This window comes from Talpa europaea (assembly GCF_964194135.1).
Source record: "Talpa europaea genome assembly, chromosome: 7".
In the NCBI taxonomy this organism is placed as follows: Eukaryota; Metazoa; Chordata; class Mammalia; order Eulipotyphla; family Talpidae; genus Talpa; species Talpa europaea.
The window spans coordinates 121,897,519-122,035,865 of NC_140074.1; the positions used below are offsets into that span (position 1 = coordinate 121,897,519).

General features: G+C 55.5%; 7 protein-coding genes across 11 annotated transcripts; 2 read left to right on the plus strand and 5 right to left on the minus strand.

The window, feature by feature from the left end:
* Positions 1-2,770: 2,770 nt before the first annotated feature.
* UBTF (upstream binding transcription factor) lies at positions 2,771-13,227 on the minus strand (the record flags this gene model as incomplete). Of its 3 annotated transcripts, XM_084238882.1 has the most annotated exons (20): positions 2,771-2,996; positions 3,076-3,219; positions 3,300-3,371; positions 3,473-3,520; positions 4,285-4,474; positions 4,578-4,666; positions 5,084-5,194; positions 5,296-5,451; positions 5,771-5,926; positions 6,011-6,124; positions 6,240-6,281; positions 6,596-6,737; positions 6,894-7,027; positions 7,358-7,468; positions 7,831-7,951; positions 8,235-8,299; positions 10,579-10,734; positions 10,826-10,909; positions 11,440-11,615; positions 13,170-13,227. In XM_084238882.1, the coding sequence occupies 20 exons, from the start codon at positions 13,225-13,227 to the stop codon at positions 2,874-2,876; spliced, it is 2,292 nt and encodes a 763-aa protein (XP_084095008.1). In that variant the 3' UTR covers positions 2,771-2,873. The 3 variants fall into 3 exon arrangements, with proteins under 3 accessions (XP_084095008.1, XP_084095009.1, XP_084095010.1); XM_084238883.1 differs by lacking the exon at positions 7,358-7,468; XM_084238884.1 differs by lacking the exons at positions 7,358-7,468; positions 7,831-7,951; positions 8,235-8,299.
* A 23,160-nt stretch (positions 13,228-36,387) lies between these two features.
* SLC4A1 (solute carrier family 4 member 1 (Diego blood group)) lies at positions 36,388-46,858 on the minus strand (the record flags this gene model as incomplete). Its single annotated transcript, XM_084236504.1, has 19 exons — positions 36,388-36,506; positions 37,076-37,252; positions 37,333-37,502; positions 38,327-38,580; positions 39,109-39,275; positions 39,741-39,830; positions 40,270-40,443; positions 41,376-41,570; positions 41,677-41,825; positions 41,975-42,187; positions 42,427-42,637; positions 43,099-43,280; positions 43,420-43,504; positions 43,642-43,765; positions 44,444-44,579; positions 44,679-44,859; positions 45,591-45,652; positions 46,633-46,723; positions 46,844-46,858. The coding sequence occupies 19 exons, from the start codon at positions 46,856-46,858 to the stop codon at positions 36,426-36,428; spliced, it is 2,757 nt and encodes a 918-aa protein (XP_084092630.1). The 3' UTR covers positions 36,388-36,425.
* Positions 46,859-72,917: 26,059 nt separating this feature from the next.
* Positions 72,918-82,068, plus strand: RUNDC3A (RUN domain containing 3A). Of its 2 annotated transcripts, none has more exons than XM_084237259.1 (11): positions 72,918-73,114; positions 76,743-76,858; positions 77,195-77,343; positions 77,508-77,593; positions 78,482-78,571; positions 78,663-78,743; positions 78,912-79,077; positions 79,194-79,351; positions 80,161-80,298; positions 80,411-80,517; positions 81,507-82,068. In XM_084237259.1, exons 1-11 carry the CDS (start codon positions 73,008-73,010, stop codon positions 81,647-81,649), a joined length of 1,341 nt encoding a protein of 446 aa, XP_084093385.1. In that variant the 5' UTR covers positions 72,918-73,007; the 3' UTR covers positions 81,650-82,068. The 2 variants fall into 2 exon arrangements, with proteins under 2 accessions (XP_084093385.1, XP_084093386.1); XM_084237260.1 differs by having other exon boundaries at positions 77,210-77,343.
* Positions 82,069-82,750: 682 nt separating this feature from the next.
* Positions 82,751-85,697, minus strand: SLC25A39 (solute carrier family 25 member 39; the record flags this gene model as incomplete). Its single annotated transcript, XM_084237741.1, is given in 12 exon segments — positions 82,751-83,215; positions 83,310-83,390; positions 83,469-83,556; positions 83,558-83,623; positions 83,684-83,793; positions 83,894-84,067; positions 84,261-84,385; positions 84,516-84,583; positions 84,911-85,044; positions 85,273-85,317; positions 85,441-85,500; positions 85,613-85,697. Coding segments are annotated over 12 exon segments (1,152 nt in total). The 3' UTR covers positions 82,751-83,099.
* A 17,197-nt stretch (positions 85,698-102,894) lies between these two features.
* Positions 102,895-106,727, plus strand: GRN (granulin precursor; the record flags this gene model as incomplete). The annotated part of the gene is made up of 12 exons (XM_084239114.1): positions 102,895-103,032; positions 103,119-103,244; positions 103,354-103,438; positions 103,865-103,977; positions 104,072-104,207; positions 104,326-104,420; positions 104,648-104,771; positions 105,048-105,145; positions 105,230-105,475; positions 105,651-105,884; positions 105,967-106,191; positions 106,273-106,727. 12 exons carry the CDS (start codon positions 102,895-102,897, stop codon positions 106,408-106,410), a joined length of 1,758 nt encoding a protein of 585 aa, XP_084095240.1. The 3' UTR covers positions 106,411-106,727.
* Positions 106,728-107,325: 598 nt separating this feature from the next.
* FAM171A2 (family with sequence similarity 171 member A2) lies at positions 107,326-116,327 on the minus strand (the record flags this gene model as incomplete). Its single annotated transcript, XM_084236215.1, has 8 exons — positions 107,326-108,781; positions 109,363-109,489; positions 109,613-109,729; positions 109,826-110,005; positions 110,082-110,240; positions 112,435-112,527; positions 112,750-112,977; positions 116,210-116,327. 8 exons carry the CDS (start codon positions 116,325-116,327, stop codon positions 107,326-107,328), a joined length of 2,478 nt encoding a protein of 825 aa, XP_084092341.1.
* A 3,183-nt stretch (positions 116,328-119,510) lies between these two features.
* On the minus strand, positions 119,511-132,610 carry ITGA2B (integrin subunit alpha 2b; the record flags this gene model as incomplete). Of its 2 annotated transcripts, XM_084237057.1 has the most annotated exons (30): positions 119,511-119,664; positions 120,505-120,621; positions 120,820-120,921; positions 121,145-121,258; positions 121,714-121,839; positions 121,958-122,110; positions 122,219-122,312; positions 122,433-122,513; positions 122,701-122,780; positions 123,008-123,100; positions 123,584-123,731; positions 123,886-123,953; positions 124,283-124,408; positions 124,569-124,720; positions 124,812-124,867; positions 124,952-125,056; positions 125,152-125,197; positions 125,447-125,629; positions 128,276-128,487; positions 128,673-128,725; positions 128,873-128,926; positions 129,098-129,141; positions 129,294-129,341; positions 129,641-129,769; positions 129,858-129,903; positions 129,982-130,031; positions 130,315-130,480; positions 130,588-130,685; positions 130,770-130,891; positions 132,423-132,610. In XM_084237057.1, 30 exons carry the CDS (start codon positions 132,608-132,610, stop codon positions 119,608-119,610), a joined length of 3,111 nt encoding a protein of 1,036 aa, XP_084093183.1. In that variant the 3' UTR covers positions 119,511-119,607. The 2 variants fall into 2 exon arrangements, with proteins under 2 accessions (XP_084093183.1, XP_084093182.1); XM_084237056.1 differs by lacking the exon at positions 119,511-119,664 and having other exon boundaries at positions 120,306-120,621.
* Positions 132,611-138,347: the final 5,737 nt, after the last annotated feature.

Genomic DNA, 138,347 nt, shown 5'->3' on the forward strand with positions numbered 1-138,347 from the left:
CTGTAGCTTGGAAGAGCGGTCGCTGTAGATACCACCTTTTGGAATGGTTTTGGGTAATATGGAGGTTCATAGAGCAAGAAGGGTAGAATTAAGGCTCTAATACCAGCAGATCTAATACTTAGATGGCAAGAGAGACAATGAACATGTTGGGGACTTTAAAGTCACCTGGAAGGAACCATTGAAGTGGGAGGTGAGGAAATGGGAGACCATAGGGGAACAATGAGGTTTTCAGAAGGTTGGCCAAGGAGAGCAATGTGACAGCAAGAGAAAACTCTTCGACAGGTCTGGATCTTCGGCCCTTAGTAGTCCAGGAAGCCAGGCAAGGCCTATGCAGGGAAGGCTGTCTTCCTTGACCACACAGAGCTAGTCATCTCGGCCCAGCCACGCTTCCTATCTGTAGTCTGGGTGGAGCTGAGAAAGTTGTTTCTAACCCTGGTTCACACTTAGGTTTAAAATTGCAAGGGTTACCCCAACTGTCTGGAGCAAACCCTACCTTAACAGTTCAAGACCCCCCGATTTCCCAGGCAAGAAATATATTTGTTCTTCAAGTTCAGAGTCTAGTGATCTGATAACCCAAGGTAAGCAAACTGAATTAAGAAAGTGCAAGAATAGTAGCACAAAACAATATGAATGTAGGTTACTGATGGAACCTTCAGGAAGGTTCTAGAAAGGGGTAAAACAGCTGGCTTTTTACATTGAACCTGTGGGGCCACCCCTGCCCTCAACCTTCATTGATTCCAGTGACCAGACAGTAGGCAAACCTTTGTTTTTCATTTTATTGTACAAAAAAAGGGGAAACAAAAACTTCCACAGTTGGCCTTAAGCTTAGGCAGACACCTCTAAGCCACTCCCTCCCACCTCCCATGATACAAATTCAAGTTGCTGTTGTTGAAACCTACAAAAACACTCCTTAAATATTAGAAAAAAAAAGGGGGGGAGTGGGGGCCCTCCCACCCCAGCCATCCCATCCCAGTGCCAAAATGCACTCAGAGTGACCTCTTACAGCACCAACACCCCCACTCCCACAGCCCAGTTTGTACTGTAAGAATTTTTCAATTTTCAAAACAGGAAAAAAAAAAAAAGTGCCCCAAAGTTGCTTTCAAATGAAAACACATTCCACTAAAACACAACAGTGCAGGGGCATTCAAACAGGGAGATGGGGTTCTTTGCAGGGGACCTGGGGAATAGAAGCTATGAGCCCCTGTACCTAATTCCAGGATCAGGACAAAGGAAGGGGAGTGGGAGCAGGGAGTGTACCTCCCCAGCTCCCCCACCCCCAGCACCATGTCCAAGGCAAGTTGTCTGCCTCCCTTTGGGAGCAGGGACCCACCGTTCCCATCCCACTTCCAAGGCAGTTCCCACTCTTCCCCACCCATGGCTTTCATTCAGAGGAGGAAGGTGGAAAAGCACAAAACCCTATTAAATAGGTCACTGACATGATTGGGGGTGGGGGGGAGAAGGCCAAAATTTAATTACGAACAAAAAAGTTAAATCCAGAGAAACAAGGTGGTTTGGCTTCTTATGAGTCTAGGAACCAGGGTTCCAAAAATTTGGGGATGGATGGAAAGGGTTAGAGGGACAGCTGCAAAAGCAGCTTTTGCAGACCTCTTCCCCAGCTGTGGGTTTAGGAGTGGGGAAGGGAGCAGACCTGAGAAATCAAAGGAAAGAGGGACGGGAGGTAAGGAGGAAAGGCAGGAGAGGTGTAGGGTAAGAGCTTCCACCACATTTCTTGAAGCCCAGGTTGCGCTTAGGGTGGCCAGGCGTGCCTGGGATGAGCTGCGAGGCATTGCCGACCAAGTAAGAGCTTTCGGGTTCACCCTGTCTGTCCCCTCCCCACCATCCTGCCGGACACGGCAGACCAGCAGCAGCTCACAGTCATGTGGCCCTGGCAGAGGGAAGCCGGGATAGGAAGCAGTGAGTGGCTTCAGTACACCCCCCAAAACCAGATATTAGGCAAAGCAGAGGATGCAGAGAAAGGGGCCACCCCAGCCTGTTCCCACCAGGACCAGTGTTTCCCTGGTCCACCAACCCCTTTACAGATTCAGACTGAGGTGGGTGCCCCCTTCTCTCTCTCACACACTCACACACATACATCCACAGGTGCACCCATGTTATGTACAGGACACACGCACACACGCACACACACATATACACTTGTCCATATGCATCAAGACCGTTTTAAAAAAGTCCCAGACCTACCCCCTAAACCCTCCCTCTCCCAGAAATGACAACAGAGACGGCAGCCGAGATCGGTAGGAAACGTCTCCTTGACAGCTCAGAGCTTAAAAAAAAAATATATATACACATATATAAAAAACACTTCTGCCCCCTCCCCCCAGGAGTGGGTCCAGGCAGCTCCTCCCTGCAGGGGGCAGGGGAGAGGGCTGTGGGGCAGCGCCCATTCTCTCACAGGCACCCGCCCTCCTCTCCCCACCTCTTCCCTGCCTCCAGTTCCAACGCAGGGGTCCAGGCAGCAAGCCCCTCTGGGGAGGGTCCTTCCCCCCCCCCCCACGTTCCACCCACCCAGGGGCTGGGCTGCAGGTGTGCAGGGCCTCACTAAACTCTTTGGGACCTCCCCACCCCACTCCTAGGTCCATTGTCCACGCCGGAGCCACAAGTGCAGAAGAGCGGTGGGCTGGGCCAGTCCAGTGGTGGCTCAGGCTGCCGGTTGTACCCCCCAGAGGCCCCCCAGAGCTGAAGTCTCTGAGGCTGCAGAGTCCCGGCCTGGGTTCCTCCAGCCCCTCCCCCCACCATATGTTGTTTAAAAAAAGAAAGAAAAGAAAGAAAGAAAGTGGGGGAGCCTAGGGGGCGGGGGACAGAACATGGGGGGGAAACAAAGGTGATCAGTGGGGGGAGCCCCGGTGGGGCGAGCCTCAGTTGGAGTCCGACTCCGAGGAGTCCGAGGAGGAGGAGCTGGAGCTGCTGCCCTCCGACTCGTTGTCCTCGTCGTCGTCGTCGTCGTCCTCCTCGTCATCGTCTTCGTCGTCCTCCTCGTTCTGGGGGGTGAGGGGGGCTTTACCAGGCGCTGTCCTTGCAGGTTTGCGCCCTCCCCCTCCCACCGGCCCCGCCACCCACCTCATCCCCGTCCTCGCTCTCGTCTTCGCTGCTGGACTCGGAGGAGTCCCCGCCGTCCTCGGAGGAGTCCCCATCCCCGTCCTCCTCCTCGTCCTCCTCCTCGTCGTCCTCCTCGTCGTCCTCCTCGTCATCCTCCTCGGACTCCTGGGATGGAGGCGATGGTGAGTGTGTCTGTCATGTCCCGCCCTATCCCCCCCCCCCAGCTGCCTGGAGGGGCTCCTCACCGACTTGGACTGTAAGGTAGTCCGGCTGGACTTGGGGTTCGGACCTCGAAGCTTGGTCAGACTCTTACGTTTCTGCAGTGGAGGATGGGGACACAAAGGGAACAATCGTGAGTCCCACAGTCCCCCCATCTCCCCATCACTCCCCCACCACCCTGTTCCCAGACCAGACTCACATTGGAGATGTACTCTTTATACGCTGCACGGTCCTGGGGAGACAGACTCTGGGGAAGACAGGAGGGGGTGATGGTTGGACTCCACACAAACACCGCAACCGAGTGCTATGCAGAGGGCTGAGCGACTCGTGATCACATCTTCACCCCTGCCTGCCCCCCACCATCCCCCATCCCCTGGGTCTCTGCGGAGAGCCCCTGGGATCTGAAAACACGACTCCAAGTATTTCTGCTTCAGATGCCCTGAGTCGTTCTCTAAGCTGCCCTGTCTCAAGGCTTCTGGCTCGCATGTCTCTCCTGCTGCTCTAACCACACACGGACTCGGAGTCGGGGTCTTCCTCCACTCGGGGGGAGCCCCGATATGGGCCTCCTAGCTTGGGAGCATCACTCCCACTCTAGCACCAGTCCAGAGCTATGGACCAGGCAAGCCTGGGGCTTGCCAGGCTTCTAGAACACCTGAACCCTGTTGTTTTCCTGGGTCCTCAGCCAACCTGTGAGGGTGGCAGCGAGGACATAGGTGGTTCTCCCCGTTTTACGGATCCAAACTCCTCAACGACGCAGGGGCTGGGAGCTCAGAGGCTGGAGGGTCAGCCAGAGCCTAGGAGGGGGTCTCTGGTCCCAGATGAAGGAGGAAAAAGCAGCTTGGTTTGGACTTTCCTACTTCCTGGGGACGTGACCTGGAGTAAGCTACCTAATGCCTGATCTTGGGCATTAAGGTCCCCTGCAGGATAGACGGGCGGCCTAGTGAGATCGTGAAGGTACCCCAGCCGGCACAGTGCCGCCCTCTCCTTGCCAAGGGTCCTGTGCCCTCTCACCTTGACCCAGATGTCCAGGTGCACCTTGTACTGCTTCTGCTGATCCTCGGCCAGCTTTTTGTAGTGATCCTTCTGGCTTTGGGAGATGCGCTGCCAGCGGCTGCCGATTTCTACCATGCGCTCCTTCAGTGGCAGGTGGTTTAGCTCACCGTTGGAAAGCAGCTCCTGAGAGAACTTCTGGTAACCATTCCTGGGAGGTGCAGGTGGTGCAGGGACAGTCAGGATACCAACCATACAACCTTCTAGCTCTGACTGTCCCCACCCCCAGGCTGGGGTCTAGCCCCCAGACTCACATGGGAGGCTTCTTGGGTTCTCCTTGGAACTTCATTTTCTTGGATGAGTTTGCAGCAGCAGGCGGTGCCCGCATCTCACTCAGCTCTCTCTGCAGGGAAACCCAGGAAGGTCACTCACCCCAGCCCAGCTCCCCAAACAGTCTGACCCATGCCATTAGTGCCGTTGCTGACTCTCCTTTCATAAGGAAGGAAGGGGGAGAAACTGAGGCATTGCCAGGGAGCCAATTCCTAACAACTCCCACCTGTGTTGGGCACTGCTGATGAAAAGTGCTTTCAAAATCGCACTCGTGATGAGTATCGTCACTCCAGTTTTACTGACGCCTGACTGAGCCTTGGAGAAGGAAGTGACTTGTTCAGGGTCAAATCACCAAGGCTGGGGATTCCGGCTCCAAGCTCCACACAGTGAGGAAAGCTGCCCACCCCAAACAGGGCTCTTGAGATTTTCTGTGGAGGCAGGTGGCCCCTCCATCCCGCCCCACTTTGCTAACCAGCAGCCCCCTTCTCACCTCATATCGCTTTTGGTCTTCAGCTGCCTTCTTAATCCACATCAGTTTCTCCTTCTTCTCCATGTTGTTCCATGTCATCTCCATGGCTTTCAAGGCCTTCACCCGGTCATTCTGGGGACAGACAGAGGCGTCAGCTGTGGGAGGGTCATCTGGGGCTGGAGCAGGCCTGCATGGGCAAGCTGTAGAACCACCCCTTTCCCACTCCCTGCCACCTTGAAGCGGGCCAGGTAGTCGCCAATGACGCTTTGTTGCCAGATCTCCTCGGCTCTCTTGGGTGACTCTGGCAGTTTGCCCCGGTCTTCACGCTCCCCACCTGGCTTCCTCTCTGACTGGGCCTTCAGTGCTGCTTCGCGGGCCTTGTACTTGGCCTGCCAAGGCGTGCAGAGGGTGTAAGTTTTCTGGCCACCCCCAGGGGGCGCGCGATCCCCATCCAGCTCTCCCCCACACTGCAAGAGGGAGGCAAGCAGAGGCCAGGGCTGCTGCACATGTCTCTAGCATCATCAACCAGCTCCCCAGAGACCCAACTGCCCTCAGCTGACAGCTTCCCGCCTTCCGGGTTTGCTGGCCTCCCAACCCCACCATCTGAGCCCAGACACACGTGTAGCCGGCTGAGGAAATGCAGCTCGCCCTTAGGGCAAAATGGCCCAGGCTGGAGCCCGGCAGGCCCTCTGGTCTGGCAAGTCTGACCTTCTTCTTCTCTGACAAGTCGTTCCACATGCGGGCCAGCAAGCGGGTCAGCTCGCTCTCTGAGAGTTCCGGCCGTTCCTCCTGCAGCTGCCGCCGCTTCTCTTCAGAGAAGATGAACATGGCTGATACGGGTCGCTTGGGCTTCTCTGAGCCACCCTGTAGACGTGCAAAGAGGGCTGGGGTCCACACAGTGCTGATGGAGCCTGGTCCTCTCCCCACCCAACTTGGCTCCCTGCCTACCTTGCCCCCTTCCTGGGAGGGCTTCTTGGAGGCAGGGCTGGTGGCTTGCTTCTTGTTGATGTTCAACATTTTCTCCTCCCCTAGGACGCGCTGCTGCTCCTCCTCGGGCAGGCTCTGGTCCAGGGAAAAGTGGTCGCACGGGCTGCATGCCTGTTCCCAGGGTGGCCCAAAGGCCTTGCCCACCAATCCCTAGGCTTCTCTGTCCACAGTCTCACCCACGGGGACTCACCTCTAGAAAACGGAGCAATTCCACCTCGTAATCTTTCTTTTTCTGGGAAATGAAGAGGATTTTGGGTCAGTGTGAGGGCAGCTTCACTGGAGGCCCTCTAGAGGGAACAGCAGCCCACAGCAAGCTGTCTAGGCCTCACCGAGGCTCTGGTCACCCTCCAACAGGTGTAAGCATGGAGCCCGAGACTGTCTGCCCTTGATCAGCCCAGACGCTGAACCTAGTTCCCTGCCTCCCCTTCCCAGAGCCCAAGGCACCTCTGACCAGGGTCTGACTGACCCTAGCTAGGTCAGACCTCAGGCCTCCATGCCCCAGTCAGGGGCCAGGAGTCTCCAGGAGTTCTCCCGGCCAGAGCTCACCTGGTCGCATTTCTTGTGATAGGCGTCCTTCTCCTTCTGAGAAAGCAGCTTCCACTGCTGACTGCATAGCACCATGCGCTCTGTGCTGGGCACATCCTTCATGTTGGCCATCAGCTCTGCGCAATACAGTGAGTAGCTGTTCCTGTCAACACCAGCAGGAAGGGAGGGGCGCCCCAGTGAGCAACCAGAGTAGTCCCAGACAGCAGGCCTCTTTACTCTCAAACATTGGGCCGAGGCCCTTTGCCAGTCCAGCTCCTAGCTGCCAGCTGCCCACCCACCCACCCAGGGCAGTGCTCACGGAGGTGGCTTGGTGGGTCGCCCATCAAACTTGTCCTTGAGCTGGCGTTCGGCCTTGGTGAGGGTGGACTTGGTGATGCCCTCCTCACTGATGTTCAGTTCGGGGTGCTTCTGGATATAGTCTCGCATAATCTCCTGCAGAGTGAGGTGGGGGGATGGAGGCCAACGGGGTGTGGGGTTAGCTGGGGCCGGGGAGGGGGGAGAGCCGCTGGGAGGGGGAGGCAGGGAGCAAAGCTGGGGGTGGCCGTGTGTCTGCTGCCACACGAGACATGGTACCCTGCCCTGCCCTAGCCTGCGATCTCATGGGTGGGTGGGGGGGAGTAGAGACAGAGGCGAGGGGCCCAGAAGGCCCCTCCCTCAATGGAGAGATGGGGAGTGACTGCCTCCCGCAGAGTGCGGAGGCCAGAGTCGGAGGGCAGAGGCTCGTGAAGAGCCGGATGGGGAGGAGCGCAGCGGAAGCCTAACCTCGTACTCCTTCCGCTGCTCCAGGGCCTTATGAATCCATTTCAGCCTCTTTTTGTCCGAGAGCTGAGACCACTGCTTCCCCAGGGAGTCCTTCACCTCCTTCGTAGTGGCCTGCAAACCAAAAGCCGTCAGACACGCACAGGCAGCCAGGGGCAGGGGCAGGGGCGGGGGGAGGGGGGCACAGAGGCCCCCGCCCCCTCAGGCCACAGGAGGTCACATGAGTGTCCCCCACAGGCCAGGAGGGGAAGGCGGAGAGGCGGGGGTCCCGCCTGGGTGCAAGGGAACAGGCTCACACACGCACGCACGCATACGCTCGCACGCCAGCTGGCCCAGGCCCTGTCCATGCAGCCCACCCCTGGGGAGGGGCCTCCTCTCCTGCTCCCCTGCACCGTGCGTGCCCAGCCGACCTGGCGCGGCTCCCCCCTTACCACCGCTGTACGCCCTCCACCCCCACCCCCTGGCCGGACACTCACATCTGGCCGAACTTTGAGATACACCTTCTTCTCATGGGTGTACCACAGCTGCTGGGGGGTTTTGGGTTTCTCGGGGATGTCCGACTTCTTGGCATTCTGGATTAGGTCTGGGTGATCCTCCCTATCCAGCGTGTGGGGAGCAATCATCAACGGGTGGAGGGGGGAATCCTGTCAGGGAGACCCAAGCTAGCTGCCCCACCCACCAGGTTCCTAGGCCTACTTGGGCTTTGTAAGACAGCAGCTGCCTGCCCATCCCTACCCTTGAGCTTGGCCCACTAGGGTCTTACACGTGACCCATCCACCTTCCACACCTCAGGGAAGGCAAGCTTGAGGTTCTGGTCAGTGCCAGCCTATCCTGCCACACCCAGCACCCTGTGGCCCACCTCTGGGCTCCACTGCCTTACCTGAAACGGGCCAGATTTCGCTCGAACTCCTGTTTCTCTCTCTGGAAGTCCTGAATATATTTCATCTGGGGGGAGGAGGTCACGGGGTCATCCACGACCCAAGGCCTGAGTTACAAAAGCCACCCAGAGTCCTCCTGGCTAGCTACTTGGCTGTCCACTTGGTGACGTGAGTGAACAGAGCATGGTGGGAGCTAGCAGGTAACGAGGGTCTGCCTCCTGGGGGGTTGGGGAGACTCAACCACAGCCCAGACTGTTGGCTTAGAACCACACACAAGGGGCCTCCCAGAACACATCTGAATCCCTTCCCTCTTTAAAAGAGGAACAGAGTCTCACAAGGGGGTTATGACCCTAACCAGTCATACCCCATGAGCTGCAACAGGGCTAGGATTCCCCTTGCCGGGATCCACCCCCCCCCCAATTCCCATAATGAGGAGTCAGGAGGTGTAGGTCTTGCCCATTGCTCCCTTTTCTCCTGTCTGGCAGCCCAGCTGGCACTGGCCTGCCCCTCAAGAGGTGTACACAGGGCTGGGCCACACCAAGTCCTGCCCTGCAAGGCACCAGGGGAGATTGTGTTGAAGAGAATCCAGGATGCACTCTTGCAACACAAACCATCCTAATGCACCTGTCTCCCGAATTTGAATTTTTTCCCCCATCCACGCTCTGGGTGTCTAGCTGTCCTTCACAGTCTGACACCACCTGCCTCCCCTCTTCAGCCATCATGTTCTTCCCTGCTTCTAACCCCCTCATCTAGGCTCCTTGCTACACGGCTCCTTGCGCCTCCTCCCCCCTTGCCCTGCTACCTGGCAGCCCTAACCACCTCGTCTACCCCTTTCTCTCCACCACCTTCCCGGCATCCTGCCTACCTCTCCACACTCCTCACTCTTTTCCCTCCTTTCCAGTCTTTTTTTTTTTTTTTTTGTTCCCCATCCATCCTGTCCTGGCTCCCAAGCAATGTCCACCTCTCCTTTCTCCATCACTTTCCCAGATCAACAAGAGCCAGGGGCTCACTGTGCACGAGCCGCACCCCTGCCTCTCACGGGCACCAGGGGCAGGCAGGATGGCAGTCTCACTTTCCTCGGGGCAGAGCCCAGTCTCCTCGGCCCGTCTCAGTCCTCCACAGATGAAATAGCAGCTTTTAGAGCCGGAAGGTACCACACAGCTGAGGCCCACCCTCCCTCCGTGCCTCAGATAAAGACTAGGCCTGGAGAAGCAGAGCGACTTACCTCAGGACACGCTACAGCAACTGGATGGGAGCCAGAACAGGCCCAAGTCATGTGTCCCCAGGCCAGCACCCTGTCCACCTTACCACGTAGCTTCTTCTGCCCTTCCCCGGAGCTGAGCCCTCTGCCTCTCCCCCCATCCTGTGAGTGTCTGGGTGGTGTGTGTCCAGCTCACGCTGGACATCCCCCATCTAAGGTGTCAAGGAGAGCTCCAGCGATTCCCACTCCTGCTCAGCTTGGTCCTCAGTTTTACCCAGCTGAGCTGGCTCTGAGCTTTTATGGGTACAGAACCCATGGCAGGTGAGCTGCAGTCGGGGACACACGACCAGGGAAAGGGCCATTCACAGAACAATGACCAGCGCCCCTACCAGAAAGCTTGCCACGCACACTTGTTTCCTTTCTTAGCAGATGTGCCTCCCATCTCACCAACATCTCTCCCCACCCAGTATCTCCTCTCTGTCCATCGCTGTCCCTACCTCACCTCACCCGAGTCCCATCTGCAGGCTCCAACGCTTTGCTGCTTATCTGTGTGAGAGACCACTCGCCCTCACAGGGATGGCTGTGTCCATCCCTGCCCCAAGTCAAGGGTCTCTGATGGTCTGGGACAGCACGAGGCCATAGGGACAAGTGTGTCTTTGTGTGAACAGGTGTGCCTGGGGAAGGAAGTCCATCTAACGCGTGGACATGACAGTGAGAAGAGCACTAGACAGGGGGTCCGGGGCACTCACCCCAAGTCCTGCTCTAGCATCATTAGCTGTGTGGCCTAGGACATGATACCCTCCTGCACTTCAGTGCTTCGCCCACCAAATCGGGATAACCCCTCCTCTGGGGTTACCTTTATGAGGATACTGTGAACATCAAACGTGACCATGTTGGGAGGGTGAAAAGCTGCTGTGGAGCCTAACGAGGACACGTGCGTAGGAGAAGAGCGCTATGAATTCTCCACGGGGCAAAAGGTGGGCCCGAGTGCCTGCCTCAGCCCAGTGTGATGGTGTGTGGGCCTGGGAGGGGGTGAGAGGTGTGGCTGCTCAAGACCCTACTCTGTGCTGCTGAATTGCCCATGTCCCATGTCTACACCCCGTTTCCGTCCCGCCAGCTGCTCCCAGTATTTCCACTCCTCCCACCTTCTTCTTCTCTGGCAGCTCCTTATATTTCTTGGATAGAATCTTGGTTAGGTCCAGGTTGCTCATCTCAGGATGGAGTTTAGCATACTTGGCCCGCTTCTCCATGAAAAAGCGGAAGTAGGGGGTCAAGGGCTTCTTTGGAAAGTCTGGGTGTTTCTAGAAGGAGGGACAAGGGAAGGGTGAAAGTTAGACACCATCCATTCTTTGGACCACTCTCTTACCCCTCAGATTCCTCCCCGACACTCACCTTGAGCTTTTTGCCCTTGTAAGGATTTTTGACATGTTCCTGAGCATCAAGAATTAGTTCTGTCAACGTGCGGAATTTTCTCACCTGGAGGAAAAAAGGAGATAAATGGAAGGGGAATTTCAGAAAACGGAAATACCACCCAGTACTGTACCATTTTCCAGTGGGTTCCCACTACTTTCCACTAGACCGAAGTTATCAAAGGAAGGGGGGCAGAGGCCAATGGCCGCACAATTCAAGCAGCCCCTGGCACCCAGGCAGACACCCAGGCACTGCCCCATGCCAGCTAGAGTCCCAGGCAGTCAGTACACACCACCAGAGGATACCAACAAGGTTGGGTTGTCCATGTCAGCACCTTACTCAAGCCCCCGAACAGCCCAGGTGACAGAAGGTCTGAGACGGTAAGTATTCAAGGCCACACAGCAAAGTGACAGAACTGAGAACAGTGGGCCAGTCCTGTCAACCGTTCCATCTCCCAAAATGCACGAAGGTGGCTGCATGAGCACCTCGCTTGATTTCTTTCCTTCCTCCTTACAGACTTCTGTTTCGTCTCCCCCACCAGGAAGCTTGAGGCAAGGGTCTGTGTGGATATCTATTAGGGAAGGGGGATTAATTACCTCATTAGAAATCTCCACCCACTTATGCTTGCACATGTCTCCAGAAAAGTCTTTAAATGCTACTTTTTCCCAGTCCATATGCGACTCGGTGGTTTTGAACTTGGAGCTATCATTCGATGGAAGGTTGTTCTTCATGCATTCCAGCAAAGTCAGCATGTCTTCCTGGGACCAGCGGTCTGGTGAGAGGTGACAAAGGCAATCATGCAAGGTTCATGTCATCCCCCCATCCATTCCCCGGTTCTTAGGCACTCAACCCTTCCTCCCCTGAAGATCCCAGGCACTAGTTACCTCCCATCTGAAGGCACAGACAAGACATGGTCTAGCCCTAAAGAAAAATTAGGGTCACAAGAATTAGAGCAGGGACCCCAGTCCAGACAGAGTCACACCTAGAAAGCTAGATTTGAACTCATGTCTGGCTTACTTCAAAGCTAACATTACTTCTGACATGCCAAGCTGCCAAGGGCCACTATTTATTGTAAGACAGGGAAGGAAGCTACTGTGATTTAGGGCACCCTGTGGCAAAACAGACAGCTTATCAAAGAGGGGAGAAAAGCAGAGAGCCAACACGTCTAAATGTCAAGTCCATTTCAAGTCCAACACATCTAAATGTCACCAATTTCAAGTCCAAGTCCTAGGTGGATACCTAAATGTGTAAGGATTGAGAATAGGGTGTGGGCAGTGTGGAGAAACCACATGTTTCTCGCCAACACAACTAAAAATTCGCTAGAAATTAACATTAGAGACCTGGATACTCCATCACCCGCCCCCTCGGGGTCCCCTCAAAGACCAAAGGAAAGTATTGGTCAACTAAGAGAAAAATTGAATGGAAATGAAAAAACCTTGCAGGGCAGCTGTGAGGCTGGGGGCTGGGGGGGTGGGGGGTGGTGGGCCAAGGTCCTACTCCAGGGAGAACCCTCAGAATTCTGAATTATATTCTTAGCCCATCTCCCTATGGAGGCAAAATAAAAGGGGTCTGGACTAGCTCTTTACATACAAATAAAACTATTTGTACAGAAATGCAGCCCCAGTGAAGCCTCTGCAGGGTGACGACACTGGAAGGTGAGCTGGGGGAAGACAGCCACGGGGCCAGGAGTCAAGAGGGCTCTTCATTTGCATGTGCATCTTATGACCGGGGGCAGAGTTTCCAAAGAGCAGGTCATATGGACCCATAATCCTCTCCCCTCCCAGTGTCCCATAGGCATTGCCAGATGCTCAGTGCATCCCACACCCTGGCCCTGTCCACACTGGATCTCTCTACTGGACACGGTAAGCAGTGTGGCCCATGGCTTGGGGCTTCAAACCACCAAACGCCCTTTACTTCCACCTGCCTCACCAAAAATCTTGTTCTCTGAACAATTATAAAAAGCCCACAAGTCTCCTGGGTCTGCGGCTTCTTGCCATGCCTTCCGCTCTAAGACACTGGGCCAGGCGTATACCCTGCTCTGGGAACCCCAGAAGGAAGGTGTAACTGGACTTCCCTCTCTCTAGCTAAATGGGGGGATGAGAATGTGAAAACACCATCTATAGGCTCAAGGCCAAATAATGTGGGCTGAGTCAAAACCCCTAGTGTGAAGGATGCTTGACTTTGGTAAATAATTTAGACCTTTCGCCCCAGCTCAGGTCAGAGAAGGCAGACTGGATGAACCCTTTAGAAAGGGAGTGGGGCCTGCAGACAGCCTGGTGGTAACAGGGGGCTGAAGTTAAAGAGGACTGAGGTTGGGGACTCCTACCTTGGCCTTTGGGGGCGGCCATTTCCAGGTCTGTGGGACAGTCGGCCTCTCCGTTCATTCTCCAGCCGTCCAGCCAGTCCAGCCACCTCCTCGGTCGTGCTGGCCGGGCACCCCGGGATCAAAGCCACCTCACCCTTTACAAAAGATACCAGGGCTCACTCACGCTGGCCTAGAGGTGAGGGACTTTCTACTCTCCCTCCCCCAGAAGGGAGGGGGCACAAGTCCACTCTGAGACCCTGCCGGGCCCGGGCAGAGTTTAATGGGTCGGTGGGGGTGCGCCCCTCCGCCGCCTCCTAACCCCCTCCCCCCGGCCCCTGCAGCCCGGCTCCGCGGCGTGCGCCCTCCCCTGCCCACGCGAGAGACTGCTCCCGGCTCCCGCGTGCCGCCAGCGCCCGCCCTCCGCCCTCCTTCCCCCACCCAGGGCCAAAAAAAAAAAAAAAAAAATCTCCTCCTCCTCCCTGCGCCCGCCCCGGGGAGGCCCCAGGCTGGAGGGCGGGGGAGGAGGAAGGGCGGGTAAAGGGCGCGCGCGGCCGTGGCCGCGGCCGCGCGCCGCAGTCTCCACCTCCCGCCTCCCCCCGCCGGTTCCCCCCGCCTCCGCAGCCCGGCGGGGACCCGGACGCAGCGCAGCCGCCGCCAGCCCCGGAGCGCAGCGGCCGCACCGCCCCCGGGGACCGGATCCGGATTCCCGCCGCCCCCCCTGCGGGCGCCCGCCGCCGTCTCCGCCCGCGCGGGCGGACGAGCCGCCGGAGAGGAGCGGCCGGCCCTGCCCCCCGCCCCCGCGCCACCCACCCCGGCCGGAGGCGCCGCCGCCGCCCAGCCGCCCCGACGCGCACGGAGGAGCCGGCGCAGAGGCGCGACCGCGGCGGGAACCGCCGCCTCCTCCCCCGAGCCTGCGGCCCAGCCCCGCCGGCGCCCCCGCCCCGGCCTCCGGGGAGCCGAGCCAAGGAGAGGGCGGGAGGACGGCGGCCGGGAGGCGGGGGCGCCGCGCTCCCCGGCCCCGCCGCCCCCTCCGGCGGCCGGCGAGAACTGCGCCGCCGGCGCCGCGGAGCGCGGGCTCCTCCGCCCGCGGCCGGGCCCGCTCGGGCCTCGCTTCCTGCCCGCCCTCCCCGCCCCGGCCCTCGGCGTCCTCCCCCGGGCCCGGCCCGGCTCTCGCCCGGCCCGGCCCGCGGTCAGCCCGGCGCCCTCCGGGCCCGCCGCGCCCCGGCTCGCGCCCGCCCGGCCCGGCCCGCGTCCTCCGCCGCCTCGGTTACCCGCGCCGCGCGGCCTCCGGGCTCCCCGCTCCGGCGCTCCCTCCCCGGCTCTGCGCGGCGGCGCCTCCCCCGCGCGGCCGGGCACAGCCGCAGCTCCCTCCCGCGGCGGCGGCTCCTCCTCCGGGCGCGGCGGCGGCGCTGGGGCGGCGGCTGCTGCTGCTGTGGCGGCGGCTGTGGCGGCTGCTGCTGCTCCTCGCGGCGAAAAGCACAAAGCACAGCGCCCTCCGCCTGCAGGCAGCCCGCCCGCCGCCGCCCGCCGGCCCCGGCCTCAGCTCGCACACCCCCCGCCGCCGCCGCAGCTCCGCCGCCGGAGCGGGGAGGAGGAGGGAGAAGGGAGGAGGAGGAGCGGGAGGGGGCGGGAGAAGCGGGGCAGCGAGCGCGTCCTTCCCCGTAGAGCGCACACCGACCCCCGGGGAGCGAGCGCCAGCCCGCCCGCCTCGCCGGCTCCGCTCCCTCCCACAGCCTGCCCGGGCGGGCTCCGCGGGGGGCAGCTGGGAGGAGGGGCGGGCGCTGGGGGACCCGGGCGGCCGAGGCGGAGGGAAGGAAGAGGGGAGGGGGTGCGGCGGCGGCCGCTGCTGCCGGGCGGGGGGGCCGGGGCTGGAGGCACGCAGCCGCCCGGATGGCGGCGGGGCGCGGAGCCGGGGCGGGCGGGCGCCGAGCGCGACCTCGCCAGCCCGCGGGGGAGCCAGCGGGCCCGGCCGCGCGGGAGGGAGGCGCCGGGCGCGGCCCGGGAGCGGGTGCCCGCGGGGCCCCGGGCGGCTGGGAGGCTCGGGGGCCGCCCGCGGCCCCGCTCCGGCCCGCTCCCCCGGGTCCCCCGGCCCGGCTCGGGCTCCCGCGCGCCGGCCCCGCTCCCGCCTCCCGCCTCCGAGCGGCCGCCCGCGCCCACCCTCCGCCCCGAGCGCGGCCGCCCGCCCGGGCGCACGCAGCCGGCCGGGGCGCCCACCTCGCGGCCGGCGCTGCCGCGCTGCCCAGACACGAAACCAAAAAAAAAAAAAAAAAAAGTCCCTACAAAATGCCCGCCCTGCAAATTGGAAAAAAAAAAAATTCAACCCCAAAAACAAGCCCCGGAACCCTTTCTTCTCCCACCCCGCGGCGGCGAGGCGCGGGCTCCGGCGGAGGCGCCTCCGGGAGCCGGTTCCATCCAGCCCGGCATGGCCCCCAGGCCCGCCCGGGCGCGTGCGGATCGGCGGCGCCGCCGCTCGCGAACCCCTGTCCCCCGAAATGCCCGCGCCGGGGCCCACTCACCGCGCGCGCGAAGGGGAGCGCGGCCGGGGGCGCCTGGGGGGCGGCGGGCCGAAGAGCCGGGCCGCAGCCGCCGCCGGGGCCGCGAGTCGCCAGACAAAGCCCGAGATGGCGAAGCGGAGCGACGGCTAATGGCGAGCCCCACGCGCCGCGCTCCGCCCGCCCCGCTCCGCCCGCCTCGGCGCAGCGCCGCTCCGAGCGCTCGCCCGTCAGAGCCGCCCCGGCGCCGCCGCCTCCCGGGCCGCCGGCCGCGCCTGCCCTCCGCCTCCTCGGCGGCTCGGCCTCACCCCTTCCCTCCCACCGCGCCGGGGGCTGCACGAAAATTAAAAAATGCTTTTCTTTCTCCCTCGCTCGCTCCCTCTTTTTTTTTTTTTTTTTTTTGGCAGGGCGGGCGTGTGGAGACTTTTGGGTCTTTGCGCCCCCAGCTCGCACTCACCTGCGGGGCCGCCGCGAGGCTGGGGGTGGGGGCGCGCGGGCTGGAGCCGGCGAGCACGGGTTGAAAGCCAGCCAAGCTCTGCAGCGCCCGACCCGGGCGTATACGCCGCCGCCAGTCCCCGCAGAGAAATCGTCCTCCTACCCCCGCCTCCATCGCTCTGCGTTTCTCTTCCAATCAGCCGGTAGCTCGGCGGCTCCTCCATTCTCTGGCCAAGCCCGCTGCCTAGAGCGAGCTCCACTCCTCCATCTGCTCGCCCGGCTCCTCGCTCCCCTGCCGGGGCCGGCGAGGCGACGTGAGGCCGGAGGGTGATTTGCGAGGAAACCTGCCCGCTCCCCGCGCCCAGGGCGCCCGCCCCGCGCCGCCTGCCTCCCGCTTCTCTCCTGCGTCTTTCCAACTCTCCCCTGTCGCCACTGGCGTGTGTCTGAGTGTGTGCGTGGTTTTTTTTTTTTTTTTTATTGCTCTTTGCTTTTGCAACCCTGAAGCCAAAGGGGGGGGGGAGCCCGAGGAGGGGGGTATTACACAAAAAAAAAAAAAAAAAAAGGCAAGAAAGCAGCTCTTAGGTTGGCAACACATTGCGGAGCCGGGGGCGCGCCCGCCTCGGCCGGCCTCAGCGCCCGGCGAGGCCCTTCCGGGTTCTGGACGGGCCTCCCCGGGGGTCCCTCACCTCTGCCGCGTTAGGATACGAGGAGTCCAAGCAAAAAGTTCTCCCCCGGGGCCGCAGCAAAGGGCGTGAGGGTGGGAGTTGGGGCGGGGGGTTCTCGAGGAGCAGCGGCCATTCCTCCCGCCCCGGCGGCGGCGGCCGGGCCGGAGCGCGTGTGGAGGGCGGAATCCGGGCGGGCTCGCGCCGAGGGGCTTCCGGGGCGAAGTCGGAGCCGGGAGGCCGCCTTCGCGCATCTCCCCTCGGTCTCAGCCGGCTCCCTTTAATTTTTTTCCCTCTCCTTTAATCTAATTTCTTCCAACTCCACCTTTGTTGTTACCGGCGTCACGCCGGGACCAGCCAATCCCCGCCACGCAATCAGCTTGTCAAAAAGGCTCGGCCAGCCCTGGGAAAGCAGGCCGCGGGCGCTGCCCCCTCCCCACCCCACCCCCGGCGGCGGCGGGGAGCCGAGAGGGGAGCCCGGCCCCCGGGCCGAGCCGCCGCCGGAGCCGCGGCCCGGCAGCCGCCGCGGGGGCCGCCCGGACTCCACCACCCTGTAGGCCGGGGCGCGACAGGCCTGGGCGGGGGCCTCCGGCCACCCTCCCGCCGCCGTCCGCCGCGGTCGTGCGTCTCGGCCTCCCCTCCTCAGAGGGAGGATTATCAGGACGCCGGGAGCCACCCGGCCGCGTGAAGAGCGCTCGCTTCCAATAGGCGAGCCCGCGGTTAGGGCCCTCGCTCCCGGGCCGCGCCATTGCTCCGGGCGCCCACGCCGCGGGGCGCCCACGCCAGCCCTCCCGCCGCCGGCATCTGGGCCGTCTGGGTCTCCGGTCCCCTTGGACTCCCCCTGACACACAGCTTTCTCTATCCTCCCACAGCGGCTGCCGCTGTTATAATTCCTTTTGTCTCCTGGGAGAAATGAGATTCCTTTCCCAGGACCTTCACAGCCCACATCTGCCACGTTTCGCAAACAGGGAGGAAAAAGCCCTGTCAAGACCTGGTGTGTCCAGATTTTTTAGTGGGCAGGGCATGTCGGAAAGGCCTAGTCACCTTGACGCTAATGAAGTTTAAGCTTCAGAGTCCCTCATTTGCAGGGCCCTACAAGACCCTGTTCTTAATTTTTGATTCATCATTTGCTGATGTTGTACAAATTCCGACCCCACAAAGCCAGCTCTGGCCTGGGGACACACACACACACACACAGCTCTGGCCTGGGGACACACACGCACATACACACGGCATATTGTATAGGATCTGGTCAGTTCATACTCCTTGGAGGGTTCAGGGCGTGCCCTTCAGGTTTTCACTGGTTACCAAGAGCAAAGGGTTTGGAGTCAGAATCCCTGCCTCTCAGCTTCCCCTTTCCCATTAAACATTGTGAGTTTGAGCAAGTCTCATAACTTCACCTAATTTCAGGTTCCTTATTTATAAAAAAGAATCACCAACCCTATGTTCTCTGATTTCTTTACCAGGGGTAGGAGGTCAAGTGAAATAATGTATGCAAAAACTGTCATTATTCCAAAAATGTCACTGGCCCCAACAATGGGAGAAACTTAGGCCGGAAGAAAGTTCCAAATCTTCCACTTACAGATCTGGAGTCCAGGTGCCCTGGCTCATGGCCCTGAACTTCTTGGCTGAGCCAAAAGGCCTTTTGGTAAAGTGCTTTGGAATAAAACAGGATGAACATGAATCATAAGAATGATTATTATTGATTTTTCATTCCTTGGGCAGCAAAAATCATGGCTGGCACTCTTCCCACTTGGAAACCGATTGGTTTGTTTTACATTTATTGCTGCTCTGGTGAGGTCAAGAGCCTAGGACTTGGGCTGTGGGCCAGACCATGAGGGAAAATGCCCTTGGTCCTTTTTCTTTGCCCCCTCTCCCAACTCATTACCCCCCTTCCTTCCTTCCAGTTTTCTACTTTGTTCTTTGAAGCAGAGCCTTGGCATTCCCCAACCCCAGCTCAGGTTGGTAACAAGGCTTAATCCTAGCTACACACTTCACTCTTGGCCCCAGCCCTTCCCTGGGTTGCCAGTATCCCAGTACCAGCTCATATAAAACCCCTAGAGTGCCTGGAATGCATTAACCAATGTGTGGCATTTGAATTCCTGGTGTACATGGAGTAACTTTAGATGGTATATAGATGAACATATTATTTTCAGAGTTCTATATTCTATGTGTATTGGAAATGTTCTAGTTTTTTATTTTTAGGTAAGATAATGATATAAAGATTATTTTTGAGTTACTGTACTTTGTTTACTTTTTTGTTTTTATCAGGGTGTAACTTGTATTGATGGGTAGTAAAATGCACATATCTTTTTTTTTTTTTTTTTTCTGTGGCACCCTCGCCGGTGGCTGGGGATCAAACTGGCGCTGCAGAGGCTGCGGGCAGCCTCGCAACCCAGCGCTCAACCACTGTGCCACCAGGGGAGGCCCAAATGCACAAATCTTAAGTGTACAACTTGATGAAATTTTAAATATGTATACATAGTAAAATGTTATCTATCTGTCTGTCTGTCTGTCTGTCTCTCTCTCTCATGTAACTACCACCCAGATCAAGATATTGACTATTTCTAGCATCTAGTAAGCTCACTCAAACTAAAAATTCTCCAAATGTCACCAGGCTTCTGAGCTTTTGCCATTGATAAGTTTCACCTATTTTTTGACTTCATATATATGGAGTTATATCAAATGCACTCTTTCATAGACCTCTATCTGTCAACATTGTTTTTGAGATTAATTTATGACATTGCAGGTAGTAAAGGTTTATTCCTTTTCCTTGATGTGTGATAGTCCACTGTAGAAATTTACCAAAATTTATCCTTTTTGTTCCTAATGGGCATTTGAGTTTTTCCCTTTTTTTTTTTTTTTTTAAACAGAGGCATGTTTTTTATTTATTTATTTATTTAGTTTGTTTGTTTTGTTTATACAAGCACTGGGTACAGTCAGAAGTGCGGGAGGGTGAGAGAATTCACCAGAGTCAGAGCGGGGAGCAGAGCAGGCAGAAGGACCGAAGTACACTGCTGAGGGGAGCAGCGGGCGGCAGGAGAGGTCTGCACGCCATGTGGGACCCTCCTCCGGTGGCCGGGGAGCAGCCGGGGATCGAACTGGTGCTGCAGCCGCGGGCAGCTTCGCAACCCAGCGCTCAACCGCTGTGCCACGGGGAGGCCCAGTTTTTCCCTTTTTTTTACTAATATGAATAAAGCTGCTTCAAACATTCTCATACATCTCTTGATGGTTATATGTATTCATTCCTCCTGGTATATTTCCAGAAGTATAATTCTTATATCATGGGATATAAATATATTATGTATTAATAGATATTGCCAAAAGGTTTTCCAAAATAATTTTAACAACATACTCCCCACCCCCAATGTATTCAAGTTCTAGGTGCCTAGTGTGATATGAAATCTCACTGTGATTTTAATTTGCCTTTCCCTGATAATGAGTGATTTTGAGTACCTTTTCATATATAAACTCTCATTTTAAAATACTTTTGGTTGTAAGAGGGACTCAATGAAAAAAGAAGAAGTAACTAATAATATTAGTGGTACACGTATCTGGCAAAGATCATTAAGATGATGTGTGAATGAAGTTAAGAAAACTCTATAGCTGCGTGGTCCGATATGGTAGCTATTAGCCCTCTATAGCTATTTAGGCTTAAATTAATTAAAGTTAAATAAAATTGAGAATTTGTTTCTTCAGTCACAGTCACCACATTTCAACAGCTCTATAGCCATATAAGTCTAGTGACTACCTTATTACACAGTAGAAGTAGAGACCATTCCCATGACCACAAAAGTCTACTGGACAATGATGCTCTATAGAAAAATGTTATAGGTAGTGACTGAGAATGGACAACTGCAGAACTTGAAACCCAGTTACTCTAAGTACCAAGGTAAATATCCTAACCTTCTGCTTTGGTTTAGGATTTGACTATGATTTTGGAGTGCTATAGTGCAGGGAGGAGTGCTGTATTCACAGTCAAGAAACTAGAATCTAGGGCCTCCCTGGTGGCACAAGGTGTTAAGTCTCAGCACTATCAAGCTATCAGCAGCCACTGCAGCACAAGTTCAGTCCCCTGGCCAGGGAGCTAACCCACATGGTGCAGCAGAACTTTCCTGGCTCGCCTGTTGCTCCCCTCAGCAGTATATTTCAGTCAGTCTGCCTGTTCTGCTCCCCACTCTGTCTCTGGTAAATCCTCTCACCACCCCTACCCCCCCTCACCCTGGCCTACACCCTGAGCTCTTGTATGCATAAATAAATAAAATAAATCTAAAAAAAATAGTTCTAGCATAATTTACATACAGCAAAAGTCACCCATTTTAAGTGTCCATTTCATCCATTTTTTACAAATACAGTCAAGTACCCACCACCACAATCAAAAAATTGAACAATTCTCCCCCCAAAATGTCTTCTGTGCCCTTTTGTCGAAAACCCTTCCTTTACTCAGTTCCAGATCGTTTTGCTATCTATATGGTTTGTCTTTTTTAGAATGCTGACTAAATTATTTTGTTCGTTTATGTAACCTTTTGAGACTGGGTTCTATCACTGAGCTTCACACATTTGAGATTCATCCACGTTGTGACCAGTACCAGTAGTGCGTTCCTTTCTACAGCTGAAGAGTATTCCACTATACGGATACACCATTTGTCTATATACTCCCCAGTATGGGTTCTTTCTAGGTTTTGGCAGTTACCAATAAAGCTAAACATTAAGTTTTAATTTTACTTGAGTAAATATTTAGCAGTGGGTCTGGATCATATGGTGTATCAGTTAAGAGTCTTCAGAGAAACAACCAATTATATATACCCACAAATAATTTATTGTAAGAAATTGAATCACATGATTATGGAGTAGTCCCAAAATCTACAGCCTACAAGCTAGAGACCCGGGAGTGTCCAAAAGCTTGAGATTGAGGAGAATCAGTGGTGTAAGTTCAAGTCTAAAAGCCCACAGGCTACAGACCCAAGAAAAGCAGATGTTTCAGTTCTACGTGGAAGATGGGAGAAGACTGATACCAGTTTTAGTCTAAGGCAGTCAGGCAAAAGGAATTCTCTTTTACTCAGCAGCCACCTTGTTCTATTAAGATGTTCAGTTGATTGGATGAGGTCCACCCACATGACAGAGGGCACTGACTTTGCAGTCAAAAATTAATCTCATCCAGAGACACTCTCATAGACACACCCAGCAGTCCAGTTAAGTGGACACCAGATCAAACATTGTAAATGATGTTTATAAAAAACTGCCAAACTGTTTTCCAAAGTGACTGTATCATTTTGCAGTCTCATCAGCAATGTAAGAGAGCTCTGGTTACTCTGTATCTTTGTGAGTACTTGGTATTATAAATTTGTTTTTGTTTTAGCTAATAGGTACATAGTAGTATTGAGAAGGGAGGGTTTAATTTGCATTTCCCTAATGATTAATGATATTGAATGCATACTTCATGCGTTTGTTTGCCATGACATATTTTCTTTGGTGAAAAAAAAAGTCAATTTAACTCTTTTACCCACTTTTAAGTTGTGTTGCTTTTTTTTAAATTGAGTTTTGAGATTCTAAAACATATATTCTGCAGACAAGGCCTTTGTCATCTGAAAATATTTTCTCCCAGTCTGTGACTTGTCTTTTTATTTTCTAAGCAGTGCCTTTCAAAGGACAGAAGTTTTGATATTGCTGAAATCCTATTTATTACATTTTCTATGATCGATCATGCTTTGGTGTCATAGCTAAGTTTTTTTTTTTAAAGATTTATTTTTATTTTTAAATGATTTATTTATTTATTTATACAAGCACTGGGTCCAGTCAGAAGCGCGGGAGGGTGAGAGAATTCACCAGAGCCAGAGCAGGGAACAGAACAGGCAGCAGGACCGAAGTACACTGCTGAGGGGAGCAGCAGGCGAGTCAGGAGAGGTCTGCACGCCATGTGGGACCCTCGCCCAGCGGCCGGGGATTGAACCGGCGCTGCAGAGGCTGCGGGCAGCTTCGCAACCCAGCGCTCAACCACTGCGCCACCGGGGAGGCCCGATTTATTTTATTTATTTATGCATACAAGAACTGGGGTGTAGGCCAGAGGTGCAGTGGTGAGAAGATTCAGCAGACACAGAGTGGTGAGCAGAACAGGTGGATCTACTGAAACACACTGCTGAGGGGAGCAATGGGCAAGACAGGAGAGGTCTGCTGTGCCAATGTGGGTCAGCTATTTGGCCAGGGATAGAACTCATGCCACAGTGGCTTGTGACAGCTTGATAGCACTGAGACTTCAACCCCTGCGCCACCAGGGAGGCCCCATATCTAAGATATCTTTGTTTAAACCAAGGTCACAATGATTTTCTCCCAGAAATCTTATAGTTTTAGGTTTTACATGTCAGACTAGAATCCATTTTCAGTTGATTTTCATATATGGCGCTAGGCATGGGTGAAGGTCAATTCCTTTGCATATGGATTATATACCAGTGCTATTTGTTGAAAAACTATCCTTTCTTCATTGAAATGCTTTTGTGATTCTTGTTAGAAATCCTTTGATCACATGTGTGGATTTATGTCTGGATTATCTATTCTGTTCCACTGATCTAAATGTTTATCCTTCCTCCAATATTGCACTGTCTTGACTACTGTAGCTTTATATAGTAAGTCTTAAAATAGGTAGCATGAGCCCTTCAAGCTTTTTTTTTTTTTCAAGGTTGTTTTGACTATTCTAATTCCTTTGTCTTTCTACATACATTTTAGAATCAACTTGTCAGTTTCTACAAAATAGTCTGAATATTTTGATAGGAATAAGATTGATTCTATAGATCAGTTTGGAAAGAACTGACATCTTAACAATGTTTGGTCTTCCAGTGCACAAACACAGTATATTTCTTCATTAATTCAGGTTTTCTTTGACTTTTCATCAGTATTTTATAGTTTTGAATATATTTTGTTAGATTTAAATGTAAGTGTTTTGGGTTTTGGTGTTATTTTAAATGGTTCTTTCATGTTAATTTTAATTTTTCACTGCTAATATATAAAAACAAAAATTAATATGTGTACATTCACACTGATATTTTTTGATCTTACAACTTGGCCAAACTCACTTATTAGCTGTTTTGTTATTAGACAATTTTTTTTCTACATTAAAATCAGGTTTAACAACAAGGGTGAGAATGGACATTTTGTACTGATTTTAGGGGGAAAGAATTCAGCTTTTCCCTATTCAATATGATGTTAGTTTGGGTTCTTGTAAATATTCTTCAATAGGTTGAGGAAGTCTCCTTTTATTCTTAGTTTGCTGAAAGTTTTATCATAAATGAATGAAATGGATGAAAACTTAATTTTTTCAGATTCTTTTTCTGGTCCTTTGAGGATGATATATTTCTTCCTTAGTTTGTTGATATGATTAATTGCATTTATGTATTCTCAAATGTTGGGCCAATCTTGCACTAATAAACTCTATTTGCTTAAGTTGTTTTATCCCTCAAAATATCACTAAACTGGTATCACTAAACTGCTTACTATGTAGTTTTTCTTGCAATACCTTTATCTGACTAATAGCTACCCTCTTTATAAAGTGTTCCCTCTTCTGCATTGTGGAATAGTTTGTGAGAATTTGTTATTATTTTTTCCCTTAAACATTTGGCTAAATGATTCATTTGTGCAATTACTCGAGACTGAAGGTTTTTAGGAGATTTTTAGCTACAAATTCAATTACTTGAGAAGATGCAGGATTATCCAGGTTTTCTCTCTCTTTTTTGATAAATAAGCTTTTTAAAAAAATTTATTTGAGAGCAGTTTAGGTTCAAAGCAAAATTGAGCTGAAAGTACAATGAGTCACCTCTGCTTTCTGTCCCCACATACATACAACATGGAGCCAGAGTGCTACATTTGTTACAAAGGCTAAGCCTACATTGTCACATCATTATCACCCAAAGTCCTTGTTTTACATTAAGATTCACTCCTGGTGTTTTCGCACTACAGATTTTGACACATGCATAAATGATGTGTACCAACTCTTATAATATCCTGCAGAATAGTTTCACTGGCCTAAAAATTCTCTGTTCTCTGCCTGTTCATCCTTTTCTCCTCCCTGACCCCCAGTAACCACTAATCTTTTTATTATCTCTACAGTTTTGCCATTTGGAGGGTGTGATATAGTTGGAATGATAGTTTGTAACCTTTTCAGATTGACTTCTTTCACACAGAAATGTACATTTAAGTTTCCTCCATGTCTTTTTCTGGCTTTGTAACATATCTTCTCAGCAGCTGGATGACGGTGTATTGTATGGCTGTACCACAGTTTACTTATCCATTCACTTATTGAAAGTCATCTTGTTTGCTTCTGAGGTTTAGCAATTATGATTAAAACAGCCATAAATATCCATGTGCACACAGATTTTTGTATGGACATTAAGTTGTTTTTTTTTTTTAAAGATTTATTTATTTACGCATACAAGAGCTGGGGTACAGTCCAGAGATGCAGGGGGATGAGAAGATTCACCAGAGAGAGAGCGGAGAGCAGAACAGGTGGACTGACTGAAATACACTGCTGAGGGGAGCAGCGGGTGAGTCAGGAGAGGTCTGCTGCGCCATGTGGGTTGCTCCCTGGCCGGCTGGGATCAAACTCAGCTGCAGAGGCTGAACTCAGCTGCAAAAGCTGCTACAGAGGCTGCGGATTGCTTCATAGTGCAGTGCTTAACCCCTTGCGCCACCAGGGAGGCCTGGCTGTCACTTTGTATTCCTTCTAGCAGTGATGTGAGTTTCTGTTACTCCTCATCCTCATTAGCATTTGGTGTTGTTAGTACTTTTAGATTTTGACCATATCTCATTTTATTTTATTTATTTTATTTTTTTAAGATTTATGTATGCATAGAAGAACTGGGATGTAGGCATGAGGAGATTTTTCTCCAATGTGTGGTAGGTGAGAGGATTCACCAGAGACAAAGTGGGGAGCAGAACAGGCAGATTTACTGAAATATACTCATAAGGGGAGCAGACAAGACAGGAGTATTGTATGTGGGTTAGCTCCCTGGCCAGGGATTGAACTCAGGCCGAGGCAGTGATAACGTGGTAGCGCTGAGACTCAACCCCTACGCCACCAGGGAGGCCCAATATCTTGTTTTAATTTGCAGTTCTTTAATAGCATATGATGTTGAGTATCTTCACATGCTTAGTTGTCACCTGTGTATATCATTTGTTGAGACATCTGTATAACAGTCCTTTATCAGATGTATCTTTTGCAAATATTTACTCCCAGTCTATAACTTGTCTTTTCATTCTCTTTCACAGAGCAAAAGTTTTAAATTTTAACAAAGTTCAGTTTATCAATTATGCCTTTTGTGCTTTTCATGCTGTATCAAAAATGTCATTGCTGGGCCTCTCTGGTGGAACAGGGGTTAAAGTCTCAGCGCTATCAAGCCATGGCCAGCCACAGGGCATGAGTTCAATCCTGGCCAGGGAGCTGACATATATGGCGCAGCAGACCTCTCCTGTCTCGCCCGCTGCTCCCCTCAGCAGTGTATTTCAGTAGATCCACCTGTTCTGCTCCCTACTCTGTCTGGGGAATCCTCTCACTCCCTGCATCTCTGGTCTACACCCCAGTTCTTTTTTAAAAAAATTATTTATTTATGCATACACGAACTGGGGTGTAGGCCAGAGGTGTGGGGGTGGGGGGAAGAAGATTCGCCAGAGACAGAGTGTACATCCCAGTTCTTGTATGCATAAATAAATAAAAATAAATCTTTTTTAAAAAGTTAAATATAATTCTTATCTTTGTGCCTAGTTGGTAAGGAATTTTTTTTTTCAAAATTTTTTTCTTTGTCTTTGACTTTCTGAAGTTTGAATATTTTATATATATATATATAAAATAAAAAATATATAAAAATATATAATAGTTTACATATAATATATATAAAATAAAAATATATAATATAATATATATATTATATATAAAAAATTGGCATTTATTCTGCTTGGTGTTCTCTGAATTCCTGGCTCTATGATTTGGTGTCTGATACTACTTTTGGCAAATTCTCAGTCATTCATGCTTCAAATATGGCCTCTATTCATTTCCTTCTGTTATTTTTATTTTGTGTATATCACACAGTTCTTGGATATTCTGTTTTCCCCCATTTTTTCCAGTCATTATGCTCATTGCTTTTTAATTGTGGAAATTCTGTTGTCATATTCTCAGGTTCAGATACTTTTCCTTGGTCACATTCAGTCTCATCCAGTCTACTAAATAGTCCATCAAAGGTATTCTTTCCTATAGCATTTTTCACCTCTAGCATTTCATTTTTCTTAAAATTGCCATCTCTTTTTCTATTATCCATGTGTTCCTTCATGTCACCTACTTTTCTCATTCAATTCCTTAGCATATTAGTCATACTTTAATAAACTTCCTAGTCTGGTAATTCCAACAGTCCTGCCATATCTGACTTTGGCTCTGATGCCTCTTCAAACTATGTTTTTTTTTTTTTTTATTACCATTTGGCATGTCTTGTAATTATTTGTTGAAAGGCAGCTATGATTTACTGAGTAAAAGGACTGGTGGTGAATTGACCCTTAGTAGCCCGGTGGTGAGGTGGAGGGTGGTGAAGTGTTAAGGGTATAATCCTATTATGAGGCCTTAGTCTTTTGCTGGGCTGTGCCCCTAGGCTGCAAACTCAGTTAGTACTGCTCAATTTCTTTTATCCCCTCTTAGGTGCAACTGAAACTGAGTGTTTTCCTTCCCTGGGGTAAATTAAATTCTGATAAAACTCCAGCAGATAAGGCTCTGGTAAAATCATTTCTCCTGAGGGCAAGCCTTGTCAAGAACAGAATGTTCTGGCATATTTCCAACTGGTTTCTTTTCCCTTCCCCCTGCCAGAGCATGAGGAGGTTTTTCTCCAATGTTCACTCTGAGGACCTGTTAGAGCTCCTAGAGGTAAAACTCATGAAATATCCCACTATGACTGGGTCCCCATGGAGGTTTCTGCTCAAGGTGTGATTCTCTGTATCTGCCTGTCTTTCTCTCCACTTTTGGGGGAAGAAATTGGCCGTAGGACCCCACTTGCCTTATGGATCTAAGAAGAGTTATCAACTTTTCAATCTGTTTAGCTTTATGCTAGAGGGAGCGAAGACTTCTTGGTTTCTTATATCTTAGCCATTTTTAAGTGTGCAGCTCAGTGGTGTAAAGAACATTCACTAACATCTCCCTCCAGAACTCTGTTCCTTTTGTCAAACTGAAACTCTTCCCATTCCCACTTTCTCCGGCATCTGGCAATCACCATTCCAATTTCTGCCTCTGGTTTTGTTTTTATTTTATTTTTTTAAAGATTTATTTAATTGTTTATACAACCACTGGGTACAGTCAGAAGCGCAGGAGTGTGAGAGAATTCACCAGAGCCAGAGCGGGAACAGAACATTAGCCTCTGGTTTTTGACTACTCTAAGTACATCATGTAAGTGGAATCATGCATTATTTTTCTTTTTGTGACTGGCTTTTTTTACTTAGATTATATTCTCAGGATTCATTCATGTTGTACCATATGTCAGAATTGCCTTCATTTTTAAGGCTAAGTGATATTCCATTGGGTGTTTATATCACGTTTTGCTTATCCCTCAATTGATTCATCAGTGGACACTCTGTTGTTGCTTCCATGTTTAGCTTTGTGTTCTACTTTTGATTCTTTTGGGTATATATACCCAGAAGTAGAATTGCTGGATCATATGATAATTCTATTTTTAATTTTTTGAAGAACCATCATACTATTTTATACAGTGGCAGTATCACTTTACCTTTCTACCAGTAATATACAAGTTTCAAATTGCTTTTTTTCTTTAAAGATTTATTTAGTTATGCATACAAGAGCTGGGGTACAGGTCAGAGATGTGGGGGTTGGGAGGATCCACCAGAGACAGAGTGGGCAGCAGAACAGGCAGACTGACTGAAATACAATACTAAAGGGAGCAGTGGGCGAGATAGGAGAGGTCTGCTGCGCCATGTGGGTTGCTCCCTGGCTGGCTGGGGATCAAATTTGTGCTGCAGAGACTGCGGATTGCTTCATAGTGCGGTGCTTAACCCCCTGCACCACCAAGGAGGGCCAAATTTCAAAGTCTTCAACATCCTAGTCAACACTTGTCATTTTCTGTTTTTCTTTTCTTTCTTTCCTCCCTCTCTGTCTTTCTTCCTTCTTTCCTTTTTTTTTTTTTTTTAACTATTAGCCATCCTAATAGGTCTGTGGTGGTATCTCATTGTAGTTTTGACTTGCATTTCCCTACTGATTAATAACGTTTTGCATCTTTTCACGTGTTTGTTAGCCATTTGGAAAGCTTTGCGGAAATGCTAATTCTAGTCATTTGTTCATTTTGAATCAGGTTGTTTTGTTGTTGTTGAGTCTATTTATTTTTGAGTGAGCTTTGATAGTTTGTGTTTTTCAAGGATTTTGATAATTTTATTGAAGTTGTCAAGTTTAGGATATTTATGTTTGTGTTATTCATTCATTGTCCTTTTAATGTTTTTAGGGTCTGTAGTAGTGTCTTTTCATATCTATTATTTATAATTTATGTGTCATTTTTTTCTTGGCCAGTCTCAACAGAGGTTTATAAACTTTATTGATTTTTTTCCCCCAAAGAAATAGTTTTTGGTTTCATTGATTTCCTCTATGTTTGTCTGTTCTCAATTTCATTGATTTCTCTTCTATCTTTATTATTTCCTTTGTTCTGTATCTTTGGTTTAATTTGCTCTTTTTTGTAGTTTTTAGGGTGGAAACTTCAATTATTTTTTTTTAAGATTTATTTATTCATTTATACAAGCACTGGGTACAGTCAGAAGCACGGGAGGGTGAAAGAATTCACCAGAGCCAGAGCAGGGAGCAGAGCAGGCAGAAGGACCGAAGTACACTGCTGAGAGGAGCAGCAGGCGGCAGGAGAGGTCTGTGTGCCATGTGGGACCCTCACCCGGTGGCCGGCGATCGAAATGGCGCTGCAGAGACTGCGGGCAGCTTCGCAATCCAGTGCTCAACCGCTGCGCCACCCGGGAGGCCTAAAACTTCAATTATTAACTGGAGATTTTTTTTTCAGTTTTCTGCTTAATTGCACCTCAACAAGCTCTATATGATTTCATTTTCATTCAAGTTGAAATAATTTCTCTCACAACTTGATTTCCTTAGATTTATGGGTTATTTAGAAGTGTTTTGCTTCGTTTTCAAATATTTAAGAGTTTTTCAGATGTCTTTCTGTTGTTGATTTCTAATTTAATTCTATTATGGATATAGAGTACACTCTATGGTTTCAATTCTTTTACATTTTTTAAAGATTTATTTATTTATGCATACAAGAGCTGGGGTACAGGCTAGAGGTGTGGACGGTGAGAGGATTCACCAGAGACAGAGTGGAGAACAGAACAGGCAGATCTACTGAAATACACTGCTGAGAGGAGCAGTGGGTGAGTCTGGAGAGGTCTGCTGCACCATGTGGGTAACACCCTGGCCGGGGATCGAACTCATGCTGCAGTGGCTTCATAAGTTGTGCCACCAGGGAGACCCTCTTTTACATTTGTTAAGGTTTACTTTTTGTCCCAGAATAGGGACAATGATCCATGTGCCGTTGAAAAAAATGTATTTTTTTGTTACTGTTGGTTGGAATGTTCTACAAACATAAATTAGGTTGAGCAGGTTGATAGCGCTGTTCAGATGGTTTATATCCTTAGCGATATTTTGTCTACTTGTCCTATGGATCATTGAGAGGGCAGTTGTAGTTATCGACTATCATTGTGGATTGATTTATTTCTCCATTCAGTTCCATCCATTTTTACTTCAAGTATTTGAAACTTTGCTAAGAAATATATGCCCTATCTAAAAATATATATGTAAGTTAGTGTTCACATATAAATAAATCTGGAGGAATATATTCTAAATTATTTACAGTTGCTACAGGGGGATGGTTATTGGAGGTTTTTATTTTCTGCATTCAATAGTTCTGTAATTTTAGATGCTTTATAACGTACAAATATTTGAAATTTGAAAATATGAAGATATTTTAAAGGGAAAGAATTAGATGGTTGCATGCTTATCAATGTGTCTTCCCTGGACTGCAAAACATTCTCTGGTTCATTCCGGAAATAAGTCAGTGGGGCACTCTTTGCTCGTCCCACTCCTGCCACATACCCCTGGCCCATACCTCCTGCTCTGCTTCCTTACCAGCCCTTCCTTCCTCACTCCTGTCATTTGGCTTTGGGCTCAGGTGCCTAGTATGAGGTCATCAGGTAGCCTGCCAACCCAGCAGGCTTTCTACCATGTCACTTGGCTTTGCTGAACAAATTTTACCCACTTTATCTTCAGGAAATTTCTTGGAAATCTTGCCTACCTAACTCCAGCTGCCCTCTGCCCCCACCACTCCCTGCAGACACTCATCACCCTTGTTGAAGGCCTGGCTCCCATGTCCACTGGAGGTCCTCTGGGGTTGTGGCTTCGTTCCCTTACTCTGCTATTGATTCACTTATGTGAAAAGATTCCCAATTTGCCTTCTTGCAACCAGTCCTCCTGGTGAATCACTTTAATCATGTTACTCCCAATTCAAGAACCTGCACTGACTCCCTAGAGCTTGCTGAGTCAACTTCAGACTCTTCCTCTTGGGTATATTAAATTATATAAATATTAAAGATTTCTCTTCAATGAGGTAGATAAAGTTAAGAGCCAAGTGACAAAATAGGACAACATTTTTGCAAGGTCTAAAACCACAAAGGATAGAACCTTTCAGAATATCATGCAAATCAACATCTAAAAAGGCATTGGCCTCAATAACCAAATCACAGGAAAAGATACACATATGTGTGTGTGGGTGTGCAGAAATGCTCAACTCTCTAGTGATCAGAGAAATGACAATTAAATAACAATGAGATAGTACCTGGACAATGTCCATCGCTGGGGGTGTAGGGTCCTCCTGGGCTGCCTCTGGGCGTGTGCACTGGTGCAGACATTGTGGAGGAAAATATGACCAAGTTTAGTCAAACTGAGAGACATAATCTACCTTATAACCTAGCAAATCCATCCCTAAACTATACAACCCAAAGAGATTTTCACCAGATTTTGTAGGGGGTATGCCTGAGGACATGCACTGTAATGATGTTTGCGGGAGGGGAGCTGTGTGCAGTTGAGTGTTTCCTCCTGGGAGAATGGAGATGCCAACTGTGAGGGACCCCCATGGGTCCCTGCACAGCACTTAAAGCAACTCTGTGTTCACTGAGCAGCCTTGGGGGGTTTTATTTATTTAAAGATTTTTTAAAAATTTTTTATGCATACAAGAACTGGGGTGTAGGCCAGAGGTGCAGGGGGCGGGGTGAGAGGATTCACCAGAGACAGAGTGGGGAGCAGAACAGGCAGATCTATTGAAATACACTGCTGAGGGGAGCAGCGGGGGAGACAGGAGAGGTCTGCTGCACCCTGGGTGTGTTTTAAAACCACAGCGCTGGGGAAAAGAAGAACTCTGAAGAGTGAACCTACAAGGCAACTCTGATACTATATAGAAACACACACCCAGATTGTTTGATTATGGATTGCATGGTAATAATACCAAGGTGTTACTGTTAGTTTTGTTGGGTGTGATGATGGCACTGCACTAAGAAAATGTGGAGCTGACCCACATATGGCGCAGCAGACCTCTCCTGTCTGTGCCCTGCTCCCTTCAGCAGAGTATTTCAGTAAAATCTGTTCTGCTCCCCACTCTGTCTCTGGTGAGTCTTCTCACCACCCCCCCACACACCTCTGGCCTCTACCCCAGTTCTTGTAATCAGAAATTATAAAAAAGGGGCTTCCTGATGGCGCAAGGGGTTAAGCACCGCACTATGAAGCAATCCGCAGCCTCTGCAGCATGAGTTTGATCCCCGGCTGACCAGAGAGAAACCCACATGGTGAAACAGATCTCTCCTGACTTGCCCGCTGCTCCCCTCTGCAGTATACTTCAGTCAATCTGCCTGTTCTGTTCCCCACTCTGTCTCTGGTGAATCCTGTCACCTCCGGCATCTCTGGCCTGTACCCCAGCTCTTGTATGCATAAACAAATTTTTTTAAAAAATTATAAAAAAGAGAGAGAGAAAATGTTCCATGGGATGGGAGGAGAGGTGCACAGCTGAAAAATATATGCGTGAAAGAGCATGATGTTCAGGATTTAAAATGATTTAGTTCGGCAAAGGAAGAAAAAGAGAAAGATGAAAGATATACATTTTAGGCAAAGATTTAAGTGCGATTTCAAAATCTTGATCAGTTTTGATTCTGGGAGATGAGTATATGGTGGTTGATTATACTATTATCTCTATTTTGTATTATTAAAATGTTCATAATAAAATTTAAAACAATACCATATTTTCAAGAACATATTACACAGATGAGTTGCTCCTATGGGGGTGGGGGGAAGAAATGGCATATGAGCCCAAAAAAGAAGGAAGGGAGCAGGGATGAATAATCAATGGTGATCTGCTCCATACCGAGGGGATGATTAACTTAGCCCTCTGGACCTAAAGTACAAAAGGAAGGGAGGGGAGTCTGATCGCGCCTAGGACTCTACCCCTGTGGCATTTTGATTCTTTCTGTCTAAGCCTGAACCTTCATTCCTGTGCTCTATTTGTCTGCACGGCTGTCACCAGGATGGTTACATCACTCTGTGCCTTACTTAAGAAACAGGAATGAACTTTCGCTTACTAAATGCCAGCACTGGGCCTGGACCTCGAGGTATATGATCTCAAATTATCTTCTCAGTAACAGTGTGATTATCTCCAATGGGGAAAAGTGAACTCAGAGATGAGGTTCTTTGTCCAATTCCTGCGAAATCACAAAGCTAGAATTCCAAACACCTTGGCCTCAAAGATCCAAGACCATTTGTTACAACAAACTGATCGAAAGGCTTATTCAGAGCAATCATCATGTGGAGGCCTGCCTATGGGCTCATGGTGTTGATGTGCTGCAATTTACTGTAATTTACTAACTGCTCTTATTTCTGAGTATTTGGGTTCTCACTCATTTTCTTTTCTTTCTTCTATTCTTGCTTTCATAGATAGTCTTGCAAAGAACATCTTCAGGTAAAGAGTTTTTGATTCTGTTGAATTCCCATAACCACAAAAGGGCGACCCTTGTTCCCACAGTTAAGGCCTGTTGGGGGAGTTTTCACGAAAGAGTGGGAATGGCATGAGCCGTGCACTGAACTGCAGATTGTGAGGGTGTGTGTGTAGGTGGGGAGGGCATGCTGGATGGAGGCAGAAGGAAAATCCTGAGAGGATGGGGTGGGGGAGGCAGGAAGTGAGGTCTCAGGCAGCCGGGAGGTGGAACCCATCCATTTCTGCAGCCTTTACATTTCCCTAATGCCTTCCCACTCTGGGTGGGGTTAGGGTCCTGGCCAGCCCTGGGGAGAAGGCCAGGGCCTTGGGGGCTGGAAGCTGCTGTGTGTGGGAGGTGGGTGGCTGGCACTGCCCTCCCTGGAGCCATGTTAGCTCTCTGGCCCTTGGTGGCCACCCAGGCCAGCCTGGGAGGGGTCAGCCGGGGATAGACAGCAAATAAATATAGACTCAGGGAAGGAAGCCAGGCAGCCAGGCCCGCACTGACCTCTCGCTGGAGGACTGGGAAGGGAGGTGTGGAGGGATTATGTTCTGGCAGTCTTCTCTCCAGGGATGGGCCATGTCTGGCCCAGCATTCCCCTGGGCTGGGTTTAGGGGCAGAGACTCCAAAGGGACAAAGGTGTGAGCGAGCAAAAGCTGGTCAAGAGGTGTCGCTCTTCTGGAACAGGTGACAAGTCATATTCCCATGGCCAAACCCTCTTCCGACCTGGTTTTCCTCTCTGATGATCCTCTCCCAAGTGCTGCCAGCTTGAGACGGTAGTAAGAGGCTGATGTGGGATCCACAAGTACAGAGGGGGGAGGGGCAAGGCCCCCTTGACACCTCCCCCCTACACCTTGGGACTTGCTGGTGCCCAGAGGAAGGCGGTCGGGAGTGTCAACTTGTCTTCCTTCAATTACCACGAGCTGACCTCTCCACCCCGAGGGCTCAGAGCCAGCAGCCCTGGCTGCCCCCAGCTCCAGCACACCCCAGCCTGGCTCTCCTGCCCCTCCCAGGGCTGCATCCCCTTACCAGGTCCACTTTTCCCATGTCTGCCTATTGGGGCCCCAGCGCCAGGAGGGGGCCCAGCAGGCAGTTAGTTACTCCACCACAGATACATTTATTGGCAACACCGATTCCCAAGCATCACAGGGAAGCGCTACAACATGGTTGGCATGTTTCCACTTTTCTTAGCAGTGACCAAGGAGCAGAGGGAGGGAGGGGGCAGGGACATCCCCATCAGGGTGACAATCCAGCAGCTAATGTTGACTGAGCTCTTTCTCCAAGGCCTGAGGCCAGGCTCTGCGCTAAGCAAGTGCTTTACATGCACTGTCGCACTGAATCCTTATAACAACCCTACGAGGTAGGTACCATTATTGTTCCCATTTTACAGATGAGGAAACTGAGGCTTAGAACGGTGAAGTGTCGGCCTTCTCAACCTCCTTTCTTTTCTGTCTTACCCTGATTCCCAGTTTCCACTCTCTCTCACCACATCTAGTTCCTTCAACTCTTTTTATATTTTTGTTTTGTAAAAAAATAGATTTTGCCCATATTCTACAGACCCTGTTGACTCCTACACTAATTGGTCAAATCTGGGTTCTCCCCAAGATTCAGTTTGGTTGGGGTTGGGGACATTGGGGCTCTAAAGCAGCGGCCAGGGCGTGTATATGTGTGTGAAGCCAAAATATATTGAAAGCTCTAAGAAAATACACAATAAATTACAAACATCCCCCACCTCTTCCCTGTGTTCCCACCTCCTCCCCGCTTCCCCCCACCCCAGTCTAAAACAGACTGTGTGCTGCCCCCCACCCCCCTCCCCAGGGCAGGGTCTGGTCTCAGTCACCTGTGTCCACAGGAGCCAGGGCCTCAGTTAATGTTAGTGATGAATGAATGAGTGAATGAATGAGGCATGGGTGAAAGGAGCAGGCACTTGGAGTCCTGAGTCCTAGCCTGGTCGTGCCTTCACCTGCCCTTTGTCCTCACCAGGACACCTTCCTCTGCCCCAGAGAAGGGGGCCCAGGGCAGGAGGTGGGAGCGGAGCGGAAGGGAGGAGTCCTCAGGGGCTGCCACCATCTAAGGTAGAGCTCAGAGGTCTGGCCTCAGACATAGGAGACCTGGTCTGAAGCCCAGGGGCGTGGCTCAGGAGCTGTGTGACCTCGGGCAGGCTTGCAGAAGAGTGATGACTACTGTATACTAGTCCTTTCCGAGCTTACAGAAGCCCTTGTTCACATTTCTCTTAGGGCCTCAGCAACCATGCTGTGATGTGGGTGTTATCATCAGTATACCCAGCAGAGGCTGGGTCCAGGGATTTGCCCAAGGTCATACAGCAGCAGGAACTTGACCTTCCCAACCTACTTCTACCCTAGCTACTGCCCCCTGTGTGCCGGAGGAGCTGGGGCCGCCGGGTCTACATTTTCCAGCACAGGATTTCCTCAGTGTGGCAGCAGGAGGGACTGTGTAGCAAATCCTCTAAAATGGCCACTCTACCTGCTAGGGAACATTTCCTAGATACCCCTTTATTCCCCCACCCACAGCCCCAGGGCCTCAGCTGCTGCCCCAGGAGGGATCTGGGAATCCGGGAGGTGTCCATGAACTTCGGATTTTCCTGGGGAAGTGGGGAAGGGGATGGCAGAGGGGGCTCTGGGTCCTGGGCCCTCCCCTCAGACAGGCATGGGCACCTCATCATATTCATCCTGACCGTCTTCCTCGTCGAAGGTCGCCTTGGCATCGTCAGCGTCCAGCTGGAGGAGCGGGGCAAGGAGGGCGGGTGAGCAATGAGCCCTCCATGCACTGAGACCTCCCCTGGGGTTAGGACAGGGCCTGCCTCTGAATCTTCACAAGAACTATCCTGCTCCCTCTGTTCCTAGGGTCGGTCTAAACAAGTGGTTCCCAAAGGGTGAGGGGCCCCTGGGGGCCCGGGACCCTGACGAGCACCCCACAGAGACCTGTGTTCTGGAGGAGCCACTGTCCAAAATGGTTTGCTAGAACATGGGACGGGCCACAGTGGGGAGCACACCCCGCGTGACTCGGAAGCCTCCACCACCCAGTCATTGCTCCTCCCTTTACAGGGGAGCAAGCCCCGAGGCACAGAGAAATGAGGTCACTTGCTGGAGATCACACACTAGGATGGGGCAGGCCCAGGATTTGATGCAGACCCTTGTCCCAGGCCTTAACCATGCCTGTCCGCCTTCCTTAGCCCAAGACCTCTCACATCCTCCCGACCCCTCTGCCGCCCCAGCTCTAGGAGCCCTGTCTCCGTCTCTGCCCTCTCTGCACCCTCCCCTGCCCCAGGCCCCCAGCAGCCACTCACACACTGGAGCTCCAGGTTCCTGAAGATGAAGGGCAGCAGGAGGCGTCGCAGGGGCACAGTGAGGATGAGGATGAAGGGCAGGGCCAGCGAGGTGGTGGGGTGGGACTTTGCCAACCACAGCACCACCAGGCAGATGATCTGGATGAACGTGAACACGTGCATGCGCCAGGTCTTCACCTGCGGGCGGAGGCTGGGGTCACTGTCTGCCCGGCGCCCGTAGCCCACCCCCACCCAGGCTGGGCCCCCCAGGAGGGTACCCGCTTGACGTAGGGCACATCTGGGTGGTGCTTGGGCGGCTTGAACAGAAGCAAGATGCGATCAAAGAGCTGGATGCCGCTGAGGGAGGTGATCCCCATGTAGAGAAAGATGCCAAATAGCACAGCCAGGGGGATGCGGGACAGGATGGGCCCCATGAGGATGGATAGGCCTGTGGGGAGAACCACACACTGTCAGCCCCAGGAGCCCCTGATGATCCCCCCAGAGGGGCTGGACAGTGAGACCACATAGGCACCCCATGGATGCTCTTAATCAGTATCGTCCCCATTTTAGAGATGAGGAAATGGGCTCAGAGAGGTGAGCCAACCTAAGGCCACACAGGGAGTGAGTGAGAGAACAGGGGTTCCTGCCTGCCTGCAGCACCTGCTCCCTTAACGAGAGAGGCTCACAGAGATCAGCGGTCACTCAGCTCAGCCCCAAATGCCTCCATCACCCTCCACCTACCCAAACCCCAGTGCTCCCACAGACACCTCCCTGGCTGTCCACACCAAACTCAGCTGGACTCTCAGCTGTTCCAGAACTTGGATCAACCCCAGTGCCCCTTCTGGCTCCCCCAAATCCAGATTATGCCTGTAGCACTGTAACTTGTACAACTGAGCTCGAGAGATCCAGGCATTTAACGAATCCTGTAATGGTGCAGGCAGGAAAACCGACCCAGACAGGGAGACACACTTGACAGGACAGGGCTGGACCCAGAGTTCACTGAGCTTCTGTTGGATGAACTCTGATACAGGGTCCTGCCTTGAGACCTCAGTAGAGGAGTAGCCGCCTCCCCTGCTCACAGCCCAGCCCAGTGCCCTGGACATTTCCTCCAGAATTCTCTCCTGTAAGTAAATGATGCTGGAAAGATGTGGGCAGAAGTGTGGGGAGGTCTGGCTGCCCAATGGGCAGGGTGGTAGGTGCACTGGGTCCTCAGGGGCAGGGCTGGGGGCCAGGGCAGGGCCAGAGCATGGTGGGGAGTGTGGCCTCACTTACCCACAAGCAGGGAGACCAGGAGGCCACTGATCCTCTGCTCCTTGACCTCCTGGATCTGGGCCGCAGCCCCTGGGGCGCTGGCCTTGCCCATGACAGTGAGGGCATTGGCATGGGTGACAGATCGCACAGTGGTGGCACTGAGCCAGGGCATCCCGAAGAGAGCAGCTATCCCGCCCATGCCCATGACCAGCAGCAGGTCCAGGTGGAAGCCGGAACCCTTGACCATCTTGCGCTCTGGTTTGCTGACAATCAGCCTGAGGGCGGGGAAGGTCAGGGTAAGAAGGGCTCTCCCTCACCATACCCACGCTGCCCCTTCCTCCCGTTCCCATACTTGGGTCCCTCTGTACCTCAATTTGTCCTTCTCTGCCCTCTCCCTTGAAGTGTCTTGCTTCCCTCCCTCCCGCCCTCTCCTGGGAACCCAGATGAGAACTCAGATGGGTTAGCTTCTATGAGCAGAAGTGTCTTCAGACACCTCCTAGAATGTCCACAGACAGATCCACCCAGAAGCTACTGGAGCAGATTGTAGGGAGCCTCCCTGGAAGAGGCTCCTTCCAAGATCTAGCACCTATACTTTTTAGCTTCATTTAGTCGTCTTTTTATTGAAAAGCGCTCCCCAGATGATATACTGTCTGGTCCCACAAAGCCAGAACCAACCCCACCCACCTGTCCATCATTCCTGCTGGTCAGGAGGGTCATGCACATGGTTAAGACTAGAGTCCAGTCCTCCCTGTCCTGCCCACCTGCCTCAGACCCTCCCAGCCCCAGCCCCACACTGCTCTTACGTGGTGATCTGGGACTCCAGGAAGATGAGAATGAAGACAAGCAGGGCGGGCAGGGCGGAGGCAAACATCATCCAGACTGGGAACTTTTTGCGCAAGCCCAGGGGGTGTATGAACCAGCCCCGGGCAGTGGTGTTGGACACGGTGAGGCCTTTAGGCACGCTGAGTTTCTGCAGGAGGGGGCGCTGGTGAGAACACTCTGGGAAGGGAGATGGGTTGCGGTGGGGGTAGGGGGAGCCAGCGTCCTGGGCTCTTGGGAACCTACTTATATTGAGCCCCTGCTTGAACTAAGCCCTTTATATACCTCTTCTCACTCCCAACTTTACAGGTGAGGAAACCAGATCAGAGAGGCTGTATAGTTTGCTCTGTATCACACAGCTATTTGATGGCGGAACTGAGATTCATGCTGAGCGTCTTTCCTACTGCCTCGAGTTAAGGAGTAAAGGACAATATGGTCCAAGTCTTTGCTTTGACCAAAGGGATTCAGCGGGGCTATGGCAAGAACCTGGGGCTCCTGGGGTAGCGGGAGGGATTAAGGGTAGATTTAGCTGACTTCAGGTTTGAGGAAGCTGCTTGGGGAGGCCAGGTGCTGGGGAAATGAACTAGGGGTGAGGAGGGGAGGGGGAGAGCGTTACCTGGGTGTATGTGTCCCCGATGAAAGTGTCCACCACCACCATGATCAGGATGGAGATGGGAACCCCAAAATCCCCGATGACCCGCCGCAGCTGAGGGTAGGTGAGGGACCAGTGTCAGTGCCCAGTTGCCCTCACCGCCCGCCTTCCTCTTGCCTTCGCTTCTGCCCCGTCTTCACCTAGGGGCCCTGCTCTTCCCAGGCATCCATCAGTATTTAATGCTCTGTCCTGCACCTTAATATGTGGATCTCCTTTCTCCTTCCTCTGAAGCAGTCTCCACTGCAGCCCCACAGCTTCTCCACGCCCTTCTAAGAACTATCTCTGGCTCCCCACTGGGTTCTCAACCTGAGCATGCTGGAAGGGGAGGTGGGCTTGCCAGAAAAGTGAAACCCTGGGTGAGGAGGGGGCCGGGGAGGCTTGGAATTGGGAGTGGGATTCTAGGGAAGAAGGCGGGAAGTGGCAGGGGAGAGGCGGGGTGGTGTGAGTGGGACAGGGCAGTGCAGGCAAGAGCAGGTCGGGAGGATACACTGACCTTGCCTGGAAAGTAGGAGCTGTTCTTGAACTTGCGCAGCGTCATGGCGAAGAAGAAGGTTCCAGCCATGAGCACAAGGGAGAGGAGGGCTGTGTTGGGCAGCGGGTCCTGAGGTTTGGGGTCTACTGTCACGTTATACTTGTAATGTTTTTGCAGTGGGTGGTCCTTGAAGATCTGCAGCAAAAAAAAAAACAAAAAAAAAAAACACAAGGCGTCCTGTTTCCCCGCATCTATCCTCCATCCACCCATCCACACATCCATCCGATCTGCCCATCATCTAGTCATCTATCTATCCACCCATCATTCATTCATCCTTCTGCCTGTCCATCCGCCCATCCATCCATCCACCCATCATTCATTCATCCTTTTGCCTGTCCATCCATCCATCCGCCCATCCATCCATCCATCCATCCATCCATCCATCCATCCATCCATCCATCCATCTTCTTTAACTGACATGGAGATAGAGAGGCCTTGGATTCTACAACTTGGTTTCAGGAGGACCTGGCTAGGTATGTGGGTGGGCCATGGAGGCAACGAACACATATGAACATGAGAGCACCCAGGAGACATGAGACTGGAGGGTAGGAATTGCCGAGAAGTTTCCTTAAAAGGGTTTTAAAGACTTGGAAATAGAAACACCTACCAACCAACAAAATCAGGAGCAATCACAGCATTACCCTCCCCCACATAAAATGCAAATGCAGGCATGGTTAAGGGTGACAGAGCTGAGGCAGGCGCTCCAGCATACACTTGCTCTTGACAGCAAGTGCAGGAGAGGGAAGAGGGGACTCCAGAGCATCCAGAACCGTGGCCCCCCATCATGCATGCAGTTCCTCACATTTAGTCTCATACCTACTCGCCCATTTGCCTCTCCTTGTGTGGCCATAAACACAGACATGTGCACATGCACAGGGAGGTGCCCTCTCGTGCACAGTCGTGGTAAGAATACCAGGCCACAGAGAGCAGGTGTCAGTATGGATGTGATTACAGTCACACACCATGAGCCACGCCAAGGCCACGCAGACACGGCATCATGACACACGCTCACGTCGTGTCTGCAGTCTCACAGGCACGCTCACGCCCAGACACCCATGGACCCCCACCTTGACCAGCTTGGTGAAGGTCTCAAAGATGAAGATGAGGGAGATGAGGATGGAGAAGATTTCCTGGGTATAGCGGGAGATGAAGCGGACCAGGAAGCTGCCCTCGAAGGCCACCACCAGTACCACCAACAGGATGAGCCAGATGCCGATCCACACGCGGCCCACGATGTACTCCAGGCCATTACTCTGGCAGAACTGCAGGGTGGCCAGAGGGAGCTGGGGTCAGACAAGCGGGGCCTGGGCACCCAGCATGAGGCAGGCGGGGCCAGGGCCAGGGCCACAGTGGGGCCAGAACAGCTACCGAATAGAAGGCTTCCTCAAACACGAGCAAGGGTCCCGAGAAGCCGACCACGAGGAGGGGCTGTGCCCCCAGCAGGGCAAAGAGAATGCCCTGCACAGCAGTGGAGATGAGCAGCTCCGACACCCCCATCATGTTCTGGGTCTTTTCTCCTGTGGGTAGAAGTTACAGTGGGTCAAGGTCAGGAGACATTTCCAGGTGCATTTCAGGGGCTGACAGATGCAAGGGTGTAGAATGTCAAACTGGGTCAGAAGGCAGGGCCGACACAGAGGCCAAAGGACCAGAGGTGAGGGGCACTCACCCAGGAGGCCACCGAAGGTGACGGCAGGTGAAAGGGCAGCAAAGTAGATAAAGATGACAGCAGCCAAGATCTGGGGGCTGAGCGCGTCCGTGATGTCACTCAAATAGCGGGGGTAACGGCGCCGGATGTCACGTACCAGGCCCCCAAAGAGATTGCCTGTCCTCTGCAAAGGGTCATCCGGGCCACCAGGGACCCCTGGACCCCCATTCAAGTCTGTAGTAAAGGACAAGACCGTGGTCACAAGGGGTGACGGGGGAGGTGTGGAGAGAGGGGGTCAGGAATAGTGTCTGATGGGAAAGGAGTGGCCAGGGCAGCTGGGAGTCAGGAGGACAGGGAGGGGTGACACCAGGATATTTGAGGGGGAGAGGGGAGGCAGGTGCTCACAGGACTATGCAGGGGTGTCTGAGGACCTGTGGGGGCTTGGAAAGCCTTGGGCTGGGCAGGGCAGGTACCTAGGCCCTTGTAGAAGCTGGGGTCGGGCTTGGCAGGGCTGGGCAGGTAGCGTCTCCGCAGCAGCTCCCGCTGCACTGGCACCAGACTGAGCAGCGCTTGCTCGGAGGGGGCATCTGTGGGAGGCAGCACCAGACTGCAGTCCAGGAAGCCCTCCAGGGATTGCACCAGCTCTCCCCTGCTCTGGGCCAGATATGCCTCTGTGCGGAACACCTGGGGACAGGAGAGAGGCTCAGGGGACCTGGACCCGCTGGAGGAAAGGACTCGAGTCCAGGTGTCACTTAGCTCCTTTTTGCTAGGAAGAGCTTTCCCTGCCTCTCTCCAACCCCAACTATGAAAGCTTTGGGGAGACAGATGGACCCAATGGGGAGAGGCGAGAGGACTGGGGCAGAGCAGTGGGTGTCTGCAGGCCAGGGGGAGCTAGAGAAGACTAGGCCAGACAAGGTCAAACTGGGTCGAGCAGGGTCCAAGTGGTGCAGACTGGACCAGGGCAGATGGAGCAGGGCGAAGGCAGAGGACACAGACCGGCCACCCCCAGCCAGACAGGACAGAAGCAGCTGGATTAGCCTGAATGGGCCGAACTAGAGAAGCTAAAGCCACACAGTCCAGTCCCGGATGGAGAAGGGGCCTCGGCTTTCACCTGGGGTCCCCCGCCCTTGCCAGCCCCTCCTCACCCGCTCTGACATGAGGGTGGCAGCTGCCCGGCCCAGCTGGGTATAGCTGGTGCTGGGTCTCTCGGGTCCCAGCAACACGAAGAGGAAGCGCACGGGCACTGGCAGCTCCAGGGCCTCCAGCACCGCTGCCTCCTGCAGCCTCACAAAGCCCAGCACAGGGCGCTCCAGGAAGGCAGCGCGGCCTGTAGGGAGGGGCGGGGAGAGGCGGTCAGGCCAGGTGAAGTGGGCACTGATGGGGCCAGGTTTAGGGAAAGGCAGGCTGAGCCAGGGCAGGAGGTAAAAGCAGGGGGTGAGAAGTGTGGGGGGACACTGGCCTCTTACCCACTAGTATCAGGGTGGCCTCCGAATCCGGGGGGATCTTTTCCAGAATTCCAGATGGCGAGCGCCCTTCTGTGCCGCCTTCTCCCTGCAGGAAGGAGGGTGGGAGGGGAATCCTCCAATGTTCTGGACCCAAGATGCCCGGGCTTCCTCCTCCCCCACCCATTCTCACTTGCCTCTGTGTTCAGGTTGGGGACTCCCCCCACACCCCTGGGACATCCTCACCTGTTCACAGAAGAGCTGAGTCTCCAGCGAGGGAGGTTGGGGGAGGAGAGGCTGTGAGGGCTCCCCAGAACGTGTCAGGACCACGGGCTTCACGCTCCCCAAGGACCCCAGGTCTCCGGCATGGCTGCGGGACACAGGGGACATGGCTGAGTCAGCTGTTCAGGCCTGGCCCCCAGCAGAGTGGAGACACGCAGTGGGAGGGACAGAGTAGGACTTTCCGGGGACCAGACTAGAGAGATCCTGGAGAACCAGCCTCCCCAGAAGGATGATCCAGACGCAAGCGGGTGGTCTCTATCTGGAATGATTGGGTGGAGCCACAAAATGGATGGCACCAGGCCTCCCTGGTGGCACAGGGGTTAAAGACAGCACTGTCAAGCTATCACCAGCCACTGCAGCACAAGTTCGATCCCCAGCCAGCCAGGGAGCAACCCACATGGCGCAGCAGACCTCTCCTGCCTCACCCTCTGCTCCCCTCAGCAGTGTATTTCAGTGGATCTGCATGTTCTGCTCCCCACTTTCTCTGGTGAATCCTCTCACCCCCCACACCTCTGGCCTACTTCCTGTTTATTGATATATGCATAAATAAATAAATCCTAAAAAAAAAAAAAAAGAATGGCTCGCAGGGAGGGCCTTCTTCTCAGGCTCTGTCCTCTGGAGGTGTCAGCCGCAGGTGCCATCATGGAAGAAAGGTGGGCCCTGGCCTGCAAGGAGGAGCCATCCAGGCCCCAGGGAGACCTTGCGGCGGGTGGGCTGGGGAGGTGGCCCTTTGAGCATGGCGTCAGGCCCTGGCAGGCAGGGGCACCTGTGTTTGAGCAGCAGGACCCGCAGCAGCTCATCTCTGTCCTGGGGCCGGATCTGCTCCTCGTAGATGAACGTGTCCAGCAGCTGGTTGACCACCCCAGCCAGGGAGGTCTCTGGCAGGTCCAGGAGGACAGAACCTATGAGCAGTGGAGGGTGAGCTCGGTGGCTGCCACGGCCCTCCTTCCCCCGCCAAGCCTCACAGGGCAGGGGCCGCAGAGGGACCAGGCAGGGCTCACCCTTGGCGAAGGCTCTCTGCAGCTCCAGGAGGCTCCAGAAGGTGAGGTAAGACAGGTGCGGGCGGCCCCAGACTCCATTCTCTCCCAGGTTTTCCTCCAGCCGCACCCAGCGTGCTGCCTCCATCCAGCACAGCTCCATATTCTTCTCATCCATCACCAGCTCCTGCAGCTCCACATAGATCTGCAGCCCAACAGGCCTGAATTAGTCCCCGGGGCCCAGGGTGGGCCATGGGGAGACTGGGACCCCAGGTCTGAGGGGCCCTCAGCAGGTACTCAGGGCCCTGGAGCGCTAGGTGTCAGACTCCGAACCCAGGCAGTCACAGCCTTTCTGGAAGGTTGAGTGAGATGAGAAGGGGGGATGCTTCAGGGTCCTTTCGGTGTACCCCACACCTCTTGCTCTATCCCCCAACTTCCTGACCAGGCCCCTCACCCCATTTCAGAGGCATTTGGAGAATCTCAGACCAAAGGGGCACTTGGGAGGGAAGGAGAGGGAATCTTGGGGTCACTGGGTCAGTATTTCCCCTCTGAGATTGGTGAGTGGCCACAGAATACACTTGGGGTTCTCTGGGGCCAGGTGATTCCTCCCTGGCCTAGCTGAGGGTAGACCCAGTTTCCTCATTGGCTAGGGGGTCTGGTGTCCAGTGGGGTCATGGCTCTCTTCCGTAGAGAGCACCTGACTGCCCAGCCAGGGCCAAAGGGCTGGGGGGCTGTGACCTCCAGCAGTCAGTCTCTCTCTGCGTGGGGGGCCCCAACAGAGGGGCGTGTGCTTTGCCCTTCCATTGCCCAGAACCCCCACTCCTTCTTAGCCTGTTTGTGGGATTCCCCCACCCTGTAGCTGTCTGCTCCTCTCTGGTAGAATGGTGGGTTGCAAGGGCAGCATGGAAGATGTTTGGGGGGGGGCAGTGTCCTCACCTCGTGGGTGCCCGAGTGTGATGTAGTTTGATAGTCGGTGGCTGTTGGCTCGGTGGGATGAGCTGAAAACCCAGATGCCAGTTAGCGTGGCCCCCAGACAATTCCCGCCTCGAGACCCCCAGTATCACCTACCACAAGTCTTGAGCCCCGAGAGCAGCACCAGAGCCGCCTCTACTCCCTTCCACTGCCCCTGGGCCGGTGCCCCCACTCCACCCCTGCCACGCAGTGGGTTGTGGCTCTCACGCCTGTTCTCAGACTGTGGCTCCCGTCTGTGCTGCGCGCCACCCCTGGGACTCATCCTCAGGGCGAGGGGGAGGGTCCTTGCCGGGTGACCAGCGTCCTGAACGGCCGTTCGCAGGCCTATGCCAGGGTCTCCTCCCGCCACCTTCTGGGACAGCCCTTCCTTATTCCCACCTGCCTCACAGATCCCGCCAGCCCAGCAGCTGCTCGCAGCCTCCAAGCTGAGCTCTGAGTGCCGGGCGGGCCGGGGGTCTGCTCCTTATATCTCCCCCCACCCTCCCACCCCTCAGTTCCCAGAGGGGCCTCTTATCTTCGGTACCAATTGCCAGCATTTATGCCCTGTTGACAGTAAACAGGTGCTGGCCGGGGGCTCCCCTAAGACCTTGGACAAGCCCTGGAAGATTTCCTTATGTCTCTGCCCAGGGGTACCCCACAGCCACCTTTCTCAGGACCCTGACCCCCAAGACAGAAAGGTGTTTCTAGAAGTGGCCCAGGGCCTGGCCCAGCGGCAGCACTCACAACACAGGCAGCCTGTGGGCTCACGCCCTTGTCCAGAAGGGCCTGCTGCCCTCTCCCATCCAGGGGGCACTGTGCCGGGTGACTGACCCCGCCTCCACCCCCAGTCACCTCCTGTGATCATTTCAAACAAAACTGTTTATCCTTCAATCAACCAGGATTATGGGAGACCTGGGCTGGGGTATGGGGGTGTGGGGGGGCACGGGGGGGGCGCTGTGGAAGGGGAGGACAAGCTCCTCAGCTGCCCCTGTCTGGGACCCAGCAGAGAGGGGAGGAGGGGGCTCACCTTCTGGCTCTTCCATCTGGGGCACGGGTGCTCCTGGGTCTTCATATTCCTCCTGCTCTAGAATCTCCTCCATCCCCTCCTCATAATCCTCCTGCAGAAAGAGGCCATGAGGGCTGGGCTGCGAGGGATCCCCTTGGGCCCCCATGAGGACAGGAGTGCGGGCCCCTGCCAGGAGTCCCCAGGTGGGAGCCCCGCAGCCCCATGGACTCACCTGCGAGTCCCCCATGGCGCTGACTGGATGTGTGGCTGGCCTGCGGCAGAGCCTCCAGCATAACCCGTGGGTCCCTGCGGGGAGGGGCACAGCTGAGCACGCTGGGGTGTCTGGTCCCCCCCCAGGGCATTGCCTCTGAGGGAAGGGGGACCCTGCGCAGTGGGACACAGTGAGGTCAGAGGAAGGACGTGGCTGGGGGCTTGGAGGACGGGGCTGGATGTGCAGGTGGGGGGCCTGCAGGGGTGTGGAGACGTGGGGGGGCCTGCAGGGGTGTGGAGATGTGGGGGGGGCCTGCAGGGGTGTGGAGACGGGGCAGCGCAGGGAAGAAGTTTGGCGTGGAGGGTGTTTGGAGAGGATGCGGGTGTGACCTTCATAGCCAACTCCTTCCTCCCACCTCCAGCCCTCTCCCAGCTTCTCCTGCCTGCCCCCCAAGTAGGCAGCCCAAGGGGCATGACTGTTCCCCCTTCAGGGAGCTTAGCTCCCCAGAGACTCCACAAGACCCCCTTCTACAGAAATGGCTGCTGTCTGTGCGGCACCTCGCAAGCGGGGTGATGTGGTGTCCTCTTTCCCCACCCCACTCCCTCTCTTCGGCTCTCTCCCCACCTAGCCCCTTGGCCTCCTGACCAAGCCCCTTCCCCCCCAGGGCCTTTGCACCTGCAGTCGTGATATGCTGGATGCCCTCCCCCTCCCCCTCAGCCCTTCTCAGTCTCCCCTCAAATGTCACCTCCCCGGGCTCCCAGCCCCGCCCCCCCCCACTACCCGAACATTCACAAACTGTCCCGGTGCACACGGTGGATCTATTGTCTGACGACAGCCCTAGAAGGGAAGGCGCGGGAGGGCAGAGACCTGCGTGTCTCAGTCCCCACTGGCCCGTGCACCCCTAGGGCTGCCACTTAGTAGGTGTTCAATAAGCACATGTTGGCTAAAACTCGGAGCGCTGTCCCACTGCTGGCTTGGCGCCCTGGGGTCCAGCCAGGGTGAGAAGGGTCCAGCAGAAGACCCTGGCCCTGTGCCTCCGTTTTCCCAGCTGTGTCTCCAGCAGAGAGGAAAGTGTCCCCACCCCAGGAAAATGAGGACAAGCCGGGGAGAGTGAGGGGTTTCAGGGGTGGCCCCACCCTGGATGTGCAGGGACTTCCTTCCCCCTACGCCCAAAGCAGCAAAGGACACTGAGGTGACAGGGGTTTGGGTCAGGTTGACACACCTGCCCACTCAGCATGGGGCTGAGCAGTGGGGACACTGAGATGAGCAAGACACGCTCCCCACGCTCCAGAAGCTCCCTCGCTGGCAGCACTCGCCATCCAGGGGATAAAGGCCCCAGACAAACTCAGCTCTGAGGAGCAGGTGTGCTGGGTGGCCAGGCTGTCTGCAGGAGCCAGAGCAGGGCTCACGGCTGGGCTGGGGAGCTGGAGGCTCTGGAGAAGGGGACACTAGCCCTGGGGCCGGGAGCGGGGCCATGACTGAGCCCCAACAAACTGGGAAAGGCAGGGGCTCTTGCCTCAGAGTGGTGGTGAGGTACTGATGGCCACAGAGGGCCCCAAAGCACCCCTCGAGGGCCCATCTTGGCATCAGCCTTTCTTCCTACTTGTTCTCTGGTCCCCAAATTCCCCTTCCTTCCTCTGCTTCCATCTTTATCCTCTTTTTCCTTCTCTGCCCACCCCCCACCCCTGTCTCCAGCTCTCAGATTCCTGGCAGCCTCAAGAAGTCCAAGCTTTAGGTACCACAGTCCCAACATGTGACTTTAACTGTGGCCTCAGTCCCCCATTTAAGAGGGGCCGCTCAGAGGGCCAGGCTGCCTCTCTGCACTGCCAGCCAGCATAGCCATGGCAGTGCCAGCCTCCACCCTGGCCTCAGCCACCCCTCCCACCAAGGGTCTTCCCACGGAGGTCCCGAGGCAGCAGTGAGAGGAAGCAGGGGAGCCTCGAGATGACTTGCGCTCACTGGGGCCTTTCAGATACACCCTTGACCTTGATTGCTTCCCCGCAGACCCAGCACCCCCAGCTTCAGGCTGTAGACCTTATTCTGCCTGGCACTGATAAGACCTGGCCCCCAGTTGCTGCCCGTGTCTGGAAGTGCACCAAACACCTGGCCAGCCAGCCAGGGCAAGGCCAGATAAGGGGAGCAGGCATCTGAGCCAGGAGGTAGAGCACAGCTGGGAAGAGGCTGGGGTGATGTGATGTGCCCGCTGGTACAGCACCTCCTTTGCAGAGTCACCCTGTCCTGCACAGGGCTGTACTGACAGTGATTAAAAGTATGGACTCTGGGCCTCCCTGGTGGCGCAAGGGGTTAAGATGCAACCCCGCAGCCACTGCAGCATGAGTTTGATCCCCAGCCAGGGAGCAACCCACATGGCGAGGCAGACCTCTCCTGACTCGCCCGCTGCTCCCCTCAGCAGTGTATTTCAGTGGATCTGCCTGTTCTACTCCCCTTTCTGTCTCTGGTGAATCCTCTCACCCCCCACACCTCTGGCCTGTACCCCAGTTCTTGTATGCATAAATAAATAAATCTTAAAAAATAATAAAGTACGGACTCTGGAGTCAGACGGCCTGGGTTCAAATCCCTCTCACTACCTACATGGCCTGTGTGCCCTCGAGCAAGTGACTCAACCTGTCTCAGTTTTCTCCGCTGTAGAATGGGGTCATAAGGAGACCTCGTAGACTGTTGGAGCACTGAGTTCCTACCCTGTGCGTGAGGCCAGAGTGGGCTCAGGAAACCCTTGTCAGTGTTTGCTCTCGTCACCGGGGCTGCTGGGGAGTCAGGCCAGACTTGCTCTCCTCGCCCCTCTCTGATTTTTCTTTAATCCCCACGGAGTTAGCCTAAGTGCTCTGAGATCCTCCAGTGGTGAGGACACTTCCTTTCCCTCCAAATGCCAGGTCACCCTGGTAGACTCCCAAATGGGACTGATGGTTTTTCTCCTTTTTGGGAGATGGGGTGGTTTGGGGACCCCCATCCTGGTTGGAAAGAGTGGGCTAGAGGTGAGAGCTAAGTCTGGGGGATCTGAAGGGCTGGTAAATAAGAACCTGACAAGGACCCACACCTGGAGGGAATCGGCTTTACTGTTCCCCCACCCCCAGCCACACATGCTTCTGCTGCCACGTGCAGTTTTTTCCCTGACACTCCCAGCCCAGATGCCAGCGGGCCTGTGCCCTTAGGGGAAACAACACATTGTGCCGTGCTTACCCCACCCACCTGCACCCCCCTTGGAGGTCTGTGTGGCTATGCCTACTTGGGCACAGATTCAGGCCAGGCACCTGCAAAAACCCTCAGGACAGATGCGCGGACCTCTCCAGCCCCTCCTGGCTCTACTCACCTGCTCACAAGCCTGGGGTCCCCCGGAACCTCCTGCAGCGGTGGTGCCCTCTGTGACCGGCTGAGCTCACACCTGCTCTAACAGCACCAGGCTCTGGTGCTGTGCCCCGGGGCAGCTCACAAACCCCTGACTCATGCCCCCGCCTCCTAATCTGCCCGCCCCATGGGCCCTGAGCCCCTTTTCACCCACTCCCCCTCCCTGCCACGCTCCTGCTGGGCGCCCAGTAAACAGAGTTATCTCCCACCCACATCTGGACAGCTGTGAGTTGGGCCCACCCCACCCTGGTCAGCCAGCACCGATGTATTCTGCGGCTCTCTTGGCCCCTGGGGTTCTCCTGGGTCTCCCCTCATGGACTAAGTGGTGATGGCTGGGTTCTTGGAGCTCCCAGGGTTTCTGGCGCAATCTCTGATGCCATTGCCCTGCCCTTCCTCTGGCCGCAAGATGCTCGGCTGTCTCCTCCTGCTCTGGGGTGTCCTCCCCCAGACTCAGCTCCCTCAGCTGCCTTGCCCACAGGGACCTACTCGATGCTCCCAGGACCCAGACAGCCTCCTTCTCTTTGTGCCCCAGACCCAGGCACCCCAGCCACCCTCTCCCCAAGACCCCGCTGGCTCCAAAGTGCTGGCCCCTGGGCGCTAAGACGCTGCTGCTCAGTCAACCTGAAACAATGTCAGGTCAACAAAAACAACTGTCCCAGCTCCCAGCTCACAAAGCGCCAATGTCTGGGCACACTGGCTCCTCTGTGGGGAGCCCGGCCCAGGGCCCCAGGGCCAGAGCACCCGCATTCTCAGCCTCCACTCCGCCCCTCCCCACACCCCCCAGCCGGGCAGCTCTGCTCTTGGAGGAGGCTGAAGCCAGTCACCTAGGCCTGGGCTCTGGTTGCCAAAGAGCCAGAGACTGAAAGATGAGTTCAGAGCAGCAGGAATGAAGGGATTGAATGCAGACAGAAAGGGGGTGTTGTGGCTTGAGGGAGGGAGCTCCCCAGCTGCCCCTGGGCAGCTACCTGCCCTCTCTGGGCGTTCTTATCTGCGCACTGGAAGCCCCATTCTGTGGCTGCCAGCTGGGGGGTCCCCCACTTCAGTTTCAAACTCAGAGATAAGGACAGAGACAGCGCATGCAGCAACTCCACAGCTGTTTCCTGGGTGCCACAGCCCCTGGCCCAGAAAGGAAGGGCAGTCCAGGGGCCCAGGACCAGCATGCTCCAGTTATGGGGGGCTTCTGTTCCTCACACCGTGTGTGTGTGGGTTTCACCTGGTGTTCACGCTACCCTTCCAGCCTCCCCATCTTACGGAGGAGGACACTAGCGCCCAAGTGGCTTCCTAGTACAGGGAATGACCGGGCCACCAGCTGCGTGCAGGCGCCCTGCCAGCCTTCGTGTGCGTTATCTGTCTGAGCTCTCCAAGCCCCTCTGAGGAGGGCACTGTTTGCCGCTGGTGTCCCCTCTCACAGCTGATGACGCTAAGGGTGGAGAGATAGGCGCTCACCCCAGGCCCGGCTGGTGGAGCCTGGACTCGCGCCTGGCCCTGGCGGGCTGCCTGATGCTAAGCACCCTGCTCCCTCCTACCACTCTCAGCTCCCACGCCAGCCAGGAACAGAGAGGCCCTGGCTGAAGGAAGGGGGTGCCTCCTCCCCCTGCAGGGTTGGTGGGATCTGTCCCAAACCCCAGCTCAGATGGGGCCGCTTCCTGTGGCCTGTGGCAGTGAATGCCAAATCGGACGCCCTGCCTTCCTGCCACAGCCCAGAGGGCCCGGGGACCCAATCTCTGTGGGGGGGGGGCAGCCCAGTGCAGGAGGCAGCGGGGGAGCACCTCCCTGTGGCCCCAGAAAGGACTGACAGCTGACTGGACAGGATGGGGGGGTGGGGGCGGCAAGAAGAGGATGACAAATGAGAACACCTGGCCTAGGAGGAGCCAGGGCGGCTAGGCTGCTCCGAGGCTGCGCCCCTGGCAGCCCACCAGACAGCCAGGCCACAGCAGAGCAGACTGACATCTGGTCCTTTCTACTCACACCACGTGTTCTAGGTCATTCGTGTGGCCCTGACCGAGTGTGGACGCTTCCCCAGATCTGCCCAACATCATGTTGACTTGCTGATGCTTTTCCAGGAAGAAGCAACCACTCGCTTCATTTTATTCCAGCGTGGACTCGGTCAGTTCGGCTCATCCGCAGGCTCCCGCACGCCTGGCACAAGACAGGAGAGACCGGCCTCCCCTGAGCCGCGTCCCAGGGCTGGGCAGCGGTGGTCAGAAAGTCTTGTGTTTCGGAGAACTGACTGACCTGCAGGGCCCCGCACCTGCCCCTGGTCCTCCTCTTCCGCTGCCGTGTTCTAGAGCCCAAAGGAGAGAGCGGCCGGGCTGTCCTCCCCAAGGTCCGGGGTCTCCTTGCCCAGGCAGGCACTCGCAGGAGGTTGGAGCCAAGGCCAGGTGTCGGCAAAAGCCCCAGACCTGCAGTAACCCATCCTGCAAGGTGACTGGCTTGGCTCTCTACCCTCCCGACTTCTGGACATGCAGCCCAGGCCACGGGTGGGGCGACTGCACCCGAGGGAGACCCCGTGTGAGGAAGCAGGGGCCTCCAGAAGAGACAGAGGCTTTCTTCTTCCTGGTCATCCTGAGACATGGTCAGTTCTCTGAGAGGCGTGGGGGTTTCTTTCTCTCTCTCGACCCAAAGGTACAAGCTGAGCCTCCAGGTGGGAGGGGGAGGTCTGATGGCCACTGGGTGACCTGTTGTTTGCAGTGAACTGGGCAATGAAGTGTTGAAGAAGCTCAGGCCTCATAGGCTGAAGGAGGATCCAGACCTCACACCCACTCTTCCATGGCCAGTGAGATGGGGTGTCCTGGGAAGCAGGATCTGCTCCAGGGGCCTCAAGGCAGGGCTGGGTGCTCTCACTTTCAACACTGGCCCTTCTTAGAAGGTTCCATGCTTCCTTGGCTTCTGGGGTTTTACATGTTCCCTTCTGAGCACCTTCCTTTCACATCTGCTGGACCTAACCTGCGACCTTCAGCATTCAGCCCTCGCAGGCCTGGTGGGGTTTTAGGATTCAGCCCCGGCAGACTGAGGGGTTCAGCCCTGAGCCCACTTATCACGGCCTATCCATGCACTGCTGGGAGAGCCACAGTCCCGAATCTTTCTCCACAGACTGTGAGCCCAGGACAGGAACCACCACTCAGTCCCTGCAACCCAGCCCGGATTCTGTCCACTGTGCCTGTTCATATGTGTTTATTGACTTTGAGTGGAATTGGTAAAAAAAATCTATCCCTCACCCCAATGCTGAAAGCACAGAGACAGTTAATATTTGAGAGTGGCAGCACAGTGACACATCCATAGTCTTATTTAACTCTAACCATTTCCTCGCAACACAAACAAGCACAGAAACAACCCAGGGCCTCCTCCAGTCTTCACCCACTGGATTCCCCATGCCCCGAACCAAGGTGCTCCCTGATTCTTCTCTCTCCCTCGCCCTGCTCCAGCCACGGCCGTCCTATTACTCTGCTGCCACCTCTCCATCCTCTTCTGTCCATCCCCACTGTCTCTCCTTGGGCCCATCTTGCTCCCCCAACACTCCAGGAGTCTTACCCGGCCTCCCTCGGCCCCTGTACAATGCAGGTGCCGCCCAGCAGTTACCTTCCAGAAACGCACATCCAATGACAGCTCTCCCTACACAAAGACCTTCATGGTATAAACAGAAAGTGATACCCATGCCCTAGCCTGGGCTCCCCTGCCCTCTGCTCACCCCTCTTTCTGCTCTACTGAGGTGCTATCACCATCCCTGCCTATCTCCCCCACCGCACCCCACCTGGATGCCCCTTCCTGGTTTCTTCAGGCCTGGCTCCTTTCCACGTTCAGGCCTCAGGTCAAATGTTACCCCCTGCAAGGAGCCTTCCACCACCACCCAGTGAGAGCTGCCTCCAGCCACTGCACCACTGAAAGTCAGGCTGGGCTGTGTGTGAAAGAAAACCCCAGATCTCAGTGGCTTAACCAAGGCAGGAGTTTATTTCTCACTAGTCCATCTCCTGAGCTCTACGGTGCTCTGCAAGGTTGGGGGTGGGGGTGGGGTGGGTCTGCCCAGGCATCTTCTGTCCTGTGTCTTTTTTTTTTAAGATTTTTTAATTTGTTTATGCATACAAGAGTTGGGGTACAGGCCAGAGATGCAGAGGTTGAGAGGATTCACCAGAGACAGAGTGGGGAGCAGAACAGATCTACTGAAATACACTGCTGAGGGGAGCAGCGGGCGAGACAGGAGAGGTATGCTGGGCCATGTGGGTGACCTCCCTGGCCGGGGATCGAACTTGTGCTGCAGTGGCTGCAGATAGCTTCATAGTGCAGTATATTAACCCCTTGTGCCACCAGGGAGGCCCCTGTCCTGTGTCATTTTCAACAGGTGGCTTTCTCTTCATGGTTCCCTGAGGCTGCTTGAGCTTCAGCCATCACCTCTGCATTCCAGCCAGCAGGGTGAACAGAGAAAGAAATATGTGCCTGGACTTGAAGGACATTTCCTGGCTGTTACTTCTCCTTATGCCCCATTAGTCAGGACTAAATCACATGGCAATACCTAGCTCCAATGAAGCCTGGGAGACATAGTCTTTATTCTAGGAAGTCATAAGTCCAGAGTTTTCTATTACATGGGAAAAGAGCAGAATGGAAATAAGAGGACGCCCTCTCAGCCAAAATCACATCACCTGCTAAATCCTCTTCTTTATCCTACCAGCTGAGAGTTTCCAGTTTAATTATTTACTTGCTGTCATCTCTTTCCCTTAGAATGGAAACTCCAGGAGGGCAAGTTCTTTGCTGGCTTGTGCATCACCATGTCTCCAGAGCCTAGCATACTGCCTGACACAAAGCCAGCTCTGAATTTTTACTGAATGAATGATTGAATGATTCCCCACAATAATTATTTGATGAACATGTTCTGGAAATCAAGGCGCAGATTGTGTCTTTCCGAAGGTCACCCTGTGGACAATGGGGCTGAGACCGGACCTGCCCTCAGGGCAGGAGGCTGCCCTGTGAGTCTTTACTTCCAGGCTGTTCTAGGTCAATCCTCACAATACTTGGAGAAAACAGGGCACAGAGAGGTGAAATAACTTGCCAGAGGCCACGCAGCTCAGGAACAGGGGAGTCAGCACAGGATTTGCAAACAGGCAGCCAAGGTACAAAACTTGGGATCGGGACAGGGAGGGAAAACCCTTAAGGAAATGACTCTTCTGGGTCAGTGAGAGTTCGAGGTCAAACCAGCAGGGAATTGAATTGGGCGGGGCCGGGCTGCAGTGGACCGGAAACCACAACCCACTAGACTGACTCAGGCCTGGAGGGCTGGCTGGACACGGCTGGACAGGCAGGGGCTGGGCCCTTGGTTCCAGGCCCACTAGGCTGAAGACCCTAGTTCTGCATAATTAAGGGCCAGGGGGCCCCATATGAATGCAGGACCATGAGTGGGAAGGACTCCACACCCCAAGGACCTGGTGGGAGGTGCAGGAGAACCCGCAGGGTGGGCTGGAGAGGATCCACACCTGGGCTCACGTGCACAGGGGATCCACACACCGGGAGTCCTGCCATGCTGAGGGCATGGGAAGAGTGGCCCACCGTTCCCCAATGCTGCGAGTACCAGCTGTTCCTGACCTGTATTCCCTTTCCCCTCCTGTCCCAGCTGCTCCTGGTGACTACGGATAAAGTCCAAAATTCCTGCTTCTGACCAGGTTTCTGCCCACCTCTCTGCCTGGCCTCCTGGCTGTGACCTTGCTCTTGATCCCAAGCCCAGACCCGCAGGTCTGTACCCCATGTTCTCCCTACACCTGTCTAACTATTTAAGTTGGGTGCAGCTCCTTCTCCCCACATTCCTTTGGTTGACAGGCTGCCCCATGCAGCCTGCAGCTGCTCCTCTCTGGGGCCTCCACCACCACACCCCCAGGTTTCCCTTGCGATTGTTATCTTCTGCTGGCTGGGTAGGCTTGCACCCAGGAGGAGCTCAGAACAGGGTGTGGCAAGGCTGACCTTGGATTATCCAGGTTACCACCACCTGCTGGGAAGCTGCCTCAGTTTCCCCCCACCCTCCATGAGTGACCCATTGACATACCCAAAACCTCAGAGCAGCCACATTTTCTGGGGGGTGGGTGTGGGAGTCAGCCCCAGACTGATCCTCTTTGTGCTTAGGGGCTCCCTGATGTCCAGAGGCAGGGTAGAGGCTGCTGTTTGGAAGGGTGCACCCCTGCCCCCCAAGGCAAGAGCCGCTGTGTTACTTTATTAAGACAATCAAGCGCTGATAAAATATATTGGGTTGTCGGAAAAGTCATAATGCTTTTTTTTTTTTTTTTTTTTTTTGTGGGACCCTCGCCTGGGGCTGGGGAACGAACCGGGGCTGCAGTGGCTGCGGGCAACCTCTCAGCCCAGCGCTCAACCGCTGCGCCACCAGGGGAGGCCCCATAATGCATTTTTGATTGAAAAACAGAAAAATATGTCGTGACTTCTCTGACAACCCAATTTATCCCAGCAGCAGTGACTCCACATCCAGTCTTAACAGTAACACTTGACTGCAGCACCCATGCTCCCTGAACTAGGCCTGAGCTGGGTGATGGATGGAGATGGAAAAGGGGTGAGGGGAAGGGCAAGGGAATGAGTCCTGGAAATGTGCCTGCTACGGCTGTTGTGCCCAGGATCTGTGTGCCAAGACAGCCACTGGTCACCTGGAAGAAGAGAAAGGAGTCGGGGTGACCAACTCCTATCTTTTCTGTCTTGTCTCTTACACGCATCCCTAAGGGTCTCAATAGTAAGATCTTGCAGCTCCTGTGTCTGATCATCCTTCCTCAGTGCAGGGGAAACCCTGTCAGTCTGGGCCTCCCCTTCCAGTCCAAGAGAGGGCCCCTTCCTGGCTGAGAAAACTCCCTCCATCCCAAAGGGTCAGATGGTTCTTCCAGAAAAGGGCCAGGCCCTCTTGAGGACAGTCCCCGCCTTGGGGAGCAGTTCCATCCCTTCTTGGTCCCTCCTATCTGCTGTGCCAGATGTTTGGGCCCTCTGCCTGACAGCTGATGGTGGGCCCGTCACAGGCCCTGGGCCTGTGGGTGTGTCCCCCCCACTGCTTAAGGGGTGGGGGTTGGGAGGGAGTTGTGGTTAAGCCAATGGCTTTGGAATGAAACCAACTGGGTCTGGCCTTCTACTAGCTGTGTGACCTTGAATAAGTTCCCAGTTGTCTCGAAGTTTCCCAAAGGTCATCTCCAGCGAGTAGCCTCACAGTGGGGTTGAATGAGATGTTGCACTGGCAGCCTGGGCACAGCTCCAGGCACGCAGTAAAGTTTAATAAATGGTAGCTATTGCTACCATTAAGACAATACCCCAATCAGCGCAAGAGTTCTCTAGAGGGGGGTGTCTCCATGTGCTGGACCCTGAGGCTCAAGCCTCCCAGCAGGTGGGGTAGGTGCCCAAAGGTCTGGCTGATGGGAAGAGGAGCAGCAAGGCCTTTGGGTCCAAAGCCTCACAAACCTAGCTTCTCCTCCTCTGTGGTCTGTCCCAGTCAGGGGACCATGAGCTGTCCACCCCCAATCCCAGCAGGAAGATCTAGTTCAGGGGAGACCTTTGGTGGGAAAGCTCAGTAACCTCTATTTCTCCCAGGTGCCTCCATCTTCTGAGGAGAGGCCAAGCAGACTCCAGCAGACTCAGCTCAACTGTGCCTCCAAGAGCCTGGAGGGGGGCAGGGAACCCCCAAGCCTCCCTTTCCTACTGGCTCCTTGTTTCTTTTTGAATGAAATGGAAACCACCAATGAGGACTCAGTCTCAGCCCTGCCCGGGAACTGCTTCATTTCACCTGGTACCCGGCCAGTGGTGCTGAAGGGGGCCGGGTGGGTGGGGTGAGGAATAGGGTGCCACAGAGGGGGCAGGGCGGGCCTCTATCTCAGCACCCAGCACCGTCAGCTGGGAGGCTTGGGAGGGGGCAATACAACCCATCTGGTCTTGGAGAAAAATTACTAGTCTTGATATCCGCCCAGGAGAGTATGTGCCTAAGTTTATCTTTATTCTTGTAACTTTTTTTTTAATTGTGGTAAAATGTAAATAAAATATACCAATTTATCCATGTAAGTGTATGGTTCCACGGCACAAAGTACATCAGCACCATCCTCCAAAGTTTTTTATCACCCCAAACTGAAACTCTGAACCCATTAAATAATAACTCCCCGTTATCCCCAACCAACCTCTGGCAACCACCTTCCTGCTCCTACTTTTTGATTCAGTTTCTCTTTCGCTTAATAAAAAAGAGGGCCCATTATTAGCTGGGCTTACTCTGTGCGCACAAGCCTTCCTGCACCTCCATGAGTGAGTGTATTGTAAGAAAGGGAAGAGAAAATGGGGCTGGCGAAAGGAAGGAGGTGGTGACAGGACTGGAGAAGGGTTTTCACGCTTTGCTCATAGGCCACAGGCCTCAGCAGCCCTGCCCTGGATCTGCCCGCCTCTCGCGTGAAATGATCTTGGGGCTCTCTCCCTGCAGTCTCCGCGGCTGCTCATGGTACCGCTGTCACTCTGCATCCTCAGTGAGCCTGTCCTTGGCGAGGGTTCTGTGAGGATCCGCTGTGCCCCTCCCACATTCCCATCTGTGTGATCACAGTCCTCGCAATGAATGTCAGATGACCTTGGATTTAAGTTTTCTCTCTGCAGGACTAGCTGGGCATTGGAGCACCAGGGTGCCCCGCCTCCGCCCCCCATTACAACTCACAGCCACAGGCCGGTTTGGGGTGAGAGTTGAGGACATTCTTTTTCGGTCTTTTGGAAAGGGGGCACCGCTTGCACAACTTGCTTGCCACCAAGTCCACCTTCCTTTCTCACACCCCTATCATTTGCCTGCAAGAAATGGGGTTTCCTAGGCTCAGCTTTGAGTGGACGGGGGAGTTAATTTACTCATTCAAGGAGTTTATTTTGCACTGACTAATGCTTCAGGCACTGTGCTAGGCACTTGGGGTTGCAGAAGCCTAAAACCCTGGTTGAGGGACCTCGGATGTCTGAGTCCAGTACAGCCTACACCCTGAAGTCCCGGGACCAAGTCCACATCATTTTGGCTGGAAAACCCCAGGGGTGGCGGGGCCTCCCTTCTGTGATTTAGCAGAGCGGTAAACAGCTGCACTCACGGCCCTGCAGTGCTGGTGTCCCCGGAGGAACATGCTGTGTCCACCAGGTGCACCCCCTCCCCCCTGCATCCCTTCTTCATCAGAGATGGGAAGCCTCAGAGGGCAGATGCCAAAAGGGGCTACCAGACACCTGCTTCATCTGCCCAATAGACCCTAAACCTTGCAAACCCCACAACATTTCCTCTCGCACGCAGGACTCTGCTCTGGAGGACGAGGAGGGGCTCAACACCCAGAGTCTGTTCCCTTAGTAAGTACTTTCTCAAAGGCGGTAAGACCCCAGGATGATGGGGGGGGGAAAGTCTTCAAGGATGTCAGGGGCTGTTTGAGCTCTGGAAAGGATGGCTAGCAAGGCTCACCTGAGCCGAGCTGGGTGAGGAAAGCCGCAGGACAACACAGGAGGGTGTTCAAGATCAAAACGTGCTTCTGACCCTGGACAGGCGGCTGCAGGGTGAGCGGCCATTTTTGTGCCCAAGAGGGTGTAAAATGAAGGCAAGAAATGAGCGGAGGCTGCCAGTTCCCTCTCATTTTGTACTTTAAGAACAGACTTTCGATCACTGGAAATTAACCATTGCAAAGAAGCTTCAGTTTGCCTGCAAATCAGATATCATACTTTCAGAAATAGTTTTGTATATGTTTTGGCAATTGTTTAAGGTATTTAAAGTGTTCAGCAAAACCAGACCTATTTTCATTACAGTGTGTAAGTGCAGTTGCGTCTCCCTGGCCCAGGTGACTGATTCTGAATCTCAGCTGTAACACTCACTGTGTGACCTTGGGCAAGTGACTTGACTTCCCTGGCCTTCAGCCTCCTTAGCTGCAAAATGAGAAGTGGATGATAATAATGGTCCTTCCTGGTAGGTGGCTGTGAGGATTCGTGACCTAATGCATGTGAAGCACCTCACACAGTGCCCGGCTCGCAGCAGAAGCAATAGGAAATAGTCCCTATTTTTGTCATTGCTTCGGTAATTCATTTTCCAAAGTGTTTGGTGAAATTTAATTTGTCAAATTCCTAAGTGTTAACTTTTACACGGGTGAATAGAGATGTTGGACGTCTAATGGATTCTGAAAGTTAATAAATTAAACACGAAACCAAGTTCAGGTAGTAATGAGGATTTCTCTCCAGTCAAGATCTTTGGACATTGAAGAATTTAATAAATAACCTCCCCTCCCCCAGGCCTGTAAACTTGTCTGTAGTGACACCTCTTGTCCTCCAGGGGGCCCTGGGTGCCATTCCCTACCTCCCTTGATTCCTGGGGCCCTTCCCAACCCAAACATACACCACTTGGGGTGGTCTTTGTGTGTCTTCTCCCCCCACCCGGATATCCAAATATTCTACTCCTCCTTTCTCCTTCCCCTCACCCCTATATGAACTCAAGCTCATCCCACTGAAAGGTGGTCCTAGCTTCTCTGACCCTGTAAGGAAGGCCTTGTTGCTCTGCCCTGTCACTACTCCGTCATCTTCTCCATAAGCCAGCCCAGCTTACCCCTCTCTCTCCTTTCCACTAATTAGTTGCTCAACCTCGTGGAGACTCCCCAGCTCCCTACTGGATTCCTCTGTAACATCTGATACGTGTAGACTCTCCCTTCTCGGAAATGTCTGCTCTCAGCTCCCCTCCTATCTCTGATGGTTTCTTCAATATCTGCCCGTCTGGCTTCCTATCACCTCCCCCCATGGTGGTGCTCCCCAAAGTGCATCTTTCCTGAGCTATCTTTGCCCTCCACTCTAAACATCCCCTTAACTTGGCCCTCTCCCAAGGCCTATAGCTATCTCTCTGCCAATTACACCCTATTCCACCCATTGCTCAAACCAGAAACCTGGGAGTGAGTGACGCAAAACGTACCCCTTATCTGGCCAGTCACCAAGAAGTCATCCAGCCGCGGTGCTACACTTGATCCAAGCCCAAATCGGAGTCTGTCACTCCCTCCTGATGTTCTAATAATATTGTTCAAACCCGGTAGCTTCTGTATAACTTCTTTATTCCTTCTCTCCTCCACTTACGTAATAAACTACATGCAAACCCTGTGTAATTAGAATAGGGCATGGCACAGAATAGGTGCTCAATCAGTGTGTGTTGAATGTGCATGCTGAAAGGTGAAAGCAAGGTGAAACATGTATCGATACGAGCAATACATGTAACAAAGTAGTGTTGGAGTATAGCCTAAAGTATAAACATCCATGAGCTCTCACTGATATATGTAAATGATTAGATAAATTAATAAATGGGGAGAAGAGACAAATCTATCAGGGGAAAGAATTTCAAAATAATGTGTTTGGATACTCCACTCTCAAGGAGGGGGAGCATAACTCCCCACTGTTTAAATGGGGGACCACACATACTGACTCCCTTCAAAAGAGAACAGTTTGGGGCCTCCCCGGTGGCACAGCGGTTGAGCGCTGGGTTGCGAAGCTGCCCATGGCCTCTGCGGCAGCGGTTCGATCCCTGGCTGCTCCCCGGGCACCGGAGGAGGGTCCCGCATGGCGCGCAGACCTCTCCTGCTGCCCGCTGCTCCCCTCAGCAGTGTACTTCAGTCCTTCTGCCTGTTCTGCTCTCCGCTCTGGCTCTGGTGAATTCTCTCACCCTCCTGGGCTTCTGACTGTACCCAGTGCATGTATAAACAAAACAAACAAACAAATAAATAAATAAATAAAACATGCCTCTCTCTCTAAAAAAAAAAAAAAAAAAAAAAAAGAGGACAGTTTGGAGGGCAGAGGCATAACTTGACAGCAGAGTAACCCCACAATCACTACCCAGATGGAGAGCAAGGTCAACATCGGCAGTCATAACTTATGTTGTTAGGGCCTCCCTGGTGGTGCAGGCCATTGAGCCCAGTGCTGTGAAGCTGTCTGCAGCCTCTGCAGTGCTGGTTTGATCCCCGCTGGCCTCAGGGCAACCCACATGGCGAGCAGACCTCTCCTGTCTCCCCAGCTGCTCTCATCAGCAGTGTGTTTCGTAGGTCTGCCTGTTCTGCTCCCCACTCTGTCTCTGATGGGTCCTCTCACCCTCCGGCATGTCTGGCCTGTGCCCCGGCTCTTGTATAAATAAAAATAAAATAAAATAACTTAATGTTGTTAGTATGTGTACTTGATGTGTGACAGGATGGGATGAAAAAGAGGCTGATCTTGCCCAGAACTCTTAACCTCAGTCTAACTATGACAAGAAGCATCAGAAAGTCTCAGAGAGAGGCTGATGGTCTGTTCCATGTGTCAGCTTGGCGAGTCTCCAGTGCCTTGTTATTCAATCAAATATTAATCTAGGTGCTGCCATGAAGGTATTTTGTACATGTGACTAATGTCGAAATTCTGTTGACTTTAAGATGATCCTAGGCAGGCTAGATGGTCCTCACCCAATCAGTTCAAAGGTCTTAAGAGCAAAAACTTGGGCCTCCCGGTGGCGCAGCGGTTGAGCGCTGGGTTGCGAAGCTGCCCGCGGCCTCTGCGGCGCCGGTTCGATCCCTGGCTGCTCCCCGGCCACCAGAGGAGGGTCCCACATGGTGTGCAGACCTCTCCTGCCGCCCGCTGCTCCCCTCAGCAGTGTACTTCGGTCCTTCTGCCTGCTCTGCTCCCCGCTCTGGCTCTGGTGAATTCTCTCACCCTCCCGCGCTTCTGACTGTACCCAGTGCATGTATAAACCAAACAAACAAACAAATAATAAATAAATAAATAAATAAATAAATAAATAAGACATGCCTCTAGAAAATTAAAAAAATAATAATAATAACTTTAAAAAAAAAAGAGCAAAAACTAAGGGTCCATGAGGAAGAAGTAGTTCTGCCTGGAATGCAGTATCAGCACCTGCCCCATTGGCCTCCCACCTGCCTAACTGGCCCCCACAACTGAGTAATATATTTCTGGAAAATGAAAGGAATATGAGAATTTAAATGCTATTTGTAATGCCATCCAAAAATGAATGCTTTTTGGATCAATTTAACAACTATTTATAATATCTATGCAGTGAAATTAAATAACATATCAGAGGAATTTTAAAGTATCTCAATAAGTGGCGAGTTATCCTAGGTTGATGTATTGGAAGTCTCACTATTGTTAAAGGTGATGGCAAATCTCCCCAAACTGATCTACAGAGTCATTGCAATCCCAGTGAAAATACCCACAGGTTGGGCCTCCCTGGTGGAGCAAGGGGTTAAGCACTGCACTATGAAGCAATCCGAAGCCTCTGCAGCACTAGTTCAATCCCCGGGCGGCCAGGGAGCAACACACTTGGTGCAGCAGACCTCTCCTGTCTCTCCTGCTGCTCTCCTCAGCAGTGTATTTCACTTAGTCTGCCTGTTCTGTTCTCCACTCTGTCTCTGGTGAATCCTCTCACCCCCTGCATCTCTGGCCTGTACCCCAGCACTTGTATGCATAAATAAATAAATCTTTAAAAAAAATACCCAGAGGGTTTTTTTTTTTTGGTAAAAATTGACATGATGAACCAAAAATTTTAATAGAAATGGAAATAACATAGAATCGTAAAAATAACTTTGAAGAATTTGAGAAATTTATCTGATTCTGAGGCTTACTATAAAGATATACATAACCAATGTAAATTCACATAATAGGCAAATAAATAATGCAGTTGCTCAAAAAATCAAACTTTAGAATTACCGTATGATCCAAGATTCCAAAAGAATTGAATGCAAGGACTCAGATATTTGTACACCCATGTTTATAGCAGCATTATTCACAAATAGGTAAGTCACAGTCTAGGAAAACATGTTCACAACACTCACAAAAGACTTGTACTTAGAAAACATAAAGATTTCTTGCATTTCTATAAAAACAAGTCTCCATAAATATATGAAGTTTGAAGTCATATCAAGCATATTTTCTGATCAAATTTGTATGAAGCTAAAAATTAAGCACAAAAAAGAAAACTGGGAAAATCGCAACATGTTTCTGAATGAATATTGGGTTAATGAAGAGTCAAGAGAAAATGAAAATTATCTGGAGACCAATAAAAATGAAAAGACAAGTTATCAGGTCCTCTAGGATACAACAGAAGTGGTATTAAGAGGGCAGGACATAGTAATACCAGCCACATCAATAAATTAGTCTAGTCTCAAATAAACAACCTGATCTTATATGAAGGAACAGGAAAAAAAGAACAAAGTCAAAAGTCAATAGATGAAAGTACATTAAAAAAATAAGAGAAATAAGGGTGGAAATAAAAGAAACAGAAAACAAAAAGATGATGCAGAAGATCAATGAAACCAAATGCTAGTTTCTTGAATAAACAAAATTAGTAAACCCTTAGCAAGACTCAAAAAAAAAAAAAAGAAAATCCTAATAGAAAGAATTAGAGATGAAAGTAGCAAAATTACAAGATACTAAACAAATACAACTCTTAAGAGACTGCAATGAATGGCTGTGCAAAGACACTGGACAACCTAGAAGAAACTGACTTTTTAGAATCCTACCACCTTCCAAGATTGAGCCAGGAAGAAACAGATAGCTTGAACAGATCTGTCACAAATACACACATAGAAACAATAATCAGAAGTCTCCCAAGAACAAAAGCGCAGGACCTGAAGGCTTCCCTGGTGAAGCCCACCAAATTCCACTTTTAGATATTTACCGGAGAAATGAAAACACTTGATTACACAAAACATTAAACAATACCACTTACAGCAGCTTTAGTCATAAATAGTGCAAAAGGATTTAAATTCTAACGTCCATCAACAAGTGATTAGACAAATAAATTGTGTAACATCTGAATAACAGACCATACATAGCAACAACAAATGAATTAAAAGCAACTAAAGAGGGCCTCCCTGCTGGCGCAAGGGGTTAAGATGCAACCTATGAAGTTATCTGCAGCTACTGCAGCACAAGTTCCATCTCTGGCCAGGGAGGGGACCCTGGCGCAGCAGACCTCGCCTGTGTCCCCGCTGCTCCCCTCAGCAGTGTATTTCAGTCAATCTGCCTGTTCTGCTCCCCACTCTGTCTCTGGTGAATCCTCTCACCCCCCACACTTCTGGCCTGTACCCCAGTTCTTGTATGCATAAATAAATCTTTTTAAAAAAAGGCAACTAAAGAACAATCCCAGAGAACGTGAGCAAAATACTCCCAATAGTAACTTCGAAACCAGCAAGCACATGAAAAATGCTCAATCTCATTAATAAGCATGGAAATGCCAACTGAAAACGTGCAAGGACAGTATTCCAAGTCCCGAGAAAGGAAACGGGAGTGTACTTTTGTGAGATCCCGGTCCCTTTTCTTTCACTAAATGAATGGCCCCATGCTGTGTCGGAGGCTGTGCTGATGGGGCTCCGGGAAAGCTCACAGCACCTGGCACAGCAAAGTTGGGGCTACCACCTGATTATGGACCCCTTCATCTACAGCGACCCATCCACTTTCCGCAGGGTCAGATAGACGAGTTACCTGGAGATGTGACGGGACCAGCCCTTCTGCAGCTTTGTGGGTGACTGTAATCACCATCATTCTACCTGGGGTGGTTTATTGCTTCTGATTTACAGTCTTGGCAGGGATGGAGCAGTTTCCACTTGGCCTTTATACTCTCCTGGCTCTTATTTCAGAAATAAGAGTGATGCTAGCTGCTCTTCCAAGTATTCAGGGAGCAGCTAAATAACCACCAGGTGAGCTGGGACCTACTGGACCCACTGCGGGGTGGAGCTGGGCCAAGTGGATCATCACCTGGCCTCTGCCCACTCCAAACTGTGTCCGTGATGGCCTTTTGGTTGCCTGCTATCAGCATCAGCTCAGACCCAACAGCCTTCAAAGATGTGAGTCCTTTCCCAGTGTACAGTTACTTTGAAAAATGGCTGTACGCACTTTTGGGGTGATTCTTCCTGAAGGGAACTGGCCTCTCCTTCAATCAATGGCTCTTCAGCTGATAAATGGGTTGGGTCTAGAAGTTGGGTGAGGGATTGTGATTCTCCTTTGCAGTGACTGACATCAGTCTTTTGGACAATGTATGTCAAAAAACACCCTCAATGCCCGTCACCCCTCAGAAGACTGGTCTATTGAAAGAGACCCCTCTTGCCATTCTGCTCCTTCTGCCCATTAAGTAATGGTGTGCACCTCGCTGCTGATGACTCTGAGTCATCACCTGTTACACCCATGGGCTCCAGGACACCCAGGTCTCGAGCAGCTCTGCTGCCATCAGTTCTGGCCTGCAGAGGGGATCCATTACCCGACAGCGAGTAGGTACGTGCTCCCCGCCACCCAGTGCACTTCTTAGCATTATATTGAAGGGGGTAGTGGTGTTGGCTCTCAGGAGGAACACAGTAGGCTGGAGGGTTCTCGGCCTTTTGTAGTTACAGTTTTGATCTGGTACGTCCACCAGTCTGAACCTTTGACCCCTTCTCTGGCGCTCTGCCGAGAAGTCATAACATCTCTACCGAGTTTGCTATAATGCGTAGTTCTTCCTAAACGTTGAAGATCTACCCCCTGCCGGGCGTGGTGGCGCGCGCGCGCGCGCGCCTGTAGTCCCAGCTACTCGGGAGGCTGAGGCTGGAGGATCGCTTGAGCCCAGGAGTTCTGGGCTGCAGTGCGCTATGCCGATCGGGTGTCCGCACTAAGTTCGGCATCAATATGGTGACCTCCCGGGAGCGGGGGACCACCAGGTTGCCTAAGGAGGGGTGAACCGGCCCAGGTCGGAAACGGAGCAGGTCAAAACTCCCGTGCTGATCAGTAGTGGGATCGCGCCTGTGAATAGCCACTGCACTCCAGCCTGGGCAACATAGCGAGACCCCGTCTCTTTAAAAAAAAAAAAAAAAAAAGAAGATCTACCCCGGAGCATTATTGCAACTGCTTCAGATGTCCTTGCTGAGCCTTTGAAGTGCTAAACTCAGTACTGGTAGAGGACCCCACAAACTCCATTAGCCACCTGCCTGCCCCCCCGCCCAGCGGCCAGATCCAGTCTCCCAAGCTTTGTCAGCAGCTCCTACGGGTTCTCGTGGTGACCTTTCCTTTCTTCCCACAGCTGGGAAGAAAGATGACACAGCTGGGCGGTACTTACCCACTTTGGCCCCATAAGACTTGCTACCGTTACTGGTCTGGACTCATGGAGGAAGTCGGGTCAGATCCCTGCTCAGCGACCACCCCAGGCCCAGTAGTTTCATTGTTGGTTCCAGCAGATGGATAAAAAGAGTCCCAGTGTCCTCGGTGGATTTTTACACGCCTTTATCGCTCTCCCCGGAAACCAGGCCCACAGGCTCGCTGGGCAGGGAAGCTGCATGCAAGGAGGTGGGCACCAGCTGCTCTTTCTCTGGCCTCTCTGGCATTCCCAGCCTCGAGCCATCTCGTGGTCTCACCTTGTCTCACAATCATGCCTCAGAGTGACGCCGCCTTTTTAATCCCTGGCCGCCAGCACAGGTGTGCACACTTATCCGTGCCCACGGCCCTGCTCCCTGGGCCCAAGTGTTCATAATCATGGGAGGGGTGGAGTCCCCCCGCACTGGCCATAGAGGCTAGTGGTGGGAGGGTGGGGAAAAGCCCAATTACTTCATTTACCTATATCTTGAAGAGGGAAAGTATCCTGTGAGGCCTCTGCCTCAGGTGAGGACATTCAGTGTTATCTGGGCAAGGAGAATCTGTTCTCTCCCACCAAGAGGAGTGGCCACTTCCACTGGCCCAAGAGATTTAAGGAAATAGGGGGGCTCCAGAACAGATGTTCCTGTACCAGAGCTCAGGGCCTACTTCTCCCTATCAGGGCCCTGACTTGCTGGTGCTCCAAATACTCGGGTGGCCCTGACTTAGATGGTTGGACTCACGATCTTTTGACTTTACGATGGTGCAAAATCTACACGCATTCAGTAGGAACTTAGAATTTTTTTAAAGATTTATTTATTTATGCATACAAGAGCTGGGGTACAGGCCAGGGATGTGGGCGGTGAGAGGATTCACCAGAGACAGAGTGGGGAACAGAACAGGCAGACTGACTGAAATACACTGCTGAGGGGAGCAGCGGGCGAGACAGGAGAGGTTTGCTGTGCCATGAGGGTGGCTCCCTGGCCGGCCGGGGATCAAACTCGTACTGCAGAGTTTGACAGCTTCATAGTGCTGTGCTTAACCCCTTGTGCCACCAGGGAGGCCCAGGAACTTAGAATTTTGAATGTTGTTTTCTTCCTGGGCTAGCGATTGCTGATTTGATGTTGTCTTCAATGCGGGGCTCTGAGCCATGGCCCTCTGCCAGGGAAAACAACCTATATTCCACAGAGTACTGTGTTTTTATTTCCCACCATGTCTGTTTTTCACTTTCAGCACAGCATGCAATAAATTACAGGAGCTGTGCAACACCTTATTACAAAAGAAGCTTTCTATTAGATGTTTTTGCCCAACTGCCACATGTAGGCTAACATCAGTGTTCATAGATAGAAGGTTGGCGTGGCTGAGCTGGATGTTTTGGGGGTTAGATGTGGTAAATACCTTCTCACCTTATGATATGTTCAGTGGATGCTGGGTTTCTAAGGATGGAACCCCATCACAAATCAAGAAGTTCTGTGCAATCCTCCCACTCTTGCAGTCAGATGTCGGGAGTGATTTTCACCACAGACTGCCCTGCACAGATTGCTCGTGAGTTTCCTTAAACGCGGCCATAGCAGCTTCTGGTTTAAGCTGCACCCTGAGCAGAAAGTTGGCTAATGGATGTAATTTTTTCAGCACTTGGATGGCATTTAACAATAAATCAACCAAGGCCACAATCCTTCTAGCTACCCCAACTCTCTTCTATCTCCAACAACACTAGCGACAGGCACAGGGAAGCACCCCGCGGCCGCTGGGGTGGGCTTGTTCCAGGCACTGGGATGGCCCAGCACCCAGTGGCCGCGGCATCCCGCTCACCTCAGTAATGGACTCTTGCTGCCATCCGGATGGCGAGTGATCCAGCTCCAGCATCCCATCCTGAGGAGATGCTTCCCAGGACCACTTCACATACCAGGTGTATTTTCTGGGTTCCCTGTACAAGTAGAATCTGAGCTGAAGATTTAAAGGCAAGTATGTTTGAGAGATGAGGCCAGGCACTACCAGCAAGTGAGTGGGGAGTGGACACGGGGAGGAAGAGGGCTAATGAAGATGTGCTACCAAGCAAGTTAGGAGAGTGGACATCCGGGGCCTTATCCTGCCAGGCAACTCAGGGAGCCAGCAATGATGTGAGCCTCAGAACCATTCTGCCTGGGGGTGCAGGAGCTGAGGTATTCATCACCAGACCCTATCAGTTACTCACTGAGGGTTACTCTGGGTGAAAGTATAACTCTCCAGAACTTTCAGCCCGAGGAAGAGCACAGGCTCCAGTAGCTAGAGAGCCCTCAGGCAAGGGGTTGTAGGTTTTTGGCAGTTGGCATTTAGTCCACTGTACCCAAGGGTTTAGGGCACATGGAAGGGGCATTGCCAGGCCCGACTCCACAGAGGAGTCCCAGCTCTAGACAGAACAATGGTCTCATGCAACTGCAAGGTGAGGTCCTCAGCTGGGCTCAGGGCAAAGGAAGGGGTTACCTTCTGGGCTGACTGGCCCTAAATACCAAGGGGAAATTGGGTTACAGATACACAGTGTAGACGGGGAGACTACATCTGCAACCTGTAGGATCTCCTGGACTGCCTCCTCCTACTTCCACTTCCACGTCCAACAGTACAAGTTAAAGGGAAATAACAGCAACTCAATTCTGGGACTTAAGAATGATAACATCTGGGGCCTCCCTGGTGGCTCAAGGGGTTAAGATGCAACCTATGAAGCTATTTGCAGCCTCTGCAGCACAAGTTCGATCCCCCGCCAGGGAGCAACCCACATGACACAGCAGACATATCCTGACTAGCCTGCTGCTCCCCTCAGCAGCGTACTTCAGTCAGTCTTCCCTTTCTGTTCCCCGTTCTGTCTCTGGTGGATCCTTTCGCCCCCCGCACCTCTGGCCTGTACCCCAGTTCTTGTACGCATAAATAAATAAATCTTTAAAAAAAAAAAAGTGTGTGCAGCTGCTGTGCAGGAAACAGGGTAGACGGTACCAGTTATTTATTTCTTGCCTTTCTGCTCCAACTGTGGGTCTCTGCTTGCTGATGCAGAGTGGGAGAATCTGTTACTAATGGGAAGCACTAGAGGGGATGGAAGGCAGGAGGAAGGGAGAAGAAACTATATTCCGTTTTGGGGGGGTGTATGTTCAGTCACTGTCATTCAAAGTTGGCTCTTGCCTTCAGCTTCTTTTTTTTAATATTTATTTATTTATGCATACAAGAGCTGGGGTACAGGGCAGACATGCAGGGGGGGTGAGAGGATTCACCAGAGACAGAGTGGGGAACAGAACAGGCAGACTGACTGAAATACACTGCTGAGGGGAGCGGCTGCTGAGTCAGGAGAGGTCTGCTGCACCATGTGGGTAGCTCCCTGGCCAGCTAGGGATCAAACTTGTGCTGCAGAGGCTGCGGATTGCTTCCTAGTGTGGTGCTTAACCCCTTGTGCCACCAGGGAGGCCCCTTGCCTTTAGCTTCTTTCTGCATTAGGAGAACCAGCTTTGTAGATGGCTCCGCCAGGGGGGGACCAACTGTGCAGGTCCCATCTTTGGGCCTTTGGGATGTGGTTACCCCACCTCTTCCTCTTGTCCCCTCAGTCCTTGCTGCTTCCTATAGTTACTAGTTCTTCACTGTCTCAAGTTTTGCTTTCTCTTTTTGCTCTTTCAGTCTCCAACTCTTATGTGACCAACTCCCAGGATTAAACCCTCCCTATCTGAAATACACAATGTAGTTTCTACGTCCTCATAAGGCCCTGTCTGATACACAGGAATATCTTCGATGGTAGATGACGTCTATTGTGCTTAGGCAGACACTGAAATAGTAGACAAGGAAGTGAAACGCCCAAACAAAATAGTGAAAGAAGAAAGTCAAAATTGAATTTAGGCTCCATGTCTATAAAATTTAAACACTGGCAACATGAAATTTTTATTTACTGATACATATGTAGGTGACGGAACAACAAGGAATGATGATCACAAAACAGGATGATGGTTCTCTCTTGGGGGATGGATGGAGATGAGATCTGGAAGAAGCATACGCAGGTCCTGGGATGTTGATGATGTTCTGTTTCTTGATCTTTGAGGGGATGACAGGTGTTCACTTTCTAAACATTCTTTAAAATGCATGCACATGCTTCATGTGCTCTTCCATGCGTCTATTTTGCAACTGAAAAGTAAAAGAATCCCACGACTGCCACAGGTTATGAATCTGGAGGTCGGAGGATGATAAAAGAGGCTTCTAGAGGTAAGACAAGAGGGAAAAGGCAGGGGAGGAGCTGAAAAGGTCAAGACTGAGGTCCCTGAAGCCAAGGCTAAGTGAGCATGAAATCAGAGCTGGGAGTCAGCCCCTTCTCCCAAGATCAAGGGAGTCAGATGGGGGCTGGAGGGTGGGGACTGGAGGGTTGAGTTGTGACCTCTATAGGTCTTTTATCTCCTCCTCTGCTAACAGAGGGGCCCTCCCTGCAGATTCAGGTGTGGATACACATCTGAGTCACCGTGGAGACAGGGCCATCCTCTAGCAGAGTAGAGCAAACCAGTACGTGGGCAGAGTTGGGGAACAGATATGAGGGGAGCTCCAGGATGGACGTTCCTGAGGCTCAATGGAGAAATTACGTGTTCTCTCCTTCATGGTCACAGAAAGGCTTTCTGTGGGGACTGGGGTTTTCAGTGGGTAAAAGGGAGCAGCTTGGATAGAATGAAACAGGGTGGAACAGGGATATTAGAGACGAGTCAGGAGGTAAAGGGTGGCAGGGGCGCCTCCATTCTCCTGCTCCCATGTCCCTTGAAAGATGCAATGAGTCTGCAGAGCCCTCCGGGCCTTGCAGCCAGGGTTGAGGGCACCATGCAGCTGGCTGGCAGCCAACGGGTTAACTCTCAGGCTGACCCTGAGGTGGTGTGAGGGCCTGGTGGTGTGAGAGCCCAGGACTCAAGAGGACACAATGACTTGGCAGGGTCCCCTTCATTTGCCTTGGCACCACTGCGGGCACCAGCAGTCCAGACCCTTAGCTGCCAGTCTACTCCCCGTTCCAGGCGCTGGGCTTCTACGGGGCTCAGGATTCCCATCCCCCACGTGGGAGCGGCGGAGCCCCGGGCTGGTGCGGGGCAGTGAAGCCCGGGGCGCAGACACGCGCGGTCTGAGGCTCCTTGGCCGCGGGGTCAGTCACGGGGAAGCCTCCCGCGCCCTCGGTCCGCAGGCCCGGCCTGGCCTCGCAGGGAGCGCGGATGCCGGATGGGTGGGGGCTGGGATGAGGCTCCGGGAGGCGAGGACCTCCACCCCGGGGCGCCAGGGGCCGACATCCCAGCCAGCGGCGATCCCCAGTTGGAAGCAGGAGGGCAGAGGCGTCGGGGCGCAGGGCGTGAAGGGGGACCCCGGCCTCCGCGCGGGGGCGGACGACAGGCCAGACGCCCACTCCCCCTGCTAGATCCCTGCTCTTCCCGGGACCCCCTCCGCCCTCCGGTGGCCCCCGTCCCCTCCCCTCCCCCCAAACCCTGCACCCTCTACGGATTGGCCTCCCGCCTGCCGGGGGCGGGGCCCGGGGGCCCTGACGTCACCGCCGAGGGGGGCGGGCAGCTGGGGGAGGGGTGGCGGCCCCGGCTCAGCACCTCGGAGAGCTCCCGCCCGGCCTTGTTTTGCTCTGGCATCGCCGCCAGGGGAGGCCGCGGGGGCTGGGCGCCGGCAGCGGGGCATGGCCGGGGAGGGGTCGCGCGGCGCCGGCGGGCGCAGCGTCCGGCCGTGATCCGGCGGGGGCGCCGGGGCGCCGGGCGGGGTGGGGGACGGCTGGCGGCGGCAGCAGCGACCGCACATCTGGATGGAAGCGAGCTTTGTCCAGACCGCCATGGCTCTGGGGCTGTCCTCCAAGAAGGCGTCTTCCCGCAATGTGACCGTGGAGCGGCGGAACCTGATCACCGTGTGCAGGTGGGCGCCGCTGGGCGGGGGCGGGCTGGCCGGGAGCGGCCGGAGCCGGCTGCGGAAAGCCGGACCGAGCGTGCCCGCGGGACGACGCGGGGCCGTCGGGGAAGCGGAGGGAGCGCGGGGTGCAGGGGGCGCGTCCACTGCCCCTCTCAGGCCGCGGCAGGGAGGGGGCTGAGCGGTCTGGTCCCGACCCTTCTAGGCCAAACCAGGCCTGTGCCCAGCCCGGGGCCGGCGAGGGGTGTTGAACTGGCGCTGCAGCTTCCTGTGAGAACCAGGAAGTGACATTGTGGGGGGTGGGGGAGGGGTGGCTGGCTCCCTTGCTGGGGGCCGAGGTGGGGTGGGCAGAAGAGAATGGATGGCATAGGGGATGAACGCCCACCAAGGACACCCTCACTCCCACCCTTCAGCCCGGCCTCTCTGGGGTGGGGTTTCCTGGGAGATTTTCCATTGCTAGATTCCTGGAGCAGGGATAGTGCCCTCCTGTATCTCTGGGCAGCTGCCACCTCTGGTAGGGCCAACTAGGCAAGTGGCCAAAGCCCCCCGAGTCCACCCAGGGAAGGGTGAGGGTGCTGCCCCTGCCCTGGGAAGGACCAAGGGCCTGCCGGCAGACGCTCTGGCCTCCTGGGAAGGCAGGGCCATCATCGGTACCTGAGGGTGGGGCTGTCGCAGTGTTGGAAAAATGTGCCGGCTTCCCTGGGGCCTGGGGGTGATCCTTCCCAATTCAACCCTGCAGTGATTCACCCTCCCTCCCTGCCCTGCCGCGCCTGGAATCCAGGAACTCAGTGACTCTCCCTCTGTCCCACTTCCCCTCCAGACTCCCAAGCCAGCTGCCTTCTCCACAGCAGTCTCCTGGCCCCTCAGGCCACCCCTGAGGACAGGGTGCTCCCCATGCAGGCTCAGCTCTCTGCATGCCAGCCCCACCTGCCCGCACAGGCCTTGGGCCTGCTCTTTTCCTAGGAATCAGTGCCCACCTGATGCCCTGCCTCCTGCTTCCTTCCAGGTTCCTGGGCACACACCCAACCACACTGCGTCTGTCTCACACCATTTTATATCCCTAGTGCCGAGCTCAGTGCTGTGCACCTCAGATCTCTGTCAAAATGCCTGGGATGCTATAGAAGGAATGAATGCAGCAAGAGCCCAGCCCAAAACACAGGCCGCTGCCTCCACCTCACACCCCCCAACCCTGCCAGTAAGGGGGCAAAACAAAGATTTCTGCCTCTGGGACCAGATGGTCATAGATTTAAGCTCTTACTTCATCAGTGACTAGCTGTGCCACTGGGGGGATGTCTCCCAACCACGCTGAGCTTTGGGTGCCTCATCGTCCCCATGGTAGATGTATGTCATGCCAAGGAATGGTAATAACAGAATCCACACAGACGCCCAGCCCGGTGCCCAGCACTCGAGAACAGTCCTCTCCTGATGACCCCCTCCCAGTCACTTCCTTCCTGCTTGACCTGCTGGATTCATTCCCCTTCTTTCTCTTGGCCACCAGGAAGGCTGGGCCTCTTGAGTGTGTGGGGAGCTCCCCTTAGGCTGAAGAAGCAGAAGTTCTGGTGGATTAGAAGCAGACTTAGAGCTGAGGTGCAAAGGGGTTGAGGGGGCATCACAAAAGCTCAGAAAACCCTTGGGCCCCTGCTGCCTCATCGCTGTCATGTGGTTTGCCTCCAGCTCCCACAGCAGTTCCCTTTAGCAGGCCGAGGGCTCCCCTGGGCTCTGGCCTCCCTGTCTCCATGGTAACCTGCAGCAGCCACTGTACCTTCTGACAGGGGAGCACACTGTGGGGCTCCCCGGGGGCGATGACCAGCTCCGCGGCACCCTGAGGACAGATGGCAGATGGCTGCCACACTGAACTCGGCCCCAGCCCCCACTGAGGTCTGACCCAGATGACCAGAGGAAAACGTCGGCGAGGGAAGGCTGCATATGGAACCCAAATAACGCCGCAGTACAGGCTCCTTTCTGCCAGGGCTCTGAACAGATCACAAACTGCCCAGCTCCTTACCACCTCTGCCCAGTGGCCTGCACGCTCACTTTCCCTAGTCCTGCCTGGGATCTGAACCAAAATATAATGAGGCAGGTAGTAACATTCCTGTCTGCGCTTGCAAAAAAGAGCCTCAGAGAGGCTGACTTGTCCAAAGCCACAGGGGTATCACAAGGAAACAGGATTTGAGCCCACTAGACTGCCTCCCCTAGTGAGCCCCACTACTCATCAGGCTCTGAGCTCAGGTCACACCAACTCTAAGCTCAGAGGGCCAGGCGGGAGGTCCGAGGGCTCACCTGTGCCATCGGCTTGGGGGCCTCCAAGGCCAGTGCTCCAGGGCTGGAGCCTGCAGAGCGGAGGACGAGAATGGAGGGGGCAGGGACCGCTAGGGGCCTCAGTAATCGTGACGGCCACCAAGAGACCACAGATAGAGCAGGACGAGCAAGGGCTTTGGAATCAGACACATCCCCACCGGGCTCCTCACAAGTGTGTGCCGCTGAACAGATCACCCAACCTTCTGGACCCTGTAGGATGGGGACGATGGTGAGAACAAGAAAACCTACCTCCCTGGATTGTGGTGAGGATGGATGAGGGGAGACATGGGAAGTCCAGGGCTTGGCACATCCCAGAGGCGACACTTAAAGGAAAAAGCAGAGTTCCCAGCAGCCCCCACGTCCCTGGACAGCGGCCCACACCCACTCCGCGGCCCACACTAGGGCAATAATGGGACCCTGGGAGCCGCCGCCTCATCCCTGCCTCACCCCACCCCAGCGACGGCAGGTGGAGACGGCGGGGAGAGACTTCGGAGGGAGCAAGGTTTCAAGCAGGCTTGGAGCAGGCGCTGGGCTGCCAGGCTCCCGTCCCTCGGCCTCATTTGCTTCCCCGGTTCCTTCCTGTCTGAGAAGCAGGTGTCTGGGCGCCCGAGCCCCTGCCCAGATGTGCTGCCAGTGCCCCCTCGCACCTGATCCGGGTGCCAGGCGCATACCCTGCACCTCCCCCGGCCCACCTGATCCGGGTGCCAGGCACACACCCTGCACCTCCCCCGGCCCAGCTCTGCACCGGCTGGTTCTGGACAGCTGGCGTGTGGGTGGCCGGGCTAGGAAGGAAAGGGGGAGAGGGGGGCATCCGTGTGCTGAGAGCCCACCTGGCCACCCATGCATGCCCACGCTCCCTGTGCTCGGTGCCAACTCACATGCCCTGGCCCAAGTGACCCCTGACTCCGGAGGCAGCCGGCTGGGGGCTGGGTCAGCCATAGCAGAAGTCAGCTCGGGGTGGCGGGCACGCTGGCTCCTGACTCCGAGACGGCTCCCCCCACCTCCCCACACTGCAACTCCAAAGGGTGGGTGTGGAGGCAGGGGCTCTGGAGAGCCCCCCGTTCCAGGAGTCTCATCTCTCTACCTCTTGTTTCATTCCCTCTCATCCCTTGTTCCCAAAGCTTCCTTTCTCTGGTGGTCGCCTCTCCTGTCACCCATTTTGTCCATCAGCCCCTCTGCGGTCACGGTGTTCCCACCTACCCCCCCCTTCCCTCTGCCTCCCTGTACAGTCCTGCCCTCCGGGGCCTTTTCTCTGCCGGATCTCCTTCTCGGCCACCACCCACCACCGGAGTCTTCTCACCTGAACTCCCCCCCCTGCCCCTTCTCCCGACGCGCCCAGGTTCTCCGTGAAAACACTGCTGGAGAAGTACACGGCGGAGCCCATCGATGACTCATCAGAGGAGTTTGTGAACTTTGCAGCCATCTTAGAGCAGATCCTCAGCCACCGTTTCAAAGGTGGGCCCAGGTTCCCGTCCCTCCCCACGCGCAGCCGTTGGCTTCCGGCCGCCGCTCACTGATCCACTTGAACCCCATCATTGATCTTTGTCCCCTCCAATTCTGGGCCACGCACAGAAGCTCCTGAGCAGAGCTGGGAAGAGGGAAGGGGGTACCCACAGCAGAGCTGGGAAGAGGGAAGGGGGTGCCCACAGCCCCGCGGCTTGTCTGCTGGCGGCCCTCGGGGCGTGGGGCGGGCACTGCCAACGTGCCTGTGCATCTGCATGCGTGGGCCCCCTCGCACGGGCCGCTCCAATCTCCACGGTTTTGCTGAGCCCCCTCCCTGCCCTGGCTCAGCCTGTGCCCCAGCAGGTCCGGTGAGCTGGTTCAGCTCTGACGGGCAGCGGGGCTTCTGGGACTATATCCGTCTGGCCTGCAGCAAAGTGCCCAACAACTGTGTGAGCAGCATCGAGAACATGGAGAACATCAGCACAGCCCGCGCCAAGGTGAGGGCCCCGGGCGGCTGCTCCCCAGCTCTGGAGACAGGGGACCGCCTACGCCTTGGGCCCCACCCTGCCCCTGAGGCCTGGGAGAAGGGCACAGCAAGCCCGCAGCGGGGCGCACACCTGCGTCCCTTCCGGCGGCAAGTAAAGGCAAGTGTGCTTTCCAGGGCCGCGCGTGGATCCGGGTGGCCCTGATGGAGAAGCGCATGTCCGAGTACATCACCACGGCTCTTCGGGACGCCCGGACCACCAGGTCAGGCCCTCTCGGTCAGCTCAGACCACAAGGCCCAGTGTGCGCACTCACTGCCGAAACACACTCCTACCTTGAGTTCCTGCGGCCACCTTCCGTGCTTGGCCTACAAGTCCCAGCATGCACTTCTCCTTTCTCTCTCGCGTCCTGTCCTTGGGTCAGCCCAGCCTCCAGTCCCAGAACACACCTTTAGCACCACCACCACCATCTCTTAGTCCATTGCCCCCAGCACCAGTCCCATCATGTACAGCTCTGCCCTTAGACACACCTATGGACAAGCCTCAACGGTGTGCCACTTTACTTGTTGGCCCTGTCCCATGACCCTCAACACACAGCTGAACAGTATCCCCAATCAATGGCAGCCCTCTGTGCTGGCTCCCCCTTGGGCTGCGGAGACCCAGGTACAGAGCTTCAGTCCCTGCCTGTGGGTGCGCAGAGACCTGGCTCTGGGGCAGAGTCACAAGGCAGGAGGAGAGGGGGACATGGGCCTCCCCCTCCCAAGTGGCCACACCCAACCTGATGTGTTCACTGCATTCTGTCCCTCACATTCCAGGCTTCACGGCAACTTTTGAGCGCCCACTGTCAATGAGTAGAACTTGTTTGCTGCTTAAAGGATCTGGGCAACCAAGTACTTGATGGGGAAAGGGTGGGTAGTTTGGAGGTTGGAGGAGTCCGTTCTTCCCAGATACACACATCTAGCTGGGGGGACACACAGAGGTGATCCCCAGTGAGCCCTAGTCTGAGATAGGGAGAAAAGATGCACACTTGAGGGGTGAGCAGGAAGGAGACACTTCCTCCCTCTAGGAAAGGTTTGTAGAAAGCCAACAAGGGAAGGCCTGGGGGCTCCTGGGAGGAGGCTGCGTGGCCAGTCCCTTCCTCCACTCCCCCCAGACGTTTCTATGACTCGGGAGCCATCATGCTGCGGGAGGAAGCCACGGTCCTCACCGGGATGCTCATCGGACTGAGTGCCATAGACTTCAGGTGGGTACCAGTGGTGGTGGAGTGGGGGGTGCCAACGTCCACACCTATTCCCCTCATCCTGCCCCCAACCCTGTGGTTGCTCTGCCCCCAGCTTCTGCCTAAAGGGCGAAGTGCTGGACGGGAAGACCCCCGTGGTGATCGATTACACGCCCTACCTGAAGTTCACCCAGAGGTGAGCCGCCTGATCTTTGCGGTCGGCGAGGACAGCCCACCGCCCCGAGGGTGGGGACGGCGGGCGGGGAGCAGGCTGGGTGGGCACCCGGGTCCGCCGGCCCCAGTGGGCGGGGAGGGGACGCTCGGGCCTGCAGGGCTGCGGGTGCCCACTGCTCCCTCCCCCAAGCTACGACTACCTGACGGACGAGGAGGAGCGGCACAGCGCCGAGAGCAGCACGAGCGAGGACAACTCGCCCGAGCACCCTTACCTGCCGCTCGTCACCGACGAGGACAGTTGGTACAGCAAGTGCCACAAAATGGAACAGAAATTCCGCATCGTCTATGCGCAGAAGGTGCGCGAAGCGCGGTGGGGGTGCGGGGCGGGGCGGGGGACCCGGGGCGCAAGCCGACGGGGGCGGCCGCCGGGACGCCCTCCTCCCGCCGCCCGGGCTGAGCCGGCGCCCCGCAGGGCTACCTGGAGGAGCTGGTGCGTCTGCGCGAGTCGCAGCTGAAGGACCTGGAGGCGGAGAACCGGCGGCTGCAGCTGCAGCTGGAAGAAGCAGCCGCGCAGAACCAGCGCGAGAAGCGGGAGCTGGAAGGCGTGATCTTGGAGCTACAGGAGCAGCTGTGAGCACCGCCACCTACCCTGGTCCCTGACGCCCCCGCCACATCTCCTCAGGGGACCCCTACCATTGCCCCCCCATTGACTCCAGCATCACCTTTCCTGACCCAACTCAACCGCCATAATCAAACCGCTGATCCTGGCCTCCACCCAAGATCCTCTCCAATAACCTTCTAGCTTTATCTTCGATATAAAATCCAGTGACACCCCCAATTCCCCCACCCCCACCCCGCACAAAAACATTTCCCCTTCAATTACCGGCTCAAGCTAGAATGACCACCCCTCACTCCAGCTCCCTCCCCCCCCCACACACACACACACTGCGGGAACCTCCTGTGTTACTCAGCTGTCAGCGGGATTATATTCCCGCCTCTTCAACAGCCCCCTGTTCTGCAACATAGACCCACTAACCTTAATCACTCAAGGGAACCCCATACCTCATCCCTATGGAGCCGCTAACATCTCTCCTAAACCTCTTCATCGCTCTATGACCTTCCAGCACACTGTCCTGTCTCCCCTTTAAGCGTCAAGTTCCCACACTATTCTTATCCATCAGCTCCCCCATTCCCAACTCCCACAACACCCCTTTGTTCCCTCTAATCCCCTATATGAGTGCACTGATCACCGTCATCCCTCTGACACCCCCATCCCTCCACTGATTCCCAGGATCTGCCCCCACTGATCCTCAACATTCTATCCCCATTTTTGTTACCCAGGTTTTATTCCTAACCCCTCTCCCTACTCTTTGCTGAGCCTCCCTTCCCCACTTCCACTCCCTCTCCCAGCCAGGCCTGACCCCCCCTCCCCATCCCAGGACAGGCCTGATCCCCGGTGACCACGCTCCCCTGGCCCAGGGTTCCAAGGAGCTTACTACACCCCTGGTCAACCAATGGCCGTCACTGGGAACACTCAATGGAGCTGAGGGGGCCAACAACCCCAAGCTCTACCGGCGGTAAGCCCCTGCCAGGCTTAGCTTGGGCCTGTGCTGGTCCCCCCCTGGGGAAGTGGGCGTGGGGGCAGGGGCTGTAGGCCTTTGCCTGCACACAAGCTCTCTGCTCTGCCAGACACAGTTTCATGAGCCCGGAGCCGCTGTCAGCTGAAGCCAGTCTGAGCTCGGACTCCCAGCGCCTGGGAGAGGGCAAACGGGATGAGGAGCCTTGGGGCCCCATCGGTGAGCTCCCCCAACCCAGCACCCCTCCAAGAAGGGCTGAGGCAAGGTCTCGGGGTCTGTAACCAGGCCCTGGCTGATTCCCTTACCCCTCTGAGAGCTTAGCACAGCAATCAGAGCTTGGATGTCAGTAGACTATGGTGCAAACCCCTGCCATGTCCACACTGGTTAACCACTTCACCTTGCTGCCCCCCATCTGTAGAGTGGTGATAAAGCAGCCACCAGAATAGAGGTAGGTATACGTCATCAATAGAGACAGGTGTCAATGGCTTTTTCGTATGACAGCCTCAAGGGACTCAGATTCTCAGGGTTTCTTCAGTCTAATTTGTTCATATCGCAGATGCTCTATGCACCACTCTCCTGACTGCTGTTTCCCCTTTTTCTTTGGCTGCCAGGAAGCTCAGAGCCAAATTAGTGGCTCCCTTCAAGCGAATGTCCAGGACTTCAACGCATGCATTTTGTGTTGACCTCCCCCTGGCTTCACCTTGGTTTTCCCGCCCTAGTTTTCCCAGTGCCTGGATTTCCTTTTTTGAAAACCACACTGTATTTGATAATCCCAGATCTTCTTTGACACAAGGCACAGACTATGATCGTGTAACCCCACCACACTGTTTGTGATTGTCTGTGTGTCTGTCTCCCCACCAGACTGTGAGCTCCTTGAGGGCAGGGACCGTGTCTCGTCCATTCTCTGTATTCCCAGTACTTGGAACGGAGCAAGTGCTCACTGTATGTTTAATAAATGGACAAAGAGAGGCTAAACCTCAAGGGGAGACAGAGACATAAATTGACGATTACAATACAGTGTCCCCAGCACCTCACCTGGCAAGGGCTTGAGCTGAGGTTTAGCTGAAAGAGGCACATGCTCCCGAGAGAATAGAGCAATCTCCGGGGGGTGAGCTGATGGCTGACCCTTCACTGCCTGCCCCATCACGCCCCCCCAACTCTCACACATATGGACTGGATGGCCCAGCCTCACCGTCCTCTCTCCCCAGGGAAGGACCCCACGCCCTCCATGCTGGGCCTCTGCGGCTCTCTGGCCTCCATCCCCAGCTGCAAGTCCCTGGCGAGCTTCAAATCCAACGAGTGCCTGGTGAGCGACAGTCCTGAGGGCAGCCCGGCACTGAGCCCCAGCTGAGGAGCCATGTGGGCAGTGCCAGCCCCACCTGCCAGGGGCATGGACACCTGCCGCCTCTCCTCAGAGTCCCCAATCCCGGCCACCCTGCCAGAGAACGCTGCCCATCCAGCCAGGTTATTTGGGAAAGACCTTGGCCTCTTGCCCATTCTGGCTTCTTGCCCAAGGAGGCAGTCACCGCGAAGGGAAGCTGATGGGAACGGAGGCAGGGGCACCAAGGCCACAGGAGCCCAGGAAGCTTGACCCATTCTCTCGATGACCCTGGATCCTGGATGCTCCTTACTGGACTCTCCTTCGCTCATGCCCCCGCCCTCCTCAGGAGCCAGCATCCAAGGCAGCCCCACCTCCCAAGGCCCTCCGTCTGCTCCTGTGTACTCCCTAGAGTCACGCCTTCCTCAGCCCCCAGGGGGAGGGGCTCCCAGGGGATCAGGCAAATAAAAAGCAGAGGACTGAGGACAGACTTGTCTGTGGGGGGTGGGGCAGGGGGCCTGTGCTGAGGTGGGCAGAGATGGGGGAGCCAGCTTGGGACCACGAGCAAGGGGAAGCTGTGTCTGCCCTGCGGCAGCAGGCCCGGCCAGCTCAGGGAGTGGGTGGCCTTTGCACGAAGTGTCCGGAGCAGGTATGCCCAGAGCAGGAACAAGATACGTAAACGTCCCTTCAACCTGATGCTCTTCAGTAACCCGCTTGACCCGAGGCAGAGAAGACACTGCACATCTGGGGCGCAGCTAGAAGAGGCAAGCCCTGGCAGGGCTGTTTTCCCTTGGTCTTCCCGGGCAATTCAGCTTTGACTCTAGGTTGCAGACGCTTCCACAGGTCAAAACTGGCGGTGAAGCCACCCTCCCTCTGTTGGCACTGCAGCGTACCTGGGGGGGAGATCCTACCACCGCCAGGATGTGGCCTGTTATCCCCTCAACTCTGGGTCCTCACCCTGACCTGGCTCAGTCGGGAGGGGAGGCGGCTCTCTCCATGGGTGCCACCTGGGCAGCCAAGGCCAACAGCAAGGCTCCTTCCAGCCTCCTCTGTGCAACTCACCAAGGCCCACTTTCTTCCCCTACCCCAGGCCCCCACAGTCACAGGCACCAGAGAGAAGTTCACCATCTTTAGACTCAGGAATGGACAGCAGAGGGTACAGGCTACACCAGGCCCAAGGTGTTTGGCTCCTGGGGGCAGGCCCAGCTACAGCAAACACGCAGGGAAAGGGGTGGGACAGCGAGACAGCAAATTTGGTCTTGAAATCTGGGGGGGGGGGGGGGTGGGACAGAAAAGTGATGATCCATGAGGCTAGGAGTGTGAAGCAGCAGGAAGAAAGCTGTCTGAGGAGAGCCTGGGCGGGCCGGAGGGGCAGCCCCCACCCCTGGGACCCCTCCCCTCAGAGCTGAGGAAAAGGCACTTGGCTCAGTTTCCTGCTCTACCCCACCCGTGGAAGAGATGGGGTCCTTATCCCAGGCCCCGTTCAAGGGCCCAGAGGCCGTTCCTGGTTGAGCCTCTGGAAGAAGCCTTTGCTGAACTCATAAGTGCTGATCATGATGGCACAGGAGGGGGCGGCCTTGATGAGCCTGGGGAGGAAGCCTGCGGAGGGAGAGAGTGGGTGGGGTCAGAGGTCAGGAGCCCAGGGGGCCCCAACCACACCAGGGCATGGACAAACATCCGCACAGACACTCACCCGCGAAGAGCCCCCTGGTGCCCGACTCGGCCAGGATCCTCCGCAGCAGCAGCCAGGTGGAGTGAGTGCGTGGGGGCGTCACTGTAAATGTAAGGCCGGGCCCAGTAAGACCCCAGAGGGACCCTGGTGTGCCCCAGACCACACCAGCTGGGCCCTGACCTCTCACAGCCTCCACGGCTCCCAGAGCAATCTGGCGCTGAGTCTTCACCACGTCAAAAGGTAGAGTCAGGATGGCCGCCACCTGATGGCGAGGGGGACACCGGGTTCATCTCCTTGTCCAGGCCCCCCTTCCTTGCATCTGTGGCTCGGGCTTGCTGGTGCGGGGGGAGGGGCACGGAGAGCAGCTGGCCTGACCCCCAACCCAGTCAACTCACAGTTCCGGAGACGCCACCGGCCACAAAGCTGACGCCCACGGAGGTCTGGTCCTTTGGCCTGTGCCCGCTAAGCCAGCTCTTCATCAGCTCGTAGTTGAACCAGTACAGGGCTGAGGAGCACCGGGGTACACGCGTCAGAGACGAGGGCACGCCCACTGACCCGCGTCTGCCAAGGGCTCCCTCACGCCCCCCCCACGCCCCTGCGCCTACCTGAGAAGGGCACATCCCGGAGGGCAGTAGGGCCCCAACCCAGCCACAGCGAGCGCCAGCCACCCTGCGCCACCGCGGCTCGGACACAGGCGCCCAGCTCCCGGTAGGACACGTGCTGGGCCTGCAGCTTAGTCCGCACCAGCTCGAGGGGGCTGACCACTGTCACCGTACCCACTGCGGGGACAACAGGGAGGGCTCAGCTAACGGTGCCCATGGCAATCCACCCCAAGGTCTGGGGACTCAAGACTCCCCAACTCCAGGCTGGCAGAGGTTGGAGCCGGGAGCCAGGACTGGACTTGGGCACTTGTGAGTGGAGGGGGGTGAGGGGAGGAGCTGAGGAAGATCACAGGCCCAGGGCTGTGCTCACAGCGAGCCAGGGCACCAGCCACCATCGGTGCGTAGAGGTCAGAGGTCAGGGCTCGACCACAGAGGAAGGTCTTGAGTTGGTCGTAGGCAGTGAAGTAGATGGCGGTGGCAGGCACAGTCATCACCCTGGGGGTGCAAACAGAAATTAGGGGATGCTCCCAAAAGTTCCCAGGCCTGCCCTGCCCCAGCCGGTCACCAGGGGCACGGTGGCTTAGCGGTACACAGCGGAGGGCAACACGAGGAGCAGGGTACTCACAGGGTGGCTGGGAGGCCGCTCCACAGGGTCCTGGGGCCCTCATGTCTCACAATCTTCACAAAGGCATCCTGGCCACGCAGGCACCGGTCCCGAGGGAGGAAGGACAACCATGAACAAGGCCGGCGATGGGGGCTGGCCCGGCTGGGCTCTAGGCCTCTGCCCATGGCCCTGGCTCCTCCTGCTGAGAAGCAGCGGCTCCTCTGGCCTCCACATATAAAACTCCCCACCTGACCCCAGTCGACGCCCGTGTGTCCTTCAAAACTTCACAGAGACGCTACTTTCCCAAGCTGACTGGGTACCCTAGGGGATCTGCACTACCTGTTCTTTCCTGGCCCTCCTGCCCAACCAGTCTAGGAAGGCCAACAGACGCAACTGAAGGCACAGCTGCTCCTCACCATGGTGCCAGTGAAGCGAGTGGGGTCGTGAAACCAGGTGGCACAGCGGGCGCCATTTGGGCACAGGTACAAGGGCTCCAGGACACCGTTGCAGTAAAGGAGGCACTTCCCTGTGGGTTGGAGAGAAGAAGGCACTGGGGAAGAAAAGGGGCCATTGGAATGGCAGAGTCCTGGGACCTTGCAGGGCCGGTAGCTCCCGACGCTACAGTCTCTGGGTGGACCTTCCTGGGAGGACAAGGGCTGGCTGGGAAGTCCTGGAAGCATGTTCTAGGCCACAGCTGTGGGGCCCACAATGCCCTGGGGAGGCTGGAACACTCCCACCCCTGGACTCTCGCTGGCTCCCTGTGGCTTAGGACACTCACATTTGGTGTAGGAGAGGCTCCAGGGTCTGGAAGATGGCATCATCTCTAGAATACAAGGCAATCCCTCAAGTGAGGAGATCCCCCCCCACCTGCCCTAGAGACCCCAATTCTGAGATCCTAGTTTTATCCAGGCACCACCCCCTATTGGCTCTAGGGTGGGGTACTCACCACTGGCCACCGACGGGCGCTGAGACTGCAAGCGTACCTTCACCACGTCCAGGGGTGTCACTGGGGAAGAAGGGCAGGTCTGAGGATCCTTTCAGGACAAGAGCCCTCCCTCAGGGCCAAGTCACCGCCAGTCTCTGGCCTGCCCATGTCCCCCAACCTTCCCAGATCTTACTGAAGAGGGTGGTGACCACAGACCCAGCGCCCGAGGCCACCATCTGTTGGAGGGGGCTTATGGCCCCGGAGTCCCGGTCAGCCATCCCGTAGTTTCAATCCTGAAAATCAAACCTCAGTCAACAGGAGCACAAAGCCCCTTAATGAGAGTGAGTGTCAGGGCCTCCCTGGTGGCCTAGGGGTTAAGTCTCAGCCCTATCACCAGGATGGCCTGAGTTCCATCCCTGGCATATGGCACGGCAGACCTCTCCTGTCTCACCCGCTGCTCCCCTGAGCAGTGTATTTCAGTAGATCCACCTGTTCTGCTCCCCACTCTGTCTCCAGTGAATCCTCTCACCACCCTCCCAAACCTACAACCCAGTTCCTCTATGCAAGCAAACAAACAAAAAGAGTCAGTGCCAAGGGCAGAAACGAGGCAGGGACATTTTGGGACTCTATCTGGCCCCCCTGCTCCATCCACTCACCCAGTATGAATTCAAATACTTCTCACAAGCCTTCTTAGAGAGTAAGCACAGGCTCATTTTGCGAATAGGGAAACTGAGGTTCGGGGCAGGGAGGTGACCTGCCCAAGGTCACTCTGGGAGGAGCCAGGAAGGAAGGTGGGCAGGGAGCCACTGCTTAAAAGGCAGCACAATGGCCCCTGTCATTCCCTCCGCGGCTCCACCGAGGCTCACAGCGCGCCTCTTCGGGGCAAGCACCGGGCTTGGCCCGGCCGAAGATCACCTGCGACGCCCCCAACTCCAGCTCCGGCCTCGAGGCGAACGCACGCAACCCCCAAGTCACCGGGCGTGGAGCGGTGGGGCTGGGCGCTCAGTGAAACGTGTAAACAAACCTGACGGAGGCGAAGGGGTCCGTCCGCCTTCTCGACACCAGAGACTGGGGCGGCTGGGGCGCCCAGACTCGCCCGCATCCCCGCTCCCCGGGCCGGAAGAGCCGGGCGCCCGGCCGGGGCGAGGAGCACAATCTTCCCGCTCTCCGCCCCCCAAACAGAGCCCGGGCTCGCGGAGAGCCGAGAAGCGCGGCGGGGAGGCAGCTCTCTCCCGCCCAGGGCGACGAGCGCAGGGGGTGCCCTGTGGGGCCGACTAGGTCCGTCCGCGGCCCGGGACTCGGGACCCCGGCCCCGCTCAGGCTCCCCCGGCCCCCGCCCCGAAGCCCCACTCCGACCGCCGCCCGGCCGGGCCGCCACCCCCGCTCCGCCCCGCCCACCTGGCTCTAAGCGGGGGCTCGCGCGGCGGGGCGCCGGGGGCCGGGCGGGCCCATGGCGGCTCCGCGGCCGGTGCAGGGACGCGCGCGCTCGCCGCACACCGAGGCCGCCGCCGACGCCGTGACGGCGCCGCCCGCCCCGTCCCCGGACCGCGCCGCGAGGCCCCGCCCCGAGGCCGACCGCACGCTCACCCGAGGTGCGCCGGCCCCGCCCCGCCCCGCCCCGCCCTCCCCGCGGCCTGGAGCCGGGGCCCGCGCGCCGGGGTCGCAGCCGGGCTCGCGGCGCGGGAGCCGGAGGCGGCCACGCACTGGAGCGCGCCCTCGCCAGCCCCGCCGGGCAGAGCCGTGCGCGGCGCCCGGAGCCAGGACGCCCCCGGGCCTCCCGGGCGGGCCCCCTCCTCGGCGCCCCCCTCCTCGCGCCGGCGGGAATTTAAATCAGTTGCTCCGAGGCCGCGCGGCGAGCTTAGGGCAAACATCCCCCGCGGCTTATTTATGCATACAAGAACTGGGGTACAGGCTCCAGAGGTGCGTGGGGTGAGGGGATCACCAGAGACAGAGTGGGGAGCAGAACAGGCAGACTGGCTGAAACACACTGCTGAGGGGAGCAGCGGGGAGACAGGAGAGGTCTGCCGCGCCATGTGGGTAGCTCCCTGGCCGGCCGGGGATCGAACTCGTGCTGCAGAGGCTGGGGACAGCTTCTCGGTGCGGTGCTTCACCCCCTGCGCCAGCAGGGAGGCCCCTGCACTTCACCCTTCAAACAGAAACGCGCGTCGCCCCCATGTGTCCGACGCGCCAGAGGCGCAGCTCCAGCCCCGCTGGACGACCCGCGGGCGCCGTGCGGTGCGGGCAGCGGGCAGCGCGCGCACAGCCCGGTGAGGCGGCCGGGCCGAGGGTAAGGTTGGCCCCGAGCCCGGCCGCCGGGGTCTCCCGGCTCCCCTGGGCCCCGACCCGCCCCCGCGCGGCCCCGCACGTGGCAGCTGCGCCCGGCGGGGTGGGGGGCGGCGTCGGAGTGCGGGGAGCTCGCGCGCGTCCCTTCTGCCTCGCAGCTCTCGGAAGAGGGGGCTGTGGGCCCGCTTCACAGGACCTGAGACTGAGGCCTCAAGTTTAACGGCACATCATGGGACTAGTCCCCCCCCCGCCCCCGCAGCCCCCGCAGCCTGCCTGCCCGGGGACGGGTGGGCACGCGCCGGCGTCTCTGACCCCGCGTCCTACGGAGACGCGCCCGCGGCGCCAGCCCCCACCGACACCCCACCGCACGTTCGCCTTTAAGATTTGCGCGGCCGCGATTATTTGTCCTAACACAGTAAAACGAAACGGGGCTGCGAGCCTGCGCCTTTAAGGAGAGTCGGTCGCGACTCTGGCGTCACCAGTTTCCCCGCCCCGGACGCCAGGACTGGTCGCGTCGCAGCCTCGGGCCGCCCACTCGGCCGGCGCACGCCGGGTTAGCACGTGGATCCCAGCGGGCCAACCGTCGGCTTTCCCGGAGAAAGGGTTTTTTGCGACGCCCCACGCCGAGCTAAGGGGCGGGGAGAAAGCCCCCGAGAGTTGTGAAGTGGCCCCTGGTCGAAGGGCGCGGGGGAGAGAGACGCCCTTTTCGTTCGTTCCCTTCCCGGACTAAGCTGAGATCTGAAAGGACACAAAATCATTTTATAGACGGTTGGCTGAGACCCTATTAAGGTCCTTTACAGCCTCAAAGTTGTGGTTCACCCGCAGTTTCACAGCCAACAGCCAAGGGAGTTCTCGCCCCACTTTGCAGAGGGGGGAACTGAGGTCCTTGTATGTAGTGACTTTCCCAGGGTGGAGTAGAACCCAGGCCTCTTCCACGCAGTCTCCCATCTTACGAAAACCTGTGACCTCCAGGCCAAACGGCGCCAAGGTCACGCCAACCAACCGAAGAGCCATTATTCAAAGCTCCCTGCCTGAATCCAGAGGAACTCCCACCCCACCCCATTCTCAATCAGGGTGCTCTGCTCCCAGGGGTGAACTCCTAGCCGGCACACAGACCCACCATCTCCAAGAACTACAGCCAGTGAGGGGCAGCGCCATTTCCTTACTTCAGGATCACAGCCTCTGAGGGCACCTGGCTCCAATCTCCTGCAGTAATAGTGGGGGCTCTCACCTTAGTGCATTCCTCATTTATAAATTAGCTGATGATGACAATAAGGCACCTATCTGACAATATTTAATTATACTGGCATGTGCAAGAACCCCATGTCTATTATTGTCGTCGTCGTTGTTGTTGTTGTTATTATTATTATTATTGATGTCCTCCCGCAGGAAGCCTCTGGCACAGAAGTTCAGGAAAGGGCCTTTGGTCAGTTTCTGGGCCTACCTTTGCCTCCAAATGCAGGCACAAATAATAACTTCTTACACCCCCTACTTCCCAAAGCCAAGATCCCACAAAGTAGCACAGCCAGAAATCACACCTGGTGACCTCTGAGCCTTAGTTTTCCCAACAGTAGAATAAGGGGCTTGCATTCCATTTTTTTTTTCTTGCAATAGGAGAACTTTAGATTTGTCACTACACCTCTCTTTCCTCATCTGAAAATAAGACTGTGGTCATCTGTCCTGTTAAGTCATAGTCTTGAGGCTAAAGTCACATCTGTGAAAGCCATGTGAAGAGTGGATGAATGGTTCTGTGGTTCTTCAGGTTCCTGGAGTATAGTAGATAAGGCGCATTTCTCCACCTGTCTGTATTTTGAGGCATAGAAAACATGAAAATGATGTAGGGGTGACCAAAGCCCAGTATGGTGGCAGCAGTCTGGAGAGGTCATCCACTATCCAGAGCTGGTGCAGGTGTCCACAAGGACGATCAGGGTAGCTGCAAGGAGCATCAGGGACTCTGGGAGCCCAGGAAGCCCTGAAACCCTGTAGGGCTAGAGTATAGGGACGCAAACCTGGAGGACTAAGGAGGAGGTGGCCACTGTTCGAGCTGACTCACCTCTGGTTCATACTAACAGTGAACACAGTGGTCCTTCCAGAGAAGCATGTGGCTCCATGTGGCCATCACCACCCTTTCCATCCTTTGGAAAAACAGAAACTCCTTTTAACTGTACAAGTGGAGAAAATAGTATATCAACCCTCAAACGGACAAGTCCTTGCCTGGCCCTGCAGATGGGCGGGGTGGCTACATAAACAGAAGGTAAACTGAGGCTGAATTCTTCCAGGATATGCCCAGAGGCAGGGGCAGTGTCTCCTGAAGCTGGACTCCCCTAGGCCCACAAGGAGGATGTGGGGCTCAGGTGCTGCTGTGATCCTGGAACCAGCTCCTAGAGCTCCTGGAGGAGGCCCAGGGCGCAGAGCCATTGAGCCTGAGGAGTCCAAAATCCAGGCCCAGAGATCAAAGCCAAGTCCTGTCTTTGATTGAACTGCAGGGGTGAGAGGAGAGTGATGGGGGGGGGGGGGGAAGGGGTGAGAGACAGGTGTGGGTGGGGGAGTCACAGAGCTGGTGAAAATTGAATGAAGCCAGAACTGTAGCTACTGCTTTATCAACATTCAATTTCTTGAGTGTGAGAACCAAACTATGATTTTGTAGAATGTAGATTTTATAGTATGAAATGTTATGATGTCTGCTACTTAGTCTCAAATGGTTTAAAAAAAAGAGAGGGCGAGCTAAGGGAGCTAGCTGCCTGGACAACTGGTGGATCAAGGTGAGGGGTATGTGGGTGCTCAATGAATCATTCTTGTCATTTTTATGTTGTTAAAGTTGACAGAATTAAAACTTGGTGGGGAAAATGATTTTCCCTTTTGAAATACATGTGTACTGTTTATAGAACTGGAAAAAGCAACACAAATTTTTTTTGAAACTTAATGATGGCCAGGATCACCCCTCCCAGGGGAAAGACCTTCCTACCTCCTCCTTTCCCCATAAGCTGAAGGGATGGATGGGAGAGTTTCTGGACACCCACTGGGGAGGAGACTCTGGATGTGGCCTGAGTAGCTCCCAGAAGGGAAGGGTCCTGGCAAAGACTTCCAGAATTCGCCATCCTCCTACCCCAACCAAAGTGCTCCAGTTCTCGCTCCAGTACTACTGGGGGAGTGTGACTTTTTTTTTTTTTTATTTTTTTTTAATAGAGGCATGTTTTATTTATTATTTTGTTTGTTTGTTTGTTTTTGTTTATACATGCACTGGGTACAGTCAGAAGCGCGGGAGGGTGAGAGAATTCACCAGAGCCAGAGTGGGGAGCAGAGCAGGCAGAAGGACTGAGGTACACTGCTGAGGGGAGCAGCGGGTGGCAGGAGAGGTCTGCGCACCATGTGGGATCCTCCTCCGGTGGCCGGGGAGCAGCCGGGGATCGAACCAGCGCAGCAGAGGCCGCGGGCAGCTTCGCAACCCAGCGCTCAACCGCTGCGCCACCAGGGAGGCCCCTGGGGGAGTGTGACTTAATCTACCTCCGTGGAAGGTCGTTCTTGGGCATAACTATCAAAATTCCAAAAGCCAAACCCCGTGGCCGCCAGGACCCTTCCAAGAACCCTTCCTCGGACGCGCTTGCCCCGTGCAGACAGACAGACCAATTCAGCTTTCGTTGTAGCCTTGTTCGTAACAGCAGAAAGCGATCGAAAGGGAGCTGCGTGACAGAACTTGCCTGTGAAGGCTGGAGATCTCCACATCACGACGTAAAACAATCTCAAAGACAGTTAAATTTAAAAGCCCCGCACTGGGGAGCGCGCTGGGCGGTGGGCCTCCCCGGTGCGCTACCGCCCTCTAGGGGACATGTTTGGAATTACGCGGCCGTGTGTCGTCACAGGATCCCACACCTGGCAATTGACAGCTGATGTGCCGGGTCTCCTGACTGTCCTATTCGGTGTAGGGCATTTCCACACAACAAGGAATAATTGTCCTGTACCCTGCTCAATTTTTTTCTGTCTTGCTAGACAACCACATGCATGAGGAACCTCATAATTACCTGACCTGGAAGTTAGTTCTAGCTCATCCACCTATTTTGAATGTTTGTTTGGTTTTTTTTAAGATTTGTTTTATTTATTTATAAATATAAGAACTGGAGTGTAGGCCAGAGATGCGGTGTGTGTGTGAGAGAGAGAGAGAGAGAGGATTCACCATAGACAGAGTGGGGAGCAGAACAGATGGATCTACTGAAATTCACCACTGAGGGGAGCAGTAGGCAAGACAGGAGAGGTTTGCTGCCGCCATGGGGGTCAGCTCCCTGGCCAGGGATTGAACTCAGACCACAGTGGCTGCCAATAGCTTGATAGCTCTGAGGCTTTACCCCTGCACCACCGGGGAGGCCCTGTTTTGAATAGTTTTAATACACATTGAATTTTCCAGGAATAAAACTACCCATGCAGTCCTAGGGGAGACTGACTTCGCTGGAACTCTCCTAAAGGGTCATTCACCATTTCAGAAAATCGCATCACAGTGGCCACATGGCCGCTGACTGAGCCAGTTGCTAATAGACACCTGGCCTGGTCCACACCAGCAGCTCTGTGCCAGTGACTGCCAGCATATGTGGCCTTCTCTTCTCTCAGGGAGTCGAAGTAGTTAACATAAATTACGTCCCTTTTATATTTCCTTTATATTACAGTCTGAAGCTTAAACAGATTTATAAAGCCATGGTATATTGGGGGCCTCCCTGGTGGCGCAAGGGGTTAAGCACCACACTGTGAAGCAATCCGCAGCCTCTGCAGTATGAGTTCAATCCCCGGCCAGCCAGGGAGCAACCCCACATGGCGCAGCAGACCTCTCCTGACTTGCCTGCTGCTCCCCTCAACAATGTACTTCAGTTAATCTGCCTGTTTTGTTTCCCACTCTGTCTCTGGTGAATCCTCTAACTCCCGGCATCTCTGGCCTGTACCTCAGCTCTTGTATGCATAAATAAATCTTAAAAAAAAAAACCAAACCATGGTATATTGGGCCTCCCTGGTGGCTCAGGGGTTAAGTCTCAGCACTATGAAGTTATCAGCAGCCACGGCAGCATGAGTTCAATCCCCGGCCAGCCAGGGAGCTGACCCATGTGGCGCAGCAGACCTCTCCTGTCTCGCCTGCTGCTCCCCTCAGCAGTGTATTTCAGTAGATCTGCCTGTTCTGCTCCCCACTCTGTCTCTGGTGAATCCTCTCACTCCTCGCACCCTGCACCTCTGGCCTACACCCCAGCTCTTGTATGCATAAATAAATAAATCTTAAAACAAAAACCACAGTATATTCTCTCTGCATTTCATTTCTGAAGATGGCAGGAGACTAGAGAACATATATCACCAGAAGCAGGCTTTGGATCTGCTCCTGTCGAGAACTTCAGGAAGAACCGCGAGCTCCCCCGCACGATCCATCCCGAGTGATCACTGCCTCTGGGGGCTGCCAGCGCGGCCTCTCAGAGGGACAGAGACAGAGCCCACATGGTGCCACCATGCCAGCGCAGGGTGCTGGTCCAGTTGCAGTGACCCAGATGGAGGAGGAGCTGACCCTGCTGGACCTGGCTCATGGGAGTCTGTTTTTGATTTACCGAGCTCCTCTCTGTTTTTCTGTAAAGAAAACATCAAAGTGTTTTTTGTGTGCCACACATTGTTGCAGGCACTGGGGTACAGCCAAGACAAGGTCTCTGCTCACACTTTCCAGTTCAGGAGACACAAACAAATGAGTGACTCTAGAAGACAATTGCAGGGGTCAGGGACATTTGTGAGGGTGATCAAATAGGTCACATGCCGGAGAGGACTTGGGGTGGCCTAGAAAAAGGGAGAAGTGGAAGTTCAGGGAACACAGATGGAGAGAACCCCATGATGAGGCGGGTGGGAGGGGCGGGGCTGGGATCTCACAGTCCCTCAGATCGCAAGAACATTGGGACTGTGACAAACACAGGCTCCGGGCCAGCCCTGGAGTCAATTTCTGGCTTTGCCCCTTTCTGACATGACCCCAGCAAACCTGCTGCAGCTCTCTGGGTCTCGTTCTCTTCACTGCACAGGGACAATGACTGCGCCTACCTCTCAGGCTTGTGCCAACAATGAAAGGAAAGAAAGCTTTGTGCAGAACCCAACGTGACGTAAATCTCGGTAATATTGGCGGCACCTACTTTTTCCACAAGGAAATCTAGTGAACCGGGATTACTCTAACCCGAGAGAGTGAATTATCCAGCGCCTGGTGGGCGCTGGACACAGATTTCTCCAGTAACTTGTTGGGGGGGGACTTGTCTTTTTCATCTTTAAAATGGAAAGAGTCAGACCTCTGGCCCTAGGCCCCTCCCAGTTCTGCTGAGAGGCCTAAGATCAGGGAGACGAGATCTGTGAAGGTTTGTGGTCAGGAAACCCTGGTGGGACCTGCCTTCCTCCCCTACGGCCTCACTAGCAGCCGCCTCCTCTCTGCTCCTTCTCTGCACCCAGAGATGACTCCGAGCTGACCTCTCTGAGCTGTGTGTAGAGGGAGGTTTCCTCACGAAGGCCCTGGCTCAGTACTTCAGAGACAGATCATCATATTAACAAGAGGAATTCCTTTGATGTCCTAAAAATATTCCTCCTGGTTTTGATGTGCCAGTTTACAAGTTCTTTCCACACCCATCGGGCTATTTGAAGCTCACATGACTGTGGAGAGGGCATATGGGAGTGACTGTGTACCCATCTTACAGATGAAGAAACTGAGCCTCAGTGACCTGTCCGAGTGACTTGGAAGAGGTGTTCCTTGATGCCCAGGGACCTGCCTGGGGAAGGGCCAGGGGAGCTCAGGTGGGCTGGAAGGGCTGGGAGGGAGGACCAGGCTGGTCTGCTGTCAGCACTCAGTGGAGCCTGGCGGTATAGACAAAACATACCCACAACACCACTTAGTAGCCGGGTGACCCTGGACAAGACCCTTAGCATGTCCTCCACGTGTAAAATGGAGGTAATATTCCACCCTGTTGTTATAAGCACACAGGGCTGCTGCAGAGCCGGCATTCACAACCTCAGTTTCTTAGTTCAAGCTCATTAATATCCCAGCCCTAACAATCAATGAGTCAACACTGCCCACAGCCCAAGCCGTCCTTCCACTTCTACAGTCCCGCCGGCTCACTCGCTGCCCCTGACGACTGGCTTCCAACTCCCAAGTCTACAAAGGACGCAGCCATCACTCAGGGGCAGGGCCACCCCCCACTGGATTCTCCAGCTCAGAAAAAGGCACAGGATGGGGAAGGGCATTCCATGGGTGCACAGGGAAGCTCACCACTGGCCAGACCACCAAGTGGACCTAGCCCCTCCCAGGCCTCCAGGCCCAGGGCCACCCCAGCCCAAGGGCAGAGACAGGTGTCCTTAGAGGGGAGTGCAGTCTTGGAGAACTGCCCTCCGATCTTGGTTTGGCTGGATTTTTTTTTCTACCCTGGTGGGTCAGATTTTCTGTCATTGATTTTGTAAAGCTAATAAGAAAATCAGTTCTTTAGTCCTAAATAAATGCCACCCACTTGATCCCAGGGGTGATGGAGAAGGAAATGCATTTATTGAGGACTGACAATGCGCCTGGCACTGAGGCCCAGCTGTGTAGCTGTCACATGACTCCATTTCTCAGAAGACATTTAGAGTCAAAGGAATAAACCGAAGCCACCCAGCCGTAAGAGGCACCTCTGGGCTCCAAGCTCCGCAGCAACGACAGGCTCTGGTCACTCAGACCCCAGCCCTTTCCGCAGGTTTCCAGAAAGAAATCTGACTTCTGCCTGTCCCGGAGTCCACTTCGTCTTCCTGGAGACTAGCTGGGATCCATTCCTGCCCCCACCGGGAAGTTCTTTTCCAGATTACTCCATGGCTCTGAGATTATAAGAAATGGGAACTTTAACCAGGAATGTACCCTCCCTCCTTCTTCCGGAGGAAGTAGATAGTGACTCAAATCTGGGTCAAGAAAAGTCAAAATTCATTCTACCCTGTGATTCCCCACTGCTGAGGTGTTGAGTCTCCCGCCCCAGTGGTTTCAGTGGGAGGGGGGTCCTGCGGAGGAGTCTGAGATGGGCTGGGTGCAAAGTGCCCTGGGGGGCAGAGTTTGGATATCAGGCCTGCAGGGGAGCTGGGGGGAGCCACATAGGTCTCCAGACCTGAGAGCCAGGGCTAGGAAGGAGAGGGTAAGGTGGGCTGCGGGGTGGGCAGGAAATCTCTCAGGCTGACTTGGGGGCAGCTGAGAGGATCTGTAGAGAAATCACCACAGTGGAGGCAGCTTCCTTAATTGAGTTCCAGTTGCCTCTGGCTTTACCTCACCCCAAGGGGGGTTATGCCTCATTGCCCAAGTCCTCAGTGTACAGACCAGGATGCTGAGGTGGAGACATCAAGGGTCACAGCTCAGCAGAGGCAGGGGGGCCAGACAGGCGTTTCCTCACCGAGGTACAGGATCCTCTTTGCATGAAAAGGGGGTTGAGCGAGATGAGGGATCCTCAGGCCTGCACGCCAGGGCCTCTGCAGCGGCTAAAGCACCCCAGGTGATTCCAGCGTGCGCAGCTGGATCCCTGGCCAGCCCAGGCCCTGTGTCCTATACCCCACAGCTGGATTGAAGGATATTGTTCACCTTATACCTTAATAGAGATGTGGTCCAGGGCCTGGTGGACTAGCCACAGCTGGCTGGGGAACAGGACAGTGCTCACCCACTGCCCAGAGCAACTGAGGCCAAAGGTGAATCAAGAATTTGCCTATGAATCCTGATTTAGAAATGCAAGAGAGGGCCTCCCCGGTGGCACAGCGGTTGAGCGCTGGGTTGCGAAGCTGCCCACGGCCTCTGTGGCGCCGGTTCGATCCCCAGCTGCTCCCCGGCCACCGGAGGAGGGTCCCGCATGGCGCGCAGACCTCTCCTGCCGCCCGCTGCTCCCCTCAGCAGTGTACTTCGGTCCTTCTGCCTGCTCTGCTCCCCGCTCTGGCTCTGGTGAATTCTCTCACCCTCCCGCACTTCTGACTGTACCAGTGCATGTATAAACAAACAAACAAACAAACAAACAAAACAAACACAAAAAAAAATGCAAGAGAAACTGTTAAAGGGTTTGAAAGTGGACTTGTGAGACAGGAACATGGAAAGGACAAGTGTTGCTCTGTGCTATCTTTTGACTAAAATTTATTTGCATATTATACTTTGCTGAAAATAGCAGTTGATGAAGAAATCACCCAATATAAAGGAACTGCCTGCTGGCACCGGGGAAGCTCACGGCTGACGCCCAGACAGGAGCCCAGGCACCTGATTTCAATGAGTATCTTTGTTGCCAAATACCTGGCCATAGCCTCGGCCTGGCACTGCCTGTTCCTGGATGCTCCCCCCACACCCACCCAGATGGCCAGAGCCCACAAGATCACCAGTCAGGTGCCTGATGATGCGGGCCAGCGCCTCGGGAACTGGGGCAATAGTTGCTCACCCAAAGATGACTCAGGCAGGAAGGGGGAAAAGTAAGGAGGGATGGAGGGAAGCTGTTTGTGTCCTCACTCCAACCCTAGCCTTCAGGTCTATGAGTTTTAGCAAATAAAAACACCAGATGCCCAGTTAAATTTGAATTTCAGATTCACAATGGATAATTTTTTAAGTTTACTATGTCTCAAGTATTGCATGGGACATATTTATACTAAAAGTAGATCACTTCTAATCTGAAATTGAGATTTAACTGGGGACCCTAAAGTTTACCAGGCATCCGAGATCCCAGGAGCAATGGTTCCCACCCAGGTCTCCACACTGGGGCAAGTATGATGTTTCAGCAGGGCAGAACAGTAACTCAGAATGATGAAAAGCATGAAGGGGTGACTGAAAGAATCAGGTAGCAGCTGTGAGAAATGGAACGAGGGAGCGAGAGGAGCTCTCCACCCCTCTTAGGCAGAAGACACATCCAGGGGCCTCTTCATGCCTGAGTGGGACCTCTTATCACTTGTGGTGCCTTCATCTAGCACCGGGCCTCTGGGGTCCAGACCAGCTGGGACTTCGCAGGAACAGAAACCAGAAAGAACATATTTATAACTTCTTAAGCAAGAGGGAGGGGAGGAAAACAGAAGCCACAAAGACTGATTGCTAGATTTCAGATGACACAACAACAGCACTTCTGACCACAAAGGATACCATAAACAAAGATAAAGGACAAATGACAGATTGGGAGGAAATATCTGCAATATATATTACATCCATAATATGTAAAGATTCCCCACCATTCAACAAGAAAAAGACAAACTGGGGCGGGGGCAGGGAAATGAACAAGGATGATGTGACGGATCATTTCAGTAGTCAACTTGGAGAGTGTTTTTGGGAGGAGAGGAACCTTAAATTGGCTAAAGTAAATTGCCCTGCCTATGTGGTCCTCTTCCATCAGTTGAAGACCTGAATAAAATAAAATGACTTCCTCTCCAGGCAAGAGGAAACTCTCCAATAACTGCCTTTGGACTTGATACACTCTGGCTCTCTGGGTCTTCTGCCTGCCAGCTTACATTGCAGATTTTGGACTCACTAGACTCAAACTTAAAGCGACTGCTTCTAGAAATTTTGGCACACACAAACATGCCCTGATCATCCTATGATCTTCTGTTGCTGGGAAATCAGATGACAACATTTGTTTAAAAATACATGAAATGAGAGAGAAAAAAAGGCTTTGTGTGAAGAAAACTATAAGCTCTCTCAGAGAAAGTCTGTGACCCTCAGCACCACTGATATCTGAGTCAAGAACACCCCTGTGTTGTGGGGACTGTCCTGAGCATCGGAGGGAAAGTAGCACCCTGGTCTCTGCTCACTTGTGGTGTTTCCCCCAGTGGTGACAAGCCCAGAATGTCTCCAGACATTGCCAAATGTCCCCGCTGGGCAAATGACCCCTATTTAAGAATCACTGAGCGAAGGGTTTTGTAATACGTGTTTCAGTCACTCAAGTTTTTTTTTTTTCCCTGCCTGATTTGTTCCTTGGTTGTGTAGTTGTGATTACTAGGCTCACGTACTGACATTTCATAAAAATCACATTGTGTGTGTGATCCATAGAAGCATCCTCATTGTGGGGCCTCCTTGGTGGCGCAACGGGTTAAGTCACAGCACTATGAAGTAATCCACAGCCACTGCAGCACGAGTTTGATCCCCAGCCAGGGAGCTACCCACATGGCACAGCAGACCTCTCCTGACTCACCCGCTGCTCCTCTCACTCAATCTGCATGTTCTGCTCCCCACACTGTCTCTGGTGAATCCTCTCACCCCCACACCTCTGGCCTGTACCCCCGTTCTTGTGTGCATAAATAAATAATTTTTTTTAAAAAAAGAAGCATCTTCCTTGTAGGAAGGAAAAGACGAACAGACACATCACCAGGCTGCAGAACAGGCATTATTGTCAGTAGAAGCCTTATCCCTCTCTGGACCCTCTCTAGCCCTGGCTGAGCGCCTCTGACACACAATTCTCCTACAGGCCACTCCTTTGCCAGCCACACTCCCCCACCCTTGAGTCTGATTATCTGCCTCCACTGCAGCCTCAGCCTCAGCTCAAACTCCCTGCTCAGCTGCTGTGAGCACCAACCTTTCTGTACAACCAAGTTCTTCCAAGGCCCAGCGCCCAAGGCCCAGGGCTTTCCCTGGCATCTCCTCTCTCTCATCATTCATCTCTGCTTGGGCCAGGCCCTTTGGCACTGAGCGGTCTGGCTCCTGTCACTTGCTAATCTGTGCTGTGTAGTGAATCTTCTCTCCTCACCCATTATGTCAATTCCTGGAAAGCAGAGCTGCTAAACTAAGAAGCCACTTCCACTTTGACGGCTGCCACCCCCAGACCAGCCTTATATCAGGCACCCAGCAGCAGCTCCTCAAGCCCACAACAGGTTGGCACTTAATCTCTGCCCAAGGCCGCCCTGCTCATCCGGTTTCCTACCGCCCTTCCCCACACAGCATCCTCGCTCCAGACACTTCGCTCCTCCCACCTGTGGATTAAAATCCACCTAGACTCAGCTCAAAATTCCCAAAATGGAATTAAATCTCTTTTTTGCCTCGAGCCAACCTACTCACTTGTCCACATATACCCGTAGCCCCTGGCACACGGCCGGGAACCTTATTAGATTTAGTCTGGGCCTGTCTCTCTCCCCGAGAGCACCTTGAGGAAAGGGTCCTCGCAGCCCCGCGTCAGGCCGGTGGGGGCCTGCCAGCCTAGCGCCTAATCCGAGTTTGCTGAATAGAAACGAAATAGGATGCAGAAATTCCTCAATCCAGAGCGACTGCCTGGAAACACCCTTGGACGCCCCCTCTAGGGGGCAGCTCCCTTGGCAATCAGTGTCCCCAGACGGGCGCTGCCCCGTCCCTGGCAGACACCTCCAAGCACTCGCAGGTGCCGGGAAGGCGGCGAGGCGGGCACCACAGCCTGGGCGAGCGGGCCAGGGCATCACATGATTCTCCAATCACATGATCCCTAGAAATGGGGGTGGGGTGGGGAGCGCGAGGGAGGGGGGAGAATCGAGTAGGGAAGAGCCCCAGCCTTCCTGGCTGGCCCCGCCCCTGGGTCGCGAGTAGCCAATGGGGACGCGACGTCCCGGCCACCTGACCAATGGAAGCCGAGGTGGGCGGGCCACCGCGCGGGAGGCCCTAGTCTGCGCGCTGCGGGGCGCCGCTGCCGGGAGTGCGGGGCGCTGCTGCCCGGAGTGCGGGGCGCTGCTGCTGTGCGGACCCGGAGGCAGGTACCGGCGCTCGCGCAGCCTCTCCGCGCCCTGCCCAGGGCCGGCAGTGGGGCGGGGGGCTTGAGGTTCCTCTGCAGTCTCCGCCGGGAGACGGGAGAAGATTCGCCTCGAGCAACTGCTTTGGCGGTTTCCGAGGCGCGGCGGGGATTTCCCGGGGCGCGGGGCGCGGCGGTCCTTGCAGCCACCGCCGTGGGAAGGGGACTCTCTCCACCAGATCTGGGCGCTGCCGCCTCTGCACCCAAAGCAAGGACCTCTCCCTTCTTGACCCGGCTCCCCTACCCCGCCTGGCCCCTCGTCAGCGGTGCCGGTTCTTTCCCCTTCTGGGCCGGTGCCGGTGAGCCTCCAGCGGCCGGGCCGGAGAGGCGCCCGCACCTGTCTCGGAGCTGGGAGAGTTGGGAGTGGAACTCGAGATCCTGGCATCCTGCAAGGCTGTCGGGGTTCGGAGCGGTGACTGAGCCCCCGGCGTGTCGGGCTCCCCTCTGCTTCCTCTTGGGGGGCGGGGAGGGGGGCCAACTAACTTCCGCCGCTCTCGGTTCCCGGCGTCCTCGCGCTGGGGTTGGCTCACCTTTTGGGAATCTTCCTCTCTGGCACTCAGAGTTGGGGGTGCCACCTAGTGGAAGATGATGGAGCTGGGGGCTTGAAGAGGCCGCCGTCCTCTCTGCTGACAGTGTGGGGTGGGGGTGGGAGAGGTTCGTTCAGAACCCTACCAAGAGGACTTGGGCTCCACTTTCCCCCGCCCTGCTCCTGAACCTGCAGGCCCTTGCCTGCCCGCCTGTGCAGTGGAAGGATGCACTCTGCTCACCCCCCTCCCCATGCCCAGGAAGGGAAATATACATGAACAAGTCACTAGGGGAGCCACATAGAGATTTCTGTTGACTTTCTGGACTAGGGCAAGGCAGCAGGACAGCCTTCAAAAAGTGGAAGCTAGAGCCCCAAGACAGATGGGACCAGCCATAGCTGCCCTCCCTGGGAGCCGTAGGCCTGGAGAGAGGGCGAAAGGGCAGCTGTCCAGACCAGCCTTCTTCATCCTTATCCGGCCAGGAGAACGTCTCTTGGGGCAGTCTTTGGGCACTGAGGAAAGCCAGCTGAGGGAAAGAGGATGTGAGTCATTGGGCGGGTGCAACCCACCTCGCCCCTCAGCACTGTCCACTGGTAGACTCCTGGGAACTGAGCCCCAGAGACAGGCTGCAGCTTTGGGGGCTCTCACAGCCAGTGGTGGCGGTTCTAGGACGAGGACCCATGTGCAGTAACCAGGAACTCCTGCACTCCCCGCTCTGTCCTGCTGACTGGTCCCCCTGCTGAAACTCAGGGCCCTATCCTCCCGGGGCTTGGGGCCCTCTCGCTGGCACTGCCTTTGGTGCCAGATGATGCCAGGATGATGACCCCTGGAACCTCAAAGCAAGTCACTGCCGTGACAATATATGACGTGGCCATGGACTTGACGTTTCTGAGCCTCAGCTCCCTCCTTTGAAAAGTGAAAGGAATAATTAATACTTTGGAAGAAGAAAGAAAATAATGCAGATTTCACACTGCATTATTTTCTTCTGGCTCCCAAGAGGCTCAACAAACCTTACTGTTTCTGCCCGTCTAGGCCGTGTTTCATGTCCCTAGCCGCCTGGCTGAGCTAGCAGAGTTGGCTGAGCTGGGGGAAGGGTTGTTTAGGAAGTGAGAGGCTCCTCTCCCCGCAGACAGAGGCCTGGTTCCTTCTGCTGGGCCGGTGGGCACACGCAATCTCTTTTTTGAGTGCAGCTGGGTTGCAGCTTCTGGGCATGTTTGGGACATCCAGCATCCGTAAAGACTGGTGGTGTGGGGAGGCCCTAGAACACAGGATCTCAAAGGCTGCCTGCGAGCCCCCCTTCCCTGGGCGGGAACGTGACAGTCAGTGGGCGGGCGGTGCTGATCTTTGGGGAGGGCAGCGGAATCCGCAGGCCACCACACTTCCCCCTCATAACTTTCTCAACCCCGTGGTTTCACATGTCATCACGTGGCCTCCCCCCCACCCCCCACCGCCTACGGGCCTTAACAGGGAGCAGGTGTGAGCCCTGCATCTCATCATCATCCTCAGGGTGAGGAGGCTGAGGGGCTGGCTGGGGAAGTGGAATCCTGGCTCTCCTTCAAGGGGGGCTGCCCCAGTCCTGTTCTCCCATAACTACTAATGCCTCTCATCCTCCCCGAAGGCGGCCCATGTCTTTATAGATTGGACCCACAAAACCCACAAGTCTTCCTGACTTTCATTTACCCACATCGCCACACCCACAGAGATGCCTGTGTTAGGCCATGTGTTGGGGACATATCCACCCGGGTGCTCATGTTAGAGTTTGAGCCCACGGGTGTACACGCTGCATGTATGACGCGCTTGGGACACGTGTGGGAAGCTCCATCTCAGGTCCCACATCTTCCCACTTGGACCAGGAGGTGTTGGGGAGACTCGGGTAGTCCCGGGCCCGGGCCTGGGGAAGTGACTGGTGCCACAGCCAAGGAAGGCCTGGGCTTAAGGTGGTTGCCAAATGCCCTTTGGTATTTTGTAGGTGGACTATGTGGACCCTGGTGAGCTGGATGGCCTTGGTGGCAGGGCTGGTGGCTGGAACACAGTGCCCAGATGGTCAGTTCTGCCCAGAGGCCTGCTGCCTGGACCCAGGAGGAGCCAGCTACAGCTGCTGCAATCCCGGTCCGGTGAGTGCCCTTCGGCCTAGGTGAGAGCTGGCGAGGTGGACTGGCCAGGCTCCTGCCCTTCAGCCCACCCTCTCCTCTCTTCCCAGGACAAATGGCCCACAGCGCTGAGCAGGCGGCTGCGCGGGCCCTGCCAGGTGGATGCTCACTGTTCTGCCGGCTACTCCTGCATCCTCACCGTCTCGGGGACCTCCAGTTGCTGCCCGTTCCCAGAGGTGAGGGTGCTCCTCACCGGTGGAGGGGCTCGGATCTGCATTCAAACTCTCCCTGCAGACTCCCACCCCAGGTAAAAGCCTCGCCAACACAGGCGTCTCTGTCCCACAGGCCGTGGCATGCGGGGACGGCCACCACTGCTGCCCACGGGGCTTCCACTGCAGTGCTGACGGGCGCTCCTGCTTCCGGAGACCAGGTGCGCGGGGGTGGGGGTGGAGGGCACATAGAGCCTGATGTGCCCAGGAACCCAGCCAGCAGGGTGACTCCAGTTCCTGCCTTCATGCCTTCATTCATGCGGCATCTGCACTCAGCCACCCACCTGCTCTGGACAGAGGGGCAGCCCTGGGGCCGGGAGGGGGCAGGAGAGCGTACAAGACTCCAGGCCTGGGGTTGGGCATTCGGGGTTGGGGGAGAGCCAAATTGGGCTGGCTTAGTGCTACCCCATGGTCAGTGGATCCCCTGCCCTGGGCATAGCCTGAGGCAGGGACTGGCTCACAGGGAGAGGGCTAGGAGTGCCTAGGTAATCACTGAGCCCCAGCCCCCTCCCCCCTTCCCCCCCCCACCGTGCCCCACAAACCTTCACTGATTGGGTTGGTGGAATCCTGGGTCATCCTGTCCACAGATACCAAGCTTTTGGGTGCCGTCCAGTGCCCTGATAGCCAGTTCGAATGCCCCAGCTCCTCCACATGCTGCACTATGCTTGATGGCTCCTGGGGATGCTGCCCCATGCCCCAGGTAGAGGTCTGGGAAGATGGAGGCGGGGAGAGGGCCGTGGGGGCTGTGAGAGGCTGGAGCGGGTGAAGGTTGAGCCAGGACCATCTCTCCCTAGGCTTCTTGCTGTGGAGACAAGGTGCACTGCTGCCCCCATGGCACCTCCTGCGACCTGGTTCAGGGCCGCTGCCTCACACCCACCGGCACCCTCCCCCTGGCGAAGAAGATCCCCGCACAGAGGAGAAATGGGCCAGGTAAGGAGGCAGGAAATCTTCCGGTTGGGGGTTGGGAGTGCGGAGAGGCCTCACCTGGCTCTAGTTGGGAAAAATTCCCCTCCACCTGGGCTGCCACGCACGTCTCTCTCACTTCCAGAGATCATGTGCCCCGACGGTCGCTCCCGATGCCCTGATGATTCTACCTGCTGTGAACTGTCCAGTGGGAAGTATGGCTGCTGCCCAATGCCCAATGTGAGCGAGGGCCTGTCGCCAGGGCCTCCTGTGCCCTCAGCCACCTGGCCCCATACCTTGCAGGGACCCCTGGGTTGGGGCAGCCGGCTGCTTGCTGGGAGCTGGGCTGCTGTGGACTCCTGTCACCCCCTAGTGGGGGACTGGGGCAGTGCCAGCCATGGGCCTGGCTGCTCCTGGAGCGCCACTGAGACTGGAAGTCACCAAAACCCACCGCTGTCCCCACCCAGGCCATCTGCTGCTCCGACCACCTGCACTGCTGCCCCCAGGACACTGTGTGCGACCTGATCCAGAGTAAGTGCCTCTCCAAGGACAACGCTACGGACCTGCTCACCAAGCTGCCTGCACACACAGGTACCCAGGGAGGCCCCGGGCCCGTTCCACCTATATGGTGAGGAATAGCTACCCACGCTATTCCAGGGCAGGTATGGGGGTGGGAGACTGAGGGCGTTTGGAGAGGCCAGGGCAGGTGCAGCACCCTTTCTTCCACACTGGGCCTCGCCATCGGATCATTGCCAAGGTCGCCTCCGTCCTTAGTGGCGTCCAGTTCCAACTGTGGAACCGGCCAGGAGTGGCACCTCCGAGGCCCCCAGTGTCACTGCTGACCTGTCCCCACTGCTGTCCTCACAGTGCAGGAGGTGAAGTGTGACATGGAGGTCAGCTGCCCAGACGACTACACCTGCTGCCGCCTGCAGACGGGGGCCTGGGGCTGCTGCCCTTTTGTCCAGGTACTGGGGTGGGGCTAGGCAGGGTGAGCAGGGGGTGGCAGCCAGCTCGGCCCCTTGTCCACCATCCCCTCTCGCTCCCCCCAGGCTGTGTGCTGTGAGGACCATGTGCACTGCTGCCCGGAAGGGTATCGGTGTAACACAGGAAAGGGGACCTGTGAACAGGGGCCCCGCCAGGTGCCCTGGATGGAGCAGGCCCCAGCCCGCCTCAGCCTGTCGTCCCCCCGCGCCGTGGAGAGCGATGTCCCCTGTGATAATGTCACCAGCTGTCCCTCTGAACATACCTGCTGTCGACTCGTGACTGGGGCATGGGGCTGCTGTCCTGCCCCAGAGGTGCATGGGGGATAGCAGCGCGGGGTGCTTGGCCTGAGTGGGTGGCCAGACTCCATAGTCTGGGGCAGTGTACCCCTCTGCACATTCCTTCCCAGCTGGAAGAGCCTCAGCGGGAGGGGACTGTGGGGTCCCTCCCATACAGTACCCCCCATATCACCCTTCTCTGCTGCCGCAGGCTGTCTGCTGCTCAGACCACCAGCACTGCTGCCCCCACGGCTACAAGTGCACGGCCCGGGGGGAGTGTCAGATGGGGGACAAGGTAGTGACCGGACTAAAGAAGGTGCCCACCCGCCAGGCCTCCCCGCCCCTCCCCAGAGACATGGGCTGCGACCAGCACACCAGCTGCCCTGTGGGACAGACCTGCTGCCCCAGCCTGAGTGGGGGCTGGGCCTGCTGCCAGTTGCCCCACGTAAGTGTCCTCTGCCTGCTCCGGGAGCCGGGAATGAAGTTGAGGAGGGCGGCAAGAGTGCCATGCTGCCCTGTGCCCCCAGGCCGTGTGCTGCGAGGACCGTCAGCATTGCTGCCCGGCCGGGTACACCTGCAATGTGAAGGCCCGATCCTGCGAGAAGGATGGCGACGCGACCCAGCCCACCGCCCGCCTGGTGCGCGGTCCACACCTGGGGAACGTGGAGTGTGAGCCGCGTCGCTTCTGCCACGACAACCAGACCTGCTGCCAGGACAGTGCTGGGGGCTGGGCCTGCTGTCCCTATCCCCAGGTCAGTGCCACCCCTACCTGGGCTGGGGCTGGGCACGGGTCCCGCCCTGCTGGGTCTGACACACCCCCTCTGACCGCCCAGGGCGTCTGCTGTCGGGATCGGCACCACTGCTGCCCTGCTGGCTACCGCTGTGGGGCCGGGGGCATCAAATGTTTGCGCCGGGAGGCCTTGCGCTGGGACACCCCTTCGAGGGACACAGCCCCGAGACAGCTGCTGTGAGGAGGGACTGAGGACTGAAGATACTCTGCAGCCTCGAGACCCTGACACCTGGCTCAGAGGGTGCCCACTGCTCAGGCCTCCCCAGTACCTCTGCCCCACCAGATTCTCCTGGATCGCTCCATTCTGAGTCCCCCCACTACAGTGGATGGTGGGGCCTCTATCTAAGGCCTCCCTGTCAGAAGGGGGGCTGTGGCAAGAGCCACATCACGAGCTGCCATCACCCTCTCTCCCAGTTTCTGTGGACCTGTGGCCAGGTGCTCTTCCCTCTCCACAGGTGTGTGTGTGTGTGTGCGCTCCAGTAAAGTTTGTACACTTTCCTAACAGCGTCTGATTTGGCAGGCCTGCCTGCCCTGCCCTCCCCTCCCCAGGGACACCCCACCCCACCCCACAGAGCCTCCTGCCCACAGAAAGACACACAGAGTTCCTCTCACCAGTTTTATATTTGCTGTTGCCCACAGCAACCCCTCACATGATCCCCTAGTCCCAGAGCCGCCCCCGCCACCAGCCCTGTGACAGCTTAGCCCAGAGGTGGGCTAGTCAGCAAGCAGCACCCCGCCCCTCCCAGGGGTCCTCAGAGAATGCCCCTCCCTCTCCAGCCCTCACACGAGCAGCTGAGGCCCGGCTGCCCCTCCTGCCTTCCCACAACAGAGCTTTCTATGTACAGCCCCGTCGTACAGGCACTGCTTCCCGCCCCCAGCCCTCCTCCCCAGCACCTCCCAAGGGGGGTTTGGCCCCCGCCCGCCGCCCTGGAGGCAGACTGGGGGGTCCCTCCCGACATTACCCAGCATAGGCTGCTGGACAGCCCTGCAGGCCCGCAGGCGCCTCTCCAGGAGTGGGGCGGGGCTAAGAGCGGCCCCCGCGGCCCCGGGGCGCGCGCACCCCGGGCGGAGCGGGCGGGGCCGCCGCGCGGAGGCGCTACTTGACGTTGAACACCATGAGCGGCCGCTCCTCCCGCCGCTGCCAGGGGCTCTTCTTGTCGCCCGCCTCGTCGCCCGCCTCCGCCCCCAGCTCGTCCTCGGGGCTGGTGAGCGAGTCGCGCCGCAGCTCGCTGGCGCTGCTGCGGGAACTGTCCCCGCGGCTGCGGCCGCGCCCCCGGGGTACCGTGGCGGCCCGGCCCTCGGGCGCCGCCACCTCGTCCAGCAGCGGCGTCAGCGAGTTGTCCTCCGGCGAGCAGAGGCCCGTGCGGCTCTCGCTGCTGCTCGGCTCCGTGTCCTCGCTGAGCGCCAGGCGCGGGGGCGCGGGCGGCGGCGGGGGCGGGGCGGCCGTCGGGGCGCGCTCCCGCTCCTCCCGCAGGGGCCGCCGGCGCGCGGGCCGCGCCTCGTGCACGTCGACGCCCGAGTCCAGGCTGGCGTCGGTGCTGCGGCCGCCGCCGCCCGCCTGCAGGTCGATGTAGGAGTGGCGCACCTGCGAGTTGGAGCGGCCGTCCAGGGACACGAACCAGGCGCGGGGGTGCGGCTTCACGCCCAGTTCCAGCAGCTTCTTCTCGGTCAGCGCCTGCAGCTCGCCGTTGAGCTGCGCCATGGTGGACTCGTTGAACAGCACCGGGATGGTCACGGAGCCGCTGACCGGGGCCGAGCGCCCGCCCCCCCAGCCCTCGCCGCCGCCCGCCTCGCCCCCCGCGCCCGAGTGGCCCGGCATCAGCGGGCGCTGGGGGTCGGGCTGCGGGAAGGGGCGCCCGGGCCCGGGGGCGGCCCCCTCCGACGGGGTGGGGTCATCGCCGGGCCCCGCGGCGCCGGCCTCGCCGCCGAGGCGCACGTAGTGGGCGGGGATGACCAGGGTGGGCATGACGTTGCGGTAGACACTGTCCTTGAGGTGGTCGATGGAGCCGCAGAAGATGAGCTGCCCGGGCTGGCTGAGGGACGGCGGCCGCGACAGCTGGTCCACCGACTGCGACAGCAGGAAGTCGGGGGTCTTGCTCTCGGCCGCCCCCTTGTGGCCCAGGTAGTGCTCGAAGGGCGGAGGCGGCGAGGGCGGCTCGTGCAGGAAGGCCGCGGCCCCCGACGGCGCCCGCCGGTACTCCTCCAGGCCCGGCTCCAGCCCGCCCGGGCCCTCCATGGACCGCGCGCCCTTCAGCGCCGCGCCCTCGCCCCCGCGGGCGCCCGCGGGCTCGGCGACCTGGCGGCTGGCAGAGCGCGGCTTGGCGCGGAAGAAGTCGTCGCGGGAGGAGGCCAAGTCCCGGGAGCTGGAGAAAGCCGAGTGCAGGGGGCCCGGAGGTGGCGCCTCGGGGTCCCCGGACGGGGCGGGCTCCAGGGGTCCCCCACAGATGAGGTGAAGCTGGGACATCGAGGTGGCCTGGTCTCGTTTGTTGCCGTCGGAGGGCCCGGAGAGCTGCAGCTTGCGGTGCTGTTGCCTGGGCTTCAGGCAGCGTCTCCTAGAGAGGAGGGGCAGACAGGGGCCCTCAGGAGAGAGTGCGCCCCAGAAGCACCCTGATGCCCATTCCCTCGCCCCCCTCCAAGGTGCATGGTCGGAGCTGGGTATAGTTGGACAGATGAGAATGCCTGGCACTCAGGAGAAATGCTGGGCGCTGGCAGAGGCTTGGGGGAGAGCTTGAGAGGCTGTGGAGGAGCCGTCAGCGACTGTGCCGGCTGGTGTGCTCGCGGTCAGGTGCAGGAGAAGCTGGGAGGAGCACCCAAGCCAACCGGGGCAGGTCTGGCCTGAGGTCCCCCGGAAGGGAGAGGCAGGCTGGTCGGGGCAGCTGCAGACTATCTAGGAGGGGCCTGGCCTGCAGGGCCTGCCCCCTCTTCCCCCACCTGTCTTAATCCACATCCTGCAGGTGCAGTGCGGAGCTTTCCGTGAGGATCAGAACCATGTTTTATGCATTTGGGGGGCTGGTCGCCCAACTCAAGACCAGGCATAGAACTGGCCTTAGTCTGGACCTGGGATGAGAGAGGAGGTTGGGGGCAGAGGGCTGGCACCAGGGACTGGGGGATGGCCAGACCCCAGCATACTCACCGGCAGTAGTAGATGAGCAGACACAGCAGAATGAGCACCAGCAGGGCCAGGGCTGCCAGGATGGTGAGCAGGAAGATGGTATGGTAGGTGCCAATGTCCTGGATGCCCGACGTGATGGTAACCAGCCCTGTGCCAGGCAAGGGCTTAGCCTTCCAGGTATGGGTGAACGTCCTGCCTTCCAGAAGATGTCCACTCTCCCAGCCTACCCTCCCACCACTGCCCCTTGCCCCCACTGTCCTCCCAATCTCACCAGTCGTGGGGGAGGCCATGGCAGCTGCCCAGTACCCCAGCTGGGGGGAGGTGAAGGTCCAGTAGAGCTGTCGGCCTTCCTTCCGGATTACACCTGTGCCATTGCGTACCCACAGTCCTGCGAGAGCAGGGGTTTTATCAAACTTAGTGTTCCCCCATCTGAGTCCCACTTCCCCCCACCAAATCCCAGCACCTGTCACCCCAAGGCACTCACCAGTCTTGGGGTCAAACCTCCAGGCTGGAATGCTGGTGCCCACAGTAAGGGCACGAGTCTCTGAGGGCACGGGCAGGGATAGATGAATGGGGCCCGAAAGTGGCACCTCTGTTCCGTTGCCCGTCAGCAGGTGCACGCTCACAGCAGCCAGGGGCATCAGCTCCAGCCAGGAGCCATTGCCTGGAGGAAGGGGACACAGGGCTGAGGGCCAGATCCTGCTGGGGAGCAGCCCCTCTGTGCCTGGCACCCAGCATACCTGAGCTGGACGCCTCGGTGCCCAGGAAGGCAGGGAAAGCCCGCATCTCCTGCTGGGTGCTGGCAGGAGTGAGCGAGGCCCAGAGCTGGCTGTAGGTGGAGCTGACCGGCAGGCGGGCAGCCCGACGCTGGAACTGCACCCAGGGCTGTGAGCGGGCACCTGGATGGAGAGAGGGGCTGCAGTGGCCTGGAGAGGGACAAGGTGCCCCAGGACCAAAACACAAAACAATGATCTAGGGAGAAGGGAAGGTCAGGGAGGGTGGTGATTTGGGGAGCAAACTGGGCAGTTGTAGCGTGTTAGCCCGGAGGGGACAGGGACCTGAAGTTACTCCTGGCGGTGGGACTCTGAGCAAGACACGTGCTCTCTCTGAAACACTTTCTTCGTTAACCTCTGAAACTGTGAGGTGCAAAATGCCTGGCAGGCTCTGTGTTAGCTGCTGGGGATACGAAGATGAATAAGGCACAGTTCAGAATTTCCTGCCCCCAAATTCACAGTCATGCAGTGCCACCATGATGGCACCCACACAACTTCCTGCTGCCAGCTGCTGGATGGAGCTGTTCTGTGCCTGTGCTGCCTGTTACGGCACCCGCAGCACCCGCGGCTGCTGAGCACGTACCATGTGGCTAGTGTCACCGAGGAGGTGGTTTATTTTTGATTAACAAATTTTTATTTATTTAAATTTAAATAGCCACATGTGGCCAGTGGCTACTGCAGTAGACAGATGTGGCCGTGTGTGTGTGTGTGTGTGTGTGTGTGGTGGAGGGGACATAGAAACAATTCCAGTACACTATGGCAGTAGCTACCATTTATTAAGCTTTAACATCCACTGGGCACTGCACTATGCAGGTTGCCCATCTCAACCCCTGCAATTAGTCCATAGCCCTTGAGGGAGGTGCCTTTATTATGAACCCCTTTTTCTTTTTTCCTCCAGCTCCCTCCCCACCACCCCTTCTCACCATCATTAACCCCATTTCACAGATGCAGAAGAAGAGGCAGGACAAGTTCAGTAACTTGCCCAAAGTCACAATCCTGGATCTGGCTGACGTCCAGGATATGGTGCCAGGGCCCACCCTCTTACCCACCATTCCTTGCTGCTGAAATAGAGGGTGCAGGGTGTAAGGAGCTTGACCCACACAGTTCAGCAAGGCCTAGTGGAGCCTTGAAGGATGAGTAAGACAGCGTGGAAAGGGACTCCTGGGAGGCCCACCACGAGGAGGTGCGGAGGCGTGCGGCACGCTGCTCAGGGACGCCAGGGGACCGATGGGAGGCGAGCAAGGCGCCAGTCGTCAGGTCCCCTAGGGAGCTGTCACCTTTGCGAAGGAGTCTGGACTTTAAACTGAAAGCAGCGGGGGTCGGAGGAGGGCTTGAAGCTAGGGGGCAACACTGGCATGTTAGAAACCGCCACAGGCATTTTAGAAGCCTCTGATGCAGGGACAGAGTGAAGAGGAGCACATAAGAGTAATTTGGGAACAAGGGCTCAAGCTAAGAATAAAAATAGGCAAGGAGGTTCTCCCATTCCAGAACCCGCTGTGGCTCCCTAGTATTAGCCTGAAGGAGCCTCCCTTCTGCCTGGCTCATCAACCAGGCCACACCAGGCCCCCTTCTTACAGAGACAGACGAAAGCATGGCCTAGGCCCTCACTCGCCCCTTCTGCCCCTGCATCTTGATTTCTCTTGTGGACATGCATCTGCTCCCCCTTCAGCTCCCGAGCCCACCCAGTCCCACAGCTGCCTCCACCAAATTCTCTAGCCCTGCTACGCCGCAGGTGAGGGTTTTCTCCATTCTGAGTGAGGCCACCCTCCACTCCACGGCACTTCTGCCCTGTCTTGATTTCAGGGTTTGCAGTGATCAGTCTGTCGGTCTTCCTTCCCGGGCGCCCTGGCACCAGACAGGGCCTGTGGCCTGAAAGCCAGCTGGCAGACAGCGACTGCTGTGGAGACTCTAGCCCGCTCTGGGTGGGTGCGCAGGACCTGTGCCGGCACCCTCTCGTGGCCTTTAACGAGCCAGGCACCCAGGACATGCCCAGAAGCACGTGTCGACCCACTGACGATAAAGGTGGCTGGGAGTGGGGATTCTCACGGTCGGTGGGAGTTGAGGGAGAATAGAAAGCAGGAGAAGCCCCATTAACAATAAATGTTTATTGACCACCTGGGCTGCTTTTGGCCTGCGTGATGATATTTAACCCTTACCTCCACTTGAGGTGGATACTGAATATATCCACATCTTCCAGATGCGTCAACTAGGGCTCAGAGAGGTTAAGTGACTTCCCCAAGGGCACCCAGTAAAGCTCTTTTAGTCAGGTGGGGGGCATGGGGGGAGGAAGAGGAGCTGGCATGGGGGGAGGGGGCCTTACCAGGAGAGCCCAAGAGGATGTGCACGAGGTCCTCATAGAGGATGAGGGTGGCCGGCCGCTCGGGAAGCAGGTAGAGGCTCACCGACGCGTACACTGTGGGAGGGGGGCCAGGTCAGCTCCAGAGAAAGCCCCCAGTCAAGGCTGGGCACTCCCTCTCTCTGAATCCCAGTGACTTCACCCTCCTCGGCCCCTTCTGCATACCCCAGCCCAGGCAGCAGCTGCTGGGAATCCTGCCTCCTCCGCCCCCACGACTATTTTGGGAAGGGGCTAATGGGGGTCAGCTGCTCCCCTCCCTCCACCTGCCCCTGCACTCACAGGGCAGCTTGTCAACACGCCAGGGCACAGAGTTGGTGAGGAAGCCGGGCCGGGCTGCAGTGACCAGTACCCAGGTGCCCAAGCGGTAACTGAGGGGCAGTGTGGCCACACCCTCTGAGTCCGTGGTGCCCGCGGCCAGCAGCATCCGGTTACCAAATACATCCACTGAGGCTCGGGCCAAGGGCACCAGCTCCCCGCTCACGTAGACCTGCACCTTGATCAGGATCTCTGTGGGCAAGACGGGTGAGGAGAGGAGAGTGAGGAGGGAGAGGGGAAGAGAGAATCGGGGGCCCCTGAGATCAGAGGGGGGCAGCTCGGAGGGAGGTCAGCCAAGGCGTTCTAAGCAGCAGCATTTAGAGAGCCCCACCTAGACCTCCCGGCAGCCCGTGGGGAGGCGCTCATTACCACACTCCTTCAAGGCCAGCGCTTACCCACATCTTAACATTTCTGAACTTAGGCGGGGCTGCGCTGGATGAGCCCATGATTGGATGATTAGCAGCATTTTTCTTCTTTCTCACTGGTCCATGAAACAAGAGTGCAACTTACGGTCTGAGTATTCGACTTGATAAAATAGGCTCTTGGCCCATTTGACAGATAAAGAAACGGAGGCTCAAAGAGTTTCGAGCCTTGCACTGCAGCTGAGTGGGAAGTTTGGGGTCCACACCTAGAGTTTGCCTCTAGATCGCAATTCCCACGCACTGGACCCTATGGGGTTGTTGTCAGGGGCAGGAAAGGGAAGGGGCCGGGGAAGGATGACTAAGTGGACAACCCCGCATCCCGAGAGGAGCAAGGTCAGGATTCTGCCATGTGGAAGGGAGGGTGGGGAAGGGGCTGAGTCAGAGTTTGAATTTCCAGGAAAAAACTAAGAAGAGGACCCTAGGGAACTGGTCCTTCTATCACAATCCTCTTTCCCTCTTTCCAGAAGGTTTTGCACAAACCTATTTTCCCTCCAGATTTAGGGATTCATCGCAACCGCTAAGACCAAACAAGTAGGCCTGACCCCTCCCCCTCCCTTGTACCTCCCACCCCCTCCCAGCTGGTCAGCAACAGTCAGTCACCATGGCAACGCCCTCATTACTCCCAAGAGATGGGCAGGGAGTTGGGGCCCTGCCAAGGGGGAGGAGATGGAGGGGTGGGGCAGGGGTTGCCCGACCTAGGTCCAAGGGAAACTGGTGTAGAAGGAGTCGGGAAGAGAGGTCCAAGTCCTTCGCCTCCCAGTCACTTGGGTCCCGGCCCACGAGAGTCAGCCGGTGGGCCTGCAGGCGCCCTGAGCTGAGGAGATGACAGGGCAGGAACCAGGCCTGGAGTTGTTCTCGTGGATTCCCTGGGGCAGCCTCTTCTCTGATCCATGGGACGGACTCATTGTGGCCCCCTCCCTCAGCCTCTTGCCTCACTCCTACCCTGCTGCTAATACGGGAGGTGTCATCTCTGGAAAGGTACAGAGGCCTCAGTGGGGGAGCCAGGAGGCAGGTGGGGAATGCTCTGGTGCTGAACACAAACTAGGGCCATCCAGGTACCGAAGGAAGAGTCTAGAGCTGAGAGTTAACGGGATGGGGAAGGCAGGGGGCCTCACAAGTGGAGCCTGACACTCAGCAGTGACAGGTGTCTTATCTCAGGCTTCCAACCCCAGCGCCAGCGCCACGCCTGCCCCTGGCATCCCTTCCAGCTGTTCTCCTGCGCCCACCTCCTCCCCTCCCAGGCCAGAGTGCCCCTGCAGGGTGGGTGTGCACACTCAGCCCTTCCCTGCTCGCTGGTCCTCCCAGGAGCTGGTGCCTCCCCACCCTCCACCACCACACAGCAGGAATTCCGAGAAGTTAAAGAGGCCTGGCTGCTCCCCACCCCTACCCCAGGCTAGGAGCAGCTGGATGGAGGGGCTGGAGGAGGGTACCCAGAAGTCTGGAATATCGTCATTCGAGGGTTCAAGGCCCAGAGCCTCAGAAAAGGGGCAAGGATCCCGGGAACTATACAGGGGAGATGCCTGGAGAAGGCATCAGTGACAAGCTGGGGGGCAGGGGGGGAGGCAGGTGCCTAGCAGATTCCCTGCCCCCTTCCTCTGAACCCGGGCTGCCTGCCAGCGGCTGGGAGAGCCCCCTAGCCTGGCTCTAGTCCAGCCAACTCCCTGGGCCCCTCCCCTGGGGCACAGGACTAGAGGGAGAGGTTTCCTGAGAAACTCGGGCCTCTTCCCACCCACCTAAGCCTCCCTCCTGCAAAAATCAGGGAAGCCTGAGGCCTGAGGACATCCTTCCCCGTTCCTCAACGCCTGACGTTCCCTGCAGCATCCGCCTCCCAGGCGTCAGCCCGGCCTCATTCCAGGCGGAAATCCGACCCCCCTCCCTTCATCCGGACCCCGCTTCCCTCATCCACACTCCCCACCCTGCTTTTCCTGCCAGCTCCTTGGTGGAGAGGTGAGGAGCGCAGAGGTTTCAGGCAGGGATGAGGCTGGGGGCGGGCGGGGGCGGCGGCCGGGGCGGTGGGCAGGCGGCGGGCGTGAGTGTGGAGGCCCTGGGGAGCTCCCGTCCCGCGGGGAGCCCAGGTCGGGGTCTCCCACCCTCTCGCCGCAGGATCAGACCCCACCCCCACTCACACGCCCACCCGGACCCGGGAGGCCCTGGAGGGTCTCCCCCTCTCCCCCACTGCGATCGAGGTGAGACGAGGAGGGGGCGCCCCGAGGCGGGCTGGGGACACAGGTGGCCAGCAGCCGGCTGGACAGAGCCCCAGACACCTGCCCTCGCGGTCAGCTCCGCCCGCAGCCCCTCGCCAGCCCACACGGCTCCCCCACAGCCGCGCCACGCGCCCGGAGCTGGAGTCACAATGCACCCCCGTTCCCAGAGCCCCCTCCACGGCAGCCCCTCCTCCCTCGCGGGCTGATTCGCGTTTCTTCGGTGCACCCCAAAATCTGAACGGGGAGGGGCACAGCGGGGGGGCTGTCAAGCTCCAAGGCGGAGAACCCCGTCGGGGCAGCCGGTCCGCCCACAGCCTCACCCCCTCCCCGCCTCCCTTCCCCCCTCGGCCCCGGCTCCGGGCGCCCAGCCCCCGGCCGGCCCGGGGTGGCAGCCGCGCCCGACGCCCCCACCCAGCCGGGGTCTGGCGCGCGGAACCCGCGGGGGGCTGCGGAGCGGCGCCCGCCCCAGCCCGCCCCTGGGCGGGTGTCTCCGGCAGACAATGGCTCAGGCGGCGGCGCCGCGCGGACCCGGAGGGAGAAAAACAAGGCAGGAGCGGGCGGCGGCGCGGAGCCTCGGGACCCCCCCCCCGCCCCTTTGTGTCTCCCCGAGACCCCCGCCCGGAGGCGCCCCTCGCTCTGCTCTCCCCGGTCAGCGCCGACCCCGGCTCGCCGGGCTCCCCCCATCCACATCCAGGGACGAGAACCCCCAAATCGCGAGCGCCGCGCACAGGGGGCTGCGGGAGGGGCCCGATGGGGGGCGCAGGCTCACGGCTGCCGCCCCTCCAGGCCGAGACTCACCCTGCGGGCTGGGGGGCTCCGGCGGCGACTTGCCGGGAGCCCGGGAGGCGCCGCCGAGCAGCAACCCCAGCAGCGGCAGGAGCCGCGCGAGGACGCTGGGGCCATTGGGCGGCGGCATCGCGGGGCTCGGCCCGGCCCTAGCGGCCCATGGCACCCGCCCGGCCGCGCTCGGCGCGCCCCGCTCGGCCCCAGCTCCGCGCCGCGCCGCCTGGGCTCCCGCTCCGGCTGCGGCGGCCGCTCGGCGCGATTGTCTCCGCCCGGAGCCGCGGCGAGCGCCCCCTGCCGGCGCCGCCGCACCCCGGGGCCTCGGGCACCGCCCCCTCGGCGCCCGCGCCCGCCCGCGGCCGGCTCGCAGCCCACCCTCCGCCCCGCCCGCACCCCGACCCCGGACTGCGGGGCGAGCAGCCACAGCGGCCGGTCACCCCGGGCCTAGGCTTCCAGGGCCCCCAAAACTTGCTGCAGAATTTTTGGGGAGGAGAATGGCCCTTATTGACGACACGCACCCTGGGTGCGGAAGGGTCATGAGTGTGTCCGGATAATGTAAGAGCTGCTCGGTCTTCTGCACAAACACCCGCACCCCCATATTGGGGAGGGAGCGGGTGGCCCCCTTGGGAATCAGTCAGGAGGGGTTCTTGTCTCGCTTCTCCCTCTTAGTCAGCCGAGAGCAAGTCCCACCGCCTCAGGTCCCTCTCGTCGTCGTCTTGGCTGCTTTCAAGGGGAGACTGTAGTGACACGCTCACCCATCCGGCGGTTGTGAAAATTAGATGAGATGATGCGAAGAGTCTAGCACAGGCCTGCCAAGAGTCGGGGACCAACACACGGTGCCATCGTGGGCTCAGGCAATGAGGTCCATTGCTGGGCAGGCATGATGCTGAGGAAACCCTTCTGGAGAGGCACCGGCCCTTCTCTCCCGCTGAGAAGCCCCAGCTGGCCCCCCTGGTTCTGGTCTGTGAATGGCAAGCCCGGTCCTTTTCTTTCTCCTCAGTCATTGAACCCCACATCTGAGGACAGTTATTGCTCTGCTCTTGCCCCAGTCAAACTCTGTTTTCTTCCAGGTTCTGGTTGTCGTCATCTCTCAGCTTCTGAGTGTCCAAATCCTTGTCTAATCTGCACCCCCTCCCGGGTCTCTCACATTGTGGCACCAGGAGGGAGGGCGCTGCTTCCCGAGGACAGGGGCCTCGGCCCTTAGAGTCACAGCAGGCTGAGCTCCCGGTTGAGTTCCCTGGCTGGGTCTTCTGACTCTAGGGGACCTTACTATGGTTTTTTTTTTAATTTAATTTTTTTATTTAAATTTTATTTTTATATTCCCCATACAATTACAATAGGGGACCTTATTATGAATTTTGGGGGGAGAGACAAAACCACCAGATTCCTCCCTCCCTCCCTCCTCCTCACTCCCCTTCTCTCTTTCTCATAAATTTCCATCTCACCAGACAGCCCAGTCCAATTCTTATGTAACCAATTTTTTGGAACCTCAGCACAGGATTTAGCGCTCATCCCTGGTGAATTTTATCCTGTTGGTTTCAACCCAACTTTACAATCTGTCAAGACTGCCGTGAATCTGCTTCAGTCCCCATCCTACCGGCGCGCCCCGTCAGTCAGCAGCGGTCTGTAGGGTGAAGACCAGCTTCCTCTGCCTCCACTCAAGGGGCTTGTGACAAAACTGGGCAGCCCAGGGCCAAGATGGGGCTTTGAGACACCCGCACAGAGATCTGCAGCTTTATCAAATTGGTTCAGCTTTAAATCCGAGTCTCTATCCTGCAGCTCACATTTCTGTCATGTCTAGAAGGACAAGTGCCAAAGGCTTTGCTGGATCAAGAGAAATCATCTGGGGCCATCCAAATGCAACGGTGCAGGGGGATGGAGTTTGGCTGGTGTTCAAAGAAGGCAGCTTAATCTTTTCCTAAATGTTCAGTCACCCAACTCAAAACCTGTTCTGGAACTTGCCAAACATGGATGTCAAATAGTTCTGTTCTCAGGATTTCCCTTTTACCCCTTTGGGTAAAATCAAATACCAGCAGCTCCTGTGAGATCCGTCCATCACTGCCTTCTCCCAGCTCTTACTCTCCAGTCCAAAGTCTTGCCGTGACCACAAGGTGCTTCCTGCCCACAAGGTGCTTCCTGCCCAGTCCCTCCTCCCGCTCATCTCCTGGCGCTCACCTATCACAGGAGGGCTGCGAGCCACGGCCTCCTTGATTTTGGTTGAACGTGGCAGGCCTGCTCCCACTTTCACTGGCTGCTCCTTCCATGCAGACGCTCGGTTCTCTTGCAGTCACTCGGCTCATCCATTCATGTCTCCCCCCACCTCAACAGAGCAGCCTCCCTGCCCCTCCACCTAGGCCTCCCAACACCCGCACCCATCCATCACTACCCTCCTGCCTTTTGTATTTTTTTTTGAGTTATACGTTTTACTTTATTTAAATTTTTGAGAGTTGCATATTTTACTTTATTTTTACTTACCTTTATCTTCACTCACTGCAGGACCCACCACTGGCCATGCGTGTCCTTATTTCTCATATGTTCCATGAGGAATAGATAGTTTCCCAGCACGGGAACAGCTCCAGGCTTGTGGAGGAGCTCAATAAACATTTACTAAACATGGGAATCCTCAGAGCTCTCAGGCGCCAGGTGGGGACCCCCTACTTCTGTCCTGGCTCCAGTCTCAGCTGTGGGAGGGCTGTCTTCCACTCGCAGCCCTCCTGCGGGCCGCTCCCCACCTGTGCCCTCTTTCCTGACTGAAGACCGCGTGGTGGGCAGAAGGGATCGCAGCAGAGTAGCCAGGGGCCATCCAAATGGCCAGGCAGCAGTGCCCACTGCCCTCGCCTGCTGAGGTACAGCTTCCCCAGGCGGAGGGCTCATCCAGCCTCTATTTGCCCTTTTCGCTGCAAACACAGCTTTTTTAATGAGTGAGTGAGCAGAGCATGTTATTTCCCCAAATCTCATGGCATCCTGAGGTTTATTCCTCCAAAATTTGGAAAAAATTACTGTCTAAAGCTGCCCACCAGCGACCCAGCCCATTCCCTGACACTCCCAGCCCCACCTCACCCACACACCCTCGTGTCATCTGGAGGCTCTGCCACCCTCTCCCTCGTTACACCCCCACTTTCTACTCCTGACACTCCCCAAGACAGCCACTTGCAACCTTTGCAGAGTCTCCCTGCTCACACCCGCTCACAGCCCTCGATCCCCGCTCCAAATGGTACTTGACTTCCGTCTGTCTCTCCTCCTTTGGCCCCAAGAGGAGGCAGCAGCCAGAGTGTGGGGTTCAGTCGCTTTATTAAGCACCTGGTAAGAGGGTGGCCCACTCTGTTGGGAGGGTGAGGGCATCAGGAGGCATCCATGGATCACGAGGGGCAGGGCAGCCCGTGGCCTTCTGGAAGGACAGATGTGGCTGCACCTCACTCCTCTTCATCTTCGTCTTCCAGGGGTGGCCGGTTCCGCTTGAAGAAGCCAGCCTGGGGGTGCACAGGGCCAGAGACAGGACATAAAGGTGATGCTCAGGCTCCAGAGCACTCATGGAATAAGTCTACTAGAAACCAGGCAGCCACGGGTCCTCCCCGTGGACCTTGGCCCACTGCCGGCACAAAGGCAGGCCTTTCCCACGGAGAGATAATGCGTGGAACAAGGTTTTTGTTTTTAATTTCTGGTTTTTCTCCCATGAATTTTTCTTTGTTAAATCTCCTCTTGCCCCGCTCCTGCCCCATATTTCCCTTAAATACTTTCATGCCTCTGTGACTGAAGTGCGTGATATGTGTCTCTCCCGAGTCTACTGCGTGGGTTTCTGCAAACACACCCTGGCTTCCCACGGCTCTGTGCTTGGTTGAGTTTGAGAGGCCCACTTGCCCTCCAGGTGCTGAGGAGGGAGTGGCCCCCAGGGCTCATAGAAACAGGAGCAGGGCCTGATTAGACCTGGGTCTCCACCTCAGGGGAGAGGATCCTGAGGAGGTCAACTCTGTCCTCCTCAGGAAGTTCCTGAGGGCAGGACTCAGGTCCTGTGACTTCCTCTCAGTGGGGTAAAGAGTCTAAAAGCTTTAGGGCCTCCCCTGGTGGCGCAGCGGTTGAGCGCTGGGCTGCGAGTCTGCCACAGCCTCTGCAGCCCGGGTTCGTTCCGGCCGCAGGGGCGAGGGTCCCACAAAAAAAAAAAAAGAGTCTAAAAGCTTTAAAGCCCGTAATGTGTCCCAGAAGTCTGCGGCTTGGAAGTCCCTCTGGAAAATGACATTCTAGTGGTGATACAGATGTGTCAAAGGCCAGGCCTTTGTCCACCTGGGGGCCCCACCCCCCCCTTCACGCCTCACCTTCCACATGGCCAGGATCAGGAGCGTGAGCAGCAGCAGGCCGCCCAGCACGCCTACCAGCACCCACCAGAGTGGAACGTCCCTCTCCTCCAAGGCCCGGAGCAGCTGCGTCTGAACCTGAAGGCAAACCCGGTATCGCCTCTACCTTTTCCCCAAGACTCAAATCTGCCGGCTGATGACCCTCCAGCGGGTTACCTACCTGTCCCACCCCTCAGACTCTGGGAAGCCCGCCCCATCCTGCTGGGCACAGACTCAGGGGAAGGCCAAAGGGCCAGGTGCAACTCATTTCCACAGCCTCCGTTCCCCCACACTCACCAGAGCTTCCCCTCTGGGCAGGCTGAGGGCTGGCACCGGGTAGGGAAGGGAGGAGACGTTGAACCAGGCACGTGACTGCAGCACAAACTGATCCAGGGGTCTCTGGACGGGGTGGGGATGAAAGCTACCAATGCAACGCCTACTGGTTGCAGGAGCCTAAGGCCCAGACACCCCACCCCCAGCAGCCCGGCCCCCAGGTTAGTCCTGTTGTCCCCCCCAAAGTAAACCTTGCCCTCACTCTCCTTCCAACTGCTGGAGCCCCACCTTTCCCCAGAGTAAACTGGGTCCCCGCCTCTGGAAGGCCCCGACCACCTGAGAGGCCCACCTGGCGGAGGCTGGGCAGCCACAGCAGTGTCAGCACCGTGACCATCACCCGCTGCCCCCGCGCCATCTCCGCGAGCTCACACTGCACCACAGTACAGGGCGCCGAGTCACAGCTCTGAGGGGACACGGACGTCATTAGTCCCCTCCTGGTCACAGCCCCTCCTGGTCATCAGCCCCTCACCCCGAGAACCCAACATACAGGGGGTCAGGGGTCAGGGAGCTCGGGTCTCCCCCTCAGCAAGGACCTCAGATTCAGGCTTCAAGCATGATCTCTCAGTGGGGCTGCTCCCACAGTCCGAGAGAGGCAGGGAGAGGGCGGGAGAATGGGTCACCGCACCGCCGTTCAGCACTCAGAATTGGTATAACTCGGTTCTAGGGACCTCAGAAAAGGCTTGTGTCCTGGACCCCCACCCTGGACACAGCCCTTCCCTTCATATTACCTGGCGTACTCCAAGGGACAAAGCGGCCCGACCAGGCCCACATGGCACCCCAACCCCTCTCCCTGCCTCCCAGGCCCTCTGCCCCTGGGGCCCGGGGCGGCCCTAGCTGGAGACCACAGGGACTGCTCACCACCAGCACCGGGTCCCGAAGGCGCGAGGGCTGCTTCTGCCGGGGCAGCAACGCATGTCTGCGCTCCCGCTCGTGATGCGCGGGGTGAGCCGGGGAAGGGCTGGGCTTGGGCAACCTCCAGTACAGCTGAGGGGGGACGAAGAAGCCTCCATCAAGGTCTGCCAACCTCGCCCCTCTCCTGCCACCGCAGGTCTTGGTGATGGTCTGAGGACACCCCCAGCTATATCTTCTCCCAGGTTCTCACCTTGAGGGGGTCAGGAGAGGGCTCTGTGGAGCACTGAAGGCCCCCCTGGGCCTGTACTTCCAGGAGGTAGAGCAGGTCCGAGGGTTGGGACTGGCCTGGGAGCTGGAGACTGAGGTGCAGGCCACTTGCAGTACCAGGGCCATTGTTGTGGAGCTGGCGACCAGAGGGAACGAGATGGGATATTTGGCGGCTCAGCACCTCTCCTAGCCCACAGCTCCCCGACCTCCCACCCCAACCTGGGGATAGGCAGCTCCGCCCTACCTCATAGGTGTGCTCCACTTTGGGGCCCCAGCTGTCAGAACTGTTTTCCCTGCTACCTTCCGCTGCCACCACCAGAGAGGCTGGAAAAGAGTTCCTGCAGGGGTCCGAGCCCCCAGAGTGAGCTTGAGTCCCTGATTTGCCTGTGGGGTTCCCCCACGCGACTGGGAACTTAGGCTGCGGCCTGCTACTCCCTTATCCACCTCTGGCCTCTCACCCTCGCAGCTCCATGCGGGCCTCCGCCCTGACAGGCACGTGCAGCAGCAGCTCCTCGCTGTTTGGATTCTGGCTGTTCTTGCTGGAGGGAAGGGGACATGGGTATCTCCATCAGCACGAGACCTGGGGCTGACCCATCTCTCTCAGGCTGCAGGGACACACTGAAGCTGAGCACGATGGGACTCAGCTTGTCCCGGAAGCAGGTCAGCAAGGGGCAGGCCTAGGGCTCAGATGGGGGAGGGCGGCGGGAGGGCTCCCCTGTGCAGTACCTCCTGATCTGCAGCCGGAAGGACACATGCTCCCCAACCTCCTCCAGGTTGTCCACACTCACCAGCATTGTAATCCCTATCTGAGAGGTGGGAGGACCAAAGTCGTTTCCTTAATCCCCTGCGGGGCAGCCCTGCCCTGAAGGTGGCCTCCAATTCTCACTCCCTGGGCTCCCCATTACCATGTCCATTTTACCCGAAAGCCTAGTCACTCACCCAAGAAAACGCAGATAGGGTGGGAGAGGACCAGGATCCCAGAGCTACGCCAGGGCGAACACCGCCCCGGGAGGAGCCCGCCCCCAGGACCCACCTGGGCATTCTTCTTCATGGGGTTGCCCAGCTCGCACAGCACCACCTTGCTTTCGTTCTCCTTCTTCTGGTTACAAACAAGCCTCTCCAAGCCCTTCGGGAGGCAGTTTGAGGAAGATGGTTAGAACATTCCAAATGTATGCAAGCTCCCTCGGGAAACACCTGCATGCAGGGAGGGGGCGGGGGTGGGGGTGCCTGGGGGTGGAAATTCAAGGACTGTCATGCTTCCCTTTAAGTGTTACTGGAGCACTTTTTTTTTTTTTAATTTTTTTTTGGGAAATAAAAAACAAAAAACATTACAAAAAAGGACGGTCCCCTGCTATAAACAACAGCAGCAAACAGAGAGGCGCGCGCGTGTGCGGGCTGCTGACTGGGAGGAAATCCACCCAATGTTCACAGCGGTTCCCGCTAACACCCTAGTTCCCGAGTTCAGTGCATTTCACAATAGGGCTCTGAGTTCTGTGCAAGTCCTCCTCTTCCAGAGTAAGAGACTAATGCACAGCATTCACAGCAGAGCCGGGAAGGGGGTGCTCTGGGGGGGGGGTCAAGTCTCCCGCACCTCCCAGGTGGATCTCACCTCCATGTCGCTGAGGGCCCGCATGTAGTGGGCTCCTGGGGGCAGGTGTGCAGCCAGCTCGGCCTCGTAGGCCCCCTCCCCCTCATTGGCCGCTTCCATCCGCAGCTCCAGCACATTGTCGGCTCCAATTAGGAGTGGGGAGCCCGACCTGCAAGGAGAGAGGGGTAAAGCTGAGGAGGGTGGTCCAGGCCCAGGGCCTGAGGGGCGCTAAGGGGCTCAGGACAGAGTGTCAGGACCAGGTGGAGAGGGGTGTCGCCGGGGCAGACGGGGCCAGGGTAGGGCTGAGTGGGCGGTCTCCTCACACACTGGCCGAGAGCTCGAGCTGGGGCACACACAGGTCGTCGTCGCCACAGTCCAGGATGATTCGGGTCTGGAACATCAAGATGAGGGTAAGTTGGGGGCACGTGAGGCCGGAGGGTCACACCGAGGCTTAGGGAATTAGAAATTCTGGGGATGAAAGGAGTTGCAAGATGACATCGGGGCTTTTGGGGGGTTGCATCCTATTTGGGAGGATGTTAGGGTTTTGGTGCTGACATCAGGCTTTATGGGTCTCTGTCAGAGTGTAGAGGTGACATCAGCATTTGACATGTACATCAGGGTTTAGGGGATATTGAGATTTGGTCTTGTTGGGGTTTTCATTGGGTTTTAGGGTGACATCACAGATCAGAGGTGATATGAAGGTGGCCCGCCCCACCCCACCTGTTCTTGGACATGGGTGTCTCCATGCAGCACGACACCTGGGGCTGACCCCTCTTTCTCGGGCTGCAGGGACACATTGAAGCTGAGCACGATGGGACTCAGCTTGTCCCGGAAGTCAGCCTCGTCCTGCGGAGGGGACAAAAGTCAGATCCTCTTGCTACCCTGCACCCCATCCTGACATCATGGTCCCACTGACCACCCAGGCCCTATAATGCCCACCCTGCACCTCAGGGCTGGACCAACCGCCTCCACACGCCCCACCCTGCCTACCCCAGGCTGGACATACTCGGAGGAAGGCGGTGGCGTTGTGGCAGATGGGGCTGTGCCTCCCACCCAGGTCCAGGTGCAGGGTGGTGCCCGCCTGCTGGGAGCTGAGTAGCAGCACACGGCGGCCCTGGCGGGGCTTCTGCCGGTCCAGCTGCAGCTCAGCACTTAGGCCTGCCAGGGCAAGCAGGCAGAACAGGGTCTCCCTGGCTGACCTCCAGGGAAGGCCAGGCCCACCTCCTCCTGCCCCCACCACACCACTCACGGAGCTTCTGAGGAATGTTATGCCCCGTGGCGCCCACACACATCTGGATGTTAAAACTGCAGAGACACAAAGGGGGGCTCAGGGCTAGGTTCCCCCTTACCCGAGGCGCCCTGTCTGGCCCATGGCCCCTGTCTCCTCACCAGCTCACTGGCGTCTTGGTCTGGCTCAGGACGCAGTTCTTCACAGCAGGGTTCAGCGAATCTTGCACCAGCAGCTGGACAGTGGCCATCACCACGGGCTGGGCTCTGGGGGGATGGGGGATTCTTGCCATGGTGGCCCCTCTAGCCCATCTCCTCTGACGGTGTGTCCCCCACCCCTGGCCCCTGGAGCCAGTGCTCACCTGTATACAACCACCTTGCTGGCCTCATACGCTCCCACCAGTAGATCTGCAGATGGGGGTGGGAGGTCAGAAATGGCAGGTAGAGGGGGCCAAGGGTCCTCACCTCATCTTCCCAGTGGTTCCCCACACCATTTTCCCCACTGGAGGTTTAACCTGCCCAGCTTCTTGCATCTCATGCCCTCAGGTGGGTTGGAGCTCTCAGTGGGACACCAGGTCAAGCCCAAGCCCTGGCTGTGTCAGCATTTCCAGCTAATGCTGGGCCCTTCCTGTCTTGCTGGAGGCAATCCGGGAGTACCTGGATATCCGTTATCATCGATGTCTGTGGCACCTCGCAGGGAGAAACCGAAGCCAGAGCCTGCCGGGAAGGGGCTGTCCAGGACCTGGGAGGGGCGGGGGCTAAGGCCCTCACTCTGACCCAGGAATATCAGCACTTGACCCTCGCCACTGGGACCCCCATAGGGGGCAGCCACCGCAACATCTGGAAGGAGCAGGAGAAAGGGAGTGGCTTTTTGTTATTCAATCTCTCTGGACAGACCCCAGAGGGCCAGGAGAGGGCTGCAGAGATCTGAGGAAGGAAGCAGCTGCCCTGCCCTCCACTCGGGTAGGAGAGAGACCAGTGAAATTCCTAACAGCCCTTGTTACCTCTTGAGGAAAATACAGTGACATGATTTCATTTAATTATGAAAATTAAGCATTATTATTCTCACTTTAGATGACAGTACTGAGTTCCAGAAGATTGAGGAACAAGACCTGTTAAATGCTGGCCCCCTCTTCCCCTGTTTCACTTAGAACCAAGCAAACCTAGAGTCACACTACAGGCCGGTCACACTAATAACTTTTGTTTTTTTTTAAAGATTTACTTATTGATTGATTGATTGATACATACATACAAGCACTGGGTACAGTCAGAAGCGCGGGAGGGTGAGAGAATTCACCAGAGCCAGAGCGGGGAGCAGAGCAGGCAGAAGGACCGAAGTACACTGCTGAGGGGAGCAGCGGGCGGCAGGAGAGGTCTGCGCGCCATGCGGGACCCTCCTCCGGTGGCCGGGGAGCAGCCGGGGATCGAACCGGCGCAGGTGAGGCTGTGGGCAGCTTCGCAACCCAGCGCTCAACCGCTGCGCCACCGGGGAGGCCCCACACTAATAACTTTTAAGTCACTCTTGAAAAGTTGTTAATCATTGTAATCTCAGTAAGCTGACAGAGTCCTTAGCATGTGATAGGAATTAAGATCTTAGACAGCGGCTGTCCTCTGATGTGACATGGGGTGCGCTCTGTGACATGCTTTCCCTGGTAGCTTTCTGTGGTGACTTTTTCTTTTTAACATCTGTATTGATTTTTCTGATTGCACCACATACCATTCACGCAAAGACCACTCTGACCACTGCCGTGTCCCCAGGCCTGCCCTGGGCCTGCACTCTCTCCTGATCTCTGCCTTCCGCACCCTGCACTTATTTCCTGATCATTCAATCGCCCTTGCCATCATAGCCTCAGCCCTTTTGCCCCATCGGCAGTCCTGGTCACGCTCCACCCAAAGGCCCGTGAACTCTTGATCTCCAGCCTTCTCCGGGGACCTGGGTGCTGACCTGCAGGACTTTCTGCTCAGCTCCCCCTACCAATCTGTTCAGCATCTATTTCCAACCGTCTCCAAACTAGCTCCCAGCAACCCCCCCCCCAACCCGCCTTCTTTCACAAAGAGAAGCAGCCCAATTTTTGTGCTATAAAACCATACCTCCCCACCCCCGGCCTCCCTGCTGGTGCAGTGGTTGAGCGCTGGCCTGCGAAGCTGCTGCAGCCTCTGCAGCGCCAGTTCGATCCCCGGCTGCTCCCTGGCCACCGGAGGAGGGTCCCACATGGCGCGCAGACCTCTCCTGCCGCCCGCTGCTCCCCTCAGCAGTGTACTTCGGTCCTTCTGCCTGCTCTGCTCCCCGCTCTGGCTCTGGTGAATTCTCTCACCCTCCCGCGCTTCTGACTGTACCCAGTGCTTGTATCAATAAATAAATAAATCTTTTTTTAAAAATAAAAAATAAAATCATACCCCCCTTATTTTCCCCTTCCCCCAAGAACTAGGTGGTCCTCTTTAACCCTGCCACTCAGCGTCCCTCTCCCACAAGCCCCAGACATCACAGGGACCTTCCTCTGGCTCACTCCTTGCAAAGTCATTTTCCTTCACATTTAACCCATTCCATATTCCTCCCAACAAAAATAACTTTCCTTTGACTTTCTCTTTGTCTTTTCAGTCAAACCGATTGAAAGTCTCCCTCCAGTTCTTCACCTCCATGCATACCCTGCCCTGGGGCATTTTGACCTCTGTCCCTACCCAGCTCTAAGTGGCTCTTGGCACTGACACCAATGACCTCCTTGCTAAAGCCCATGGATACTTCTCCAGCTCCCTCTAATTGTACCTTTCAGTGCAACTATGGTACCTTGGAGCCACTGACCCCTCTTGCTCCTGCTTAAAGCATGTTCTTCCTTTGAGTTCTGGGCCATCAGATCTGGTTTCCCTCTTACCTCTCTGACACTCCTCTGCTTTCCAGCCTGACCTCGTCTGGGAGTCTCCTAAGTGCTCCCCAGGGCTCTGCCTGGGTCTTTTCTCACTTCACAGGCTCCCAGGACCTCATCCACCCACCAAGGCCCCTAACCTCAGACCTCTCTGGTGGAAGTGGGGAAACTACACCCAGCTGCACTCTAGACATGCCTGCTTCATGGTCCCAAGCCCTTCAAACTCACACAGATCCAGGGATGAACTGATCTCTCCTATCCCACCACCTCTCACTAATGCATGACCTCCAACTCTATTCTCTCCCTTAGCCCCACATTTAGTCACCCATTAAGTCTTAATAAACTAAGTATTAAATATCTGTGAAATCACAATAATCTCCAAATCCACTGCCAAGATCCACATCCAAATGGTCACTATGTCTTACCTGGACTAAAGCAAACACATCCTAACTTGACTCCTTAAACTCCTGTTTTCCACTCAGCAGCCCAAGTGTTTTAACTGTGTATCCAAGGGGTCCCTTCTGCTTAAAGTCCTTTCTGGCTCCTGCTGCCCCCAGGTCAGACCCATGTTCTTGGGAGCGCTGTTAACCCCTCTGCAGCAAGTGGAGCTCCTCCCTCTCCTCACCATTGTAGCCATCCCGGTTGAGGTCACCCAGGGGTGCAATGGCCGAACCAAATCGCCCATAGAGCTGTGTTCCGGTTAGCAGGAGGCTGGGGGCGCCCAGGGCGTGGGAGCCTCGAGGCTGCAGGAACAGGTACACGCGCCCCACCTCGGCCAGCTTGCGGTCAGCGCGGCTTTCCATATATAGGGGCGCACCCACTAGCAGGTCATGCCTCCTGCAGACCAGAGGGGCAGGAGAGAGGATGGGCTAGGGGGATACTGCTGCAGTTGCTTCCTTGCCCTCCCACTCCCTTTGGTGATTTCACGGGAGTGGGGGCTAGGAAAGGCAGAGCTGAGGGCAGTCTACGCCCCTGGTGATTGGGGACCCAATTGGGTAAAAGACAGGCGCACCCTTCCTTACCCATCTCCATTGACATCAGTGACAGCCACCGAGTGCCCAAAGTATGAAGCCATCTGTGAGAAGATAAGGTACACCTTAACTCCCACCCTCCACCCTGACCTGGCACTCTCACTTGGACATCACCCCGGTCCCCCCACACAGCTCACAGAATGGATCCTAATCCCCTAGCCTCAGGTACCTCCACTGAGCCAGACACGCACCTGTTCTCCGTGTACCCGGTGTAGCTTCCGGTAGTATGAGTCGAAAATTTCCACCTGTGAGGACGAAGGACAGGAACAAGTCATTCTTGCCCTCCACCACTATCTTCCACTCTGGGTGACAAAGGGCAGGAGGTCTGTTTTGCTTGTTTGTTTTGGGGGGAGTTTAGGTTGAGGAATGGGATGAGGAGGCTGGGGAATGTCAAGTGTGGGGCAGGAGGCACTCACCGCTCCCAGGGTCCACCTCCAGGTGGGGGCACCAAAGACATATTCTGGGGAGAGCAGGGCCCAACAAATTAGGTCCTTTGAACCTACCAGTTTCCAAGCCTCCGTCGGCACCCAGGGGAGATTTAGGAGAGAAACTGAGGTGCTCCCACCGGTCTGGGCTCCCCAACTCCCGCTCCTGACTAAGTGGATTTCTTGCCTGTAGTGCTGAAGTCCCCATCGAACTCGCCCACAGCTACCGAGTATCCTGAAGACACAGCACAGATTAATCTTTCCGGGACAGCAAAGTAGGGAGGGGAGGGCAAGGAAGGAGGGACTCTGAGACCACCCAGTGCACATCTTGCACTGCGCTGGTGGAAGGACTGAGGCCATTGAGAGGCCTGGACCCCTGCCAGGCTGAACAGCATCCAGGCTGGGCAAGAAGGGAGAGGTGGGGCGCTTAAAGAATTGGGCACTTTTCTGGCGAAGCTGCAGGAGCCGGGGGTGTTCTCTCACGGCAGGACCTGAGGGGCAGAGGCGGGAAGCCTAGAGGGGAGCGTGGGTTACCCCGGTAGCCGTCGAAGTACTCTGGGTTGCTGGAGTCAAAGGTCAAGCGCTGACTGGGCACGTGCCACAAGAGGGTGCCCGGGCGGTAACTGGAGACGATATCGGCAATTGGAGCCCGCGCCAGGAGACCTAGGGGGTGAGGACGGCCGGTGTGGGGGCAAGACGCCTGGGGCGCCCCAGGTCGCCGGAGGGAGGGGGTGGAGAGATGGGCACTTACCTAAGAAAAAATAACCTCCAGGGGCCCCAAGCACCAGCTCTCCAGCCTGAAAAGGAAGCCCTGAAGGTGAGAGGGGCGCTGTGTGGGAGTCCCTCGCCCCCGAGCCGCTGACGCTCCTACTCACCTGCGTGACCACCGCGCTGAAGCCCACTTCGCAGTAGCGCTTGTCCCCGGCTGCGGGCGGCGAGGGGGCGGGGTCACCGAGGGGCGGGGCAGGGGCGTGGTCTCGCCCGGGGCGGGGCGGAGCCTGGGCCTAGGGGCGGGGCCTAGAGCGGGCGCAGGGGCGGGGCGGGGCGGGGCGGGGCGGGGCGGGGCGGGGCGGGGCGGGGCGGGCCGGGCCGGGCCGGGCCGGGCCGAGCCCCTGGGGTGCTGTTGCATTGAAAGCTGCACGTGGGGTCCTAAGAACCCGACTAAGTGACCGCGAGGAGGCGGAGCCAAGCTTGAGAGCAGAACTCACTGAATTCTTTTTTCACGTAAATCCGGCTCATGGTGTTGGCTCGGCAGGGCGAGAACTCCGCGCGGCTGCGGTTCTGGAGCTGAGCCACAAAGCAGCCACCTACCGGCGTCTTCTCAGCCTCCTCCGTTTTTTCTAGGACGTTCCAGTGCTGCCAGGGGGCGCAGGCCTGGGGCGGGGCGACAGGAGCGTGGGGAAGGGGCAAGACTCGGGTCCCCTCGCGCGACCTCGTGCCCCCGCCCGGGTGTCCCCTACGGCCTGCCGCGCGGTGCCCACCACAATGTTGTCCTTCCAGCTGACGACCGTCGCCCCCAGCCCTTGCCGAGCCTTGAAGGTTTGGAAAGTTTGAGCGCCGGCTTTGCGGGTTTCATCATCTGCAAGGCACAAGGAGCGGGCGCTGAAGCCCCGCGAGCCGCGCTCAGGCTAGCTCCTCTTTTCCCTCCCTGCGCTGAACTCACTCAGGTCGAAGAGCAGCGAGTTGCACTGGTCGCCCTCGGCCCTCCAGGGGCACAGGAACACGCCGCCCATCTTCTCCTCGTCGCGGCCCAGAGTCTGCGGAGCACCCACCACTATGATCACGCTGCGTAGGAAAGCGGAGTGAGAGCTGCGTCCATTCCGGGGTACCCTGTGACCCCGCGCCAGCGCTGGGAGCCTGACCAGGAGGAGGGATGTGCAGATCTCATAGGCCATTGATTTCAACCTCGTTGGTTATGGACCATGAAATTGACTCCCAGATAGGGAAAATCTCATGCCCAAAGTAACCCAGCGAATTGAGGGTAAAACTGGGTCTAGAAGGTTATGATTTGATTTGAATAGAGGGTTTTGATATCCTTACTAAACTCTGTATACCATCTGCACTCCTCATCCCCCCACCAAAAGCCAGGGGATTAACATGCTCCCTAGAATGTGTGTCTGGAGACTGTTACCAGATCCCTTCTTGAGAGCTGGTTTTAATGGTTAAAAAAAAAAAAAAAAAAAAATTAGGGACACTAGAGGGCACCTCTAAACTTGGCAGAGGGAGTGGTGATAACACTGAGGACAATTGCAGATCTGGGTTCAAATCATAGCTCTGCCATCTATAAGATGGGACAATACCAACCAGGCAACAGCGCCAGAAGTAAATGAAGTAAATGTATGAGGACATTCTGCGTGGCGCCAGCCAAGTAACACCTAACAAGTGCTGAAAAACTACTCTCGTTTTCTTTATTCAGCATACAAGATGTTTATTGGATGATGCCTGTATCTGTGAAAAGGAGGGAAAGAAGCAGAAGTGGAACGAGGAAGGAGTCAAGGAGAGATTCAGGCTCAATAATAGCCAGAATTTAAAGCCTGGGAGTTAGGGTGCTAGAAGGACTTTTCAGAATTATCCTGAGTTAAGAGGAGAGGGTTGGACAGGACCCTTACACTGCTCTCCCACTTTTACCCTCACAGTTGATCAGTATTGGTTGTGGGCCACATTGGGAAGGGGACTTGACTTTGGGGTGGGGGGTACAGGAGTGCTCTTCAGCAGAGGAAACCCCCAGGGGCTGATGCTTGAAGGCTACATGCCACTGCTGATCTCCAAGGCTGGGCAGCAGTGACCACCACAGTGGCTAGCTCAGGTAACAGAGTCATGGGGGGGAGAACCAGGATTAATCTGGCAGTCTCACTTTACAGTCTGATCAGTCCCAACCATTAACGCTCTTTACTTCTTTTCACATATTATAATTTTGATGGGAATGGAATAGATAAGCAAGGTGGGGGTGAGAAGTTGATTTTACAGTTTTCTAAGTCAATTTCAGACTCGTGCTCCTCTATATTTCATACTACTGACCCTTCGGAGAAACGAGGGTCTTTTCCAATTCTTCAGGAAAAACCTTCATCTTCCCTTAGTGTTGATTTGTTGTTTCAATTCCCCTCTACCCATTGGTGTCCCCCCAACCCCCCCAACACACATACCCCCTTACCTAAGCTGGTCCCTCCCTATTATTCCTACCAATAACTTAAACTGAATAGACCCTAGAAATCATTTCACTCAACCTCTACCACAAATGGGGTACTGGGCCCTCACAGAAGCAGTAATGAATGATGAGAGAATCCTCTCTCCAACACCCAACCTTCCCCCAGCTCACCTCCCACGGCTGTCCTTGTAGAAGTCCAGAGAAAATCCAAAGTGGCTGCCATTGGGGCCTGTGTAGATGGTGAGCCTTGCTGGGTCCAGGTTCAAGGCCCAGGCTGGAGGAACAGCACTAGGTCCCAAGAGCAGCTGTAGCCACACTAGAAGCCAGAAGGCATGAAGTGGATTCAAAGTCCTGGGCATCTTCCTTCTACCACCTCCTAGGCAGGAATGGGTCAGCTCCTTCCTCCTTCTTCCAGTTTCTACTACAGGAAGTTTTTTCTTATCAAACTGGAACCCACTTGCTGAGCAGTGGAGAGAGAAATGGGCTATAGGCCCTGGAGCTATATGGTTCCTAGGATTGCCAGGAAGGGGCTGAGGCCTCTCCGGGGTAGATGCTGAAGTCTGACAGTCACGACTCCTCCCTTTTCCTGAGAGGAGTGCATCACCAGGTCCTGTTGACTCTGCCTCTCCACTGTGTCTCTTGAATCTTCATCCCACTCCCACGGCTACCTTGCTACTCAGGGCATTCACCACTTTCTGCTTGGGATAGTGCCACCATGAGCTAATTGGTCTGCACACCTCCACTCCAGCCCACAGCTCCTCCTCCCCTCACACAGCTGAGTGTACTGCTCTGTCAGGGACTTGGTTGGAGTTGGGGGGAAGAGTAAGGAAACTGCTGTGCCCTGATAAGACCTGAGGTTGCTTGTCCCTTGGGAGGAGGCACTTATCCACTTCCTCCTCCTAGGATCTTGGGCAGCTTCCGTCAGCCTTTTTGGCATAGTTCTTCCTCCATCTTGGGCTGAGTCTGAGTGTGGCCACTGCTGGGGAAGAAGTAGTGAATAGATCCTGATCTAACGGGCAAGAGATGGGGATAAAAGCGTCCGTCCAGGGTATTCTGGCTCACAGGCTCTGAGATTATGCCCAACTGTTCTTTCAGAGGTTGAACCAATGTGGTTGCCTGAGGAAAGCCTCCCCTGACTCCTCAGACTGGCGCGCTGGGGTTACGCACCGGCACAGCACTACTCGCTTTGTTTATTCAAGATCTGTTGACTGGGCTGTGCCCATGAGTCCCTTGACATGGTGCTTTCTTCAGGCCCTGGGTCAAAAACCCAGTATGTAGGAGGTACTACTGAAAGAGATGGAGTGGAAGCATGCACTAAGGACAGATGACACAAATACAGGGTCACGTAGTGGAAAGAAAAGAAAGTGTTTTGAGCAGAAAAGCAAGGCCATAATCTATGGATGGGGGTGGGGGGTAGTGACAAGTCTTACTGGCTCTGAATGTCTTCCCAGAGAGCAGGTTTCAAGGAGGAAATTCAAGACATCAGCTAGGGGGTAAAGGAATACAGCCGCCTCCTCTTTTAGATTTTGTGATCAAACTTGATCATCTCCTAACCTGCACCATTCTGGAATCCCTTCATCTCCTTGTATCTCCTGATTCATCGCTTCAGCACACAGCTCAAAATTCTATCCCTTACTAGGTTAGAAGCTCCTTGGATTTTAGTCTGAGTCTTCTTCACTGCTGAATACCCTGTGTCAAGCTTGTGGCTGGTGTGTAATGCATTTGTTAGAGAGAATATTCAGTCCAATACTTACCTTCTATTTTCCCGCTGTCCTCAACTGAGTGGTACTGTATTCCTGGTGTTTACTGCGAAGCCCAGTATCAACTCACATTTATTAAAGTTCTTAATACGCTCTTATTCTGTTCAAGCATTGTAAGATAATCGTGAAAACCCTTAAAGAACTTAGTCCAGAGGGAGTTAAGACATAATCACACAGAACTGCCTTGGACAGCAAAGCCTGCCTTGAAAAGGGTAGAGATTATGCCTAATTGAAGGCATTAATACCATGCTCATAACAAATCCCTAAGAGATGGACAATCATAAAGATTTTTAAAGTCGGGCCTCCCCGGTGGCGCAGTGGTTGAGCGCTGGGTTGCGAAGCTGCCCGCGGCCTCTGCGGCGCCGGTTCGATCCCCGGCTGCTCCCCGGTCACCGGAGGAGGGTCCCACATGGCGCGCAGATCTCTCCTGCCGCCCGCTGCTCCCCTCAGCAGTGTACTTCAGTCCTTCTGCCTGCTCTGCTCCCCGCTCTGGCTCTGGTGAATTCTCTCACCCTCCCGCGTTTCTGACTGTACCCAGTGCATGTATAAACAAAACAAACAAACTAAATAAATAAAGCATGCCTCTATAAAAAAAAAAAAAAAAAGAACCTATTAAAAAAAAAAAAAGATTTTTAAAGTCTGGGAATAAGAGCTACACCATACTCCAGTTTGGATGATTGCACCGTCTGTGGATAGAAGGAACTGGAAAGGATGAGATGGATAGTGACTGAAATTCTCTCAGTTAAAGGTGATGAGACCCACACCAGGGTACTGTCAAGAGCAGGAGAGCTGAGGTTAGAAAATCAGTAATTGGGCCTCCCCTGGTGGCGCAGGCGGTTGAGCGCTGCACTGTGAGGCTGTCCACAGCCTCTGCAGTGCTGGTTTGATCCCGGCCAGCCAGGGTCCCGCATGGTGTGGCAGACCTCTCCTGTCTCCCCTGCTGCTCCCCTCAGCAGCTTATTTCATCAGTCTGCCTGTTCTGCTCCCCACTCTGTCTCTGGTGAATCCTCTCACCCTCCTGCACGTCTGGCCTGTACCCTGGTTCTTGTATGAATATTAAAAAAAAAAAAAATCAGTAACTGGATGTGGTAGGTAGGTGTCAAAAAATTATATAAAGCTTTGGTGCCTGGTTGTCTGGTCACGGTGGTACCAGTAGTTAAAACTGCAAACAGGTGGATGATCAGATTTGGAAGGGGAGAGGAGTTTGGTATTCAACGGTTCTGTTCTTCATGGGTGTTCTTTTGGGATCAGGGCTGAGTTGATCTCCCTCCTGAGAAAGTGGGCAAAGGAGTGCTGACACACTGCTCCCACTTTCTCATCATTCAGGGTCCCAGAATCCATCAATAAATTGAAATTTTTTCATTAAGTCAACAGTTATTGAGCATCTACTCTGTGCCTGGCACTGGAGTAGGTGATGTGGAAGATAGAGTAAAATCTTTTATCATCTTTGAATGTTTCCTTGCTAAAACCTGATGCATAATCTGCACTTAATGGTATTTTACTTTGCTCTTATCTTTCTTGAACTGTAATTAATGCTTAGTGAACATTCAACTCTAGGTGAAACACCCTAAGGCGTTAAGGAAAAGAGGAAGTACAAGAACCAGTCCCTGTCTTCCCAGAGCTTACAATTTCCTGGGAAGCAGTGAATACGAAATGAACGCTACTCAGATTCTGGAGTGAGTAAGCCTATGATGGCACAGGGAGTTAGAGCCTAGTCAGGGAGGCCAGCCAGAGAATTGCAATAATTCAGACATGAATTGATAACGGGGAGGTGAAGGTATTTCTGGCAAATGAGAATGTAAATTGTTGACAAGGTCTCCATTACTCCTCCAGGGTGTAGAGGAGCAAGTACTTCGGGGTAGAACCCCATTGGAATCATGCAGATGCATACACCTTCACATAGCGTCCTCTAAATAGGTCAGTTGGCCTCTTTCATTCAACATCTTGCCTGCAGAAAAACCATAGTGGGCCTGAAATCAGCCATCAGTTAAGTAAAATTCTACTAATTAAAAATCACTTCCAGGCAGGGATCTTGCTATTTTAGGAAAATAGGCACATCTGAGCACGCAATCCAAGGTTCAAACTGAATAGTTTCTCTAGCCAAGGGGAGAACACAGCTGTACGAGATTGAGTCTTCGTACTATTCCTTTCTGAAAGACTGGGCAGGAAACTAACTTAGCACTACAAATCTATGGTTAGTTTTTGATGCTCAACTTCCTTGCACTTTGCAGTTTTTTGACACAGAAGAGAAGAGGTTTTTATCTACTATCCATTACGACGCACTCCCTTTTTCCAGGCAGCTCTCATGCACTGTAGTGGAATTAAAGGGTTGAGAATACTTCAAGTCTGGTTCTTGTACATAGAACTCCATCTGGAGGGCAAAGGCAGGACAGATGAGTATTGTATAGTATGAAGTTCATACACTATCTTAAAAATCAAAGCCAGAAATTCTACACCCATTTAGTAAGCACAAACATACCAGACATTCTATTAAAGAATATTTTTCTAAAGTGAGAAGGGTAGAACTAGAAAATAATCGTGGGAAAGACTAGAATGGAGGTGCACTTGTCAAGTTATCTACCAAGGGCTGAAACTTTACCATTACTCTGTCCCACGGCAAAGGCAGCCTGAGTGTCACCTCTTGACGTGGGCAGCCTGAGTGTTAAGAACAATTCCAAACATCATAAACCACTGGTACACAAGAATTTCTTGGTCACTTCAAACACGATCTTATTTGTAGCCCATAACTCCATTCCTTCCCAACTTGTGTGGATGGAGCAACAATCACGACAGAGTCTGCTAAGTTTCCACAAATCATCGGTTTATTAGAAAGTTCCTTTCCCTAATTTTACAGCATATATATCTCTATCATATGTGATAAAGTTAAATACAATCTGTAATGCTTGTAAGTAAGGTTATTTTTTTTTTTTTAAGTTTTAAAATTACTATTCTGGAAGTTAAAGGAAAACTGCCCCCAGGAAGGCAGAGAGGCAGCCAGAGTATGGCTCAATCTACAAGCTAATGGGAAGCAGCACAAAAATGTTAATACTGTATTTTTAAAAATATTTACATGGGCTGAAAGTAAAGAAAGATGAGTCCCTTCACTTCAAGCAGATGATATCATTTTTTTCAGTGCAACCTGTCAAAAATGTGATGCTTGCGTCAGACAAGGAACACTGAAAGTCAAGAACTTTGTCTGTCTAGCACTTGCTTCTCAGAGACTCAAAACCTTTGTCTTCTGGGAATTTGAGAAGAAAGGCAGAACAGAGCCTTGGCCCAGGTAAGCGGGGTTTGTTTTTCCTGTCAGGTGACCACCCAACCAGCTCTAGTCACAGGAACAAGTATGGAAATGCCAAATGGGAACAGTTTATCTACACCGAAGATGAGATCTGCAATATGTACACCTTTGGGTCAGTGTGCTAATTAGGTCTGAGAGCCCGGGTGAAAGGCAAGAAGAGGAGAGGAAGTGAGGTGGTATTTCCTCTGGCAGGTGACACGGGAGGGAAAAAAAGGGAATTGTTACTGCTTAAACTAAGCTGGGCAGAAGGCATGGAACTATGAAGCAGAAATGTGGTTATCTATAAATGTGCTCGCCTCCCCAAAAAAGGAGGAAGAAATCTATCCCAACTCTATCATCCTCCAGTCTACTTCTACTTTAGTTTCTAGCCAACCCAAAAGGCACATTAAAAAAAAAAAAAAATTGTCAGAGGGGGCTAAGTAGTAGGAAGGCAAATGGACTGCCCGGAACAAGGCACCCAGGAGACCCAGGATCCCCCAGACAATCACTCTAAATGTCACTGCTTCCAGAGAATAAAGCTCTTGAATCTCTCCCTCTTCCTCTGTGGGGTCCTTCTGTTTCTCTGTATAAAACAGCAAAGCACATGAGAGACTGTCATAACTGAGCATCATTCCTCTGACACCCCCCAACTGACTGCTGCCCATTAGTTAAAAAATCCCAGTGCTGGGGGCACCACTTACTGCAAATTACTAAACATTTTGTCCCAGCAAAAAAAGTCAAACAGTGTTTCCCTTGTTTTAACATTTTTATAGTTCATAACTTCAAAAAATACATGAGCTTGATAAAATATACATGCTTAGTCATTTTTGCATCTAGCAGAAAACAAATACTTTATTGTTTTCACTTTATAACCTTTGAAGTTTCTTAATTCAACTAGGGCAAACATATTTACACAAAGCCACCAAAACAAGGATCACTTAAAGAGCTGGATGTAAAAAATATTATTGCAGTATACTACAAATATGGAACTTCTTTTTTAATATGAGCTACAAAAAGCAGCATTTATGTTTATAGAGTTCAGTGCAATTTTTTACATTA

What these genes read in the sequence shown, in the direction of transcription:
- RUNDC3A (XM_084237259.1), top strand. Translation starts at nt 73,008, where the DNA reads ATGGAAGCGAGCTTTGTCCAGACCGCCATGGCTCTGGGGCTGTCCTCC. An exon ending in CTGAGTGCCATAGACTTCAG is followed by an intron (nt 78,572 to 78,662) that starts GTGGGTACCAGT and finishes CTCTGCCCCCAG; the next exon opens with CTTCTGCCTAAAGGGCGAAG. An exon ending in TACCTGAAGTTCACCCAGAG is followed by an intron (nt 78,744 to 78,911) that starts GTGAGCCGCCTG and finishes CCCTCCCCCAAG; the next exon opens with CTACGACTACCTGACGGACG.